This window comes from Cydia pomonella, chromosome 10 (genome assembly GCF_033807575.1).
Source record: "Cydia pomonella isolate Wapato2018A chromosome 10, ilCydPomo1, whole genome shotgun sequence".
Lineage (NCBI taxonomy): Eukaryota > Metazoa > Arthropoda > Insecta > Lepidoptera > Tortricidae > Cydia > Cydia pomonella.
The window spans coordinates 21,978,771-22,079,854 of NC_084712.1; the positions used below are offsets into that span (position 1 = coordinate 21,978,771).

Consider the following 101,084-nt stretch of genomic DNA (forward strand, 5'->3'; position numbering starts at 1 on the left):
GCTAAGTTTGTGAATATGTGTTTGCGGAGGGGGGTATATCCTGATATTTTGAAAAGGGCTATTATTCGACCAATATTTAAACAAGGCAGCCACTTAGATTATTCCAACTATAGACCAATTGCTGTACTATCTGTCATAAATAAAATAGTTGAAAAAGTGATTGTGACTAAAATTAGTATGTTTTTGGAAAATAATAATATCTTGTCTAACGTACAACACGGCTTTAGAAGAATGCGCAGTACCGCAACCGCTTTAGCGCAGTTTGCAGATGACATAAACGACAAATTAAATAAAAAAATGCTAGTAGGTATATTGTTTATAGACTTCAAAAAAGCCTTTGACACTTTGGACCATGAATTACTGTTAAGAGCCTTGTCAGAATGTGGGATTCGTGGTCCAACGAGTCAATGGTTCCGTAGTTATTTATCAAACCGAACACTACGAACAAAGGTCAACGGTTGTACTGGGGAGGAGGCGCCCGTTAGGTACGGAGTGCCGACTGGGTCTGTGTATGGCCCGGTCGGGTACATCATGCACGTGAACAGCATTAGCAACGTCGTGGAGCACTGCTCCACCTACATGTACGCGGACGACACGTGCTTGGTGTACGCCGACTGGGACATCGCGCGACTGCAGGCCAGGATACAGTCAGACTATAACAACCTATTAAAATGGTCCCACGATAACGGCATTCTGTTAAACTCAACCAAAACTAAGTGTATGTTGGTCAAGTCTCCTTATATGAAAACACAAGTGGAACTTATGCATATTATCGGTCACTCATACGACTGTCTACATAATGACATGGCTTTGTGTAATTGTAATAGTCTGGAGTCTGTGCACACCTATAAGTATCTTGGCCTTAATATAGATAGTCGATTTAACTGGCAACCTCATGTAGACGCAGTTTGTAATAAACTGAGGTCCATCTTATGTAAGTTCAATAACATAAAACGCTTCACTGATAAGACGACCCTGTATACTTTGTATCATGCATTAGCCGATTCAGTTCTTAGCTATGGGCTCATAGTATACGGTGGGACATTCAAAACACAAATAGGCAGAATACTCAATCTCCAACTTAGATTAATTAAAACCTTAGTTCATAACAAAATTAAAAAGAAATGTAATAAACAATATGACACACTTTTTAAAAATGTAACATACTACCGGTGCAGGAAAAGTTTAAATTTCTTCTAGCGGTCAACCAATATAACTGTTTAAAGTTCAAAACATCCAAAGTGTACCCTCGTTCCCTTAGAACCTTATCGTTAACGCGCAAAAAATATGTTGAACCACGGGCCAATAACTACTACGGTAAACGGACGAGGCATTACCTAATACCGAGAATTTATAATATAATCCCATCTGAAGACGACTGTAATAGCCTATTGTCCTTTAAAAATAAACTAAAAATATTTTTATTAGACAATTACACAAAGACAGGTTAAAGTGTGTGGCAACCTGTCTTCCGTTTTTAAAATAACTACCTAATTTGAGTCGCAACACTAGCATAAACATATTATTATTATAATATAGTATAGTACTAGATATAAGATTGTATGTTGAATATTTTCTCTGATACAAATATTTCATTAGTATCACAGTTCTCTGACCAGTTTTGAACCTTGTTGCGATTAGATAAGGCCCAAGGACTGGTCGGGTAAGTGTGTTGCTGTTAGTACCTTACACAGTAGATTAAGGAAGAATGTTGAGTGCTACCGTTCGCCAACAAACTGTCAAGCAGTTTGGCGAAAAAATATGTAAAAAGAATTATTCTGTGTATTTCTTATTGTGTATTTAAATAAAAAATAAAAAAACAATTTTTGGATTATCATGCATATTAAGCACTCTTAATGTAATTTTTCTGCCTGATAACAGATTATTAATGAAAAGCACAACCTTCTCCGGAATTCTTATGGAGCGCAATTTCCTGCAGAGAACCGGGAGGAGAACATTGTCATAGGCAGCTGATATGTCTAGGAAGGCTGCAACAACAGATTGTTTTTGAGAAAAGGCTATTCTGATATCTGTCGATAATAGAGCATGACTATCAGTAACACTTCTTCCTTTTCTGAAGCCAAATTGGGACTCTGAGAGAAATCCCGAACTCTCAACATACCATTCCAATCTGTTTTTAAGCATATGCTCAACTATCTTGCATAGTACCGAAGAGAGAGCAATGGGGCGATAAGAGTTGAAATGCTCGGGATCTTTTCCTGGTTTCAGAATAGGAAGAATGATTTGGTGCTTCCACGATTCAGGGATATCACCCGACTCAAAAGTTTTATTAATTAGATCTAAAAAGAAATCATGGCATGTTGAGCCAGCTTTTTTCAAAAAGGAGTACACAATACCATCAGACCCTGGGGATGAGTCAGTTACTGTAGTAAGAGCCGTTTTGAGTTCATCTAAACTAAAATCCTTATCCAATAGATTGTCCGATCTGTTAAAAGAGTAAGTAACTGGAATATCAAACTCATTAGGAGCAATAGGAGGGGCTAATTTATTTAAAAAATCATTAGTCCAGTTGAAAGACGATCCAGAGGCTGACACAGGAGCAATGCCTCTACGAAATCTCCGTATATTCCTCCATACTAGCGTAGAGGGAGTCGAGGGGGAAATAGATTCACAAAAAGAGTTCCAACCGTCAGATTTCTTCATTGAGAGAATTTTACGACATTTCGCTCTTATTTTTTTGAACTTGATGTAATTTTCAATAGTTATATTTTTAGTATATTCCAATTCAGCCTCATTTCGTTCTTTTACCGCGGCAGAACACTCTGAGTCCCACCATGGTTGTGAGGGCTTATTATTACGACGGACGAAGGGTTTTTTAAGAGGGATGGATTCCTCTGCTGATTTATGGATAGCAAAGACGAATGACTCGTGAGCGGAATTTAAGTTTGGGTGAGTGACAGATAAGAGGGACTGAATTTTGTCATCTAAAGTGGAAGAATATTTATCCCAGTCTGCTTTACCTAGTCTATACTTTAGTAACGGGGGAAGAGAGGCCGAGGAATTAAGGTTTCCAGGTAAGGAAATAAATATAGGGAAATGATCACTATTATGAGATAGGGAAGAGATATTCCATGATAGTTGAGGGGCTAAATTGGATGAACAAAGAGTTAAGTCTACTGCTGAGGAAATCTGATTAGGGGCCGTACGTCTCGTTGGTCTGCCGTCATTTAAACAACAAAGGTTCAATTTATCTATTAAACCAAGTAAATATCTGCCATTGCTATCAGAAGTGCCTGAACCCCAGCACGCATGGTGACAGTTCAGATCGCCCATAATAACAATCGGATTGGGAATATTCTTTACAATTGAGAAGAATTCGTTCAAATTTGCTATAGAAGGATGCGGAATGTATACTGAAACGTAAGAAATATTATTAATGCTGGCTGCAACAATATAAATGTTATCTGAGTGAACGGGAAGTTGTAACTGGTAGAAGGGGATTTTGTTATTAATTAAAAGGGCCGAACCATCCCACCCATCCATCCTGTCATCTCTTAATGCTAGAAACCCCGGCAATTTGAAGAATTGCTGGGGTTTAAGCCAAGTTTCGCTTATAGCAAAAAGCATTGGGTTATATTTATTGTAAAGGTATGATAATTCCGATTTTTTGTTTAAAATACTACGCGAATTCCATTGTACTGCCGTACACATCTTGAAGTCTTTTATTAAGCATAACGCACAGGGATTCAATTTTGGAAGCAGCGTGGTACGGTAAATTGTCTAAACTAAGAAGCATCAACAAGGAGGTTAGAAGAGAATCAAGGACCCTGTCATTTAGTTGAGTTTTTCCACGGAAAGAATCCTGGGGTTGATGGGAAGACGAAGGCAAGAAAGAGTTGACACTGTCAGGGTGATTCCCTAAGTCTGCATTCGGCATTTCGCGAAGAGCACAACCATTTTGAGGATCAGGGATTCTGTAACTATTAATTATTGCTTGATGGGCTATCTTATCATATCCCGATTGGAGAGGGGCCCTAGGTTTCCTGGTGATAGCAATGGTTTTTTTGTAAGATGATGTAGCAGTCGATTCAGCAACTTCGGCGTAGGATCGCTTTGATGAGGGGAAGAGATGGGAGGCTTCACTAAATGATATAGCCTCCTCCGACATAGCAGCTTTAATTTTAAGTTGCCGATTGTATTCCGGGCATTTCTTGTCATCGGCTGGATGAGCACCAGAGCAGAAAAGGCACACTACATCATTAAATGAAGTACACTGCGAGCTAAGGTGTGACTGGCTGCATTTTGAGCAGCGAGGCTGTGATCTGCAGTGTGCCATAACATGGCCGTACCTGCAGCATTGCCGGCATTGAATTACCGGCAAATTGTACTTATCAGTGAGAAAAGAGTTGTGAAATAGGAACACTCTCTGGGGTATTTTTTGCCCATCGATAGTTAAAGCCACTGTTTCCGTGGGAATCCATTCATGACCTTCACCTACCTTCTTTTTTGCATTGAGGCGTCTCGCCTTAATAATCTTACCAAATCCTTCAGGCGTTACCGTACCCGCTGCTACTTCTTCATTGGACAGATCCTTGGGAACATTTCGAATAATAAACATTCTTGCCACGTTGAAAGTCGGGATAAACGCAAGGTAACGAGAGTTCTCTTTATTGACTGTTTCTAGGAACCTGTTAGCAGAAAGACCGTTAGCAAATTCAAGGCTTAACCGATTCCTGCCTATCTTACGGACTCCCCCCTCGAGCAGACCTTTAACATTATTAGAGCACAAATATTGCCCAAATTTCACGGGGTGTAGTGTAACGTCATGTGCATTATCAGGAGATGAATCTGACTTCATCTGCACGTGAATCACATATGGACCAACGTCCGATTGAGTGTAGCACTGCCTACCAATGGGGGGCGATGCGGACGCTTGAGTTTTCATCGATTGACTTATTTTTGTTTTTTTTGGAATGTCAGTCGAGGTCTCCTTTAAATTAATCGCGGGTCTTTTAAGGGATGACGATTTAGCCAAAACGTACTCGTCTTCCATATCAGGAGAGATTGATGCTTGGCGGTCTACCGCCGGAGGACTTAAAGGGGAGTTTGACTCCATCGTAAGATTATCGGCCGGCCTGGGTGATGGGCTAGAAGAACCCATCACTCTGCCGGCCATATGTAAACGAACTGAACCCAACAAAATGAAATATATATACAATAATTGAACAAATAAATAAATAAAATAATATTTGCATAAAATTCGCCTCTAGATTGAATAAAATAAAATTTGAGCCGAGAAGATTCTAAACGTCACAACCCGTCCCGCACTCCGTCCAAAGACTCCTATCAAAGACGATAAAATCTTTATTCAACCACAACTTACATGCTTTGTGACACAACAAATAACAAGAGAGAAAGAAAATTGACAAGAGACAAAGAAAAAGTAACATACAGTTTGACACTAATATCAATAATTACGTCAACAATCAAATGTATTACGTGTCTTATTTTTAGATTAATAGAGATATTAGTAGAGGGTCATGTGTTGTGGTAAAGAATAGGCGCTGACTCAGCATAAATGCTGCGGAGACCACAGCGCTGATCTTCCGTCAGAACCTTAAAACCTACACTAATAAACGACCAGTGCAGCACTAGTCAATGTACTTATATGTTTAAATAATATACTTATGCATGTTACATATATTTGTACTGTGTGTATGTAGGTACTGTAAATATTTGCAAGAAAAATATGTCACGTAGTTATTATACTTATGAATTTACACGATGTGAACGCAAGTGGATAGGTAACGGCAGGTAATGGTATGGTCAGGTGGGGTTAAGTTTTAGGCACTTAGTTTTTGAGTTTCTAATAGGTATTGGCGTAATTTAATTTTAAATTGAGGCTTACTTTTTAATATTCTGATTGGTGGGGGTATGTTGTTCCAACATTTGGTGGCCCGATACCGATACGTTGAAGAAGAGCCACAACAGATACCACTAACAACTCACTCGCAACCACCAGCGCCATCCGTCAAAACTTTTCGTCCATAAACCGACACAATCAGCGATACTGTACCAAAATATGTGTAGTGTGCGAAACAAAATTCACCAAATTGAGTCTCTTATAGATGATAAGCCGTCCATTGAAGCTTTTTGTATATCTGAAACCTGGATAACTATGTCAAAACTTGATTTATTAAAAGTGGAGGGCTATAATCTAGCGAGTTCTTACTGTAGGTCAACCCGCGAAGGAGGTGGAGTATGTATATTTTTAAAGGATACTATAGAGTACATAGAGTTACCAGATATAAGAAAGTTATCCCTAGAATGTATTTTTGAAACCTGTGCAATTGAAATTCGTAACCCAAATTTAATATTAATTGTTGTGTATTGGCCTAATAGTTCAAGAAAACCCGACATATTTTTTTGAACAACTGGATAAGCTCTTACAACTCGTAAATATAAAGTATAGTAAAAAAAAGGTTATTATTGGAGGAGACCTAAACATTGATGTTCTAAAAACAACAACCCTATCTCAAAACTTATTAAATTTCTTTGGAAACGCAAACTTTCACCAAAAAGTAAGAGAACATACTAGAATAACACCAAATTCACAAACATGCTTAGATATTCTATTTACGAACTTTGCTATAAATAATTCTGAGATTGAGGTAGTTGAGCTAGGTTTTTCGGACCATCGAGGAGTTTTAGTAACCTTGCAAAGCATACCGGATAAGGCAAAAGCTCTGCGAAGTCAATACTCATATGTAACCCGTTTTTATACTGAAAATAACATTAATAAGTTTAAAACAAAACTACAAAATACAGATTTTACATCTTTATTTAACCCTCAAAGTAACATAAACGAAAATTTTGACCGATTCCATGATGAAATTAAAAACCTACTTGATCAATGCATTCCAAAAAAACCTTTCAAACCAAAACTCATACCAAAAAGGCAATGGTTAACCCGGGGATTGAAAGTTTCATCAGAACACAAACGCCAACTAAAAATATTAATGCACCAAGGAGGCGACCCAGTTTTAAAACAGCATTTTAAAACATATGATAAAATTCTAAAACGAGCAGTATATATATCAAAAAAAATTAACAATATTAATAAAATTAACAAATCCAAAAACAAGATAAAAACAATGTGGCAAATTATTGGCGAACAAACTAATAAAGCCAAAATAAAGAAAACCGAAAATATGAGTCTAAACATAAACGGTGGTATTATAAACGATCCGCATCTAGTGACGAATACGTTTAATAATTTTTTTGCTTCCGTAGGATCAACTACTGCAAATAGTACACCGCGCGGCCGCCCCGTCATTAACCAAACCACCAACACATTTTTCTTGTCGCCGGTACAACCCTGCGAGACATTTAAATGTATTCAACATTTAAAGAATAAAAACAGCTACGGGATTGATGAAATTCCTCCTTCACTTGTCAAATTATGTGCCACCGAGTTAACAAATCCTCTTACAGACCTGATAAATCAGTCATTTTCCTCAGGAATATTCCCAGATAGCTTTAAAATCTCACTAATAAAACCAGTACATAAAAAAGGAGACCACTCAGACACCCAAAATTATCGACCCATTGCTTTGCTCAATACTTTTTCAAAGATTTTTGAGTCCGTTATGGCCAATCGACTTACATCATTTTGCAACAAATTCAACGTGTTTGATGAACGACAATTCGGATTCAGGAAACAAAGATCTACTACCTTAACATTATATAAATTTGTTCAAGAAGCCTTAACATTAATTGATAATAAAAAATATGCATTCGGGTTGCTCCTAGATATGAGCAAAGCATATGATCGAGTCCGACATGATATACTTATAAATAAGCTATACGGAGTAGGTATTCGTGGCATTGCGTATGAATGGTTTAAGTCTTACCTCAGGAACCGCCAACAAATAGTCGAAATAGAATTCTACAATGACAATACTAAAACAGTATCCAAAATAAGATCATCCACTATAAGAACAACTTGCTCTATCCCACAAGGTAGCGTATTGGGTTGCATCTTATTTATACTATATATAAATGACTTACCTAAATTACTTGACACTATTAATATCAAATCCCTACTCTATGCAGATGACATCTCAATCGTGTTTTCTAGCACGAATTCCACTGAAGTTACTAATACCCTAGACACCATATTTAATAATGTTTTACCTTGGCTTGAAGAACACAACCTAACTATAAATCTACAAAAAACGAACTTAGTTCAATTTAGACCACACCAAAGATTAGCATTACAAATTAATTATTCATACCAATCACAAAATCTAGAACTAACCAGCACCTGCCCACTACTCGGCTTGAGCATAGATGAAAACCTTAACTGGAAAGCCCACATTGATAAAATCTCGGCTAAATTATCAAGATTTGCGTATGCGCTCAAACAAATATTATTAAACACCAATTTAAAAACTGCAGTATCTGCGTACCATGCTTTTGCACAATCATGGCTCCAATATGGCATAATTTTGTGGGGAAATAGTGTAAACATTAATGACCTATTTTTACTACAAAAAAGATGCATACGAGTTCTAGCCAAGACAACAACTGAAAAAAGTTGCAAACCACTTTTCGCAAAATTAAATATACTCACCCTCACATCCTTATACATCTTGGAAACTTGTAAATTTGTGCGAAAATTCGAAGACTTGTTTAAAATCCAAAACCCCAAGCCACAACTACATAACTTGCGTAATCGGAATAAACTTGTGCAAGCAATTCCAGCCAACCTCCAAATGTTCAGTAAAGGCCCTTACTCAATGTCCATTCGAATTTATAACCACATCCCTCAGTATATAAAAAATGAAATCAAATATAATAATTTTGTAAATAAGCTTAAGAGTTACCTTCTAACTGAATGTCCATACAACCTACAAGAATTTATGAATAATTCGAATAAATAAATACTTAATAATAACCATAATTATGTACTTAATAAAAATGGAACATGATAAATGTTAGAGTGATATAATAATAATAACACTACTTATATGGATAGTACGTGATTTTAATTATTGTAATGCTGTAAATATTTGATTTTAATTACCTATTATTCTATTTGTCATTGTTGTTTACAGATTTATTTTATAAGAGAGTGCCTTAGAAATAAGTACTTAGACATAAAAATGTTGCTACGCCCTAGTAGGGTCCATGATTGTACTCTATTTACAGAACATCTGTAATACCATGGTTGCAACGAATAAATGAAATGAAACACAAGCCTTATTGAGCTTACTGTGGGACTTAGTCAATTTGTGTAATAATGTCCTATAATATTTATTAAAATTTATTTATTATTAAAAACTTCCACCGAAAATTGGTTTGAACGAGATCTAGTAAGTATTTTTTTAATACGTCATAAATGGTACGGAACCCTTCATGTGCGAGTCCATCTCGCACTTGACTGCTTTTTTATTCCTCACCGTATACATTTTTATATGGTTTATGGTGGGCAACAAATAACCCGACCTTAAGTAGGTTGTTTTTGGCATGTTGTCAGGAATATATAAACGTGTTTTGAATTTTTCCGCATTGCGTATATTCTGTCCCTCGGCGACTCGCCCCTCACGTGCGCACGCGTCGGGTATAGCACATCTATACGATTCTACCATCTATGAAAGCGTGGCTTAAAAACATGTACCTACTGTACTTACCTATACACTTACTTTACTTTTTGAACTATACTTATGCTTGATATAACATGCGCAAGAAATTCAACACGCTCAATTTAAATACTCCGTGTGCAAGTAATTTATAGAATAAAAGTAGTCGTAACGAAACCATAACGTGCGTGTCATAACAAAACGCAAGCGACTTTCTAGTTTCTAGTGTCAGTGTCAAGTCAAACCCTGAATCAGTGTAATTATCGTGTTGAGGAAATAGTGAATTATTTCTAAGATATTAAGTTTGTTATTTATGTAGTGACGAAAAAAAAAACATAATGAACATTTGCAGAACTTGCCTCGAAACTCCAGCTGATAAACATATTTCGGAGCTGGAAAAAGACATAAAAGAGACCAACCGAAACTGCTTCGATATTATGCTGTTTTGTTTAGATATCGAGGTAAATGTTTATGTATTAAGTTTTTTATCACACTTTTCTACAATCATAACACATTCTGCTCTACTTACAGGTGACCCACGGCTCCAAAATAACAAGACATTTATGCAGCAAGTGCTATACAAAAATCGTAACATTTTACAATTTTAAAACCACATCTCTAAAAAATGATTCATATTTAAAGTCTCTGGACCCAGCTCTAGGGTTGGAAACGCAGAAACTGTCTGGGTATGTGGATGAAAATGGAATTAAACAGGAAGAGATAGTAGACAAAGACTGCAAAGCAGATATTAAAATAGAAATCGAAATAATGAATGATGAGTCGCTAGGGGATTTAGAAGTAGATGTTAAAAAAGAATACACATCAGAAGATGCAGAGACATATGTAGAGCCTGTTTGTTTTAAAGACAAAGTTGAATCTAGAAATATTTCAGATAATTCTGAAAAAAACGGTAAGAATAGTTCTTATATCCATTAGACATATTTTAAGATGTGTTGATCCTTAGAAAGTATTTTTATTTAGATGTGTTTATTTAATCAAATAATGAATCACTTTATTTACCATTGTTTATCTTTTATACTTAGCACCAGTGTATCAGCAATCTGTACCTCCCAAGAAATTTCCATCTGCAAAAGTGCAGCAAAAACGTGAAGTATGTGAGGAATGTGGCAAGTCTTTCCGTAATGTTAAGAAGCATGCTCTCCAGCACCGCCCCAGGGGGGAACGGCAGGCTATACAGTGTGAGGCCTGTCCTAAGACCTTTATCAATAAAACAAGTCTAAAAAATCATTACAAGAACACTCATTTAGGCATAAAATCTAAATGTGACATTTGTAATAAAGGTAAGAAGTGTTAAATTATCTTATGGTATATTAGATGTCCTTGAGTCAAGCTATTCCCACTAGTTACCAGTGGTAACTACTGGGAATAACCCCTTTAGTCAGGCAAAAATTACATATACTACATAAACTACTCATTTGACATGACACATGCATCATGATCTTAACCTTTTGAACGCCAGACGACAAAGGAACATGCCGTGCCCTGGACGCTGGCTATCACGATTATTTAAGCGAAATTGAACTTTACAGAGTCCCGCGTAAGTCGCTATTGCATTGGCGAAACTGTCGGCTGTAGCCGTCGTTGGCGTCCTTGGCAAGTCATTCAGATGTCGGCCATAGCCGACGGTGGCGGTCAAAGGGTTAAACTGATTTTTAGTATTAATAATTTCAACTTTATTTTGTTTAAGAGTGTTCCTCTGTGAAATGTTTATGGTTAAAAGTACTTATAGATCTATATACTGAACCACAAACTTACAAAAGGCATGATTTTTTTAGCAAAAGCAAAAGCATTTTTTAAGCAAAAGCTTTTCCACATGATCCAACATGTCTCGCACCAAAGTTGTGGTTTGGTTTCTCCGTCTATTAATACATTCTCAAAAACAATACAAAATAGCTTATGTGAAGTGTGTCCCCGCTGCCTTACCCCACACCCAATTACATATGGCGAAGATAGTGCATTCGCCTACTTTACAACATTGATTTGGGTTTCCATACCAATGCCTAGTGCGGGTACTCCTGGTAAGTCTGTTGTCAACCTAGTTATGCACCAATTGCAATTATGCACCTATTGCCAACCCGCAGGTTGAGATGATGATGATATGCACCAACTCCTAGAAACAACTGCTGTATACTTTTTCTGTGTTCTTTCTGTAGTTCAATAATATCAAATTTGTAGTGGTGATACACCTGAGCGTGCACAAGATGCAAGTTCACAACCCGGACACCCTGCGCTACGGCTGCCCCACGTGCGAGCGCCGCTTCATAACGCGGGCCGCGCTGGACCTACACGCCACTGTACACACCCGCGACCTTAAGTATCAGTGTGATATATGCCAGAAGAAGTTTCGTTTGAGGAACAGTATATTGAGACATATGTAAGTTTTATTTACAAGCCACAGTCCGTTTTCGTTACTCATTGTGGGGGTATGTGTATAACTGTCATGGCTTAGAATTGATATTTCATGCTGTGGTAATCATTTCATGAAATTGTATGACCTAGCCACGACATAACTACTATAAATATTAAACTTTAATACGCATTTGAGCCTTGGCCTAACCTAACGGCTCAGTCCGATAAATTGCTTTGGGTGTTTTATATATCAAATCAAATATAGTCAAATATCATATGGTATTGGTCTAATTATAATTTCGTTTATTTTAGACGAGACTTCCATCAAAAGGAAAGAAATCATCAATGTAAATTGTGCAATAAGGCTTTTTTCGGCAAAATGTCATTTAAGAGACATTTAGAGTAAGTATCTAAAATATTTTATGCAGATTATCATTATAGTTCTTTCGCGTTAATAATGCAGTAAAATCATATTGGTCGCGCCGGCCTAGCGATGGTCGTAATCGTAACCAATCAAATCGTTCCTATTTAGAAAGTATGCTTTCAACTGTGAAGTTGTGAACTTGACTTTATAATTAGGAGCGATTTGATTGGTACATTATTTAATTATAAAAACGGGACTTAATCGCGTATTGAGTATTAAATTGCTATTGTTGAAATTAAAAAAAACATTGTAATTTCAATCGGGACGAAGGTATGGGGATCTCATCCACATGGAATCCAGTCATTAGTAATGTAAACGGAAACGAATATCGAGAGTCGAAAAATTAAATATCGTTAGTGTTGTGTGTCGGCAGAGTAACATCCCTAGTGCGCAAAATTTTCAAGCTAATAAACAAGACCAAGTGCGGGTAGTTCGAAAAGCGGCCAAGTGCGAGTCGGACTCGCCCATGAAGGGTTCCGTACCATTTATGACGTATTTAAAAAAAAACTACTTACTAGATCTCGTTCCAACCAATTTTCGGTGGAAGTTTGCAAGGTAATTTACATCATATATTTTTTTAGTTTTATCATTCTCTTATTTTAGAAGTTACAGGGGGGGGGACACGCATTTTACCACTTTGGAAGTCTCTCGCGCAAACTATTCACCTTAGAAAAAAATTATATTAGAAACCTAATATCATTTTTGAAAACCTATCCATAGATACCCCACACGTATAGGTCTGATGATGAAAAAAAATTGAGTTTCAGTATGGGGAACCCCTAAAATTTATTGTTTTTTTTTATATTTTGTGTGATAATCTTAATGCGGCTTACAGAATACATCTAAGTACTTACCAAGTTTGAACAGTATAGTTGTTATAGTTTCGGAAAAAAGTGGATGTGACATACGGACGGACAGACAGACATGAAGAATCCATAAGGGTTCCGGTTTTTGCCATTTGGCTACGGCACCCTAAAAACTCGCGCGGCTAGAAGATGTTGATGTCAACTTTAGCCATTCTTTTCCGAGACCACGGGGACAACGCCGTCCTCGAAACGTCGGAGATAAATTTAAAACTCAATACGCGATTAAGTTCCGTTTCTATAATTAAATAATGTGTAAATATCGTGAAAGTTTAAATCAGTGATTTTATTGGTTACGGACGTAGCTAGGTCGGCGGACAATAATAATTTTACTGCATTCTTAACGCAAACGAGCTACAAGGTCGATGCGGCCAATTTCATCTGCGAAAAGAACCTGCCGATAATACCTAATGCACATCGGTCTTTACAAAGAGAATATGGGAGACAACGAGAGAGAAAGAGACAACGCTCTACGAACCATTATTGACAGTCTCATTATATGTATATATCTGGGTGCTACGGTAGCTGACGGTAAAAAAAAAACAGATTGGCTTGGCCGCATTGACCATACTGAATATTTTGCTAAAAAGTGTTTGTACTGCTGAATATCTAACACCACAAATAACACCTAGCCTTATTGAGCTTACCGTGGGACTTAGTCGGTTTGTGTAAAACTGTCCTATAGTCATCATCATTCATCATTTATTCATTGTGAAGTCATGTACATTTCAAGTACAGTACAGTATACAGTATTTTTGTAGTATTTATTTATTTAATATTTTAATCTCTTCTTTGGCCCGAATAAGAAATTTTTCTTTTAAATTGTAAACGTGGGTCGTTTTAATAAGGATTGTAACCTGCGCTAAGTGCCTCTCTTTTTAACCAACTAGACTTTAGAAGGAGAGGCATATAGCGATTATAGGTCGTAACGTACGCAACCTAACAACGTGGAATTACCACTGTGGCCTTATTCTCAAATAGAATTTTGAACTTTACAGTCTGTGACTTAAAGTGCACTTTTGCCCGCAGATCGCACTCTAATGAGCGACTCTACAAGTGCAAAAAATGTGACAAAGCCTTCAAGACGAAGGAATATCTCAGAAAACATTCCCGAATCACTCATAGCGACGTCAAGAACTTCAACTGTGAACTATGCAGCAAGAGCTTCAAGAGATCCTCGTAAAATTTTGATTATAAATTTTATTATTTCCTAGGCAAAATTTATTTTAGACTACACTATATCTTGGACCCTATTTTTATTTTTGTACCCTGCATCTCCCTGTCAGAAAAATAGTGTAGCCTAAAATAGGTTTTAGTATCTGGGATGTAAGAAAGAAGTCTAATGAGTGTGGTAATGATTATTTGATATTATTTCAGCGACCGAAACACTCATATGCGCACACACACGGGAGAGAAGCCGTACCCGTGCCGTCACTGCGACGCGCGCTTCAGGCAAACCAGCGCGCGCAAAAGACATGAGCTAGTTATGCACGAGGAACTTAACAAGTTCTAATGAACGTGGTAAGAAGTAGATACTGTTTCAGGGATAGACATACTCAAAAGCGCATACACACAGGAGAGAAACCGTACCCATGCCGACCCTGCATTACTAGCTTCAGGCAATTCAGCACGCGCAACAGACATGAGCGAGGTATGCACGAGGAACTTAACAAGATCTAAGGATCGTGGTAAGAAATAGATACTGTTTAGGGTTAGACACGCTCAAAAGCGTATACACACAGGAGAGAAACCGTACCCGTGCCGACCCTGCGTTTCGCGCTTAAGGCAATTACGCGCAAAAGACGGGCTAACCATGCACGAGGAACTTGGGGAACTGGAAGATTTTGCATACAATAGGTAATATACTAAACTAGGCCAGCCGTTGTAACATAAGTACCTATAGCGAAAAAACGTTTTTTTTTTTTCTTGGGCTTAGTTTAATCCTTCTTGGTCTTAAAACATCTCATAGATGATAGGATCAACTTGATGTGCTATTGCTATACGCGTGCACCTGTGAGAGACAGAACATACGCAATGCGCCAAATTAAAAACACGTTTTAACATTCCTGACAACATACCATACCAAAAACAACCACGTAATTTGGCCGGGTTATTTGTAGCCCACCATAAGCCATACTATAATTTACGGTGGGAATAAAAAAAAACTGAAACTGACAGTGACAAGCACAAACAAATCATAGCGCTTTCTTCGCTACTCCTACTGAAAGTTCCATAAGAGCATCTCGTTCGGTCATCTTCCGGCTCTACCATTTCATCCCTATACTTATTGTACCTCTATGCTCTCCCTGAACACCTGCATTCATTAACAGCTCCACACAGATCAAACCGTTTTGCGAGGAAAATACTGACAACAACATTATTTTCATATTTTGTCTGTTTCAGGTAATTCATATCACATGCACCGTCAATAATCGCTGCTTACTTGCCTATACACTATACCTACCGACGGTGTAACAATGCTGTTTCGTTTAGCTTCTGTTGGGTGGACCATCCGACCCGACGTCATGGAAGAGTTTATATCCGAAGGGGATGGCGCTGCTTCTAAAGAGACCGAGGTGTCTGTGTCTATAGCGAGCCTCAACATTTTCTAAATACAATAAGCGATGTATGGTTTATTAAATATATTAAACATCTTACATTAAAACAGATGGTCAATGTATTTTCCAATAATGTGTTTCGTAAATAGTGAGTAATAATCATGGCACTCCTGCAAAGAGGGACAGAAAACAGTATATTACTTTCCTGTCCGTCTTAGCTAGGTGTCCGGCCAAAGGATACATGTATAGATGTAATAATGACCCCTTATAACCGATAAATACCCTCATCCTTACTTCTGCAGAGTTTTTTTGTAAAGCTTTAAAATATAAACAATCTATACAATACGAGTACAAGGTGTATACACATAATATGTATATGTAAGCAGCATGCGTCCTAGTGAGTATTGTATTATTTGGTCCGCACCAAAGTGAAAAATTTAAAAATGTATCAAGTAGGCCTCAAGGGCTGTTTTACAAGTCAATACAACATTTATAGTAACATCATATAGTGACATGAAAAATACATAACAACATTTATAAATATAGCGGTGGTGGCCGAGTGGATATGACGTCCGACCAATGAGTTTTTCGGAACTTATGTACGAAATATCATTTGATATTTACCACTAGCTTTCCGGTGAAGGAAAACATCGTGAGGAAACCTGTATACATCTGCGAAGAAATTCAAAGGTGTATGTGAAGTCCTCGATCCGCATTGGGCTAGCGTGGGGACTATAGCCCGAGCCCTCTCGCACATGAGAGGAGGCCTGTGCCCAGCAGTGGGACGTATATAGGCTGAATTATTTATGAATACAACAGCCAATACCTGGGTAAACATTACATTATAATAATCTTAAAATAAATAATTACTACAATACAACAGAGATGTATAGTCTGTGGTTTAAAATTTAATGTATTTTATCTGGAGATGTAAAAGGTCCCCAATGTCAGAGTTCTAATACTAATTAGATTTGGAGGTGTGAAGTTGGTGTGAAGTCTCTCCAAGTGCCAAAATAAACTTTATATGAAATAAATAAATCGCATCTGGACTGTTAAGCTAGCAGTCTCATAAAGTGCGTACCTCAATATCCGCCGTGTGCAAGTAGCAGAAAGCTACATTATGTCGTAACGAAACGCAATCTGTGTGCTGTCAAGGTCATGTATGTCAAAATGCCCAAAATCTGACGGCTCCTGCAGTTCATGCACGCTCCCTAATATCCAAAGAGCATATAATCACTAAGTTCTACTATTATCATTACGATTTATGTGCTGTGATGTTATGATATTCAAAACTTAAGTTTTCTGTATTTATTTTTGGCAACAAAAGAATCATGATGAACATGTGTAGAACTTGCCTCGGAACTCCTGCTAACAAACTTATTTCGGACCTAGGAAAGGGCTTGAAATGGAGCAATAAAAACTGCTTCGAGATAATCGCGTTTTGCTTAGATGTCGAGGTAAATATTTATTTTATAGCCTTTTCGAACACTCACCTATAATTATTACACATTTCTGCTGCGATTACAGGTCACCAAAGATTCTAAAATAACAACGAATTTATGCAGCAAGTGTTACAGAAAAATCATAACATTATACAAGTTTAAAGCCCTGTCTTTAAAAAATGACTCATATCTGAAGTCTCTTTATCCAGTTGTACAGTTAAATGGTCAGAAACTATCTGTGTATGTTGATGAGAACGGAATTAAACACGAGAATTTTCTAGAACCTGATGAATTTGGTCCAAGTTTAGTAGAAGACTGTAATGAGGAGCTTAAAATAGAAATAGATGTTAAGACAGCTGACTCACAAGAAAATCTAGAAGTAGATGTTAAAAATGAAGACACTTTAGAAGCTATAGAGCCAGATGAATCAAATGATGAGCCTTTACATGTTGTTCAAAAAGATAAATATGATAATATTAAGAATACCAAAGGAAAAGGTAAGAACAAAGTATATGCCTCTATGTATGGTATGCTTCGATTTAGATTTGTTAGCCACAATTGTTATACATCTAATTTTATTAATGTTGAACTCAAATGTAGAAAACAAGAAATTATACTTGCTTCTTGTGTTGGCCAACAAGTATTCTATCTGATTGTATTTTTTTTGTTTATTTTATCCAGTAAAAAAGAAACGTAGCCGTCCAGGAAGAGTAAAATCACAAAAAAAGCATAATTCTAATCATGAACTGCAAGTGTGCGAAGAGTGTGGAAAATCTGTGCGTAACCTCAAAGACCACACCCTTCAGCATCTGCCAAGGGATCAGCGCCCGAGGGTGCAGTGCAAGGCATGTCCTAAGACCTTTGCCACCTTAAGCGGCCGATACAACCATTACAAATATGCTCATTTAGGCCTCAAACCTAAATGTGATATTTGTAATAAAGGTAGTAAGGGGTTAACAGTGTCCAGTGACAGATTTCCGATTTCAAAATTTGATTAAATAAAACTAAAAGATGTAAACCAAAATGAATTCTTATAAACAGAAGATGAGTGTGAGTTAAAATTTTTGAAACTCATACTTTCTCTTTAGCTTTCAATCGGTTTAGTTGGGTCTACCAAGGGTGTTAAAAAATTAAAATTGGATTTGAAATCGAAAATCTGCCACTGGATTTTCTATATTATTATCAGAATATTTTTAAATAAATACAGTGTCCTACCACTGAACTAGCACCATTCTTAGTGTCAAGGCTCGTTCATAGATATATGTCTAATATACACAAAAAATTAGTAGTGTTCAATTTGTAGAGGTGAGATGTCTGAACGTGCACAAGATGCAAGTGCACAACCCAAATGCTCTTCCATATAGCTGTGTATCATGCGAGCGCCGCTTCGTGACGCAGTCCGCGCTCGATGTACACATGGTCGCGCACACTATGGACCCCAAATTTGAGTGTAATATCTGTCAGAAGAAATTCCGCATGAAGCATCTTGTTTTAAAACATATGTAAGTTGCGTTTACTCATTATTTATTCTCTCATTCAAGATCCCTGTATACCTTATTTTTAACATAAGTCTAAAAGACAGATAAAGACAAACAGTTGTGTGCAATATAATAGCAGTACACTCTGCGAAGAGCGTCTTTTAGAAAAGTTTATTTTTTTCTGGATGACTTGGGTTTAGATGTAAAGCTTTGATTGAAAATAATAGGAAAGAATCTAAATTACAATTATAGTACACAATTGTATTTTTTTCGTAGGGTTTTACGTTTTTATAAGAATTTCCGCAACTTAGTAAAAACAGCCGATTTTCATGATATTTTTTTATACTTCCAATATCATTTAAGTAAAGGTTACAATTAATTTTGAAACAATATCAAGTAATGCAGAATGATTATATAAAAAGATACAATATTATTGATCTAAAGTTATAGTTTTCCCTTAATTTACATTTTCTTATGTACTGCTATTATATTGCACACAACTGTACGATTCATAGTTAATTCAGGCCAGTGACGCGTTTATGAATAACGCCATAATCTCCTGCGTTAGATCATCTGTGACATGATTTTATATTTCATAATCGACGACCTGTCTGGCCTAGTGGGTAGTGACCCTGCCTATGAAGCCATGGTCCTGGGTTCAAATCCTGGTAAGGGCATTTATTCTTGTGATGAGCACGGATATTTGTTCCTGAGTCATGGGTGTTTTCTATCTATTTAAGTAAAATGATATTTCATACATAAGTTCCGTAAAAATAATTGGTACAATCCGGGGTTTGAACCCGCGACCTCCAGATTGCAAGTCGCACGCTCTTGCCGGTGCCACCAGCGCTTCGCATTGATTTATTTTATTATAATTATTATGTATGTATTTTCTTAAATATTTAACTAATTACTTATTTATGTTGTTTATTTTAGACGGAAGATCCATGAGAATGAAAAGAATTATCAATGTGATGTGTGTGCTAAGCCTTTTTTCGAAAAAGTATTACTTCAGAGACATGCAAAGTGAGCATTATAAATGTTTTTATTACAAAAAAAAAATTAAAAATTATGAACCAATGCTGAACACAGATGGCGCTGTAATCTTTAAAAAAACATGATATATAATATGCTAAATCCACAGACTGCATACTTTTAAGTTACCGACAATTGGAACCATTCTGTGGGTTTTTAACTTTATTTATTTAATTCAATTGCTGAAAAAAACTTGTTTATTTTTATCGCATACCGTCTTGGACTTAATGGCCTGTTACTTAAGGTTCACTTTTGCTCACAGGACGCACTCGGAGAAGCGCCTGTACAACTGCAACGACTGTGGCCTAGCCCTCAAGACGAAGGATACACTGAGGAACCACCTCCTGCTCCATCGCAGTAACAAGGACTATCCGTGTGAACTGTGCAGCAAGAGCTTCCAAAAACTCGAGTAAAATAATAATTTAAATAATGTCTAATCATGAGGTCGGAACGGATGCCGACGAACGGATGCGGACCAATGCGGATTTGTAGGCCGCTCCGATATGTGAGCGAGACAGCGCTATGATATGTCCCGTTCTAGCATTCGCATCTACTGGGAAGCAGGAGTTATGATTAGAGATACCACACATTAGCGTCTTGAGTGTCGGCGTCTAGTTCAGTGTTGGCCGAAACGTTAATGCAATTAAAAATTATTGACCATTAACCATTATAAATTGAACCGTAAACTGTAACCGTCCGTTACGGTTACGGTTCAATTAATAATGGTTAATGCAATCAATGTTCGGCCAACACTGGCGTCTAGTCACTCTAGTCGGCCCTACGAAAAATAGTGTAGTTGCGTCCAGCAGCGATATCTGGCGGCTTACCGCGAAAAACGAAATTCGCAAATTACGGGAATCTTCCTCTTTTACTCTCACCAAGACGTAGAGTGACAGAGAAAAATGCCCGCAATGGACGAACTTAGATTTTTCTCGGTTATAGGCCTGATGGGTCGAATGATCATCCCTATGGCAGTTCCTCCATATTGGATAGGCTCAGTTAAAAAAAAATTGAAGAAATTGGTTTTTACCGTAATTATATTACTTGTTTGTTAAAAAAAAATACTACAACGGTGGCAAACAAGTCGCCCGCCTGATGGTAAGCAGTCTCCGTAGCCTATGTACGTCTGCAACTCCAGTGGAGTTACATGCGCGTTGCCGACCCTAACACTCCGCACCCTCGTTGAGCTCTGGCAACCTTACTCACCGGCAGGAACACAACACTATGAGTAGGGTCACTATGGGTAGGGTAAGGGTATTATAATATAGTTACTCCATCCATACAAAAATTAACTGTCATAAGTACATAAAGATAAGATAAATATATTTTATTATTTAAGTAGGCGTATTACAATGCGCTTATGAACGTCAAATAAAGCTACACCGGCTCTAACCCTACACCTCTGACCCGAGAAGATTTAAATCCCCCCTCAATTGGAGGAGGGTATCCCAATATGGACCGGCAAGAAACTTTGCAGGACACATTTTTTCAAAGCATTACATCTTATAATTAACATGCATTAATTAAGAAAAAAATACAATTTAGATTACTATAGAAATCATGCTCATCGATAGGGATCATCATTCGACGCGCCAGGAATAACTATAGAGTTCGCTCGACGCCAACGCTTGGGACGCGCTAGCCTGGGTCCCTCAAAAGTATTTTGTACTGTTTCAGCTACTTGAGGGTCCACATGGTGACCCACACGAAGGAGAAGCGTTACGAGTGCCGCTACTGCAGCGCGCGCTTCGGCCGCGCGCACCACCGCAGCCGCCACGAGGCCACCGCGCACCAGAAACAGCTAAAAGACAAATAAACGATCATTTCAAACTTTTATATGTATTTTTTTTTCAACCCTGAATCATTCGTTTCTCTATCTTCACGAAAAAGTAGATGTTAGGTATTATTAACTAAGGGCCTGTTTCACATTGTTTAAGCTAATGAACAAGTAAATTAACTGCCAGATAAAACTACCTTAAGTTGTAAAGGTTATCTACCAGTTAAGCTTATTTGAAGGTCAAATAAGTGGCAAGTACCTTATTCAGGACTTTGACATTGTGAAACAGGACCTACGTTGAAATTTCTTGCCTCTATATCGTTAGCATATTCTTTACCTGCCTCTATATATTTTATTTATTTATTTAAACTTTATTGCACACAAAGAAAAATGTACAAATGGCGAACTTAATGCCAAAAGGCATTCTCTAGCAGTCAACCATTAGGTCAAACAGAGATATTTGGGTATGTTGGCGCAGAAAAATTAATAAGAAAAAAATTAAACGTGAAGTCAAATAATATTAAAAATATATAAATAGTTAAATACTACTACTTATATAAGTAATGTATAAAAGATAGACTAATACATATAATGTAAAGGTCTTAGCACATTGTTACAACTCAACAGCCACTCGACTCAAAATTAAATATTGAAATTAAAGCCTAATCTTGTATGTCCTATAGTACAATGTTTAAATTTAGGTAACTGTCGGGTGGTCTACGCGTCGTCCACTCGTCGTCCACTAAGGTGAACCAAAAGTGAGTTGAGTTGGTGTGGAATTGGTATAGTGTGCGAAGACCTTAATTATGTACATATACATGATGGTGAACCTTATTTAAGTTCTTCTGACTGCTTGCGAAGTGGGCGTTTGAAAACGGGTTTGCTTGGGGCTTGTCGAATAAAGAGAGGGAGGGAATTCCAGAGACGGATTGTGATTTTGAATTAAAGAGAATACTAGAGGAACGAAGAATGTGATTCTTCTGAAAATTGAGCTATGCTTTGCGCACGTATCCTTACCTATGTGTGCCAGTTACAAGCACCACGTGCTAGTACAATAATCAGTGCTGATCGATATTGTATTCATAGAAAGTTAAAGATTTTTTTTGGTGTACATACATAAATCAGGCCATTAATTATAGAATGTGATTTGCGATCAGCCCTAAATCTCATTTCATTAAAGTCTTGCACAAAAATAATTTGAAAAAAATATTCATTTTATTTTATATAGGTACTCTGATGAAATACAAGTCGTAAAAATAATAATCACTGATCGCAAATTTATTATTAATCTGGCAAAAAAAAACACTTACGCATATTGCTGTGCTCAATAAGGACTTGATAAGGACTTACTCGCATCGTGTAGAAGCTCCATAAATCCCACTAAACACATTTCAACATCAACGCATGTGTGCGAAACGAAAACGAAACGCAAGTGCCAATATATATATATTATATATGTATACATTATTGTGTGTTGTTCTTTACGGTGTATAAATATGTGATTTTCCAATTTTTTAGGTTTTTACTCAATTTCCAAGCGAAAAACACTGAACGATGAACACGTGCAGAACATGCCTCAAAACTCCAGCTGATAAGCGTATTTTGGAGCTGGAAAAGGTCATAAAAGATGGCAACAAGAACTCTTTCCAGGTTATGCTGTTTTGTTTAGATATAGAGGTAAATATTTGTGTAAGGCTTTGTTTTTTTTTCCCATGGACGAATTTATGCTCAACTTGATATATTTCGCTTCAATTACAGGTCATCGAAACCTCTAAAGTAACAACAAATTTATGTAACAATTGCTATAGAAAAATCATATCGTATTACAAGTTCAAGACTCTATCTCTGAAAAATGATGCATATTTAAAATCTTTAGTGCCACCTGTGCAGTTGGAAGACCAGACATTGTCTGTGTATGTGGATGAACTTGGAATTAAACACGAGAATTTCTTAGACTCTGATGATTTTGGTCCCAGTCTTGTAGAAGACAATCCAGAATTTAAAATAGAAGAGGAGGTTAAGGAAGAAGTAGAAATGAATGTTAAGAATGAAGACACATGTCAACATCCAGAGTTAGATGAAGAGCCATTGAGTGTGGTACAGAAGGTTAAATATGAAAATGTTAAAAATGATTATAAAGAAAATGGTATAAATTACATTACCATTTAGATTTGTAGTTGTTATGTACCTAGTGTTATTGCACCAATTTAAGTCACTTCAAACTCAGATACATCCAACTGTCAGTTTTTGAAATTTTGGTATAAAGAAAAGGTAAGGGTAGATATTTCCTAAGAGGGTCTAATGGATTTATCCGAGTTTGAAGTTAAGCAAGAAACAAGTTAATCTCAACTGTTCTAGGGAAGCATAGTCACTAAAAATGTGCTGCACTTGTAAATTTTCATGTGCATACATGTGCTCAATTTTTAAAACAAAACTCCCTAAAACGAAACTAAACGGAAGACTGAAAGTAAACACTAAAAACTGTATATAATATAAGGTTTACTTTCTTGAAAGTTTTACAGATTACATACCTGAATTTCTAAGCACAACAATGTTACCGTATGCTTAACATGATATCTATCTACACTCTTGTCGTGACTAACTGCTAATTGTATTTGTATTCTTACTTTTTCACTTTTCTAGCACCAGTGTACAAAAAACGTGGGCGTTCCAATATTGTAAACCTACCAAAAAAAGGAAAGGTGAAAGAAGAGCGTCAAGTGTGTGAGGAGTGCGGCAAGTCCGTCCGTAACCTCAAGGGTCATTCCCTTCTTCACCAGCAAAAGGGTGAGAGGCAAATGATTCAGTGTAAACTCTGCCCGAAACTCTTTAATACTGACTCAGGTCGCAACAAACATTACCGTAACATCCACTTAGGCTTATCTAATGTTAGCAAGTCTATATGTGATATTTGTAACAAAGAGGTTAAACATCTGAAGGGACACATAAAAATGATGCATAATAGAGAAAGTTTACCATACGGCTGTGGGTCGTGCGAGCGCAGGTTCTTGTGCCGTTCGGCACTTAAGAAACACATGGCCAAACATGTTGGCGTGCCAGAAATACCATATGAGTGTGATATATGCAAAAGAAGGTTCCACACTAAGACTCTTGTCTCAAAACATATGTGAGTTGAAGATACCAAAATAAAATAGATATATCTTCTATTCTAATGTAACATATTATCTTTGAAATGGTTTGTTTGATTATTAGTTTAAGTAATTATGATATTTGTTTCAGACGGCAATTCCATTTAAATGTAAAGAATTATCTATGTGAAATCTGTTCTAAGACTTTTTTTGATAAACATCCATTTATTATTCATATGGAGTAAGTATCATAGTCTTCTTTTTCTTTTCATCCTGTTACCCCCTGCTGGGGTGTAGGGCTCGAACCATTTTCTTCCACTGACTCGGTCCTGGGCAGCTTGGGTAACCTCCTCCCACCCCATCCCCAATACACCCAACTCTTGCTCCACGGAAAGGCGCCAAGTAGATTTAGGGCGACCATGTTTCCGTTTTCCGTATCATAGTGAGCTATATGAATAGCTCGCTCGCTACTCTGACAAAAGATGGACACTAAAAGCGACAACTTGGAAAGGTCCAGTAGGCAAAAGAAAACAAGGAAGGCCAAAAGAATGGTGCGCAGATGAGATATCTCACGTAGCTGGTACAAACTGGACAGAGATAGCCAAAGACCGAAGTGTCTGGAAAAATTTGGAGGAGACCTTTACCCGAACGGGACCTTAAATAACACATCAAATATTCATATACATACTCTTCGTAGTTTAAACTATTTAATAAAAAAAAAAATGTTTTTAATATTTAATATTGTATACTTTAAGGAATAAAAAGGTTTATTATTATTATTATTAAGTATCATAGTAGTCTAATGTAAGTACATAATATACACAGTGAAATTTAATCGGTGATCAGGAACCAATTTTTCCAAATCAGTAATCGATGGCAATCACATTTATGGTGCACTAGCACACCTAAGTAATTTTTTCCTACCTAATATTTAAGGTGAAAATAAATTTTAATTGAAATTTATTGTCTAAAGAGTAAAACCTCTTTCCACTGAAGTGTTATTGACCAATAAGCTGTCGATTTGTCATTTTTAGGGTTCCGTAGTCAACTAGGAACCCTTATAGTTTCGCCATGTCCGTCTGTCTGTCTGTCCGAGGCTTTGCTCCGTGGTCGTTAGTGCTAGAAAGCTGAAATTTGGCATGCATATATAAATCAATAAAGCCGACAAAGTCGTACAATAAATTCTAAAAATGTAATTTTTAAATTGTTAAATTTCCCACCTAAGCGATGACACATGATGTACACCTACTTCCCTCCAATAAAAGTAAGGGTTCATAATAATTATTTGATTTTAGGTTTTATCACATACATCCTCCCACAAGTTCAAAATATTAATGTGATCTGTGTGAAAGTCAACACCGACATTGGTGAATTCACCCTGTGCAAATTGGCAGGGAATAAAAGCCAGAATATACAAAGTAAAATAGGGTGTTCATGTATCTATTAATTATAAAGTGATCGGTTTTTTGGATTCGACATGGGGTGAACGACCTCAATCATTATGTTAGTATGGATATGGCCCGGGAATCCGGGCTTTATGTTGTTAGAAAAGGCAAAAAAATACAATGTGTTTATTTTATTACACTTTAAAACATCTAAGTAGCTGATAGACGAGTACTTACTCACCGTTCTTTTGTCTAAATCGAACAAATGAGCACAAGTGTTTACACTGGCAGCTCATTTGCTGCCTCCAAAGCAGCACATTTTGTACCGTTTGGATAAAAGTTCGGCGAGTAAGTACGCGTGTCTATCAGCTAATATATGGTTACTACGGGTTAATTGTTTGAATAAATGAATTCGTTATCAAAAAGTGAATTACACTTCTTTCAACTGAGAGGTAGTTTGAGAAAAACAATGTCCACAATGTCAAATGGTTTTATTGCTCACCAAAAATAATTAGAACTGAAATCCAGAGAAAATAATGAAATGTCAATGTCAAGATTTTGAAGTATTTTTTCCATCATGACAGATATATAAGCTAATACTTTGTGGAGGTTTTAATATATTTTGCTTTAAATAAAATGTTGAGATTAGGAAAAGAATAGAAGTTTTTGTCACAACTGGTTGCCATGTAATAGTAAAAAATTCCTTAGAGATAATTTAAATTGTTTTATTTTTGTACGGTTTGTTCGGTATCGCGGGAAACTGTCGTATCTATATTAACTTTTCTACTTGATATCCCGCGAGGGAGAATCCGAATAACCGATCACTGTTATAACGATATCATTAGCTGTAATTAACTAAATAGATGGTGAAGTAAATTGCATGAGATCTCGCGTATTCAATTCTATTTAGGTTGGTAAATATTTTTAAACAACTGATTAAATTTCACCATGTATATTATATGTATATATATATATTCTGTAAAAAAAAGTCTAACACTGCTGTATATTATGTATTTTGTTAATGATTGCAGCTGGTGTGCTGCAATTGTTAAAAAAAAATCATTAGATTAAATGTGCCAATTTCCAAAAACATAAACTAAATGACTACAGGGTCTTTTTGGGTTCCTGATAGATGGAACCATACTGATTAAAATGTCAATTTAATGTGTGGTGCTGGTGCAGACACAAAAAGGACATTTGCTTTTTTACTAACCCGGCTATAAAATGTTGTATGTGTCAACGGTAATAGATCAAATTGACGCCAATTTAATTTTTGGCCAAATTGGCAATTTCATTTGCCCGTCTAAATTGCCTTTAAGAACCCAATAAATAAATAAATAATAATAATAAATATTATAGGACATTATTACACAAATTGACTAAGTCCCACAGTAAGCTCAATTTGTGTTGAGGGTACTTAGACAACGATATATATAATATATAAATATTTAAATACACCCATGACCCAGGAACAAATATCCATACTCATCACACGAATAAATGCCCTTACCAGGATTTGAACCCGGGACCATCGGCTTCATAGGCAGGGTCACTACCCACGAGGCCAGACCGGTCGTCAAACGACAGCATAGGTTTTCTCTGCACTATGTCTAGTTTTGTTATATATGGGATCTGGCTTAAAGGACCTCTAAATCTAAAAATTTAAATCTAAATTCCAAAAAGCAACAATTTGCCACTAATAGCAGGATCGACATGGAAACCTATAATTGCGCCATGTGTAATAAGCTTGCCATAAAACATATTTGTTGTTATCACATACTGACTTGGCTTGCAGGTCGCACTCCAAGGAGCGGCTATACAAATGCAAGGACTGCGGCCTACCCCTCAAGACAAAGGAAACGCTGAGGAATCACCGCTTGCTCCATCGTAACGACAAGGAGTTCCCGTGTGAACTATGCAGCAAGAAATTCCAAAAACTCGCGTAAATTTTACCGACAATTTGAACTTTTTAGTTATATCACGTTGTGTCCTCGTAAAATTTTCCTGTTTTTAATTGGAACCTTGTTGCCTTAATAACTTAAAAAAACCGGACAAGTGCCAGTCGGACACGCTCACCGAGGGTCCGTACTTTTTAGTATTTGTTGTTATAGTGGTAACAGAATATCACGGATCATGAGATACAGCCTGGTGACAGATGGACAGACGAACGGATGGACATTGGAGTTTTAGTAATAGGGTCTCGTACAACATATCTTTAAAAATGTCAAATCCATAGGCTATCGGCTACAGGATATGGATCCTAACTGGCAAGGTTGTGATACTTATCTAATAATACGTTCTCATGGTCAGGGCTATAAACGCGAAAATCGAAATTTGCAATTTGCAGGCATCTTTCTCTGTGATTCTAATTACGCCGTCGCCGACGCCGAGCTCATTGGAGTAAAAGAGATAAATCCCCGCAATTTGCGAATTTCGGTTTTCGCGGTAGGCCTTCAGTTCCAGGTGTAATCTTTTTACCGATTCGCTAGCAGCATATAGCATTAGACAACAGTGTTGGCCGAACGTTAATTAGAATTGAAAATACTGAAAATTACACATTAAAAATTGAACCGTACTGTAACCGTCAGTTACGGTTAACGGTTCAATATGTAATGGTTAGTTTTTGATATTTTCAAATCTAATTAACAGTCGGCCAACACTGTTAACAGAGGGCCTACCGCGAACCACGTTCGACATGTTGCCTCTCTGTCGCACTCGTAAATTCGTACGTAAGTGTGACAGGAAGGCAACACGTCGAACGTGGTTCGCGGAAGCCCCTCTGATCTTTTTTTTTTTTTTTTTAATACTACGTCGGTGGCAAACAAGCATACGGCCCGCCTGATGGTAAGCAGCCTCCGTAGCCTATGTACGCCTGCAACTCCAGAGGAGTTACATGCGCGTTGCCGACCCTAAACCCGCCCCCCCTCATTGAGCTCATTCAAAATCGGCATTTTAAGGCCCAAATAATGTCCAAACATGAGTTGGGAATTTTGTTAACCTTGACTTAACTGCATTTTCCAACTCTGTTATCACACTCATGCGGATCCGCAAGCCACTCCGATATGGAAGCGATACAGCGCTATGTATATATAGTTGGTCAAACCAATTTGTCAGTTAATAAGAACAAAAAAACCTATACTCGTCCTTTTTTTTGGGTGCTAGTACTAGTGTAAAACAAAGATAGTATGATTCTCTCTGTCTATGTTGACATGAGATCGTCCTTTGACAAACTATATATACTATATCTCCCTCACCCAAGCGGTGTCTAGATCCGCATTTAATATGAATCCGGTTAAACAATAATATCCGGTTCCCAGGACCAACGTGCGGGTTGCGGGGGAAGGCGGTGATTTTAAACTTCCGGAGAGTAGTAGCAAGAAATGTTCAATGATTTACAATGTTAAGTTATAAAAAAATTATGTTAAATGGATAGTTTTATGTTATAAAAAAAAATGTTAAACCCGGCCTCGAGGGTCCCGAAAAGAACACTGAAAGTAAATTCGCTCTAATTGATGGAGGTAATGCACGCACGAGGCATAAAACGTGTTAAGGTGCATTGCACCGAACAAAGACCGTCTCATGTAAGGCAGTCAAAAATATTGGATATTCTTTCAGCTACTTGAGGGTCCACATGGTGACCCACACGAAGGAGAAACGTTACGAGTGCCGCTACTGCGGCGTGCGTTTCGGCCGCTCGCACCACCGCAGTCGCCACGAGTCCACCGCGCACCAGAAACAGCTAAAAGACGAATAAACAATCATTAAACTTTTATATGTATCTTTTCCAACTCCTGAATCATTAGTTTCTGTAACTAGATGAAAAAGTAGATGGTAGGTATTATTAAATAAGTTAAATGAAGTGAAATTGCTCATACAAAGAAAATGTCACAATATTTCACAGTTAAGTAAACATCATTTCTTGCCTCTATATGTTTTGAATACTCGAGCGAGAGATCGACGAAGAATGAGATTCAAGCTTGAGCCTTACTTGCTCCAGTTACGTGCTAATCGATATTGTATGCATCATATGTATGTAGTATCTTCTTAGTAGTTTGTGTAAGTTCAATCAATTTTTCGTGTTATGGCTCCATCAAGGTGTTGATGATTCTGCCAATGTCGAGGTTGGATAAGACACGGCTAGTATATGAATCTTATCATATTACGGTCATAGACAGTGTTCGGTGGAGTATAAGATTTCTGTCTATTGACGTGAATGTCTCCATCAAATTATAGCTCAGCCCTAATTGTCATTTCGTTAAAATCGTGTACAAAAATTATAAAAACATGTTTGAATTTTGTTTTATATACTCCGTCAAAACACAAGTTGTAAAAATAATAATCAGGTAAGAAAACGGCTTGCGCATAAAGCTTGTATTCGTGCTCAATATGTATTAGTAGTATATATCAGAACTTAATTGCATCGTTTAGAACAGGGGTTCCCAATCTTTTTCAACATGCGGCGCAGTTACAAGTTTAGTATTTTGCAACGGCGCCCTTGTAAATTTAAAATCACGGTCGAAAAAGAGTGACACGACGCTATATTATTTACCGATGCGAGCGCTCAAATAGGTACCCGCGAATATTTGTGGTTTCGGATAATGATAGAACTCACGGCGCCCCTCTTTACTTTCTACGGCGCACCAGGGCGCCGCGGCGCACACTTTGGGAACCCCTGGTTTAGAAGTTCCATATCCCTTTTCAATATCACATGTTGTGCGAAACGAAACGTAAGGTTGTCACTGTCAAAATAGTTGGTTTTGTTGTTGTGTTGTGTTATGCTTTACGGTTATTGAAGATGTCTGCTCGTGCTCGTTGCTGCGTTGGTAAACACATGTGCTCGGGTTGAATAGTTTTGAAAATAATCGTTACCGGTGGAATTTCCGTATATCTCTTTAGTGTTGTGTTATTTTAGTGTGGTAGTTACTATTGTAGCTTAGTTTACTGGACACTGGTAAGTAATTAGCTGTAATTATGAATGGTAAGGATCCCCCTGAGGGGGGGGGACGCCGACTCCATGTTAAACCAAAAGACGAATGAAAGTTTTCTGGATGCAATTACTTCATCCGTAATCATGGAAGTGGTGACTCAAAATAATCTGAAACGAGGAATTGATGAAAAAATGACTACTCAATCAAAAAAAATAACTTCGGATGCTCCATTAAAGTATTCTATTCATATCATTTTAGAAATGTATTCTAGTTTCGTTGAATGTATTCTTCAAGCTTCCGATGAATCCATTCCTATTAAAAATACGGTTTGTAGCAGAATGGGGTTGGCCGGTCGAAGTATTAAACAGATGGCGCCATCATAGCTTGCCCTGTCAATCCCTAGAATTGTGTCAAATTCTTGTTTTTTTTTTGGAATTTTGTGACCTGGATTCCAGTACTTTAAGCCAAATCTCATAGAACAAAACTAGAGACAGGGGCAAGCTATGATGGCGACATCTATGCAAACCTTTGACAGTTGCCAACCCCATTCCATCCCCTCCTTGGTGGGATTCAGAGTGTACTAATATTATTAAAGAACGTATAATAGCAGAAAAAATCTACTCTGTAAATCTGGACGAGGGTACTACAAATGATATTTTATTGGAGTGTCCTAAAATACGTTATCCTATATATGATTTTCTTCCTCATGAGATTAGCCGTCCAGTAAATATTAACTTTTTACTAACTTTAGTTTTTACTTCGTTTTGTGGTATTTTGAATAAATTCCTAGCTAAAAATAATCTTAAATTGTAGTATGTATCATATTATTGTAAAATAAGTTCCTAAATTTAATACTTAACTGTACCTTGTTCTGTACATAATTCATATTGTTTAATAGTTGTAAGTATGTAGTCTATTAGTTAGTGGTAATTTGTATTTCTTTGCAGATTTATCGGATACTCCACCGAACACATTGGCAGAATCATCAACACCTTGATGGAGCCATAACACAAAAAATTGATTGATAGTTATTGAATAGTTAATTTTTCCAATGTTTTAGCTTTTTTTTACTCAATTTCTAAGCGAAAATTACTGAATGATGAACATATGCAGAACCTGCCTCAAAACTCCAGCTGATAAGCGTATTTCGGAGCTGGAAAATGTCATAAAAGGTTACAACAAAAACTCCTTCCACATTATGCTGTTTTGTTTAGATATAGAGGTAAATATTTGTGTGTGTTTGTTTTTTTCTCCCATGGACGAATTTATGCTCAACTTGATATATTTCGCTTCAATTACAGGTCATCGAAAAATCCAAAGTAACAACAAATTTATGTAACAATTGCTATAGAAAAATCATATCATATTACAAGTTCAAGACTCTATCTCAGAAAAATGATGCATATTTAAAGTCTTTAGACCCCGCTGTGCCGTTGGAGGACCAGAAATTGTCTGTGTACGTGGATGAAAATGGAATTAAACACGAGAATTTCTTAGATCCTGATGATTTCGGTCCCAGTCTCTTAGAAGACAATACAGGATTTAAAATAAAAGTAGAAATTAAGGATGACGAGTCAGTAGGAGACATTGAAATAAATGTTAAGGATAAAGACACATTGCAAAATCCAGAGTCAGATGAAGAGCCGTTGAGTGTGGCACAGAAAGATAAATATGAAAATGTTAAAAATGATTGTAAAGAAAATGGTAAAAACTACAGTACAATTTAGATTTGTGGTTGTTGGTTGGTTTTGCACCAATTTATCATACATATATCAACTGTTGTAGGAAAGCAAATTAACTAAAAGTGTGCTGCACTTGGTCTCGATTTTGAAATAAAACTCCCTAAAACAAAACTATACTTTGAGGAAACTGAGAGTAAACACTACTGTATATAAGCATTTAACGAACTAGAGTCTCCCTTTAAGAGGCTGTCAATACCTAAAGCGCGCACACTGTCTATTTGTATCGGAGTAAATGAGATAGCACTGTCGCATGTTACTGGGCCTGGGCAAGGGAATAATAAGAAAAATATTTAAATAAAAAAAAGTGGATTATTAGTTTATTAGTGTAATATTTTACTCAACCACGGTTTAGATATATATGTTTTGAAATTGTGATTTTAATTGCAGATGCAGACCCATAAGTCAAAACAATAAAGACATAGAACCGTTTAATTGTGATTTTAAGACCAATCTTTGCAATGATTTTCTATCGAGCCGATTTCGTTCAATCATGTATCGAGTACAACCACGATCTTCGAAATATAATTAATATGAACATATATTTTTCTTACTTGACTAAAACAAGTAGTCTTTCTTAAAAAACTGTCAAGGACATTGAGTGTTGATGACAGCCTCTTAAGAGCTTGCCCTCTGTCGAAAACCACGGCCAATGGTCATACTCACGTCACGTCATACTTATTGTATGGACTGACATTTATCTGACATGGCTATTTGTATGTTACATACATTTGGCGTGCCAACCCCCCCCCCCCCCCCGCAGAAATCGGCAGACGGTTTTGTACAGACAATTACAGACAAGGTGTCTCCGGTTGGTTAAATGCTCTAAGGCTTAGCACGCACTGCGGTTTTTTTCTTGCGGTTGCGGTCTGGCCGAAAACGCCGAACCGCGGAGGAACTCGCACTGCGGTTGCGTTTCCGCGGTTTTCACGTTCAGTATGACAATGGATTTGCTCAGAGCAGTAGGTATGTGTTGTGGCCTTAGTTTTAAGAAATAAAAAAAATAGAAAACGTCTTTGCCAACATAAGTACTGGGTGCATCCTCTAACAAAGTTTGGCTTTCACATTTCTGTCACTGTATTGTTTTATAGTTTTATCGTACAGAGCTCCGGCAACGCTTCACTTTCGACCGGCAACGAACTTTCGGACTCCGACGACATAATGCAGCGCACAACACACACCTCACTGCTCCGCTCTCTGAGCCGAACTGACGAAAAAAACCGCTTTTTACGAACCGCAGGGGGGGCGCTGCCGTACATGAAGTATGGGATACATAAAAACGTGCGGTTGCAAACCGCGAATCAAAATGTAGCAAGTTGCGTTTTTAAAATCAGTCACTGAAATAAATCGCAAGTGCGTGCGCTTATAAAGAATGCCGTACGTTACATTTTTTGCGGTAGCGGAACCGCTTTTTAAAAACCGCAGTGCGTGCATAGCCTAAGGTATATAAGGTTTACTTTCTTGAAAATATGACAGATTACATATCAGAATTTATAAATGCAAAAATGGTACTGTAAGCTTCATATGTATGATAGCTACACTCTACCCTTTGTGTGACTAATTGCTTGTATATGTATTCTTACTTTTTTCTTTTGTCTAGCACCTGTGCACAAGAAACGTGGACGTCCCAAAAAAGTTAAATTACCAAAAAAAAGAAAGGTGAAAGAAGAGCGTCAAGTGTGTGAGGAGTGTGGCAAGTCCGTCCGTAACCTCAAGCTTCATTCCCTCCTTCACCGACGAAAGGATGAGAGGCAGATGATTCAGTGTAAGCTCTGCCCGAAGTTCTTCTATACTGTACACGGTAGAAACAAACATCACCATAACATTCATTCAGGCATAAGCAAATCTATATGTGATATCTGTAATAAAGAGGTTAAAGATCTGAAGGGCCACATAAAGATGATGCATAATCGGGAAAGTTTACCACATGGCTGTGTCTCGTGCGAGCGCCGGTTCACGTGCCGTTCGGCACTTGACAAACACATGGCCAAACATGTTGGCGTGCCAGAATTACCATACGAGTGTGATATATGCAAAAGGAGGTTCCGTTTCAAGAATAACGTCTCAAAACATATGTGAGTTCCATTTGAATGAGTTTTGGTACCAGATTATTTATAAATACTATTCATTTTCAATTCCTTTAACATGTTCCTTTCTGTTGAAGAGACCAAAATAAAGTAGTTATATCTTCTAATCTATTGTAACATATTTTATCTTTGTAACTGTTTCTTTGATTATTAGTTAGTTATGATATTTGTTTCAGACGGAAATGCCATTTAAATGAAAAGAATTATCAATGTCAAATCTGTTCTAAGACTTTTTTCGACAAACAACCATTTATTGGTCATGTGGAGTAAGTATGATAATTATAATTAATAAATATATTAATTTATAATTGTACATAATATATATTATATGTATAATCTACAACATGTACAATCTAAATTACAAACATGGCTTAAATCACAGACCTATCAAGAAACGGAATCACTATTAAACACTATCAAATGAGTCATTTACTAACCTTAGCCCTATATGTATAATTTTTTCCCTTTTTTTAAACATAGAACTGTACAGACAGACACACACACACACACACACACACACACACACACACACACACGTCAGCCGTTTTTCTTTTCTTTATATAATATTTAGATTTTTTACATTGTCATTTTCTATCTTAGTATTATTATTGTGTTTTCACTTCTTCTTAAAGTAACCTGTTCACAAAACAACCTGTACCAATTTCTCCGGAGGAATCACTGAATCCTGAGTCACAGGCTTTGTCCTAGTTCAGGAAACAGAGGCTCAATCCTAATGGAACTGTGACAAACCTAAAATAAGTTTATTTTGTAATTTAATGTAAGCCTCACATTTTGTATTTTGTATTAGGTTTCAAGTAAATAAAGATTTATTTATTTATTATTATTATATTATTATTTATATGTATATTCTGTAAAAGAGTCAAGGAAAGGTGGTGCTGCAATAGTTAACAAAAAACCGGTCAAGTGCGAGTTCGTTTATCTCGCACACCGAGGGTTCCGTACAAACTTTCAATTTTCTCATGTAATCACAAAAGACCTTTGACCAGAAGTATTGCAAATTGGCTAACTAATTTGCGCGATCTGTATGTATGTTGGTTTCTCAGGGATAATTCTTTATCATGTGAACCGATTTCAATAATTTTTGTTTTATTTTAAATTGTATTTTGTTATTTAAAAAAAGTTATCAAGATAGAGGTCTGATTTTATTTTTCCTGTAATCTTTATGATAATGTTATAACAATCTAAAAAAGTCATAACTTTTCATTCGTTAACTTTGGAGATAATTGGGGGAATGGTATTTTTTTTTTCACATTTTCCTTCATAAGTCAATTTTGTTTCAATATGAATAAATAAAAATGGTTTTGTAATGTTCAATTTGAGCTCTTTCAAATGATACCTCACTTTGCCCCCTCTTTATATTGGTAATTTTCCATAAATAAAATAAAATAAATACACTTCCAATATGTCGGGGTTAGCATTATTCATTAGTATTCCAAATTTCAAATAGATACTTCTCGAGATATTTAGCAATGTGACAAACGGACGGACCGACGGAGACGGACAGAGTTGCACCATTAGGGTTTCTTTCGTACCTTTTTGGTACAGAACCCTAAAACTTGTAGAGTCAAACCAAAATAAGTTGGCAGCGATGTTGATAGCCCAGACGGTGCATGGGTTATTTCAAACGTCAAAACTTCTATGAAATTTTGATATGTAAATCAAAATTATTAAAAACAAATATTAATCAGGGAGGAGGGGTCAGCCTATTCCAATTTTTTCTTACATATAGGGTAGGGAGGGGCGACAAAATCTGGCAAAAATCATCTTACGTAATAAAAGAATAGGCGAGTCCACACAGAGCATGCATACGCGCGAGGCAATTTCTTCGCGCACAAAACAGCCAGTGTAGAACTGTAAACGTGCCTCGGCCGAGGCGGCGCGCTCGGGCGAGGAAAACGCGCGCTACACTGGCCGTTTTGTGCGCGAGGAAATGATCGCACATATGCTCGCTCTGTCTCTAATCGCGCATATGCCTAATAGCGTATAGCTAAGATTATTCTATAAAATGACTACCTTAGAGAGTGAAATTCCCAAAAAAACAACAATTTGACACTAAACCTATATCTTATTTGTTTGTATCACACACTGGCTTGGCTTGCAGGACGCACTCCAAGAAGCGGCTGTACAAATGCAAGGACTGCGGCCGAGGCCTCAAGACAAGGGATACGCTGAAAAAGCACCTCTTACTCCATAGAAATGACAAGTTCCCCTGTCAACTATGCAGCAAGACCTTCCAAACACTCGAGTAAGATTTTCCAACAATTTAAATATTTTAGTTATTTAGTATCACCATTCATGTCGATTAGTATAAAAAAAATCGGCCAAGTGCGAGTCGAACTCGCACAGGAAGGGTTCCATACCATTATCTATAAAAACGGTCACCCATCCAAGTACTGACCCCGCCCGACGTTTGTTAACTTCGGTGATTGGATGAGAACCTCGAGATTGGAAAGATATATTTATTTTATTCTGTTTTTAGTATTTGCTGTTATAGCAGCAACAGAAATACATAATCTGTAGAAATTTCAACTGGCTAACTATCACAGTTCATGAGATACAGCCTGGTGACAGACGGACGGACGGAGGAGCCAATCGTCTCATCAACCAATCGCGTTGTGGCGTGGCTCGAATTCGTGTGCTACACTGGCCCCATATTTATTGCCCGTAAGGCCCGTCCTTAGATATATGTCAACTAGATTTTGCTTGGTGCGCGGGGCCCGGGGGCCCCGCGGTGTGCATGGTGCTGTTGTTGGTATTGTTGTTTTTGTAGTTGGTGCTGTTGTTGATGTTGTTGTTGATGAGTTGTTGTTGTAGGTGCCGTTGTTTTAGTGAAAAAGTTTGTTTTCCAAAGGGAAAAGGTAAAGCAGTTGTACTTTTGCTTGCAAGGAATGGTCCGCGTGCGAGCACGCACTCCCGCAGCTCGGCCTTCGGCCTCGCGTGCTTGGGCGATCCAATGGGACGCTCCGGGCCTTCGGCCCTACGCGGAGCTCGGCCTTCGGCCTTCGCAATATGGTTACTTTGGGGATTGAAGGGAAGTTGGAGCTTAAACACGACCCAATAGTAAAAGTGTCTTGAAAAGCTCACGTCGGGCCTACGGCCTTCGGCCTCCGGCCCGCCATTTCGCTTGTCTAAGACACTTTTACTATTGGGTCGTGTTTAAGCTCCAACTTCCCCGCTGGCGAGCCTCGAAGGGGACGCTTCGGGCCTTCGGCCCTACGCGGAGCTCGGCCTTCGGCCTTCGCTAGCCTCGAAGCTTCGCCGTCAGGCCTTCGGCCCGCCGGCTCCGCTTATTAAGACAGTTAACTTGTTGCCGGTTCGCTTTATCACTTTTCCCGTTATTTTTGTTGTTATTAATATAAAGAAGATTTGTTTTCCAAAGGGGAAAGTTAATTCGGTTGTACTTCCGCTTTGGGCCGCACTCTCACAGCTCGGCCTTCGGCCTCGCGTGCTTGGGCGATCCAATGGGACGCTCCGTGCCTTCGGCCCTACGCGGAACTCGGCCTTCGGCCTTCGCTGGGTTTCGAAGCTCAGCGTCGGGCCTTCGGCCCGCCGCTTCGCTTATTAAGACAGTTAACTTGTAATTGGTTTGCTCTATAAATTCACTTTTCCCGTTATGTTTAGTATAATGAATATTTGTTTTCCAAAGGGGAAAAGTAATGTGGTTGTACTTCCGCTTTGGGCCGCACTCTCGCAGCTCGGCCTTCGGCCTCGCGTGCTTGGCCAATCAAATGGGACGCTTCGGGCCTTCGGCCCTACGCGGAGCTCGGCCTTCGGCATTCGCTGGATTTCGAAGCTCAGCGTCGGGCCTTCGGCCCGCCGCTTCGCTTATTAAGACAGTTAACTTGTAATTGGTTTGCTCTATAAATTCACTTTTCCCGTTATGTTTAGTATAATGAATATTTGTTTTCCAAAAGGGAAAAGTAATGTGGTTGTACTTCCGCTTTGGGCCGCACTCTCGCAGCTCGGCCTTCGGCCTCGCGTGCTTGGCCAATCCAATGGGACGCTTCGGGCCTTCGGCCCTACGCGGAGCTCGGCCTTCGGCATTCGCTGGATTTCGAAGCTCAGCGTCGGGCCTTCGGCCCGCCGCTTCGCTTATTAAAACAGTTAACTTCTAACCGGTTCGCTCTATAAATGCACTTTTCCCGTTATTTTTAGTATAAAGAATATTTGTTTTCCAAAGGTGAAATGTAATGCGGTTGTACTTCCGCTTTGGGCCGCACTCTCGTAGCTCGGCCTTCGGCCTCGCGTGCTTGGGCGATCCAATGGGACGCTCCGGGCCTTCGGCCCTACGCGGAGCTCGGCCTTCGGCCTTCGCAATATGGTTACTTTGGGGGTTGATGCGAAGCGTGGCGAGCCTCGAAGGGGACGCTTCGGGCCTTCGGCCCTACGCGGAGCTCGGCCTTCGGCCTTCGCTAGCCTCGACGCTTCGCCGTCGGGCCTTCGGCCCGCCGGCTCCGCTTATTAAGACAGTTAACTTGTTGCCGGTTCGCTTTATCACTTTTCCCGTTATTTTTGTTGTTATTAATATAAAGAAGATTTGTTTTCCAAAGGGGAAAGTTAATGCGGTTGTACTTCCGCTTTGGGCCGCACTCTCGCAGCTCGGCCTTCGGCCTCGCGTGCTTGGGCGATCCAATGGGACGCTCCGTGCCTTCGGCCCTACGCGGAACTCGGCCTTCGGCCTTCGCTGGGTTTCGAAGCTCAGCGTCGGGCCTTCGGCCCGCCGCTTCGCTTATTAAAACAGTTAACTTCTAACCGGTTCGCTCTATAAATGCATTTTTCCCGTTATTTTTAGTATAAAGAATATTTGTTTTCCAAAGGTGAAATGTAATGCGGTTGTACTTCCGCTTTGGGCCGCACTCTCGCAGCTCGGCCTTCGGCCTCGCGTGCTTGGGCGATCCAGTGGGACGCTCCGGGCCTTCGGCCCTACGCGGAGCTCGGCCTTCGGCCTTCGCTGGATTTCGAAGCTCAGCGTCGGGCCTTCGGCCCGCCGCTTCGCTTATTAAAACAGTTAACTTCTAACCGGTTCGCTCTATAAATGCATTTTTCCCGTTATTTTTAGTATAAAGAATATTTGTTTTCCAAAGGTGAAATGTAATGCGGTTGTACTTCCGCTTTGGGCCGCACTCTCGCAGCTCGGCCTTCGGCCTCGCGTGCTTGGGCGATCCAGTGGGACGCTCCGGGCCTTCGGCCCTACGCGGAGCTCGGCCTTCGGCCTTCGCTGGATTTCGAAGCTCAGCGTCGGGCCTTCGGCCCGCCGCTTCGCTTATTAAGACACTCGGGGAGGGTTGGTTTCGCTTCGGGAGTAGTGCGGGAAGTTGGAGCTTAAAACACGACCCAATAGTAAAAGTGTCTTGACAAGCTCACGTCGGGCCTACGGCCTTTGGCCGTCGGCCCGCCGTTTCGCTTGTCTAAGGACACTTTTCCTATTGGGTCTTGTTTAAGCTCCAACTTCCCCCTCTCAGGTGACGCTTCGGGCCTTCGGCCCTACGCGGAGCTCGGCCTTCGGCCTTCGCTGGCCTCGACGCGTCGCCGTCGGGCCTTCGGCCCGCCGGCTCCGCTTATCAAGACAGTCGACTTGGTAGAACGCTTGGGAGCACCGTACGCACGCAGCTCGGCCTTCGGCCTCGCTTTTAGTTACTGGGGGTTGCACGCTTGGGGGTCGGGGTGAAGGCTCCGGGCCTTCGGCCCTCCGCCGGGGTCGGCCTTCGGCCTCCCAGCCTGAAGCTCGCCCTTCGGGCTCGCTTAACCTACTTGGAAATTTGACTTTGCCCCTGTCCGCCGCCATTTTGGATTTTTCCAAAAAACTTTTTTTCATATGGTAATCTTGGCCCCCCAGGCTCGCCGCATGCAAAATCTCAGCGCGCTCGGACCAACATTAAAAAAAAAAAAAAAAAAAGTCGGCCATTTTGAATTTTTTTTTGATGCAGTTTTATTTATCTCGGGGCCCTCTATGACATTTGGTCGAGCACCCCCCACCTATCACGCACCGTTTGAGAGTTGCCATACAAAAGTAAACTGGCCATTATTCCGCCATCTTGGATTTTTTCCAAAATTTTTTTTTTCCATAGGAGTCGTTGGGGCTCCGAGATACCGCGGCCAAAATTTCAGAGCGCTCGGACCTTTTTGAAGTTTTAGAAAAAAAAAAGTCGGCCATTTTGAATTTTTTTTTTCTTATTCAGATTCCACTCGGAGCCCTCTATGACACTTGGTCGAGCTCCCCCGACCTATCTCTCACCGTTTGGCATGTGGGGGATTCGAAAAAAAATCCCATACAAATTTTTTTCGAGCTAAAAAAATAAAAAAAATTTTTTTCGAATGCGGGGGCCCATATGTACCCACATACCGGTTCTCGGCGCTCTCGGACCGTTTTGAAATTTCGGCGCCATTTTTGAGTCGGCCATTTTGAATTTTTTTAAATGCCATTCCATTCGTCTCGGGGCCCTCTATGACATTTGGTCGAGCACCCCCCACCTATCTGTCACCGTTTAAAAGTTGCCATACAAAATAAAAGTGGCCATGGTGTCCGCCATCTTGGATTTTTTCCAAATTTTTTTTTCCATACCGATCTAGAGGGCCCCGAGATTCCGTGACCGAAATTTGAGCGCGCCGGGACCGACTTGAAAATCGGCCGCCATTTTGAATGCGCCATTTTGAAAAAAAAAATGGCGGCCTCCGAAACTGCCCAGGGTCCTCTGTGACATTTGGTCGAGCACCCCCCCACTATCTCCCACCGTTTAGCCGGGCCGTCAAACATTTTTCTGTCCCGATCCGGTAGACCGAATGTCGGATTTTTCCGGAGGTCACCGGACCGCCCCCTGTACGACCGTACCAAACACGAATCCCCCCCGCGCCTCCTTCCGGGAGAACAATTCGTGTCAATTAATGTTCGGGCTGCAGCTTTATATAATATAGATGTGTATTCTTCATTTCACCGATTCGCTAGATATACACTAAGTATAGGCATCATTCGAAATCGGCATTTAAAGACCCAAAAAATGTTTAACTACGAGATCGACATTTTGTGAACTCTTGACTTGAACGTTTTCATTCGGGTTATTCCCACTTCGGCTTATAGGTATCAGTGTTAATAACTGGTTTTTTTTTCTCATTAGTTACCAGCAAAGTTTTGTTCGAATTCACAGCGATATTACAATCAGTATATACAAAAGCGAGTTGGTGGTAACTAGAGGGATTTTTCTTCTCAGTTGTTAGTTGTTACCACTGGTGCTGGTGTTGACGGCAATTAGAAGGAATAATCCTTACGTTCTAACGCTGTTGTGACATTCATATTTCAGGGGGCCTACCGCGAAAACCGAAATTCGCAAATTGCGGAGATCTTTCTCTTTTACTCTCACTAAGACGTAATTAGAGTGACAGAGAAAAATGTCCGCAATTGACGAATTTCGATTTTCCTGGTAGCCGCCCAGGTCCTCAGGGTCAGGGTCCGGTGTCAGAGCGAGCGAGCGCTATACTATGCGAGCGACCGTCTAATGGAAGGCAGTCAATGGTATTGTTTATTGTTTCAGATACTTGAGGGTTCATATGAGGATCCACACCAAGGAGAAGCGTTTCGAGTGCCGGTTCTGCGGCGAGCGCTTCGGCCGCACGGACCGACGCAGACGGCACGAGTCCATCGCCCACCAGAAACAGCTAAAAGCCGAATAAACTATTATCAAACTTTTACGCTTTTTTATGCCCAAAGCAGTGGGGCGACGATCCTCCTTTCGGTCATACTCGGCTCCGGTCGGCTCAGCATTGCTGAATTTAAGTACTTGGGACACTGGGTAACCGCATCGCTAAAAGATGACTTAGATGTGGAAAGGGAGCGTAGGGCTCTGGCAGTAAGAAGTAATATGTTGATTCGTAGGTTCGCTAGGTGTTACGTTAAAATCACCCTTTTTAAGGCGTACTGTCAGTCATTTTACACCTATGGATCAACTTTACTCAAAAAACTTATAGCGCCCTACGCGTAATAATGCTTTTAGGTTAGGATGCTGTTGGGGCTGCCGCGTTATTGCCGCGCTAGCGGTAAGTTCGCGGAGACACGCACCGACGGCTTCCACGCCATCATGCGCAAGCGGGTGGCGGCGCAGGTGCGGCGCGTGCGCGGCGGCGCCAACAGTCTCCTTGCCACAGTCGCGGACAGGGTAGATGGCGCTTTCTGCCAGTACTGGAGTAGCCTACATGCCCATTATAGTCAATGTACTACATTATAAAATAATTATTAACATAGGTTTAGTAATATATTAGGTAATAATATACTAATATAATATGGAAATTTAATTCTGAAATAAATGTTTATTTAATTAATTTAATTTTTCGAGCATTTATTAACGTTAGCACGACATGACGTCCTTTTGCGTGCACAACCCTAGATAAGATTATGACTTGAATTTTGACAACCCTTAATAGCCGAAAGGGATAGTACCATACTTGAGACAGGGACAGCATGATTCGTCCCTGAATCGCTGTTAAACTTCGGTTTTGTAGGAAGTTTCTTTTCTGTACGGTAGTATTATTACTTATTCTGTGGCTGTAGTCCTGTATTTTGTCCACCAGAACAGGTTATTCTCACAAGTTACCACCAAGTTGTTACCAGCGGTAACTACTGGGATTTTTTTTCCCACCTTTTACCACTGGAAAAAAGCCACCAAACTAGGTTGGTGGTAACTAATAGTGGGATTTTTGTTCCCAGTAGCTACCACTGGTAAAAGGTGGGATTTTTTTTTCCAGTAGTTAGCGTTCATTACTTATAAAAACAGTATAAATAATGAGTGCTTATAGGTATTCACGGGCTTGGTTTCCGCAACTCGACGTCATATTATCGTGCTCTTAATCCAACTCTTATAGAGGATATTAGAAAGAAAGATTGCCAGAGTACTATACCGTTATGAATTCCTGTGTCTTAGCTGCTCATGTGTTATTGCTTTATAATGTTAATCTTTATGTTGTTAATGTGTTCCTATTTGTGCCGCTTTGGCATTAGCTGTAAGGTGCAATTTGTTATTTGAAATAAATAAATAAATAAACTACCAAGAAGCCTAGCAGACCCTTGATGTTGCGAACGACGTCTGGGAGAGATCCCGGCGAACCGAAGTATTGTGCCCGGTACTCTGCCAACCCTGGGCATTCAAGAATGACGTGGGCGGCTGTCTCCTCTTCCTCCATGCATGCCCTGCAGAGGGGACTATCTGTAACACGTAGGGTTAATAGGTGTTTGTTTAGTGGGGCGTGACCGGTTATGGCCCCAGTCAAAAGCCAGAGTTGTATGGCCTCTTCAGCTGTCTCAGCCTCCTTGACAAACCGGGTCGATTGTCGGGAGGGCTTCCTTCGCCTGCCTGCACGTGCTTAGGTTAGACCAGTACTGTTGGTGTTTTACCTTGGTGTTGCATCTCAGCATGTTCCGGAGCCAGGCATAAGGCAGAGGTATGATTGGCTCCGGTCCTGCCACCCTCACTTCCGAGCCTCCTCTCGCCAATATGTCGGCTGCATCGTGTCCTCGCGAGTTGCTGTGTCCCTTGATCCACTGCAGAGTTACGCTGGTGGTGGTGCATAGCTCTGACAGAGCTTTGTGGCAAAGAGTGCTTTAAACAATGATGAATTAACAATCGAATTAGTTATAAGTTAATTAGTTATTAGTTTCATTATAAGTCGATTACTGTTTCAGTAAACTGTCTAAAAAGTGATCAAAAATAGTCTGTCTTTGACTGATTTGTTTGTTCGTTCGTATAATTGTGACGTTATTTATTGAAAGGGACCTTATTATGGATGGCGCTTACGCCATTATCAACGATGCTCCTATATCAATACAACACTGCGCTTCGCAGTGCGGCGTAAGCGCCCTCGACAAAATATCCAGGTTTCTTAGATAAAGTCACAATTAATATATTATTATTATTTCATTCACACGTTAATTTTTCCTTAAATATTTATTCATGGCACTTGCACCGGTTTCAATAATTTTGATCACTTTTAAGGCGGTTTACTAAAACACTAATCGACTTGTAGAACTAATTATTTATTAAAGCACGCTATAGGGAAAGGGCGAGTCTGCCATCTTGTGGCCTGAATCGGAACAATAAACATGTACATTTACACGTCACGTGTTTTCTTGTGCATAGTAGGTTCTGCCATCTTGTGGGCTACATCGGAACAATAATCATCACGTTTACGCCTCGCGCCAAAAATCTGACGGCTCCTGTGCTGCCTCCTACAGTTCATGCACGCTGCCTATAAGTTATACTATACAATTCCTACTGTTTTAATTAGTAATGACCTTAACCCTTTACCAGGCTGACAGTTCAAAAACGACAATCGATTGTCAGTCTTACTCGTCGAAAATAGAACACATGTTTGAAGAGCCGCATGTGGTAAATATATATCCCTTAGCCTGGTAAAGGGTTAAGAACATTATGGTGATAACTACTGGGAAAATAAAAATCCCACCTTTTTCCAATGGTAACTTTGACGACCGGTTTGGCCTAGTGGGTAGTGACCCTGCCTACGAAGCTGATGGACCCGGGTTCAAATCCTGGTAAGGGCATTTATTCGTGTGATGAGCATGGATATTTGTTCCTGAGTCATGGGTGTTTTCTATGTATTTAAGTATTTATAAATATTTATATATTATATATATCGTTGTCTAAGTACCTCAACACAAGCCTTATTGAGCTTACTGTGGGACTTAGTCAATTTGTGTAATAATGTCCTATAATATTTATTTAAAAAAAACTTATTTATTTATTTAAAACTACTGGCAAAAAAATCTCAGTAGTTACCACCAAACTAAATTGGTGGTAACTAGTGGATTCTTTCCCAGTCGTTACCACTGGTAACAACTTGGGGGTAACTAATGGGAATAATCCACCAGAACTTACTTGCATCGTGTAGAAGCTCCGTAAATCAAATCGCATTTATATATTCGTTAACCTTACGTTACGCATACGTATATGTTGTCCGAAACGAAAGTAACGAAACGCAAGTTTGTCATTGTCAAAAATAATTGTTTGTGCATTACGGTGTTTAAATAGCCAAATTTCCAATAATGTACATATATTTTTTAATCAATTACTTAGCGAAAAATACTGAATAATGAACATGTGCAGAACTTGCCTTAAAACTCCAGCTGATAAGCGTATTTTGGAGCTGGAAAAGGTCATAAAAGATGACAACAAGAACTGCTTCCACATTATGCTGTTTTGTTTAGATATAAAGGTATATATTTGTGTAATGCTTTGTTTTCCTTTCCTAGACGCATTTATAATTAACTTGACATATTACACTTCAATTACAGGTCATCGAAGACTCTAAAATAACAACGAATTTATGTAACAATTGCTATAGAAAAATCATATCGTTTTACAATTTTAAGGCCCTATCTCTGAAAAATGATGCATATTTAAAGTCTTTAGAGTCAGCTGTGCAGTTCGAGGACCAGAAATTGTCTGTGTACGTGGATGAAAACGGAATTAAACACGAGAATTTCTTAGATCCTGATGATTTTGGCCCCAGTCTTGAAGAAGACAATAGAAAATTTGAAATAGAAGTAGAGGTTAAGGAATACGATCCAGTAAGAAATATTGAAGTAAATGTTAAGAATGAAGACACTTTGCAACATCCAGAGTCAGATGAAGAGCCATTGAGTGTGGTACAGAAGGTTAAATATGAAAATGTTAAAAACGATTGTAAAGAAAATGGTAAAAACTACAGTAAGTACAATTTAGATTAGTGGTTGTTGTGTGGTATAGTACAAATTTATACTGTTCTAGGAAAGCAAAGGCACTAAAAATGCCATATAGAATTATTGTGTTGATGCTGCACTTGTACTTGTAAATATCTAAAACTAACTCAACTTCCTAAAACTATTCTAAACTTTGGGAGCATATAGAATATAGCAGAATTTACCAGTGCACTAGCAGTATGCTTCATATGCTATGTGCATTGTGACAAATTGCTGATATATGTATTGTTAACATTTCCTTTTGTCTAACACCAGTGCACAAAAAACATGGGCGTCCCAAAAATGTAAAACTACCGAAAAAAATAAAGGTGAAAGAAGAGCGTCAAGTTTGTGAAGAGTGCGGCAAGTCCGTCCGTAACCTCAAGGTTCATTCTCTTCTTCATCGGCGCAAGGGTGAGAGGAAAATGATGCAGTGTAAGCTCTGCCCGAAGCTCTTTAGTACTTACTCAGGTCGAACCAGACACTACCGTACCATCCATTTAGGCTTATCTGATGTAAGCAAATCTGTATGTGATATTTGTAATAAAGAGTTCAGATATCTGAAGGGACATGTAATGATGATGCATAATCAGGAAAGTTTACCATATGGCTGTGTGTCATGCAAGCGTCGGTATATATGCCACTCGGCACTTGAGAAACACATGGCCAAGCATGTAGGTGTGCCCGAGCTGCCATATGAGTGTGACATATGCAAAAGGAGGTTTCGCTTTAAGAATGTTGTCTCAAAACATATGTGAGTTCCATTTGGATGAGTTTTGGTACTAGTTTAACTATAAATACTATTCATTATCAATTCCAAGATACTAAAATTAAATAGTTATAACTTTTAAAGTATTAATTTCTTGCTGTGCCTGACCAGAAAGATAAAAACATTTTTAAAAAAAATTTTTAACTGTTACTTTAATCATTATGTTTATTTCAGACGAAAGTACCATTTAAATGAAAAAAACTATCAATGTGAAATCTGTTCTAAGACTTTTTTCGACAAACAACCATTTATAGATCATATGGAGTAAGTACCGACACAGTACATATACAGTACTCTTAGTCTAATTTATAAATTACTAATGATGAATAGGTGAATGATTTATAATCATTTTGGAAAACAGGTACTCTTAAAACTGCTAGATCCATTGTTATCAAACATTGGCGTCAAACGTAATATATAAAAAAAAGAAAGAAAGAAAGGACTGATATATTATTAAAAATTAGTCAAAGCACATAGAATTTGAAATAGAGGTGTATTGTCAAAGAAAACTTTGTAGTTATATAAATTTACTGCCATCTTTCGACACTTGATTAAAACTATGAGAACATCATTTGACTTTGATCCTTATTCTTTATATGTCTTAAATCTTAAATTTGTTAAATATCAAAAAGTGGCGTCATCTAATAGATCAAAGGCCAAAGGTATGACAGCATCGTTTCGAGTGATGACGCCATACCTTTAGGTTTGTGCCTGGTTAGATGGCACTTTTTGATATTTAACAAATTTAACACATCAGTGAAAAAATAAGGATCAAAGTCAAATGGCGAAAAGTTTTAATCATGGATGGAGTTGGCCATGGACTAGATACACGGAGAGGGTCTTCCGCGAAAATCAAAAATTCGTTTTTGCCTCTAGCACGTACATACGTACTCGAGCGACAGAGAAGCAGACCGAAATTTAATTTTTCGCGATAGACCTGATTTATTCATGTGTACATTTTGCTTAAGCGGGTCGCACTAGCGCCGCTCTTCTGTTCATTTCTACACATTATTTTGAACTTAATACCCTATGACTTAAGACGCACTTTGTCTCGCAGCTCGCACTCTGATGAGCGACGATATAAATGCAAGGAGTGCGGCCTCGGCCTCAAGACGCAGGACACGCTTCGGAAACACATGAATGTAATACATAGCGACGTTAGGAAGTACTCCTGTACACTGTGCAGCAAGAGCTTCAAGATATCCTCGTGAGATCGCCATTTTGTTTTTTTACGTAGTCTGTCAAACCTATTTTTGACAGTATAAAAAGTTCAGTTGACTCTACGTCGCGCGATTCGCGTCTCTACCTGTTTCATATTAGTCGCCTATTTATTATAGTGAAAAATTGGATTGGTTCATATCTCTTCTGTGGACATAGACAAAGTTAAGTGCTATGCTATAAAGCCTATTAGGTTTCTAATTAAAACCTTGTCCTTTTGATAATATTATTAGACTATTCATACATACAATCACACACTACACACCACACCACATACCAGCACACACTACACACCACATACCACAACACACACTATACACAACACTAACCACACCATATACTGTAGTGTGGTGAGTACACCACACTAATAACCACACCACATACCTACCACCACAGGAGTCAATAAGTTTTGTATTCCCGATTATATTCGTTTGCACTATAAACCTGTATGTAAAGTGATAACCAAATGTGAATCCATAATTTTTGCAACTGATTTTACTGGAACACATTGTTCTGAAGTTTGGTGGTAGAGTAAACCCATTTGGTGCGACTCTGTCTGTTTGTCACATCGCTAAATATCTCGAGAACCACTTAAGCTATTGATTTGGAATAGTTATGAACAACGCTAACCCAGCATTTATAAAAAAGAAATTAAGTATCTTAGAGCACGTACCTACCAACAGTAACACTCTTAACCGTCCATGTACCTTATGTCTTTACAATAAGGTTTACTATTGTAAGTGATTTGGAGATCGCGCATTTTAAAATTGTTTTTTCTCAAATAGTCTTATTGGTATTTCAGGAGCCTAACGGTCCACATGCGAACACACACGAAGGAGAAGCCGTACCCGTGCCGGTTCTGCGACGTGCGCTTCGGCCGCCAACACCATCGCAAGCGGCACGAATTCATCATTCACAAGAATATGAAAGCCAAATGAATTGCAATTTCTTCACGCGATACAGTGAAAGGGGTCTGAAGTTATAGCACAGGTAAACACTTGTAACTTTCATCACAGAATAAATAATAGTACTACGGTATAGAAATGACACTTATTACAAAACCGAAGGGACGAATCATGCTGTCCCTTTCTAATGTATGGCCCTTTAGGCTATTTAGGGTTGTCAAAATTCAAGTCATTATCTTATCTATGGTCGTGCACGCATATGGGCGTCAAGTTGTGCTAACCCTAATCATTGCTCGGAGCAATGCTGAGCCGAACGGAGCCGTATGAAAGCCGAATGGATACGCTAGTTGACAATCTTTTTTATTAATGGTATAAATAAAAAAAATAAAAAAATGATTTTATTTCAGGCAAGCACCCATATAAAATAAAGTGATACATAGAGAATTTACAATGTAAAATGACACAAAAGTGTAAAAAGTAAAATAAGGTATCGGTATACGGTATCAGTCGATCAGGTTTGTTTTGAGGATCCAATGTCAATATGGGACCCATTGCCTTAAAGCAATACAAAAGTAACACATGACAATAGTCAGTCTGACAATCGCATTTTACTGTCGAAAACGCTTCTAACAAAGGAATACATCGTGACGTCACCATGTCATAGAAGACGTTTCGATGTATTGAAATTGCTGGTGAAATATTGCGTTTATGTATATGTATAGTTGCCATAGAATATTTTCGGGCGTAGCGGTGGGGATTAAATGAAATTTAAGGGCTCCTCTACACGATGGCCCAGCGTAGGCCAGTCTAAGGGACGCAACTATGCGGTGGAATGAGATAGCAGTATGACTTACTCCCTCTAACGCATAAATGCGTCCCTTGGACTGGCCTGCGCTAAGCCATCGTATAGACTATAGAGGAGCCATTTAGAAGCGAATGGTACCATAATTTTTTCATTTTGATATTTTATTTTTATTTTTTATTATTCCCATGTATTTTTTAAGTTTCCAATTTATTGTGATATATTGCTTATTTTCTAACTATTTAACTAGATTTAGTTATAAAATTCAACATATTGTGTCAACAACCCTATTGGGATCTCTTCACGCGATACAATTAAATACCGCCCTGACGTTTTAGCACAGGTAATGAGGTTAAAACCCCACACGTTATAATGGTTGGAACCAAACTTAAGTTATGATGAGTGTGATTAGTTGATTGGATTGCAGTTCAATCTATATATATTAAGGCACATTTATCCTCATTCTTGTTTTTAATAACTCTTGACTCGAATAAGGCTTAACCCTAAGGGCTTATTAGGTACATTGTTGTAAATAATTGTACTGGCTAGATCAACTTTTGTCTATGCGTGATCCTGCAAGCATATTTTTCCTCTTTCGGTTACTGTGTGTACCCGCCATGATAGCAGCGACACACACAACTAGAGACGTCAGAGCGTATATAGATATATATACTTTACTCTTGTTTCAGGTAAGTGCAGGAATACAGATCCACTTTTGTTCACTATAGGGAGCGTGCATGAACTATAGGGGGCAGCACAGGAGACGTCAGATTTTTTTGATGTTTATGCTTTCAATGTAGCCCACAAGATGGCAGAACCCACTATGCACAAGAAAGCGTACGAGAACGGTAGATGGCAGCACTTGCTTTGGCGTGAGATATCAATGTACATGTTTATGTTTCTGATTCAGGCCACAAGATGGCAGTCCCTCCCACGGGCACGGTCCCTATAAAGATTACTTGAGGGATCTTATTACAGTGGCGTACAGAAAGAAAAGCCTACGCTCAGCAGAGTGTGATGAGAGGGTGAAAACAGAATGTTGTTATGGAAAATGTTTTTACATTCAAACCTAAATAATTTATCAGATTCCGATACCGTTTTTCGTTTCTTAAAATTGTTATTAAAATTGATAAAGCTTCATCGGTGTTTATTTTTTCTATTTTACCTACCCGAAATAAGGAAAATAGCTACCTAACCTAGCCCCAAAGCAGTTAGTATGTATGTACCCCACAGTACACTCGCACATATTCAACATCTTGACATCCTCATCCGACACCTTTCAACCGCCACGACTATTTTACAATTCACGCAACAGTAATACACACAGCATAGTACTACATTGTGCAACGAGGGGGGTAATTAAAGACTCGAGTTTGCAATATTCTGTTGTTATACTTTTGTATGTCATAGTTTATCACGAATAAATGCAATGAATGATTTCTGAATATTCTTATCCCCGAAAAAATTAAATTTTAAGCGGAATTATTCCGAAATACGGTGACATATCAAACATTCGTCCGCCATATTGTCATTTGTCTACAAGTTAGGCATCGAAGGCACAGACCTAAGCTATTAGGCATTCAGCCACGATTGAAAGTTATGTAAAAATGTTTTAAACGGCTATTAAATTAATCAAATGAAATATTTTTAATCATAAACAAACATATTAAATTATTAACGGCAGTATTTTTAATGTAAAACTCATTTACGCTACTTGGATTGTATGAATTAATGAGATAATATAAAAAAGGTATAACTCCCGCGGGAACAATATAGGCCTTTGTCGTTCAAAACACCTACATGAAATAAGATCTTTTTCGAGCAAGTGTGATGAAAACTTTATTAGAATGTAGATAAGTTTTTCAATAGACAAATACGAAACTAAGAATCGGCTTATGACAATATAGCTTACGGCATAGACAATGTTTGGCGGGAAAACATTTATTTTCTTTTTAAGTTTACTTATTAAAAAATAGATTTTTTTTTTTTAAGTACATTTAAAAAGAAAGTAAATATTTACCTGCCAAACATTGTCCATGGAAATATAGATTTAAAAGGTATATATGATAGGTCAATCCTTGCGTATTTGTCTTTTGCAAAATTTATCTAGTCACCTATGTATAAACTTTTATACTAAGAATACGTGCTTAAGGAAAGCTACATTCTCAAATATACGTAATTAAAAGTAGGGGTTGTACTTTAACCATAAAATAAAAACCAGTTGTTGGCGGACTCATTTACTTAGATTTTTCGGAGATGTTTTTTTGAGATATGATTATCGATTATCCGTAAATATTCAGACGTTTGTCCTCTGCGGTTAGTCGAGTGTAATACAAGTACATATTATGTTGGTATGATGATGATGTTTGGTTTTCCCCGGCGAGAAAAATCCTGAAAAAAACAAACAAGTTAGTCAAATCATGAGACCAAACTAAGTTGGCAGCTATTTTGATAGCCCGGCCGGTGCAAGTGTTATTTTAAACGTCAAACTTCTATGAAATTAATAATACTTAACACACCATCTGGGCTGTCTAAATCGCTGCCAACTTAGTTTGGCCTGACTCTAGTTTAATTCACAACAGTAACGTATTTAGATAATTTAACGAGAATGGTATATAATATCTGAAGACTGAGCAAATTTATTAAATGGGGCTTCCTAAATTTCGCCAGGATTCTACTAGCTCCAATTACATCCACACTTCCCGATGTCGGGTCTAATAATCGTTTTCCGTTTCACAACAATCAATCATCGTTAACAGTATGGAAAAAAATGGTTCAAAATATCAAACAATGAAAGGACCATGGGCAACGTTGTATGGAGCCTGGACTAAGAACCAACAGAAATGAGAGTTAGATCATTAAATAGATATTTTAATGTACTTAATTAATTTCGTTCTATGGGCACTAAGCGGAATTCCATTGCAGAACTGAGTTTTTTTTTTTTATGGTAGAGGAAGCAAACGAGCAGACGGATCACCTGATGGTAAGCGATTACCGCCGCCCATGGACACCTGCAACACCAGAGGGGTTGTAAGTGCGTTGCCGGCTTTTAAGATGGGAGTACGCTCTTTTCTTGAAGGTCGTATCGGTCCGGAAATACCGCAGGCGACAGTTCATTCCACAGTTTAGCTGTGCGAGGCAGAAAGTTCCTGGAAAAACGCACAGTTGAGGACTGCCAACCAAAGTGGTGAGGATGGAAAATTGGAAATGTTGTCGCGTAGGGCGATCGCGAAAAGAAGCGGCAGGGATTAATCCGAACAATTCCTCGGAGCGCTCCCCGTTGTACATGCGATAGAAAATGCAGAGCGAGGCCACATCTCTACGCAGCGCCAAGGAGTCATTTATATATTTTAGTCAAAATATCATCCTTAGTATCTGGCCAATAAGGTCCAAGTGAGTAAATTAATTGCTACCGGGTTGATGTTCGCGCACCGCTGCGAGCGCGCCAAGCCTTCGCCGCGCTCTCCCAGCGGTGTACTCTATTGCCTAGGTAATACGGGTGATGACTGATGACATTTTGACTAAAATACAAAGATCTCAGTTAGTACTGCAATGGAATTCCGCTTGGTACCTATAGAACGAAATGAAATACTTAAAAATACCTATCTAATGGCCTATTCTCAACTTTGTTGGTTTTTAGCGCAATTTTGGTCAAGGTCCTTTTTTAGCAGTTAAGGACAAAGTATTTTTTACATATCAAATATTGTAAAAGATGTGCTGATATTTGGTGAAGCGGAAAATACTCTTACTAGAGCCAGACGTCGGGCACAACATCGGCCCCGTTTGCATGTGGATGTAATTGGCCCTTACGCCAGGGGTCGCCTAGGGCCAGGGTCCCATGGATTGTTTTCGCCCTTTAGATACGTCTTAATAAATGATAGGGGTAAAAGGTTGCTCACAATACGGCCAGTCTAAGAAGCTCTTGAATTATTTATTTATTCGCTGCTTTTACGTCGCTATAGCATGCTTGAACGTTGTATAAACAATAAAGTTATGTACACAATATTTTAGCTTGATAATTCTTCTTTAATTATATCTATTATAAACATATCGTATCACAAGTAAATAATTCTTCCGTGAACCCATTTCTCGAGTTAAAATCTATATAAACTTTCTTATTATGTAACACACATGAAACTGTAATCAATAATCAATAATGATGTATACGTCTGCCGATTTTTCAATTATATAAAGTTTTTGAGAAATCGATACTATAGGGAGCGTGCATGAACTGTAGGAGGCAGCACAGGAGCCGTCAGATTTTTGTCGCGAGGCGTAAATGTGATGTTTACTGTTCCGATGTAGCCCACAAGATGGCAGAACCTACTATGCACAAGAAAACACGTGACGTGTAAATGTACATGTTTATTGTTCCGATGCAGGCCACAAGATGGCAGACCCTCCAACACGCACGGTCCCTATTCAACTTCGTGTCGCCGCTTGGCCGTCGTCGGACGGGAACCTGAGGCACTCGACGCGATGCGCGCGCAGTTATTCTCTGTGAATTGATCGTCCGATTTTGACTTTTGAGAGTTTTGAGTGATAGGACCCTGTTTATATAAGTTTAAAGTAAGTGAGTGAGTGTTAAGAGAGCAAATGGATGCAATAATTTGCTTGCTTGTGAAAATGTAAGTAGTCAAGGTGAAGAACGAGAAAGGATGGTCGAGAGAGTTGGATCGCTCGAGGTCATTCAGATAGGGGACGGCCTTAAATGTACATGGTTTTGGGTGTCTTACCTGTGCAGTTGATCATGATCTGTACTGTTGTCGTTGTGCTTCAAGATGTTCCTCTTTAATTGAATTTAACTGTCTGAAATCAAGAATACACAAATTAAGTATGAGATTGACAATGTTAACCCTTTGACCGCGTACGGCTACAGCACAAGATTGTCGTGCGTTCGAAGGGTCAAAGTTGTAGATACATAATACAAAGTTACTACTGCACCTGTGTTAAAACCGCCGCGTGAATTCGAGCCTTATTCCCTAGCAATAAAGTCGTCAGTCGGCTGCGCGCTGTTTCTTGTGCGCGGTGAGCTGGTGCCGGTTGCGGTGGTCGGAGCGGCCGAAGCGCGCGCCGCAGAACGCGCACGGGTAGCGCTTCTCCTTCGTGTGCTTCACCATGTGGGTCGCCAAGTTCCTGCAACACCACGATGAAAGAGCTGTAATCTCTGATGAATGGTAGCTCGGGTGAATGCAATAATATTTATGTATTGCAATGGCAATAAATAAATATTATTATAGGACATTCTTACACAAATTGACTAAGCCCCACGGTAAGCTCAAGAAGGCTTCTGTTGTGGGTACTCAGAGAACGATATATACAAATACTTAAAAACATAGAAAACATCCATGCAGTAACAAATATTTGTGCTCATCACCAGTGTTGGCCGAACGTTAATTGCAATTAACCATTTTAAATTGAACCGTAACCGTACGGACGGTTACGGTTCAATTTATAATGGTTAATGGCCAATTATTTTTAATTGCATTAACGTTTCGGCCAACACTGCTCATCATACAAATAAGTGCCCTTACCAGGATTCGAACCCAGGACCATTGGCTCCTCATAGGCAGGATCATAGGAATATTACGCAAAATCTGCGTAGAGGGCGCTACTAGCACAAACTTCGAAATTTCGTTATCTATCTCTCTATTACTCTTGCATATTCGAGCGATAGAGGCAGGTAACGAAATTTGGATTTTCGTGTTTCGCGGTAGGTCCTCTCCCTCTGTACACAAACCGCCTTGAAGCGACAATGGCATAGTAGAAACTTCTTAAAATACTGTTTAAAGTAAAGTATGTATCATCATTCGCTTGCCCTTATCCCATTCATTTGGGGTCGGCGCAGCATGTCTTTTTCTTCCATATCTTTCTGTCACCCGTCATCTCATCGTTCACTCGCGTTCGTTTCATGTCATCTCTCACACAATCCATCCACCTTTTTCTAGGTTTTCCTCTCCCGTTCCATCCCTCCACATTCATTCGTAATAGGTAAAGTATGTATAAGTTAGTCTATTGGTTTACAATATGTGCCAGTGCTGCGCTCTGGCGGCAAAACATTGCAGTAATACCCCCTAATGCAATAAACGAAGTAATAGGGTGTGCCTATATGCCGCCGACAAACAAGACTTAACAAGGCAAATACAATTTTGATCAGTCGGAAAACACATTCAAATACAAAGAAATGGAAAGATTTTTTTATTAATCTAGGCAGTTACAGGATACATTTGAAACAATTCCTCGATTTAATTATACTTCAGACCCAGAATGCCCACGCGCCCACTTCAGACCCACGCGTCGAATAATGATTCCTATGACAGTTCCTCCTAGTCACTTTTGGATAGGCTCAATTTAAAAAATAATGATGAATGTTTTGTTAATAAATTGATGTGCTATATTGTTAGGTTTTAGGTTAGGACTCAAGAGAATGATACACGCACACGGTCGGTTGCTAACTAACGTTTATTGGTCCGCGCGATGCGCTATACATGCATACGTATGCAGGTAGGTACATATAGATATAGAAACAAATGGACACTGCGTAAACAGGCTATACGCTACAACTATAGCTAGATACAAATATTAATCCTAATATATTTATTATAATGTCTACAAAAATGTTAGGTACCTACGTGCCAGCTGCTCCATATTACCATATAAAATGAACTATCATAGGACAATGGACGTGCGGGGTTTCGGAATGTGAAATGCCAAGACTGACGTTAAGAATAAGATTAAGGCGTATAATTTGTTAAGTTTAGTGTAAATTGGTTGAAATATGACGATATTTGCTAATGAAGTCGGAAAAAATCACGCTGGCTTTAATCGAAAACGCTGCCCAAACCGTTTAAATCATATAACAACACAATGTATGGTGGAATAGTCTTTATTTCCTTGGTCTCTCGAGGATAATTTTTCTATACCCATTCTTATCTTCTACAAAAAGATCACGTAATATGTGGTATTTGCAAAACTATCTATTTACACGGATACCAATTTAAATACGTTAGTTATATTAAGTATTTCAACATTTTATACAGATTGTGATAAGGTCCGACCGAGAACGCTTTATTTGTCTCGGCCGAGACCGAGACCGAGACCGAGATTCAATGGGATTCTCGGCCGCGACCGAGACCGAGACCGAGAATTTATAAAATAGAAAAAAAAATACGAATTTTGCACTAAAAATGTTTTTATAATCGAAATTCGACGATTTATCAGCAAAAAGTTATCATAGGTAATCAATTCGTAGCGCTATTAAATAGTATTTTTAGGGTTCCGTAGCCAAAATGGCAAAAATGGAACCCTTATAGTTTAGTCATGTCCTTATGTCTGTCGGTCTGTGCGTATGTCACAACCATTTTACTCATAAAGTATACAATATATTTTATAAACAAATTTGGAACGTAAGAAGCGCTGGTGGCCAAGCGGTAAGAGCGTGAGACTTGCAATCTGGAATATACTCCATACAAATGTAACTAAAAGTTAAAAATAATTCATGTGGCTCATCATTAGATAGGTCTTTAAAAATACATAAAGATTGCTAAACATGTTTTTTTAAACATATTTTTAAAAATAATTTCTCCACCCGGGTGGAAAACGTCCGTCTGGGCGTCCCAGATACCGCTGGAGCGACGAAGTCCTAAAAGACCTGTTCGCCCTCGGAATACCCAACTGGCGTGAAGTGGCGCAGGATAGGGCAGAGTGGCGCTCTCTTGTGTCAGAGGCCAAGATCCTGTTTGGGTCACTGAGCCAGTGAAGAAGAAGAAGAAGAAGAAGAATTTCTCCAAAAAAAAATAGTGTGATCTCCTCTAACTTTTGGACCGCGAGGGCAAAACCATTTTCAAAATATCTAAATAATAAAGCTTCATAAGCAAATCATTTTTCAGGAAAATTATTTAGAATATGGTCGGTTAAGCCATTTAAGAGTTATAAAAAAACTGATTTTATTAAAACGACGAAAGTGCCACTAACATACGCTCTTTTGCTTGTACGGCTTTTTTGTATTGTGTGAAGGTACGGAACCTTCCATTATGCGTTGTCCGACACGCACTTGGGTGGTTTTTTCAGTATGGATGTGCACTTGGATGGTTTTTTCAGTATGGATGTGCACAAAAAGAGGCATAACAATAATAATCAAAATAAAGAGTTATAAATATAAATATTGTAACCCAAAAAATCCGCTACAGGTGTCGTTTTGATTTACCTACTGCTTCGTTTTTTCCCATTAACACAAATATATTTTGTATCAAAATATCCAGTGTCATCTTCCACTCACAAAAAGTTAATCTAAGTTACATACCGAGCACAATATACACTCATTTATTTATCAATAACAACAACCACAAACGAAAAGATCCAAATGAAATGAACAAGTCTTTAATTGCAACCGCGCCTATCCGATCCCAACACTTAGTATTTGGTAAGTAATTGGCTTAAAATGTGGGTACGAAACCAATCAAAATCACAAAAAACGTCACACCAATCGGGCGATGCAACCAACGGGTGGCTTGGCTTAACGTGTGCTTCAAATTCACCAATGATAACTCATTGCCTAGTCTCGGTCTCGGCAGGAATCTCGGCCCATTTTGGCCGAGAACCGAGACCGAGATCTCGGCTCGATTTTTGGCCGAGAATGCCGAGACCGAGACCGAGACCGAGATCTCGGTCGGACCTTAGATTGTGATGGCCCCTTACAGTTAAAGTTTCGTTTCGAGCCATATAATTTGTATGAAATGTTATAGACGCTAACATCCGTTAGTGCCAATTTTACCACCTCATGCGCTGCGATCGCTTTACTTACCCCCTCCATGCACTTCACACGGTGCCGATACCCAGCTGTTGCTAGTGGGAATAACACGAAATATTAAAGCTAGTCAAAATGGCGCTCACCCCCGCTTCGCGAAGCTCATGCTGCAGTGCTGGCACTGGAAGTGTTTGGCGCCATGGATGAGCGCGTGCTCCTTCAAGTAATGGGCCGTTGAGAACGCCTTGCCGCACTCCTCGCATTTGTGGGGACGCTCGTTCGTGTGCGATCTGACGAGATTTAAATATTATTTACAGTACATATGGTGCTACTTTACCGCACTAGTGCGAAAATAAGCATATTACATTACTATGTCGAACATTTAAAGGGCCATATGTACTGTAAAACATTGTACGATACATGTGCGAATAGGTAATTCGCAACTCGTGCCGATTTAAAACACTCCCTTCGGTCGTGTTTTAATTTATCGCCACTCGTTTCGAATTTCCTATTTTTCGCACTTGTATCGTAATGTACTATTATATAATATCTCTCTCTCGCTAGCTCGGTATAACCTGATTTGATCCAGTTAGAAGGTATGAGCCATACTATTTTACCTTAGGGGTGGCTAGGGGGCGCCATAAGACTTCAGTATGAAAATGCATATAGTTGAAAAATTCGATCAATACTGCCGTGACCCCGGTGGCCGAGTGGCTCAGGCACCTGCCGCGATAGCAGAGGACGCTGGTTCGATTCCAGCCTGGGGCACTGGAGGCCTTGGTCACTTTTTCTTAGTATATGACATTTATTTCAGTTTATAATTTATATAGTAGTGTTTCTACTTCAAATATAAACAAATTAAAATATTTTCTGAAAATTTTATATAGTAGTGTTTCTACTTCAAATTTATAAACAAATTAAAATATTTTCTGAAAATAATTTAATTTGTTCTAATACTTCTAATAGCACCCCAACATGTCACGCAAAATAGGCGCAAGTCGTAGAGTTGCGGAAAATCGCCCGTATACTATACAATATAATACAAATACCTAAATAGGAACCCAGGAACAAATATCCATGCTCATCACACGAATAAATGCCCTTACCAGGATTGGAACCCGGGACCATCGGCATCGTAGGCAGGGTCACTACACTACCCACTTGGCCAGACAGGTCGTATTTACATTTGATTTACATATGTAGGTATATACAAAAATTCAGCTCAATAGGAAATCGGGAAGTGGGTCTAATTTAGCTTTCAAGATTTGACCCACATTAAATAACTAACCAACTAACAGGGCAAATTAAATAAAAGCTTGTAAAAAGTAATTGCTTACCTTACATGCGCTCTCAGGCGTTCTATCTTGAAGAAAGCTTTTGAACAAAACTGACATTGATGCGTTCTTATTTTTTCGTGGACCTGACTTCTGGGGAAACAAAATTGTAATTTATTTTAATGAATATCAAATTTATCGTCATAGTTTTATTAATATTAACTCTATTTTTAATTAAGTATTTAGTATGATGGACTTATGTCTGAAATAAACGATTTTTTTAACGTATTTTTTATTCGAAAAACCACACCTTGTATAAATGTCGCTTGTCTCACCTGGGAAGCGAACCAACTAAAAATTTAAATTATTTTATTATACGAATCTGTATGATTATTGTTTAGGGTACAATTTGTCTGTGGTCCAGGGCTGATAGATTTTTTTCACCCTTTAGAAAACATCATCAGATGATCTGTCGAAATGTATGAAATAACTAATTATATTGGCGTTTGCCGGGCTCGCCTTATAGTAAAAGTTATTTAAGACATTGGGGACCATTTACATCTCCAGATTTAATGTATTTTTAACCATAGAGACTATACATCTCTAGTGTATTGTAGTAATTATTTATTTTAAGATTATTTTAATGTAATGTTTACCCAGGTATTGGCTGTTGTATTTATAAATGTTGTTATGTATTTTTCATGTCACTATATGATGTTACTATAATGTTGTACTGACTTGTAAAAGAGCCCTTGAGGTCTACTTGCAGAATAAATTTTTGAATTTTGAATATTTGAATTTTGAATTTTAGTATGCCTTACATCTTCAGCTGTTAACTATTTAGCTTAACTTTATTATGTACTTTTATACTTTATTCAGGCAATTTCCTCACGCATACAACGGCTAGTGTAGACGTGCCTCGGCCGAGGCGGAGCGCGTGTTTTCCTCGCCTGAGGAAATGCTTTCCCGTAAAGGAAAACATAGTTAGGAAACCAGACTAATCCCAATATTCCAAATAAGGCCTAGTTTACCCTCTGGGTTGAAAGGTCAGATGGAAATCACTTTCGTAAAAACTAGTGTTTACACCATATCTTGGGATACCACTTGGAACCCCAGGCTTTCCCATGAACCATGGCAAAATGCCGGGACAACGCGAGGAAAATGAAAATCAAATATAACTTACATATGCCTTGATACTGAGTTCTTAGAGCCGAACCTCTTCTGACACACATCACACTCGAACGGCAGGTCCTTGGTATGTGTGACCATGTGTGCGTCCAGTGCAGACTGGCCTACGAAGCGGCGCTCGCACTGCACACAGCCGTAGGGTAGTGCGCTCGGGTTGTGGACCAATTTCTGGTGATGCTTCAAACCGGTTACCTCTGGAATACATACAGTATTTATTTCGTGATGGCAGGAATAATACAAAAAAAGAAATCTCCATGTAAATACATTGGGTCTAATTGAAACAACAGCATATTAAACTATTCAAAATTGCAGCTCTACTTGCTCTTAGAACCTATATCTAGAAATGTTCATTTATACACCATGTTTTTTTTATTTCCATTAATTTAAATTACTTTTTCAAAGATACTGGTATACTAAATATATCCATTTCGGAAATAATCAATAATTTATCTTTAAATAAATATAAATATGGCCCCTACAAACGTGAGCATTTGTAATAGAGCCTGTTTATACATTCATTAGTATTTAGTACGAGTTTATAGATTTGCTGCTTAATGCAAGTACTATCAAGAATGATCAATATTCAAAATGCCATTAGCCCCATGGACCCCACACAGAGCGAGTATACACGCTAGGCAATTTCCTCATGCACAATACGGCCAGTGTAGACATTAGCCGGTTTGTGCATGAGGAAATTACCTCGCACGTACGTGCTCGCTCTGTGTGGACCCGCTTATTGATATGTCATAGTTTTCAATTGTTTGGTTAAGTTAAATAATGATGCCAGTATTATAACATGCTATATGCAGAATTTAATTACTTTTCATGATATTTTTTTTCTAAAGTTAATTTTGCCATTTAGTTTCCTTAAACATACTTACCCATATCCCGGAGTTAACTGAAATCAATAAAAACACAAGTGTTTAGTAGTACTAGCTCACCTTTACCACAAATGTCACATTTTTCCTTGAACCCTAAATGTGTCACCAGGTAATGCTTTCTTCTGCCCCCAATACTGAAAAAGCTCTTGGGACACGCCTTGCACTCCAGCTTCTGACGCTTTTCCTTGGGCTGATGCTGAAGGGCATGTTCTTTGAGGTTGAGGAATGACTTGCCACACTCCTCGCACACCTGCCGCTGTGGTTTCCATTTTTCTTTCTTTTGTGATTTATCTTTTTTGCGACGGCCAAGTTTTTTAAGTGCTGCAAATACAAAAATATTGTAAAATTATAAAAATGCACACATGTAACCACATCACAACTAAAACTGTTTGCTCAAAGGTGCTTCTTACCATTTTCTTTGATATCTTTTACAATGTTTTTAAGTTTAACTTTTTGTTCAACACTTTTGTGGTTTTCATCTACCTTCCCATTATGTGATATATTTTCATCTCTTATAAAATCTTTTTCTTCATCATCATATGAGTTGTTATCCTTAAAATCTGTTTCTCCGTCTTCCTCAGAGTTGTTGCACTTAACATTGATTTCTACTTTAAATTCTGTATCATAGTCCCCTAGTAGGATTGGCCCAAAATCATCAGAGTCTAGTAAATTCTCATGTTTAATTCCATTTTCATCCACATACACAGACAGTTTCTGGTCTTCCAACTGTACAACTGAATCCAGTGACTTCAAATATAAATCATTTTTCAGAGACAGATCCTTAAATTTGTAAAACGATATGATTTTTCTATAACAGTTGGTACACAAATTGGATGTTATTTGGGAGTCTTCGGTAACCTGTAAATAACGGAAAATATGTAATAATTGTAAATGCGGCCATGAAAAAGGTTAAAATCAAATATTTACCTCGATATTTAAACAAAACATCATAATTTCGAAGCAGTTTTTGTTACACTCTTTTATGCCATTTTCCAGATCCGAAATATGCTTCTCGGCTGGAGTTTTAAGACAGGTTCTGCACATAATCATAATGTTGACTTTTTTCACAATTTCAGGTAGTTAATTAGTCTGCAAATAGAGCAAGAAGCAAGAGTAAATTTCGACTCTCTTTTAGAAGAATTTTCGTAATCAGAATCAAACGTCAATCACGAGTCTTGACAATCTTGACATAAGCTTGCGTTTCGTTACGACACAATTTTGTTTTCCAAGTGCATACACACGGCGCGTGTAGGCCGAACAAGCAAAAGTGCGAACTACTTGCGTAAGTTATTTGTTAAGCCTGCAAAAATAACGTGGACCTCCGGAAGCACCTGCTCATCCACACCTGCGCCAGAAGCTGCCAATGCCAGCTCTGTTACAAGAGTTTCGTCAGGCAGGAGTAAGAGACGTTTATATATCTCTCTCTCTGTCTCAGGAAGCACCTGGGCTACAACCGCGAAAATAGAAGTTCGTCAATTGCGGGCATTTTTCTCTCTTACTCTAATTACGTCTTAGTGATAGTAAAAGAGAAAGATCCCCGCAATTTGCGAAATTCGGTTTTCGCGGTAGGCCCCCTGCTCATGCGCGCCGGCGTCAGGAGCTTCGGAAACTTGCTTCCTGTGCGAGCTTTGTGACCCTTACAAAAAGGCCCTTATTTCAGGGCCATCCAGATTTACAATAAACTTCCCAACAATATCAGAAACATAGAAAACTTAAATTCATTTACATCATACAATGTAAATTATTTTAATAGAGAATGCATACTATTTCGTCCAAGAGTTGATGGAAGATAACTTTATTTTATAACCACTACTAATACTAATCCTTTACCCCTTGTGTAAATAATAATTTAGGTACGACTATTTAATTATTAGAAGAAATAACTTAAGACAATGTTGTTTATATTTAATTAGGAACATTACATGTTATGTACAAAATACAAACAAAATTTATTTGCAATGCCCTAACAGAGTGCCATGTGCAAGGGCATAGCCAGCCAGTGAACTAGGGGGGGGCAAGTTGATGTCGCCGGAGGCCCAGGGGGGGGCAGAGGGGCATACATTTTATGTAAAATTTGAGCTCCAGGCTGGGGGGGGGGGGGGGGGGGGCAGCCGCCCCCCTGCATACGCCCATGGCCATGTGTTTTCTCCCGACCGATACTGTCACTTACAATTCAAATTTGATAAATTGAAATAAAACCAAAATTCCAATAACTCTAAAACTACGTATGCCACTTGAATAGCTATGTATTCTATTTTAAACAAGAGTAGACGCCATTTTCAACTGTTTACTTACTCGCCATATTACGTTTCACACAAACGACCGTTCTAGCTAGGTATACTAAATCAATGAATTGAATATAAATTAAATCGATCACTGATACTAGGTATTGGTGGAGCTACATCTACTCAAATAAAAAGAATATTATATCTTGAACATATTTTAATATTTAATTTCCCAAATAATTGAAACAAAGTAATTATTTTAGTATTAAAGTAAGTAGGAAATCATAAATATGAATTATTAAAGTGATGGTGATTCTAGAATCTTACAAGTAATATTCATTTCACGAATATTCGGCACTTTAACAGATTTATTCGACTTAATACGAACATTCGAAAACTTGCCGATTAAGCGGGTCCACACCGAGCGAGCATACGCGCGAGGCAATTTCCTCACACAGACTTGCGCGCACTCAGGAGAGGAAATCGCTCGCGCCGCGGCCGAGGCATATGGCATTTCTACAGTGGCCGTTTTGTGCGTGAGGAAATTGTCTCGCAGGTATGCTCGCTGTGTGGACCCGGCTAATACCGAATATTCGGATCTCTAGGTGCAACCGACCCTAACAGCAATGCTCTACTAGCCGTTAGCAGACGTCTGTAAAGTGCACGTTTACGAGCGCCTCCTTTTGCTGGGAGGTCCGGAGTCCCGGCTGTCGCCATCGCTGGCGTCCGGAGAAAGGGCTGCAGGCTCATCTTCGTCTTCTACAAAAATACATATTATTTTTTAAAGCTTCTCGAATTACCCGTGTGCATGTTTTAAACACGCACCATAAAACACAAAACTTTAACTGGACTACGGTTTTTCGTAATATAAAACCGCAGGGAATGAACTGGTGGTATGGTAAATACTGGGAATTTATTTTCTTTTGTCAAAAGATAAAAACAACATAACATGACAAATCGGTAGTGTTTTTTTGTCCCCGTCGAGAAGAGAGGGGTGTTATATGTTTGACGCTAATGTCTGTCTGTCTGTGGCCTCATAGCTCTCCAATGGATGGATCGATTCTTAGCAATGTTTAATAAACATCGATCCGGCAGTTTGAAGAGAATCGGTTCTTTTTCAAAATGTTTCAGTGAAATTGTTCAATTCCCTAACAAAATCAAAATCATTTTTTTATATGGAATATTCTAAACGTTGTCATAAGCAGGGGTCGGACAAAAAGTGCGGATGACGTCAAACCACTTATAGGATGATTTCAAATAGTATTTTTGATTTTCATAAACAATTATCACTTATCATTTATCAACCTCTTTATTAAACGATATCGCCACTTGAAATGAGTAAGTACGTTTTTGACTGACACATTGTCAATCAGATGAACAATAAATTGACTTCGTTATTGTTTAGCTATTGTATCTTCACGATTATATTTAGCTAAAATTTATATTTACTAATGTATAAGAAAACGCTCTATAATGTCATCTTTACTCGAATATTGTGGCAATCCCACAGACTTGTTCTAACTAATTTCAAATAATTATACCTTATGGTAACAAGTTTCGTGAAATTTATTTTATTCACTACATGACCCTACCACCTGTATTATTAATTCCATAGTAAATTTATTTACGATTATTTTGTTACTTCATTAATACTACTTTGTTACTACATGTCACACGGAAGTTTAAATACAAACTGAAACATCACCTGTGTGCAAGATTACGTCATTTTTACGTCATCCGCACTTTTTGTCCGACCCCTGGTCATAAGCAAAATTCCCTCCTTCTCTACAAGATAGTAAAGCTATAATAATAATAAAAATATGGTGGAGACAGCTGGGAATAACCGTAGTTTTTAGTGTCAATAAATGGGATATCCGATTAAAAAAAAATATTTGGCTAAATTTCATGACTAATTTTCTTACCACAGGCAACTAATACTCATCGAGACATTCTAAAAACCATAAACACAATTAGGTTGCGTTGTTTCATCACAGAGTTCCTATGGCCACCTCCTGTCTCCATCATCAGATCAGCTTGATAGGGAGCGTGCATGAACTGTAGGAGGCAGCACAGGAGCCGTCAGATTTTTGGCGCGAGGCGTAAATGTGATGTTTATTGTTCCGATGTAGCCCACAAGATGGCAGAACCTACTATTCACAAGAAAACACGTGACGTGTAAATGTACATGTTTATAGTTCCGATTCAGGCCACAAGATGGCAGACCCTCCAACGCGCACGGTCCCTATAGTACCATAATATAGCATTGTTACCCGACATACATATGAGTGCAAACTTTCAGCTCGATCGGATATCGGCAAGTGGGTCAAATTTAGCTTCCAAGATACTAACTACTTCTTTCGGCCTTGTCCCATTTCTAATTGGGGCCGACTCTCCTAATCAGCTTTCTATAGAGATATCGTTTCTGGCTCGTCGTTGGGTCTAAATAGGGTTATTTCCAATTTTTTGAAACGTTCTATATTAACTAAAAGTTGCCCTAAAATTCAACTTTTATACTAAAAACGGCTTTAAACACGGCTTATGTTAAATTAACAAAATATATTTTGACAGATGCTTTCGCGCCCAAAACGCTCTTTGAAAATTGTGTGACGTCACAGTTTACGGTTTGACACATAACTACATACATACGTAGAAGATACGAACTGTCAACTGACATTTGTCATTTGTTGTTTATCGCCTAACTGTCAACAGTGTCAATCCGAGAGTTGTGACGTCATCAGAATGTTCAATGACGTTTCGAGTTAGGTCACGTGACGTGTGTCAAAAGATATTTTAAATTCAATATTTACAAAAATATGGTTATTACAGGTCCCCTAAAAGTAGTTTAACGTTCTTATAATCCAAAAGAATGTATTGGGATACAATTCTGCCCTAAGATTTGTAGATGGAAACAACCCTATTGTTATTCAAGAGTTCTTAATAAATGACATCCATATAGTCAGGGGTCCGCCACGAGGATTTGGTCCCGATATGAGGCTTAACGCACTTTTTGTCATGTGCTCACCCGGTCTTCTCATGACATGGCCGTGCTGGTAAGCAAGCGCGATTCTGTGACTTTCATTTGTAGTCACCTAATACTAACTAACTTACATACTAACAGGGAAAGTTAAATAAATACTTGTAAAAATGTGTACAAAGACTCACCAGCCTCCTCTATCTCCGGGTTGTCCCTGAGCATCTCCTCGATGACGGGCGCCCGGATCCGGAAGTCCCGCGCCGTGCCCATGGGCAGGTGCTGTGTCAGATTCACCTGCGACACCCATCAGGGTCAAACTGTTGTGTCACTCAAGGGAGTGTGCAAAGTGCGATTTTCCTCACTCCAGGGAGTGACGAAAGTACGAATTTCCTCACTCCAGGGAGTGAGGCAAAGTAGCTTTTTAATATAGTCAAGGCCATGAATACACGAATAAAATCTTTACTTGATATTGAATTTTTTTAAGCTGTAATATGTTCTCACTACTGAGGTGAAAATTATTTTTCTGTTCTCCGTGCAGAAAGGTACAAATTTCGGCACACTGTTAAACAAAGTGGCCGCTAACTAGCTCCGTCGAACAGAAAATAGCATATAAACCTCTTAGCTAAATATGTAACCCATTCTCCACATGCATTAATAAATAATTTCATTTCATTTCGGGCAGTATATAGGAAGGCCTTCTGACGCTTCACCTCTGCCAACAATTACGTGTGATCTGATGATTTTCAACAAATGTACAGTACGTTTTTTTAGCATTAGAAAGAAGATCAGCGATTTTGACGTGTCTTTTTATTGGAAAAACACTTTTGAAAAATAAATCACGGCAAATATGTAACAATTATAAATCATGGACGATCATTTGCATTCTGTTGCTTTCATAAGTAATAGCTACTGATTATTCAAATGCGTTTTTCAATAAAAATACATATGAAGTTTATTAGGCGAGTCCACACAGAGTGAGCAGACGCGCGAGGCAATCTTCTCGCGCACAAACCGGCCAGTGTAGACGTGCCTCGGCCGAGGCGGCGTGCGCGTTTTCTTCGCCTGAGTGCACCGCCTCGGCCGAGGCACGCCTCCACTGGCCGGTTGGAGCCCAAGGAAATTGCCTCGCGCGTATGCTCGCTCTGTGTGGACCCGGCTATTTACCTTTTTTCTAATGTAAAAAAATGCAGAGAAAGCGCTATGTCCTTATCATGCGTCAGGTCGTTCCTACCAAGACTTGCAGGAAATTTATAACATCGCATGGCGTACGCGTCGCTCACGATCGGAAGAATACTTCGAGCAAAACAGGCTTCCGACACGTCGGAAGGGAGGAGCGTAAGCGATATAATAATAATAAATAAATATTATAGAACATTATTACACAAATTGACTAAGTCCCACAGTAAGCTCAATGAGGCTTGTGTTGAGGGTACTTAGGCAACGATATATATAATATATAAATATATATGTATAAATACTTTAATACATAGAAAACACCCATGACTCAGGAACAAATATCCATGCTCATCACACGAATAAATGCCCTTACCAGGATTTGAACCCGGGACCATCAGTTTCGTAGGCAGGGTCGCTACCCACTAGGCCAAACCGGTCGTCAAATTATATATCTTACCGAACAAATCTTTGCGGGGAGAAACGTGCACACAGTCGCACTTCTCACTCACTACATACAAAATCCAATCTGTAATGACGACACAAATACATAGAAAATTACACGTCAAAGACAAATCTTGCAGACCTCGATCTCTTTTTGTGTACGGACGAGTCACAACATGGACCGCCATAGGTACAGTTGTACCTATGCTTCGGCAGAGGGGAAATAGTACGAATTCCGTCTCCCTTCCCGGTGTTGCTCGAAGGAAGAATACAACAACTTTATGTTTACTTCTTGTAGTACAGTACCTTGGTGTTGGCGGCCAGCAGCGCCACCTGGCGGCCGAGGCGCTCGGCTTCGAACACAACTCGCGGTATTTGCCGGGTGTCGCGCGCCTTCTTGCTGGACGCCTCCAGGAATATCACGAGGTTGTCCACTGCTGCGGACAGCTTTTTTCCGCACAGCTTTAGGAGACGCTCCACGCTAAAATATTTATAGAGGTTAAAATAAAATAATAATTGATTGCAGAATGTAATTTCCATATTGTATTAGTAACTTATTAATACACTAAACCTATGTTAATAACTATTTTATAATGTACTACATTTTTTTTTTATACTACGTCGGTGGCAAACAAGCATACGGCCCGCCTGATGGTAAGCAGTCTCCGTAGCCTATGTACACCTGCAACTCCAGAGGAGTTACATGCGCGTTGCCGACCCTAACCCCACCCGCCTCGTTGAGCTCTGGCAACCTACATTGACTATTATGAGCATATAGGCTACTCCAGTACTGCCAGAAAGCGCCATCTACCCTGTCCGCGAGTGTTGCAAGGAGACTGTTGGTTAAGAAGAAAGAATAGATTTTCGAATGTAACGAAATAACGCTATTTTTTTTCTATGAAATTCCATTTCAGCAGAAAATCACAAAATCTTAACAAATCACTTTGATTTTAATGTCGATCGTGTCAGCATAATATATTCTAGGCTTATAGGTTTCGCTTTTTAGAAAAAAAATTTTTTTCTTTACTTTTGCAAATTTCGAAAAAAAGGAGAACCCATAAACCTAGTTTTAGTTTAGTTCAGGACGTCAGGTGGTCTGTAGTGTTACCTCCGCATGTTCATGTCGAGTGTGGCAGCAGTGAGCTGGCGCACGAGCGTCGCGAGCAGCGTGTACAGCCGCGCCAGCGTCGCCAACACGCGCGAGCTGCCGGCGCCCACTGTACACCGCAGGGTGCACGCCGAGCGGCTCCAGGACGTCAGCTGGTCTGTAGTGTTACCTCCGCATGTTCATGTCGAGTGTGGCAGCAGTGAGCTGGCGCACGAGCGTCGCGAGCAGCGTGTACAGCCGCGCCAGCGTCGCCAACACGCGCGAGCTGCCGGCGCCCACTGTACACCGCAGGGTGCACGCCGAGCGGCTCCAGGACGTCAGCTGGTCTGTAGTGTTACCTCCGCATGTTCATGTCGAGTGTGGCAGCAGTGAGCTGGCGCACGAGCGTCGCGAGCAGCGTGTACAGCCGCGCCAGCGTCGCCAACACGCGCGAGCTGCCGGCGCCCACTGTACACCGCAGGGTGCACGCCGAGCGGCTCCAGGACGTCAGCTGGTCTGTAGTGTTACCTCCGCATGTTCATGTCGAGTGTGGCAGCAGTGAGCTGGCGCACGAGCGTCGCGAGCAGCGTGTACAGCCGCGCCAGCGTCGCCAACACGCGCGAGCTGCCGGCGCCCACTGTACACCGCAGGGTGCACGCCGAGCGGCTCCAGGACGTCAGCTGGTCTGTAGTGTTACCTCCGCATGTTCATGTCGAGTGTGGCAGCAGTGAGCTGGCGCACGAGCGTCGCGAGCAGCGTGTACAGCCGCGCCAGCGTCGCCAACACGCGCGAGCTGCCGGCGCCCACTGTACACCGCAGGGTGCACGCCGAGCGGCTCCAGGACGTCAGCTGGTCTGTAGTGTTACCTCCGCATGTTCATGTCGAGTGTGGCAGCAGTGAGCTGGCGCACGAGCGTCGCGAGCAGCGTGTACAGCCGCGCCAGCGTCGCCAACACGCGCGAGCTGCCGGCGCCCACTGTACACCGCAGGGTGCACGCCGAGCGGCTCCAGGACGTCAGCTGGTCTGTAGTGTTACCTCCGCATGTTCATGTCGAGTGTGGCAGCAGTGAGCTGGCGCACGAGCGTCGCGAGCAGCGTGTACAGCCGCGCCAGCGTCGCCAACACGCGCGAGCTGCCGGCGCCCACTGTACACCGCAGGGTGCACGCCGAGCGGCTCCAGGACGTCAGCTGGTCTGTAGTGTTACCTCCGCATGTTCATGTCGAGTGTGGCAGCAGTGAGCTGGCGCACGAGCGTCGCGAGCAGCGTGTACAGCCGCGCCAGCGTCGCCAACACGCGCGAGCTGCCGGCGCCCACTGTACACCGCAGGGTGCACGCCGAGCGGCTCCAGGACGTCAGCTGGTCTGTAGTGTTACCTCCGCATGTTCATGTCGAGTGTGGCAGCAGTGAGCTGGCGCACGAGCGTCGCGAGCAGCGTGTACAGCCGCGCCAGCGTCGCCAACACGCGCGAGCTGCCGGCGCCCACTGTACACCGCAGGGTGCACGCCGAGCGGCTCCAGGACGTCAGGTGGTCTGTAGTGTTACCTCCGCATGTTCATGTCGAGTGTGGCAGCAGTGAGCTGGCGCACGAGCGTCGCGAGCAGCGTGTACAGCCGCGCCAGCGTCGCCAACACGCGCGAGCTGCCGGCGCCCACTGTACACCGCAGGGTGCACGCCGAGCGGCTCCAGGACGTCAGCTGGTCTGTAGTGTTACCTCCGCATGTTCATGTCGAGTGTGGCAGCAGTGAGCTGGCGCACGAGCGTCGCGAGCAGCGTGTACAGCCGCGCCAGCGTCGCCAACACGCGCGAGCTGCCGGCGCCCACTGTACACCGCAGGGTGCACGCCTGAGCGGCTCCAGGACGTCAGCTGGTCTGTAGTGTTACCTCCGCATGTTCATGTCGAGTGTGGCAGCAGTGAGCTGGCGCACGAGCGTCGCGAGCAGCGTGTACAGCCGCGCCAGCGTCGCCAACACGCGCGAGCTGCCGGCGCCCACTGTACACCGCAGGGTGCACGCCGAGCGGCTCCAGGACGTCAGGTGGTCTGTAGTGTTACCTCCGCATGTTCATGTCGAGTGTGGCAGCAGTGAGCTGGCGCACGAGCGTCGCGAGCAGCGTGTACAGCCGCGCCAGCGTCGCCAACACGCGCGAGCTGCCGGCGCCCACTGTACACCGCAGGGTGCACGCCGAGCGGCTCCAGGACGTCAGCTGGTCTGTAGTGTTACCTCCGCATGTTCATGTCGAGTGTGGCAGCAGTGAGCTGGCGCACGAGCGTCGCGAGCAGCGTGTACAGCCGCGCCAGCGTCGCCAACACGCGCGAGCTGCCGGCGCCCACTGTACACCGCAGGGTGCACGCCGAGCGGCTCCAGGACGTCAGCTGGTCTGTAGTGTTACCTCCGCATGTTCATGTCGAGTGTGGCAGCAGTGAGCTGGCGCACGAGCGTCGCGAGCAGCGTGTACAGCCGCGCCAGCGTCGCCAACACGCGCGAGCTGCCGGCGCCCACTGTACACCGCAGGGTGCACGCCGAGCGGCTCCAGGACGTCAGCTGGTCTGTAGTGTTACCTCCGCATGTTCATGTCGAGTGTGGCAGCAGTGAGCTGGCGCACGAGCGTCGCGAGCAGCGTGTACAGCCGCGCCAGCGTCGCCAACACGCGCGAGCTGCCGGCGCCCACTGTACACCGCAGGGTGCACGCCGAGCGGCTCCAGGACGTCAGCTGGTCTGTAGTGTTACCTCCGCATGTTCATGTCGAGTGTGGCAGCAGTGAGCTGGCGCACGAGCGTCGCGAGCAGCGTGTACAGCCGCGCCAGCGTCGCCAACACGCGCGAGCTGCCGGCGCCCACTGTACACCGCAGGGTGCACGCCGAGCGGCTCCAGGACGTCAGCTGGTCTGTAGTGTTACCTCCGCATGTTCATGTCGAGTGTGGCAGCAGTGAGCTGGCGCACGAGCGTCGCGAGCAGCGTGTACAGCCGCGCCAGCGTCGCCAACACGCGCGAGCTGCCGGCGCCCACTGTACACCGCAGGGTGCACGCCGAGCGGCTCCAGGACGTCAGCTGGTCTGTAGTGTTACCTCCGCATGTTCATGTCGAGTGTGGCAGCAGTGAGCTGGCGCACGAGCGTCGCGAGCAGCGTGTACAGCCGCGCCAGCGTCGCCAACACGCGCGAGCTGCCGGCGCCCACTGTACACCGCAGGGTGCACGCCGAGCGGCTCCAGGACGTCAGCTGGTCTGTAGTGTTACCTCCGCATGTTCATGTCGAGTGTGGCAGCAGTGAGCTGGCGCACGAGCGTCGCGAGCAGCGTGTACAGCCGCGCCAGCGTCGCCAACACGCGCGAGCTGCCGGCGCCCACTGTACACCGCAGGGTGCACGCCGAGCGGCTCCAGGACGTCAGCTGGTCTGTAGTGTTACCTCCGCATGTTCATGTCGAGTGTGGCAGCAGTGAGCTGGCGCACGAGCGTCGCGAGCAGCGTGTACAGCCGCGCCAGCGTCGCCAACACGCGCGAGCTGCCGGCGCCCACTGTACACCGCAGGGTGCACGCCGAGCGGCTCCAGGACGTCAGCTGGTCTGTAGTGTTACCTCCGCATGTTCATGTCGAGTGTGGCAGCAGTGAGCTGGCGCACGAGCGTCGCGAGCAGCGTGTACAGCCGCGCCAGCGTCGCCAACACGCGCGAGCTGCCGGCGCCCACTGTACACCGCAGGGTGCACGCCGAGCGGCTCCAGGACGTCAGCTGGTCTGTAGTGTTACCTCCGCATGTTCATGTCGAGTGTGGCAGCAGTGAGCTGGCGCACGAGCGTCGCGAGCAGCGTGTACAGCCGCGCCAGCGTCGCCAACACGCGCGAGCTGCCGGCGCCCACTGTACACCGCAGGGTGCACGCCGAGCGGCTCCAGGACGTCAGCTGGTCTGTAGTGTTACCTCCGCATGTTCATGTCGAGTGTGGCAGCAGTGAGCTGGCGCACGAGCGTCGCGAGCAGCGTGTACAGCCGCGCCAGCGTCGCCAACACGCGCGAGCTGCCGGCGCCCACTGTACACCGCAGGGTGCACGCCGAGCGGCTCCAGGACGTCAGCTGGTCTGTAGTGTTACCTCCGCATGTTCATGTCGAGTGTGGCAGCAGTGAGCTGGCGCACGAGCGTCGCGAGCAGCGTGTACAGCCGCGCCAGCGTCGCCAACACGCGCGAGCTGCCGGCGCCCACTGTACACCGCAGGGTGCACGCCGAGCGGCTCCAGGACGTCAGCTGGTCTGTAGTGTTACCTCCGCATGTTCATGTCGAGTGTGGCAGCAGTGAGCTGGCGCACGAGCGTCGCGAGCAGCGTGTACAGCCGCGCCAGCGTCGCCAACACGCGCGAGCTGCCGGCGCCCACTGTACACCGCAGGGTGCACGCCGAGCGGCTCCAGGACGTCAGCTGGTCTGTAGTGTTACCTCCGCATGTTCATGTCGAGTGTGGCAGCAGTGAGCTGGCGCACGAGCGTCGCGAGCAGCGTGTACAGCCGCGCCAGCGTCGCCAACACGCGCGAGCTGCCGGCGCCCACTGTACACCGCAGGGTGCACGCCGAGCGGCTCCAGGACGTCAGCTGGTCTGTAGTGTTACCTCCGCATGTTCATGTCGAGTGTGGCAGCAGTGAGCTGGCGCACGAGCGTCGCGAGCAGCGTGTACAGCCGCGCCAGCGTCGCCAACACGCGCGAGCTGCCGGCGCCCACTGTACACCGCAGGGTGCACGCCGAGCGGCTCCAGGACGTCAGCTGGTCTGTAGTGTTACCTCCGCATGTTCATGTCGAGTGTGGCAGCAGTGAGCTGGCGCACGAGCGTCGCGAGCAGCGTGTACAGCCGCGCCAGCGTCGCCAACACGCGCGAGCTGCCGGCGCCCACTGTACACCGCAGGGTGCACGCCGAGCGGCTCCAGGACGTCAGCTGGTCTGTAGTGTTACCTCCGCATGTTCATGTCGAGTGTGGCAGCAGTGAGCTGGCGCACGAGCGTCGCGAGCAGCGTGTACAGCCGCGCCAGCGTCGCCAACACGCGCGAGCTGCCGGCGCCCACTGTACACCGCAGGGTGCACGCCGAGCGGCTCCAGGACGTCAGCTGGTCTGTAGTGTTACCTCCGCATGTTCATGTCGAGTGTGGCAGCAGTGAGCTGGCGCACGAGCGTCGCGAGCAGCGTGTACAGCCGCGCCAGCGTCGCCAACACGCGCGAGCTGCCGGCGCCCACTGTACACCGCAGGGTGCACGCCGAGCGGCTCCAGGACGTCAGCTGGTCTGTAGTGTTACCTCCGCATGTTCATGTCGAGTGTGGCAGCAGTGAGCTGGCGCACGAGCGTCGCGAGCAGCGTGTACAGCCGCGCCAGCGTCGCCAACACGCGCGAGCTGCCGGCGCCCACTGTACACCGCAGGGTGCACGCCGAGCGGCTCCAGGACGTCAGCTGGTCTGTAGTGTTACCTCCGCATGTTCATGTCGAGTGTGGCAGCAGTGAGCTGGCGCACGAGCGTCGCGAGCAGCGTGTACAGCCGCGCCAGCGTCGCCAACACGCGCGAGCTGCCGGCGCCCACTGTACACCGCAGGGTGCACGCCGAGCGGCTCCAGGACGTCAGCTGGTCTGTAGTGTTACCTCCGCATGTTCATGTCGAGTGTGGCAGCAGTGAGCTGGCGCACGAGCGTCGCGAGCAGCGTGTACAGCCGCGCCAGCGTCGCCAACACGCGCGAGCTGCCGGCGCCCACTGTACACCGCAGGGTGCACGCCGAGCGGCTCCAGGACGTCAGCTGGTCTGTAGTGTTACCTCCGCATGTTCATGTCGAGTGTGGCAGCAGTGAGCTGGCGCACGAGCGTCGCGAGCAGCGTGTACAGCCGCGCCAGCGTCGCCAACACGCGCGAGCTGCCGGCGCCCACTGTACACCGCAGGGTGCACGCCGAGCGGCTCCAGGACGTCAGCTGGTCTGTAGTGTTACCTCCGCATGTTCATGTCGAGTGTGGCAGCAGTGAGCTGGCGCACGAGCGTCGCGAGCAGCGTGTACAGCCGCGCCAGCGTCGCCAACACGCGCGAGCTGCCGGCGCCCACTGTACACCGCAGGGTGCACGCCGAGCGGCTCCAGGACGTCAGCTGGTCTGTAGTGTTACCTCCGCATGTTCATGTCGAGTGTGGCAGCAGTGAGCTGGCGCACGAGCGTCGCGAGCAGCGTGTACAGCCGCGCCAGCGTCGCCAACACGCGCGAGCTGCCGGCGCCCACTGTACACCGCAGGGTGCACGCCGAGCGGCTCCAGGACGTCAGCTGGTCTGTAGTGTTACCTCCGCATGTTCATGTCGAGTGTGGCAGCAGTGAGCTGGCGCACGAGCGTCGCGAGCAGCGTGTACAGCCGCGCCAGCGTCGCCAACACGCGCGAGCTGCCGGCGCCCACTGTACACCGCAGGGTGCACGCCGAGCGGCTCCAGGACGTCAGCTGGTCTGTAGTGTTACCTCCGCATGTTCATGTCGAGTGTGGCAGCAGTGAGCTGGCGCACGAGCGTCGCGAGCAGCGTGTACAGCCGCGCCAGCGTCGCCAACACGCGCGAGCTGCCGGCGCCCACTGTACACCGCAGGGTGCACGCCGAGCGGCTCCAGGACGTCAGCTGGTCTGTAGTGTTACCATCCGCATGTTCATGTCGAGTGTGGCAGCAGTGAGCTGGCGCACGAGCGTCGCGAGCAGCGTGTACAGCCGCGCCAGCGTCGCCAACACGCGCGAGCTGCCGGCGCCCACTGTACACCGCAGGGTGCACGCCGAGCGGCTCCAGGACGTCAGCTGGCAGAGTTGGAGGATCACTGCTGAGTATACTTCTTGCAGTTCTGTACACAAATTGGCAGTTATCCATTAAGAGGCTACGCCGTAAGAGGTGTTTTTACGTCGCTATAGCTTGCTTGAACGTGGTATAAACAATTAAGTTCTCTATTTTAGCTTGGTAATTGTTCTTTAATTAGGTGTACTGATATTTCAAAAAACATTTTGTCTTTGTCTGCGTGGGCGACGAGGGGCAGTCGCCACTTGGCCGTCGGACGGGGAACCTGCTCACTCGACGCGCCCCTATTATTCTCTGTGAATTGATCGTACGTATTTGAGAGTTTTGGGTGACAGGACACTGTTCGTTTAAGTTTAAAGTGAGTGTTAAGAGAGCGAACAGACGTAATAATTTGTTTGTTTGTGCAAATTCAAGTTGTAAAGGTGAAGAATGAGGAAGCGGGGGGGGGGGGCTTAAGTGCTTAGCATATAGCATAAACGGATGGAGGACGGAATGGATGGAGGGGTGGACTGTAGGGTCTGTAGGACGGATGGGTGGATAGAGAGTAGGTTGTAGAGATGAATTGTTGGATGGATGGACGGTTGGACTGTGGACGGATAGATGAATAGACGGTAGGTTGTAGAGATGAATTGTTGGATGGTGTGGTCTGTAGGACGGATGGATGGATAGACATTAGGTTGTAGAGATGAATCATTAGATGGATGGATGGATGGACGGTTGGATGGAGGGGTGGACTGTAGGACGGATGGATAGATAGACGGTAGTTTGTAGAGATGGTTTGTTGAACGGTTGGATGGTGGGGTGGACTGTGGACAGATAGATAGATAGACGGTAAGTTGTAGAGATGGATTGTTGGATGGATGGATGGACGGTTGAACGAATAGATGGATGGACAGTTGAATGGAGACATGGATTGTTGCATGTATATATTTTTTTTATATCATCCACCAACCTCTTTCAACAGCCTGCACCTGTCCTCTAGCGGCCAACGGCAGCGCGGCGTCCAGGTCCCTGGCGCGCTGCAGCAGGTGCTCGGCGCCGCAGCCGAGCTGGTTCAGGTGCACGCATATGTGCGTCAGCACGGCGTGCCCAGTGCGGCAGTCGATGGACGGGAAGTTGGGCGATTCCTCGCCTCCGGCGGACGTGTCTTCTTCCTGTCACCGGGGAATAGGAAAGGTAAATACATATGGAAAGCCCCGCTGGAGCCTTTAGCTTGATTACAAAATCTGCATGGAATGGTGCCTTCTGTTGTATTCTGTTCTCTTTCGTTCTCTATCTGTCTCACCTACATCAATCATCCCTCTTGTGGTATTCACATCTCTAGTCACTCTCTATCTGTCTCACTTACGTCGATCCCAACGCGTTAACGAGCTTATCCAGCAGCTCGTCCAGCAATGGCGTCTCCTGCTGTATTCTCGCCCCGGCCATCAGTAGCGGTGGAATGAGTGACAGGCATCCAGTCTGTCTGTCACTTACATCACTCCTGCCCCACGCGCTGGCCAGCTTATCCAGCAGCTCGTCCAGTAACGGCGCCCCCTGTTGTAGCCTCGCCCCGACCGTAAGTAGTGGGTGAATGAGTGACAGGCAATCCTGTCTGTCTGTCACTTACATCAATCCTGCCCAACGCACTGTCCAGCTTATGCAGCAGCTCGTCCACCAATGGCACCTCCTGCTGTATTCTCGCCCCGGCTATCAGTAACGGTGGAATGAGTGACAGGCAATCCTGTCTGTCTGTCACTTACATCAATCCTGCCCAACGCGCTGGCCAGCTTATCCCGCAGGTCGTCCAGCAATGTCGCCTCCTATTGTATTCTCGCCCCAGCCGTCAGTAGCGGTGGAATGAGTGACAGGCGATCCTGTCTGTCAGTCACTTACATCAATCCTGCCCAACGCGCTGGCCAGCTTATCCAGCAGGTCGTCCAACAATGGCGCCTCCTGTTGTATTCTCGCCCCGGCAGTCAGTAGCGGTGGAACGAGTGACAGGCAATCCTGTCTGTCTCTTACATCAATCCTGCCCAACGCGCTGGCCAGCTTATCCAGCAGCTCGTCCAGCAATAGCGCCTCCCTCTGTATTGTCTCCCCGGCCATCAGTAGCGGTGGAATGTGACAGGCATCCAATCTGTCTGTCACTTACATCAATCCTGCCCAACGCGCTGGCCAGCTTATCCAGCAGCTCGTCCAGCAATGGTGCTTCCTGCTGTATTCTCGCCCCGGCCGTCAGTAACGGGGGAATGAGTGACAGGCAATCCTGTTTACTGGTCCGGACGTAGTCTTCTAACTTCAACAATGCCTGGAAAACATAATGGATTAATATTTATTGTACAGGATATAGTGTGTTAAAGGGATCCAGGTCGGTCTGTGTAAGATTGTCCCCAATAATTAGTTATCCTATTTATTTATTTTTATTTTCATGACACTGTAAATATTTATTTATTTAAAACTTTATTGCACAAAAGAAGAACTTAATGTACAAAAGGCGAACTTAAGCCATGAGGCATTCTCTACCGGGCAACCTTAGGGCAAAGCAGAAAAGATTGTAGGTGGTGTGTTTAAAACTAAAAGAAATTGTTATTGAAAGAATTAGAGTCCTAATACACATAAATTAATTATAAACTACTTAAATACACATACATACATTACATAAAGAAATAAATATATATATATATATATATATATATATATATATATATATATATATACATAATATACATAACCGATTCGTGAGACTGATACTTAATTGATCTTTAAACTGCCAGCAAATAAATCACGCACAGATTTAACTGGTAAAAGAGCCCTTAAGACTTGGATAATATTTTTCTGGATTTTAATAAAACTAATTTGTTTTTTTTTTTTTTATGGGAGGATGTATTTGGGCATTGAAGCCTAGAAAGCAAAGCTTGGTGCAGTTTGGAATTATTAATGTTTTGATACCTCAATCTCTCTGATAACTCATTACATTTAGAGCAGAAGCGGGTAAACTATAATTATTGAAAATATCTGAAATTAACAAACGTATACAAATATTGATTTTACTATTTGGGTAACGGCATAGTTTTATTTAAAGAAAGACGGTATATCGTAACCCTCACCTGATGAGTTGTTTATTGTAACTTCTTCCCCCCGGAACTTGCGAAAGAGACCTACTCTTTAACATCAACAGTACTCTACCGTATCATGACTGTCTGCCGTGTCTGCTGTATGTGTGTCGCTCTTACTGTAATAGTACGGTCACGTCTGAAAATATCGATACGGACAAAGTGCCAAAAATATGTGTACACTACCCTAATATATGGGCCATAAAGTCGTGTATACATATTTTTGGCACTTCGATCGTGTCGATGTTTTCAGTCGTGACTGTACAATGTTTACTCTAATTTGATGCCGTCTCTTACTGTAATACTACAATGTTTCCTTACAGCAGTATATCTCTCGCAAGCAACCAATGGAGCCGCCAGCAGCACGGCAGCGAGCTGGCAACACGCCGACACCAACTTCTTGTTCACGCTGTCTCCCTCTTCGGCGCTCTCCTCCTCTACTTGAGAGAGTGCTGTGTGAATGTGCTCTAGTATTGCGGCTATGTAGGACGATTCCTGCTCGTCTGATATGCTTGCTGCAATTGTTAACAACATTATTAATAAACTAGCGATTCGCCCCGGCTTTGCACGGGTTAACAAATTATATTGTTGACAAGGACATGTTTGTCCATAAAAAGTGCGAGGTTACGAAGTAATGATGGTAAATTGTTTATTTAGATTATTTGAAATTTCTATTGAACTTCACTTTAGATTGAACGCTAGGCTATTGTGTGCGGCGCGTCATCGTTAACCTCGCTATAATGCACGAAGGTTGATAATGATAAGGAGTGGTTCAGAAAAAAAGTACCAGCATGTTATGTTGACTTTTCATTTTATTTTGCCATATTTTTAAGCAGCGCATTTTTATAGTAATATGTAGATACTATTTTATACAATCGTATTTAAAATAAAAGGGCGAAGTCTTTGGCGGTCAAAGTTAACAAAGTTTTTCCAAGTTCACTATTGGGCGACATTAACCAGTTCGCCATGGTTGATGCAACTGGCCCTAGGTCATTTATGGCGTTTTTTATGTCATAGTAAACGAGCAGACGAGCCGCCTGATGGGAAGCGGTCATCGTCGCCCATGGTCATAAACAGCATCACAGGAGCCACTTAAGCGTTTCCGAAGAACCCAAAATACCCGCTAGTTACGCGTAAAAAAACTTACTGATTGTCGACAGAAAACCTTCGGTTTTGAAGGCGTGGGCGGGGGACAGGATGAAAGTTAGACAGTCCGTGAACAACTCCACACAGCCGAGCGCGGTCGTGTCGTCGAAGTCGCACATGTCACGGAATCTGGTTAAATAAATTGAACATTATTACCCAACTATAAATATGAGAGTGAAAGATCTCGGTGATACGTTGTCTTTCTCGCTCTATAGAGTTAAGCAGGAAATAGTGACAGAATTTTTGGTAACTAATGTGCCAATATCGCCTGTTGGTGTAGGCCCTTCTAGGTGATTTCTATCATGTTTCTCAAGATTGCTCGTGCGTATATTTATTATACCTAAAATATAGACCGATAAGTGTACGAGCAGTAAGAACTAGGGATGTAACGGATGTGGTTTCATCAGAATCAAAAGCGAAATCAGAAATTTTAAATTTAGTTTATCGGAACCGAAAGCGGAACAAAAAAGTTTAAATTTAGTTTATCGGAACTAAAAATGGAATCGGAACCGAAAGCGGAACCAGAATATTTAAATATTTTTCTATCGGAACCAGAAATGCAATCGGAACCGAAAGCGGAGCCAGAAGTTTTAAATTTAGTTTATCGGAACCAGAAACGGAATCGGAACCTGAGTGAGAGGTGGACGAGATGTTAAGGGTAGGTCTATTAAAAATAAAAATTCCAAATATTAATCAGCCTTGCATCACGTGGCAAACGGGGAGATGAGCAAGTGCCAGGTATAAACCTGTTTGTTTTTGAAGTACGCCGCTCATGTCCCTCCGCTAGTGTTGAGTTGCTCACTCGTGAGGCACCTCATTTGTACTACTCATTTTGTTAAATTGTCGCAGAACTTCACACCGCATAAATGTCATACATCACTCGTCAATTAATTTTACTCATTTACTCGCGCCATGCTCGCGCGCATCACACACAGCTCTTACCACTCAAACCATTCAAAACACTTCAAATTTAAAAAAAAACTCTCAGCATTTCAAACCTTTCAAACTCACTCGCGTTCCTCACAACTCGCAAGAGAGTCGCGAGGCGCTCGGTGCTCGCCGACATTCAAATGAAGAAATGAGTCATTGACGTCATCATACTTCATCGCTCACACTATCAACTGCCCAACTACAAACCTTATTGCAAGGACAAAAGGTCCACCGAGAAATGCGTTGTGTTTGTACCATTCACTCGCCTCACTGTGACATCCCCTCAAAAATCCTTTCAAAATGAAACAATGAATTAGATTTACCGAAAGAGGGAGTGAGACAGACACGCGCCGTGCTTCAATAACACCTCATCGAAAATACGTTAAAAATGAAACACGAAAGAAAACAAGCGTAAGCGTCCGCAAGCTTACATACATATTACGCCATTTTGATCCTAGCATTGCTAAGTTACTTGTCAAAAGCGAAAAATCTAAGTCATCAAAGAACCTACCGAAGAAAGTTTTTTCTCTCTGTCGCACTTGTAATTTCATACGTAAGTGCGACAGCAAAGCAAAACTTCGTGGTTCGCGGTAGGCCTCCATATTTGTTAGCTATTATTGTACTAACGCGCATACCAGTATAACCTGACCTCAAGACTCATATTGCTGGTGTCATGTATAATCTGAATCAATTAGACTGGACAGTGAAATGGTTACTTGATAAGCGATTGAAATGCCAACCAAGTCTCACTGGGCATTTACGAAGCTAGCTTAGAAACAGTTATCGTTTAAGAGACCAAAATATTATTTAAATTATTGAAATATAATATAGTGGCGTACACAAAATATGATATTTTACATTAGTTTATTAATAAAAAAGTAAATGTAATTTGTATAGGTGAAATAAACATGTACATTTTAACGATTTGAATTTGTAATACTTTTTGTTAACGTGCTTCGTATAGTATTTCGATCATTTATGATTTTGACATATTTATAGTACGAGAAACTCGAAAAAGTTGTTCGTAATCTTTAGTTGTGTTTTATAAATAGTGATCAGTGACCATTCTTATAATTATACCAAAATAACAATATATTATCATTGTTTTCGCGATAAAATATACCTGTGGGTCTTTCTTCTTTGTGTCTTTTGCATACAAAAATCAAGTGTATATTACACGCCGGTGGCATTACCGCGCGAACGTTATTAAGGCTTTCGTTTGTTATCATATTACAATGCTATTATTACTGATAAATTATGAGGTGGTAAGTTAGTAATTTCTATATAATAATGGTACAAAAAATATTGGATTTGTTCTCCTTAGTTTGTTAATTGTTTGTTTGGTAGTTTATGGTTAGTATTTATTTCAATATATGTATGTTAAACTTAAAATGATATCAAGTAGCAAGGATTGATACTGAACAATCTAACAATAAAAATAATAAACTGCTAAATTAGAACAAGTTTCATAAAAGCATCAAATTAAGTTGCAATAGGATGTATGTACTTTAACTCCTTAGTTTGATTCTTAAATGTATGTCTTCTGTTGTTAAAGTTCTGTTTTAAACCTCCAGAATTGCACTCCAAGTAAATATTTAAAAGGAAGTTTAGCAATGCCTAAATATGTATTTACATTAAATATTGTTTACTGCCGTTGGAGTTGATGGAATAGTCGATGCTGCAAAAGTGCTAGTACCTCTCCTCATTTGAAGTAAGACATTGTAACACCTCATTTTAGAGAATGAGGTACTCATACAAACTCATTTTAAATTGATGTCCTACCCATCACTACTCTCCGCTGCGCTAAGTTTTGAAACATCCGATTCAAAAGTAACGGAACCGTAATACCGATTGGAAGTTCCGACTTACCGGAGCTCCGTAACTTCTCTAGTAAGAACAGTCAGTTATCATTACATGCCTGCAGACACATCGCTTATACATAATCGTGGCTACACTAGTGATAAGCTTCACGCCCTGCTTGTCGCTCAGATCGACCACAGAGCGGACACAGCGCAGCGACGAGTGATGGAACTCTCGACAATAGTATTAGAGTAAGAGAGTAATAACCGTCAGTTATGATTACATACCTGCAGACACACCGCTTGTACATGATCGTGGCTATACTGGTGATGAGTTTAACCCCCTGTTTGTCGCTCAGATCGACCACAGAGCGGACACAGCGCAGCGACGAGTGATGGAACTCTCGACAATAGTATTAGAGTAAGAGAGTAATAACCGTCAGTTATGATTACATACCTGCAGACACACCGCTTGTACATGATCGTGGCTATACTGGTGATGAGTTTAACCCCCTGTTTGTCGCTCAGTTCGACCACAGAGCGGACACAGCGCAGCGACCAGTGATGGAATTCTCGCGAGCTACGAATTCGGTTTCGCTGCTCGAGAGTGCACCACGAAACTTCTTCACTGAAAAAAATAGAGAAGATATATATATATATATATATATTTAATTTATTTATAACAAAAAACTTAAATGGTGTTTACATAATTATATTCCGCTAAACTGAAGACAATCAGTTAAACAACGATTTCAGAACAATATTTATATGAACATGGGCATAATTGTGAAAATTACAATTGTTTATTTCCCCTGACGTTTCGAATGTTGTTTTTGTACGCAGAAATACCAGTGGAAACAGACCTCTTCAAGGTTCTTCGGGTGTAATTATTTTTATGATATAGGATACAAATACGAAATTCTTTATTTTTGTAACTTACACATTAAATATAAGCTAAGGGATGGAGCCTCCCTGTAAGCCAAAATAGCTTGTGTTGGGAGCCTCCGCTCTTTCTTAGGTAACATGAGGTAAGTATAAAGCTATATAATTCTAGTTATATAAGAGGAACGAGCAGACGGATCACCTGATGGTAAGCGACCACTGCCGCCCATGGACACCCGCAACACCAGAGGAGTTGTAAGTGCGTTGCCGGCCTATACTATGGGAGAACGCTCTTGAAGGATTTTTAATAATAATAATTCTACGCAACTACGTGGAATTTCATTTAAATTAAGAACGTTTTCACTTTTAATTACATTTTTTTTTATATATTATAGGACATTATTACACAAATTGACTAAGTCCCACAGTAAGCTCAATAAGGCTTGTGTTGAGGGTACTTAGACAACGATATATATTATATATAAATATTTATAAATACATAGAAAACACCCATGACTCAGGAACAAATATCCATGCTCATCACACGAATAAATGCCCTTACCAGGATTCGAACCCGGGACCATCAGCTTCGTAGGCAGGGTCACTACCCACTAGGCCAAACCGGTCGAAAATTGATTAACAAAGGACACTATCGTAAAACTTAGCTACACCTAACTGCCTGCATTGCAACTAAATATCCACAACATTTCCTATATTCACCTATACAGCAGTTCCATCACTCGCAGACACAGTTTCAGGTCCCACACGCAAGGTAAAGTCTTGAAAGGAGCACCTCTGTCTTTGGTCAAGTTTGATACTTTCACTGGTCTGTTTTCTCTGTCGTTCTGTGACTTCTGAGTCTTCTGTGACCTGTCAGTATCTCTTGTCTCATTGAGAGTTGATTTACTGCCTTTCTTGCCTAATTTTGGTGTTGCCTGATGAAAAGAAAATAACATTAACATATTTTATATAAATAAATATTATAGGACATTTTTACACAAATTGGCTTAGTCCCACAGTAAGCTCAATAAGGCTTGTATTGAGGGTACTTAGACAACGATATATATAATATATATAAATACTTAAATATATAGAAAACACCCATGACTCAGTAACAAATATCCATGCTCATCACACGAATAAATGCCCTTACCAGGATTTGAACCCAGGACCATCGGCTTCATAGGCAGGGTCACTACCCACTAGGCCAGACTGGTCGTCGCATATACGAATACATATTGTTTATTTGACAAATATAAGTTTAAACAGTGTTACATGTTATACTGACCTCCACACTAGGCATAGCCTGTCTCGTAGAGGAAACAATAAATTGACATATTGTAAGCATTAGCGGCTAGTAGCAACAGTAAGTACTTATTGTAAAGGTAATACATATAATTAATTTAAGTAGCAATTAAAAACAAATAAGACTTATGACCTAGGTAAGTAACATGCTAACAAAAATGAAGTTGTATTATAGCACAAGCGTGTGTGTGTGTGTGTTAGTGTGTGTGTGTGTGTGTGTATTTAGGTCTCGTTAGGATGTCGTCTTTAATAGATTTTCGGTGTCTACATATTAAAGGAAAAAATTGAAAAAGTTACGCTTCCAGCAGGACTTGAACCCGCAACCTCCGCAATCCGTGCGTTGCTCTTAACCAATTGAGCTTCGGAAGCCTAACAGGACCTCGGAAATCTTTCCATTCCTTCCCTTATTTTTTTCGGTAGATATCGCTTGACGCCACCCCAAAGGCATACGCCATATATACATACCAGTGGCGGATCGTTCAAAGAACTCGATTCCCACCGGCTTGTCTAATTTCAGACCGTTGAGTACTTTCACGATCGGATCATGAAGAAAAGGAAAGTAAAATTAGCTCCGGGTTCCCTACGAATATTTGTGACGCGCCGCCACTGATACATACATTTCGGGTTCCGTGTCTTATGGTACTCGCACTTATGCTATTTTACATACAGCGTACCTTAGAGTTCTCCAAGAGCTGCGTGTACCCCTTGAACAGATTAAGCACGGTGCTGGCAGTTTTAGGGCTGCTCCGGTCCCATTTCATAACTTGATAAGCGACCAGCGCTTCGTACGAAGACAGCATCTGCTGGACTTTGAAGCTTTTTGCTTTGGACTCCGGGGTTAGATCTGAGAGGCCTGCATCTTCCTAAAAATCGAAGGTTATTCTAAACAATAGTGTTAATAAAAAAAGTTGGCAAATTTAAACGTGTAGGGGTGAAGGCCCATATTAATAAATAAATAAATATTTAAATATAAATTTAATAATATATTTAAATATTACAGGATATTATTACACAAATTGACTAAGTACCACAGTAAGCTCAATTAGACTTGTGTTGCGGGTACTTAGGCAACGATATATATAATATATACATATTCATAAATACTTAAATACATAGAAAACATCCATGGCTCAGGAACAAATATCCGTGCTCATCACACGAATAAATGTCCTTACCACAATTTGAACCCGGGACCATCGGCTTCATAGGCAGGGTCACTACCCACTAGGCCAGACCGGTCGTCAAATATTTAAATATAAATTTAATATTATAGGACATAATTACACAAATTGACTAAGTCCCACAGTAAGCTCTATTAGACTTGTGTTGCGGGTACTTAGACAACGATATAAATAATATATACATATATATAAATACTTAAATACATAGAAAACATCCATGACTCAGGAGCAAATATCCATGCTCATCGCACGAATAAATGCCCTTACCAGGATTTGAACCCGGGACCATCGGCTTTATAGGCAGGGTCACTACCCACTAGGCCAGACCGGTCGTAGAAAAAAGTTTATAAAAATATATTATATATAACGTTGTCTAAGTACCCTCAACACAAGCCTTATTGAGCTTACTGTGGGACTTAGTCAATTTGTGTAATAATGTCCTATAATATTTATTTATTTTAATAATCAAGAGAATAAGTGTGTGTGCGTGAGTATGAGTACTGTATGCGAGAAAATGAATCTGAAGACCAATGCATTAGCTGCTGGAATAAACTTTTTTTTTATGATTCATGACCTAGTTTTTCATTATGTCAATATGGAAAATGGAAAATATTTAGAAGCCGTAAAACGTTTTCTCTTTTTCTATGGTAGATCACGTGGTATATTTCCCTCTTAAGTATCTAGGTCTATTTGAATACTTCTGCTGGCAACGTTGCATTGTATAAGCAAAATCTCACCTTTAGAGTATCATTTGTAATGATTCGAAGGAACCATTGAATTAAAGCAGAAGTGACAGAACAGTACCAGTCGTTGCGTTCTTTCTTTTTTTTTATTTTTTTTTTATTTAGGCACCAAACAGTCTTATACAAAATATAATGCAATAATAAGCAATGTGTTAATACACCTTGAGTGCCCTACCTTAATAATATGTTTTAATCTAAAGTAGCTAGTGTAGGAGCAGTAAGCGGAAAACAAAGTTATCAGTTAGTAACAATAAAGTTATCAGTAACTTGAGTGAATCTGTTTCATTCATCCATGTATATGTATGCACGGGCAGGTTCGTTGATACTCGTACATACATCCACACGGGGTACACAAGAATATTATATACATAAGTTAATACCTACAATGTTATAGGTACTAATATGCAGAGGTTATTACAAAGGTATAATTATAACTACTTTTATTAACGTTACCTACTTAAATAAATAATTTGTTAATGTTTATAAGTTCGATCTTAAGGGAGTAATAATTTGTTTCTTAAAACTTTCACAGGTCTTTTCACATTCTTTGGGAGCAATACTTGTCTTTCGGGTGCTATGATGATTATGATGATAGGAGTTCTTGCCTACCAGGAGGTACAAACAAGTCTTACCATATCGACATGTCCGAAACGCTCGCTATCACAAATCTTCGCCAGGTCTAGAGCCAGCTTGCTCCTTAAAACGGCACTACCATTTTCGGTCTGGCTGGCTAAAATGTCTTCCAATTCCTCCTCCTCTTGGAGGAATTGTGCTATCACGTATAGAAGATGAGATATGGGTTCCTGACGAAAGAATAAGTTAATTGTACTGGTAATATACCTAAACTGAAATAGTATTTTATGCAAACGTGATATAATAGCTAGAAGCGCTGGTGACTTAGCGGTAAGAGCGTGCGACTTGCAATCCGGAGGTCGCGGGTTCAAACCTCGGCTCGTACCAATGAGTTTTTCGGAACTTATGTACGAAATATCATTTGATGTTTACCAGTCGCTTTTCGGTGAAGGAAAACATCGTGAGGAAACCGGACTAATCCCAACAAAGGTCTAGTTTACCCCCTGGGTTGGAAGGTCAGATGGCAGTCGCTTTCGTAAAAACTAGTGCCTACGCCAAATCTTGGGATTAGTTGTCAAGCGGACCCCAGGCTCCTATGAGCCGTGGCAATATGCCGGGACAACGCTAGGAAGAAGTAAGTGATATAATAGGGAGCTTTTCAGTCGAGTACCGTGTTTAGGTAACGAAGCTTGCTGAGTTGCCTAAGTAAGGCACGAGATCGAAATGCTTGATTATATCACTATTGTTATGCTTGTAATTTTGATGGCGTTTGAAATTATTATTTTATAGATAAATAATTAAATAGATTGAATAAATTTAATTTGGTATGGTCTACATCTTCGATTCAGTTGACAACTGACATCAAACTTGACTTAGTGCCTAAACTTAAACAGCACCTCGGACGTCGCCGAAGCTGAACAACCCCCACCCTAATAGAGTCCATGTATGTACTGGTAAATTATAAATCAATGAACATCCTGTAAACACCATGGTTACAAGAAATAAATGAAATTAAAAGCGGAGGGTGCTACGGTTCCTTTTGTCATCCTTGGGCACGGAATCCTAAAAGACGTTAGTTTGTCAATTTAGTGCTCACCACTAGCACGGCGGTGGCCCCACAAATGTGCGCGCACTTGTCCCAGAGCACTTGGTGCTCGTCCACATATTTGGAGAGCTGTTCATTCAGAAACTCAAGGACGCACTCGTGGAGGGCCGGCTTGTCTTTCACACACTCGTACAGTCCTGTTATAAAAAAATTGTTATCCAAAGTTCAAGACACAATAGTACATTATGATACAAAAATGCTACGCTAGTCACTGCGGAGGCACGAATGGATGATTTCTACGCCATTATGAGAAAACGCACAGCATCTCATTCGATTGAGGAACATCTCCAACAGTTTTTTAGCCGAAATTGGGGAGAGGCTTGATAATCCCTTTTGTAAGTGTTGGGCCTCAATGCATGTCCCATTCTACCGGATGGATAAATGAGTTGTTATATTTTTATGAATTAATTTAATTGTAAATAATGTATGTACTTTAATAATAAATTGTTTTGTCAATACTAGCATAGTGATACATAATATTGTACCTAACGTATGGATCTGTGATGTCCGAAATAAAGTATTAATAAAAATACTACACGAAAAGAATAAGACAGCCTATGTGTGTATTGACCAAAGCACACGTGTTTCATACGCAGCATTTCAACAACACGCTAGTTCGATATTTATAACATTATCGCATATTATTATTATAGCCGATAATTACTTATATAATAAGCACGCGGGTTTATATCTAGGATTATGAGCCTAAAAACGGTTCAATAAGTTTCACATTACGAGCAAGTGTGTTGAAAAGTAATGACGAAGATTGTCGAATGAATATAATAACAGTGATACGTACTAGTGTAAAGCAGTTGTTTGACGGCCGCATCCTGTGCCAGGCACCGTCGGAGTATGGACACCACCTCCAGGCACACGGACTCGTTGCGCACGCTGGACGCCGCACTGCAACAATACTCTTTCAGTTTCACAAGTCCTGGGTTCGAATCCTGGGAAGGGCATTTTTTTGTGTGTTTGTCAGGAAACATTTGTTCCAGAGTTATGGGCTTTTTCTAATGTATCTCAGTATGCAACGAAGGTGCGGAGTATTATGGTCGGCAACGAAGATAAACGTGCTCTGGCTGCTGCTGAATGTCCCGGACACCTGCACGTGGCGCAGGACAGTCAGGGGACCGGACAGATCTAACTACTTACGGTGCTCCAGCTTGGGTAGAGTGCACAATAGTGAGCTGCGTGAGATAGGACGCGTGGCTGTCCTCGCTGTACGTGCTCTGGCTGCTGCTGAATGTCCCGGACACCTTCACGTGACGTAGGACAGTAAGAAATCCGGACAAAGCGAGGCGGCGGTGCGCTGAGTCCCTGTAAAACGGAAATATTTGCTTGGAAACTGTTTATAACGTAGAATCCATGGAGGAGATTAAAAAAAAATAAAAAAAAACAGAAAAACAAATTCGTTTGTTTCAGTATAAGTATCGGCAGCAAACTAAAATAATTTTTGGCATGTTATAATATCTTATACCTTTAAACGAGCAATTCTTGTATATATATATATATATATATATATATATATATATTTCTGTGATCTCGGAAACGGCTCTAACGATTTCGCTGAAATTTGGTATATGGAGGTTTTTGGGGGTATACAATCTATCTAGATTAGTCTTATGTTTGGGAAAACGCGTGTTGGTCGCTAATTTCGTGTTGCCGGCCACTGTCTGTCTGGTCCAGCGGATTAAGACGCGGACTGCTAAACGAGTGTTACGGGTTCGAATCTCGCCCGGTGACTGACTTTTGTTTTTTCTTTATATGTTCAAGTTTATATATAATTTTTTAATTTTTATTGTTTTAGACAAGTTTAATTTAGTAAAAAATGTAAGTAGTTAAGATTATCACCTATACACCACCATATTACAATAAATAGTTATAACCGAGCTAAACTCGGTCGCCCAGGTACTATATAATTATATATCGCCGTCTTGCTCCTACAAAATAGGTAAGTCTTAATGAGCTCCTGTCGATTGGTGAAATTTATTATTTATTTTTAAATAAGTACCTAGAGTTGATTCCCTTCCTGCACACCATGAACAGACAGTCCCTGGTCCTCGCACTGAAGTTAATCAGTGGATGAACGGCTTCTAATACGAGAACGCAGCTCTTGAAGTCGGCCGAAGGTTTGCAGTTTTCCAATATGGCGCTCAGTTGAGAGCAGCGCTCGACGGAGATGGGAGTCAGTTTGCAGAGGACGAAGAGGCAATCTGAAAAAGAGTTTCCAGGTAAAGACCACTTTTAGGGACACCTAGTTAAATCTTCACAGACTTTGCAGGACGTGTGGAGTTACTGAAGTCAAATTCCTATGAAAATATGATGTCAGTACCGAGTTAATCGTTAACTCTGCCTACTAATCTGATGGTCCTGGGTTAATATTAATGAGGCAGGCTCGGTAGGTTCCTCAGCGAATTATAGCCTTTATTTTAATACTTTTGAAGCCAAGTCGAGTGATATCCTTGCTTCGATCAATTAATCTGTATACCTGCGTACTGCCTCTGTGGACTGGTTGTATTCAATCTATCCGCCAACTTGGCCAGTATGTGCGGGGCTGTTTCCGGCTGCGCCTTGCTAAGCCTCGCCAGTATGAGCTTGCCGAGCGACCAGCAAGAGTTGGAGTAGGGTTTGCCGCGAGGGGTGGACAGTAGGCAGAAGGCCAGGTTGATGAGACCTAGGACCGTGAGTAGTTGTTTACCTGCGTACTGTCTCTGTGGACTGGTTGTATTCAATCTATCCGCCAACGTAGCCAGTATGTGCGGGGCTGTTTCCGGCTGCGCCTTGCTAAGCCTCGCCAGTATGAGCTTGCCGAGCGACCAGCAAAAGTTGGAGTAGGGTTTGCCGCGAGGGGTGGACAGTAGGGAGAAGGCCAGGTTGATGAGACCTAGGACCGTGAGTAGTTGTTTACCTGCGTACTGTCTCTGTGGACTGGTTGTGTTCAATCTATCCGCCAACGTGGCCAGGATATGAGGGGCTGTTTCCGGCTGCGCCTTGCTAAGCCTCGCCAGTATGAGCTTGCCGAGCGACCAGCAAGAGTTGGAGTAGGGTTTGCCTCGAGAGGTGGACAGTAAGGAGAACGCCAGGCTGATGAGACCTAGGACTGTGAGTTGGCGGTGGCTGGCGCTGGAAAGAGTACGATTCATTACAGTATTGTATAAAAAATATATACATTACATAATATACATACATTTCATGTGTAAACTTTTTTATGCAATAATGAACTTTTGACTCTGATATATTTTTCGGGAATGCTTTGCGCCCTGATCGCTTGCCACACTAATTTTCGGGGGACTCTGTCAAAGGCCTTTTCTAAATCAATAAAGACAACATGCAGGTTCTCTTTATTTGCTCTGTGTTTTTCCATAACGATTCGCAATGCGTGAATAGCATCTGAAGTCGACTTATTTGAAGCCAAATTGATTTTCAGATAGTGTTATTTGGTCTAGTATACGTCTACTTAGAATTCGCTCCCAAATTTTGAGGGTGTGTGATGTTAATTTGATTCCTCCTCCGCTCAATGTGATTACTAATTTGGTGAGTGCAGGGGCGCATTTACCCTAGGGCCAAGGGGGCCATGGTCCGCAGCGGCAGGCTGCTAAGGGCGGCAAAACAGGTTTTTTTTTATTTTAATAAAATACATTATGATCACTTATTGGGGCGGCGAATCTAATTGGCTCGGGGCGCTAAATATTTAAATACGACTCTGAGTGCGTGTATAAATACCTCTCCGTGGTGAGGACTCGTAGCACCGCGGTGCCGGGAGGTGTGATGGAGCGTGCGCCCGCGCACTCCAACTAAATACGCTCATGAGATTCACAGAGACAGGATGCCCGATTGACCGCTATCATTACCTACTAATACTACTGCTTCTTACAACACTTTGTGGGGTTTCGTCTCCTTCATTATCTTCCTCCAGTTGTCGCGATCCTTGGCAAACTTCCTCCAGTTATTATACTTCCCCATCCTCGTAAGATCTTCTTCCACGCAGTCCAGCCACCTTTTCTTAGGCCTTGTCATAATTTTTGGAGCTCTGATATCGGGCATCCTTTCCAGGTGACCCGCCCATCTCAGCCGCTGAGATTTACAAGTACTAGTGCGTCTATGAATTATGAACCTCGTCAGTCCCCATGACTTAACCATTTAAAAGAAATTTCAAAAAAATAATTGACATAACCGAAAAGGAAACATAATTAAATGCGACCTGTGTAAAAACAGCCGGACATAAGAAAGCATTTTTGGCCAAGCTGAAACAGAGAGGCTACGTTTTTTTATACTACGTCGGTGGCAAACAATCATACGGCCCGCCTGATGGAAAGAAGACTCCAGACGAGTCGCATGCGCGTTGCCGACCCTAACACTCCGCACCTACGTTGAGCTCTGGCAACCTTACTCACCGGCAGGAACACAACACTATGAGTAGTGTTATTTGGCTGCGGTTTTTCTGTAAGGCGGAGGTACTTCCCCCCCAGTCGGGCTCTGCTCTAGATCTGGAATGACATCCGCTGTGCGGTACCCTACCACACAATGTCCATACTTCTCCCGGGTCCAACAATGTGTGGGCTGGGTCAGTAATTACCTTTCAGCGGTGAGGACCCGCAGCACGGCGGCGGCGGGCGGCGCGGCCGGCCGCGCTCTCCGACCGGAGCCGCCCGTCCGTCTCGCGGGACAGGATGCCCGCCTTCATCACCTGCAAATATTAATTACCTCTCAGTGGTGAGGACCCGCAGCACGGCGGCGGCGGGCGGCGCGGCCGGCCGCGCTCTCCGACCGGAGCCGCCCGTCCGTCTCGCGGGACAGGATGCCCGCCTTCATCACCTGCAAATATTAATTACCTCTCAGTGGTGAGGACCCGCAGCACGGCGGCGGCGGGCGGCGCGCGCGGCGTGGCGGCGCGGCCGGCCGCGCTCTCCGAGCGGAGCCGCCCGTCCGTCTCGCGGGACAGGATGCCCGCCTTCATCACCTGCAAATATTAATTACCTCTCAGTGGTGAGGACCCGCAGCACGGCGGCGGCGGGCGGCGCGGCCGGCCGCGCTCTCCGACCGGAGCCGCCCGTCCGTCTCGCGGGACAGGATGCCCGCCTTCATCACCTGCAAATATTAATTACCTCTCAGTGGTGAGGACCCGCAGCACGGCGGCGGCGGGCGGCGCGGCCGGCCGCGCTCTCCGACCGGAGCCGCCCGTCCGTCTCGCGGGACAGGATGCCCGCCTTCATCACCTGCAAATATTAATTACCTCTCAGTGGTGAGGACCCGCAGCACGGCGGCGGCGGGCGGCGCGGCCGGCCGCGCTCTCCGACCGGAGCCGCCCGTCCGTCTCGCGGGACAGGATGCCCGCCTTCATCACCTGCAAATATTAATTACCTCTCAGTGGTGAGGACCCGCAGCACGGCAGCGGCGGGCGGCGCGGCCGGCCGCGCTCTCCGACCGGAGCCGCCCGTCCGTCTCGCGGGACAGGATGCCCGCCTTCATCACCTGCAAATATTAATTACCTCTCAGTGGTGAGGACCCGCAGCACGGCGGCGGCGGGCGGCGCGCGCGGCGTGGCGGCGCGGCCGGCCGCGCTCTCCGAGCGGAGGCGCTCGTCCGCCTCGCGGGACAGGATGCCCGCCTTCATCACCTGCAACACTACGTTGCTATAGAGGACGGGAAACGAAGCCTTGCAGCCCAAGTAGATATAGACGGCCGAGCGTAGCGAGCTCGGATAGGGATACGCGGCCGGCAACCCCGTTTCTCACCGAGATTTTGTATACTGCTTTTCTCAAACTTGCAATGAAAAAAAATAGGATGATGATGATTGTTTCATGTCCTAATGTGATAGGTTATTCAGTGTGTGGGGTATTGAAGGGGAACAAAAATGTAATTTTTTTGCCGCTACGACGCACGCCATTATTTATTTATTTATTTAAAGTTTATTGAACAAAATATATAGGTACAGTAATGTTATAAAAAGGGGAACATAAATTTGATTATTTATGTGCTGACGTACGGTTTAGGAGATACAGCTCTATAAAGATTTCTGCATGACTTAAAAAAAATTTTGGGGCTGTATCTCCTAAACCGTGCATCGTAATGCAAAAAAAAAATTGTTTCCCTATAGGAAACCCTGAAATAATATTTCACAAACACAAAAAAGAATAATGGCAGAATCTTGCTTATAGGTTTTTTATGGTCGAATGCCAAGACATGCCATAATTTGACGTTTAAAAACAAAATAAGGTTGCCTTACAGGCCTAGGTGTGTATGGCTGTATGAAATTCCTTTACATATCATCTTCACTCATCGCACCTGATATGTAGTATTTCCGGACCTAATTTGAAGTAAGTCATGTCAACATTTCATAAAAAGTTTAAGAAAATATGAATTACTTGGTACAATAGCCCCCAGATATATCGGAACGGCCAAGGTGTGCACAAATATCTAAACAAAACCTTTACTATCATGTGCTTACATCTAAGCAAAGAGCCCGGCAGTCGCTCTCCGCACACAAGGCTAAAGCCAGGTCCAGGAGGAAAGGTGCCCGGAGCAACTGGGAGCGAGGCCAGCCCCGGAGCAGCTTACAGAGCTGGGGCTTCTCCATGCCCTCCACTATATGGTAGATGCAGGTGGAGAGGCAACGGCTTACTTCTGCTGGGCTGTGAGGTACTGGTAACGAAACAAGAATATCAAAAACTAACCTCTGGGTCTAAATTCTTTTCGCTGTCTTATTTCTGACCACTCTGTCACGCTTGTATTGTCTTCTACCAAATAAAAAACCGGACAAGTGCGAGTCGGACTCGCCCACCGAGGGTTCCGTACTTTTTAGTATTTGTTGTTATAGCGGCAACAGAAATACATCATCTGTGAAAATTTCAACTGTCTTCTTCTGTCGGTTCCTGAGATACAGCCTGGTGACAGACGGACGGACGGACGGACGGACAGACGGACAGCGGAGTCTTAATAATAGGGTCCCGTTTTACACTTTGGGTACGGAACCCTAAAAAGTCGAGTACTATTTGCATGTCTATATATATAGCTGTAGATTTTACTTGAAAAAAATAATAACTAATAACCATCCCATACAAAAAGTTACACTCCGTCAATTAGTTCAGAACTTTTATAACAACCCGTACAAATATTAAATGGCGTTGTCGCGTTGTGTGTGGCCGAATATTAATTGCAATTGACCTTAACCATTACAAATTGAACCGCAAACCGTACCGAAGAGATCTACCATCATCTACGGACTACCATAGTCTAAGGACGGGCCTTACGGGCACTAGATTGGTGCTAGTTAAGCGGTGTCACTCACGAATTCGAGCCTATCGTGTAGTCTGACGCAACTAGTTGCCACCAATCGAGCGCATGACGCGAACTCCTCAACCAATCGCGTTGCGGCGTTCGACTGCACGATTGGCTCGAATTCGTGTGTGACACGGCTGTACTGGCCCCATTCTTATTGTCCGTAAGGCCCGTCCTTAGATATATTTCAATCTTAGAAATATCAATAAGCCGCAAAATTAGTGACCATAGAGTGGCCATGCAATTTTGCGGCTGGGTGTATAGCGAGCGGCAAAAGTGCATCCCACTATAAATGTGTTCCGTTCATAAAGTGGGTACGCAATTTGGCAGCTGCGTGTACAGTCACGGACTTTAATTGTTGAGCCATTTGGGTTTTATTTTGTGGCGACAGATATTGCACGTTGCACGTTTCATACCGTTAGTACTGACTTTCAAATTAGCTTGAACCTTAGATTGATCAACAACCCATTGGGACCCGGATACGTCCTTAAACTACGTTCAAAAGAGGTATGGGCATTGTGAATGTCATCTTGCGTTGTATGGTAGGGCACAGCGCAGCGGATGTCATTCCAGATCTAGAGCAGAGCCCAACTGGGGAAGTACCTCCACCTTACAGAAAACAGCAACCAAATAACACTAGACCCTACTCCTAGTGTTGTGTTCCTGCCGGTGAGTAAGGTTGCCAGAGCTCAACGAGGGGAGGGAGGGGTGTTAGGGTCGGCAACGCGCATGTAACTCCTCTGGAGTTGAAGGCGTACATAGGCCACGGAGACTGCTTACCATCAGGCGGGCCGTATGCTTCTTTGCCACCGACGTAGAAATAAAAAAGTCTGACCGTACAAGTAGATGTCTAACTTACCAATGTCATCTATGTCCATAGTAGTAGCTTCGGAGTCCGGTGTGGGAGGAGCAAGTTTGCTGTACAGCTGAGCACTGAAATAGTGCCCTAGATGTGATAGCACTATGTCGAAGTCCTGCGTTTTGCACAGCCTGTGAATAAACAGTAAACACTCCCAACAGTTTTGAATGATTCACGGTTAGTTTCATTACATCGACGGGAAATGGACCGTGAATACCACAAAACGTAATTAAACAATACAAAAGGTAATCAACTAATCCATTCCGGGCATTATCTCACTCACCGCTGCACCGCGCATTGTCTCTCTTGAATGATATATTGGACAGCGACAGCAAACTAGATATATTCCAATGCACTGAAGCTAGTTTTTTGGCAGTTAGTAGCCGATACCTAGAGTCAATAACGACGACCAGCTCAATCAATGTATAGTTAGCAGTAAGTAAATTGTTAGTATCAATGCGTATATAATGTCACTCCTTTTAACATGTGTAGCTTGACTGTAAGTGTTAATTTAAGGAATAAATAAATATAAATATAATATAAAAAAAAACACGGTTCATATTCCGGTCGATTTAAGTCTAGAACAGGGCCCGCGCAAGGCTTTCATCCGGCCCGCCGCCGGTCCTTCGAAATAATTAGTATATAGCTCGAGAGATAACGGTTTCAAATCAAAATGTATTTATACTGCAGTTCCGGCCCTCCTCGGATTTTTTTTAAATTTTCTGGCCCCCCATGAAAAAAGTTTGCCCACCACTGGTCTAGAAAAAACTCCATTTCATATTCATATTCCATTCGTAGCTTTATATAAATTTAAGACTGTACAAATGTACAGTTTTATGCTTATTTATTATTTACTCTGGACCAAAGTCTTGACAGTCTAAATTTAAAGACTCAATTGTAAAAAAATCTACATGAAAAAAATCTGAGGTTGTAGGTGGTCGTGTCTTTCTGATGCATGTATCAAAGACATAAGATGCACCTACTAATACCGAGAAGAGTTCGAAATAGAAGTTGTCAAAGAAAACTTTGTAATGTAAACAAATTTAAATTTCACTTCAAGTAACCCTAACGACAGTCGCGGGAACAAGCGTCCTCTGTAGGTCGTGCAGCCCCTTTTATTGGCTCGGTATCCCCGCCGAAGTCTGCTGCCACTCCAGGTAGACGGGGCGGCGGCTACCTGGTCATATGACGCAGCTCTCCGATAGATGGCGTTGTAGCGGCTCCTCGTAGTGCTTTTAACGCTTGGCGCCATGGTTGCCAACAGTAATCACAGTAAATTTACTGCCATCTTTGGATACATGATTAGAACTTTTAGAACGCCATTTGACTTTGATCATTTTTCTTTCACTGATATGTGTTAATTTGTTAAATATCAAAAAAATAGTGCCATGATGACATGACATGACACTGATGTGAAAGAAGAAGGATCAAAGTCAAATGGTGTTCTAAAAGTTTTAATCATATGTCGAAAGATGGCAGTAAATTTACTGCGGCTACAAAGTTTTCTTTGACAATTTACTTCTATTTCAAATTCTCTTTGCTAATACTATGAAAATTATTGAAATTAATATGTTACGAGAACGGAACTTGCTTTATTAGCTGATGGACAAGTGCCGGCAGCGTGTCCGGTGGGCAATCCATGATGTAAGTGCAGATTTTGTTCACCACCTGCTTGTGCTCGTTGCGGGGAAGCTGCATGTCACTGGAAATAACATATCCGGTCAGGACTGAGCGGCGCGAGGAAAATGTATAGACTTGAATGACCGTTTTGGACGACAGCGGCCCCCGCTCACCGAGCCGCGTGCGTCCAGTCCGTGGCCTTAGAGCCCAATATACAATTAGTACTTACTGAAAATGTAAATTTAGTTCTTCAAAATTAAGCTACACTGATATTTTAAAGTAAAGTAAGTTATCAACTTTGTGAAATCTAAAAATGGCACTAACTTGAACATAGCAGTGAGCTGCACCAACTGCCGCTCCTTCCAACCACACTGGCACAGAGTCCGGATACACTGTTCCCTGTACTCAGCAGCCGTCATGTCTGTACCACAGTGTTTCACCGTGTCCGATGCCGAGAGAGTGTTCAAGCACTCAGGGAGTATGTCTCTCCAACTGAAATAAAATGAAATCTTTTGAGAAGCAAATTTCTTTAGGCTGTGGCCTGGATGCCAGTGAACAGGAGCAGCGAGGGGTTGCCTCAAAGCTGTACATACATTGCTCTTATGCAGGGGTTTTCAAACTTTACCCTGCATACCTCTAACTTTTTTTTAAGGAAGTCTGGTTATGATGTGTATTGCTTGTTGCAAACCCCTCTATATTGATTGCCAAAGATTGAAAATCCCTGATCTAATGTATAGATGGCCTTGAGCGACCACGCGTCCCACGTACGCAGAGCATTATATAGATAGGCTATAGGTATATAGGGATCACCCATTAGTCTCTTCAGGGGTCCAGTTTTTAAAGAAAAAGACTGTTGTGGTCTACTACTCAAGTTTAATACTGAAGCAAATTAGTACCTGTGAACTGCATCTCTCTCTTGTCTACTTAAGTTTAATACTTAAGCAAATTCACACTCCATGAACTGCATCTCTCTCTTGCACATTACTTTGCTTGTCCGTTGTCGAATTGACGGCAGCAAAGACAAAACGCGGGAAACATTTTATTAAATTACATATTGAGTAATACAAGTAACTGTTTACTTAAGGTTGGCAATGCGGATCCAGACCGCGGTGCCCCCTGGGCTACATTACAGCAGTTATCACGCTGAATGTGATTTGCAGGTCCCTCTGATGTTTGAATGAGACAAAGCTATGCGGGTATCAAAGCGACATGCCAATCCAGTGTGATAACCGCCTATTTCTGAAAATCATAAGATCTCCAATTCCAGGGTTGTGTGTGGGCACAGCTTGTTAAGTATAAATAGTTATTGTTATTCAATACTAACATCATATTAACATCACTATCATCCACAATGGACTGAACAGTATCATTGCACCACTGCACAAGCTCACTTGCTGGCGCCTTCGCCAGTTCCAGGCCTATTCTACTGATTAAGTCTCCACAGTGGGTCAGAGATGTAGACTCCTTCCGCAGTGTCTTTATGACTATGTCGATCACCTGAAAATGTACAAAAAATAAGAATGAAGACAAGAGAGTATCTAGTAACTCATCAATGATTACAATGTAACAATTGAGACATGGGAAACATAAACATAAAATTG

The 101,084-nt window shown here is 41.6% G+C and overlaps 6 protein-coding genes across 12 annotated transcripts; 5 read left to right on the plus strand and 1 right to left on the minus strand.

The window, feature by feature from the left end:
- The first annotated feature begins 9,713 nt into the window (after positions 1–9,713).
- Positions 9,714–15,931, plus strand: LOC133522418 (zinc finger protein 155-like). Of its 2 annotated transcripts, none has more exons than XR_009800054.1 (8): positions 9,714–10,066; positions 10,137–10,515; positions 10,649–10,906; positions 11,802–12,000; positions 12,288–12,377; positions 14,292–14,441; positions 14,640–14,950; positions 15,666–15,931. XR_009800054.1 is itself a non-coding variant. In XM_061857753.1 (8 exons), exons 1-7 carry the CDS (start codon positions 9,944–9,946, stop codon positions 14,773–14,775), a joined length of 1,335 nt encoding a protein of 444 aa, XP_061713737.1. In that variant the 5' UTR covers positions 9,717–9,943; the 3' UTR covers positions 14,776–14,783; positions 15,666–15,931. The 2 variants fall into 2 exon arrangements, 1 of the variants encoding a protein (XP_061713737.1); XM_061857753.1 differs by having other exon boundaries at positions 9,717–10,066; positions 14,640–14,783.
- Positions 15,932–17,016: 1,085 nt separating this feature from the next.
- On the plus strand, positions 17,017–21,600 carry LOC133522417 (zinc finger protein 700-like). Of its 2 annotated transcripts, XM_061857751.1 has the most exons (7): positions 17,018–17,277; positions 17,348–17,759; positions 17,944–18,204; positions 18,566–18,764; positions 19,677–19,766; positions 20,038–20,184; positions 21,453–21,600. In XM_061857751.1, exons 1-7 carry the CDS (start codon positions 17,152–17,154, stop codon positions 21,589–21,591), a joined length of 1,374 nt encoding a protein of 457 aa, XP_061713735.1. In that variant the 5' UTR covers positions 17,018–17,151; the 3' UTR covers positions 21,592–21,600. The 2 variants fall into 2 exon arrangements, with proteins under 2 accessions (XP_061713736.1, XP_061713735.1); XM_061857752.1 differs by lacking the exon at positions 19,677–19,766 and having other exon boundaries at positions 17,017–17,277.
- A 1,395-nt stretch (positions 21,601–22,995) lies between these two features.
- LOC133522420 (zinc finger protein 470-like) lies at positions 22,996–29,798 on the plus strand. Its single transcript, XM_061857758.1, has 6 exons — positions 22,996–23,229; positions 23,311–23,698; positions 24,196–24,679; positions 24,793–24,882; positions 27,822–27,968; positions 29,642–29,798. The coding sequence occupies exons 1-6, from the start codon at positions 23,107–23,109 to the stop codon at positions 29,778–29,780; spliced, it is 1,371 nt and encodes a 456-aa protein (XP_061713742.1). The 5' UTR covers positions 22,996–23,106; the 3' UTR covers positions 29,781–29,798.
- Positions 29,799–29,956: 158 nt separating this feature from the next.
- Positions 29,957–42,481, plus strand: LOC133522419 (zinc finger protein 454-like). Of its 3 annotated transcripts, none has more exons than XM_061857755.1 (7): positions 29,957–30,369; positions 31,902–32,176; positions 32,256–32,658; positions 34,294–34,768; positions 34,957–35,046; positions 36,903–37,046; positions 42,328–42,481. In XM_061857755.1, the coding sequence occupies exons 2-7, from the start codon at positions 32,051–32,053 to the stop codon at positions 42,464–42,466; spliced, it is 1,377 nt and encodes a 458-aa protein (XP_061713739.1). In that variant the 5' UTR covers positions 29,957–30,369; positions 31,902–32,050; the 3' UTR covers positions 42,467–42,481. The 3 variants fall into 3 exon arrangements, with proteins under 3 accessions (XP_061713739.1, XP_061713740.1, XP_061713738.1); XM_061857756.1 differs by lacking the exon at positions 29,957–30,369 and adding an exon at positions 30,747–30,977; XM_061857754.1 differs by lacking the exon at positions 29,957–30,369 and adding an exon at positions 31,220–31,677.
- Positions 42,482–45,583: 3,102 nt separating this feature from the next.
- Positions 45,584–51,354, plus strand: LOC133522421 (zinc finger protein 548-like). Of its 3 annotated transcripts, none has more exons than XM_061857760.1 (7): positions 45,584–46,015; positions 46,095–46,509; positions 46,797–47,274; positions 47,464–47,553; positions 48,347–48,431; positions 49,310–49,497; positions 50,904–51,354. In XM_061857760.1, exons 1-6 carry the CDS (start codon positions 45,893–45,895, stop codon positions 49,490–49,492), a joined length of 1,374 nt encoding a protein of 457 aa, XP_061713744.1. In that variant the 5' UTR covers positions 45,584–45,892; the 3' UTR covers positions 49,493–49,497; positions 50,904–51,354. The 3 variants fall into 3 exon arrangements, 2 of the variants coding, with proteins under 2 accessions (XP_061713744.1, XP_061713743.1); XR_009800055.1 differs by having other exon boundaries at positions 45,610–46,015; positions 48,347–48,496; XM_061857759.1 differs by lacking the exon at positions 50,904–51,354 and having other exon boundaries at positions 45,610–46,015; positions 48,347–48,496; positions 49,310–49,533.
- Positions 51,355–52,435: 1,081 nt separating this feature from the next.
- Positions 52,436–63,478, minus strand: LOC133522433 (zinc finger protein OZF-like). The gene is made up of 9 exons (XM_061857779.1): positions 63,231–63,478; positions 62,714–63,161; positions 62,364–62,624; positions 61,418–61,616; positions 60,298–60,387; positions 59,107–59,250; positions 55,159–55,350; positions 54,951–55,023; positions 52,436–52,605 (listed from the first exon to the last, which is right to left on the minus strand). Exons 1-7 carry the CDS (start codon positions 63,351–63,353, stop codon positions 55,212–55,214), a joined length of 1,404 nt encoding a protein of 467 aa, XP_061713763.1. The 5' UTR covers positions 63,354–63,478; the 3' UTR covers positions 52,436–52,605; positions 54,951–55,023; positions 55,159–55,211.
- Positions 63,479–101,084: the final 37,606 nt, after the last annotated feature.

Excerpts from the sequence above, each read along its gene's own strand:
- LOC133522418 (XM_061857753.1), top strand. The coding sequence starts at position 9,944 with ATGAACATTTGCAGAACTTGCCTCGAAACTCCAGCTGATAAACATATT. Across the intron at positions 10,516-10,648 it reads AGATAATTCTGAAAAAAACG|CACCAGTGTATCAGCAATCT; the intron begins GTAAGAATAGTT and ends TTTTATACTTAG. Across the intron at positions 14,442-14,639 it reads AAGAGCTTCAAGAGATCCTC|CGACCGAAACACTCATATGC; the intron begins GTAAAATTTTGA and ends ATATTATTTCAG.
- LOC133522417 (XM_061857751.1), top strand. The coding sequence starts at position 17,152 with ATGATGAACATGTGTAGAACTTGCCTCGGAACTCCTGCTAACAAACTT. Across the intron at positions 18,765-19,676 it reads CATCTTGTTTTAAAACATAT|ACGGAAGATCCATGAGAATG; the intron begins GTAAGTTGCGTT and ends TGTTTATTTTAG. Across the intron at positions 19,767-20,037 it reads TTACTTCAGAGACATGCAAA|GACGCACTCGGAGAAGCGCC; the intron begins GTGAGCATTATA and ends TTTTGCTCACAG.
- LOC133522420 (XM_061857758.1), top strand. The coding sequence starts at position 23,107 with ATGAACACGTGCAGAACATGCCTCAAAACTCCAGCTGATAAGCGTATT. Across the intron at positions 24,883-27,821 it reads CCATTTATTATTCATATGGA|GTCGCACTCCAAGGAGCGGC; the intron begins GTAAGTATCATA and ends CTTGGCTTGCAG. Across the intron at positions 27,969-29,641 it reads AAGAAATTCCAAAAACTCGC|CTACTTGAGGGTCCACATGG; the intron begins GTAAATTTTACC and ends ATATTCTTTCAG.
- LOC133522419 (XM_061857755.1), top strand. The coding sequence starts at position 32,051 with ATGATGAACATATGCAGAACCTGCCTCAAAACTCCAGCTGATAAGCGT. Across the intron at positions 32,659-34,293 it reads AAATGATTGTAAAGAAAATG|CACCTGTGCACAAGAAACGT; the intron begins GTAAAAACTACA and ends TCTTTTGTCTAG. Across the intron at positions 35,047-36,902 it reads CCATTTATTGGTCATGTGGA|GACGCACTCCAAGAAGCGGC; the intron begins GTAAGTATGATA and ends CTTGGCTTGCAG.
- LOC133522421 (XM_061857759.1), top strand. The coding sequence starts at position 45,893 with ATGAACATGTGCAGAACTTGCCTTAAAACTCCAGCTGATAAGCGTATT. Across the intron at positions 47,275-47,463 it reads AATGTTGTCTCAAAACATAT|ACGAAAGTACCATTTAAATG; the intron begins GTGAGTTCCATT and ends TGTTTATTTCAG. Across the intron at positions 48,497-49,309 it reads AAGAGCTTCAAGATATCCTC|GAGCCTAACGGTCCACATGC; the intron begins GTGAGATCGCCA and ends TTGGTATTTCAG.
- LOC133522433 (XM_061857779.1), bottom strand. The coding sequence starts at position 63,353 with ATGATTATGTGCAGAACCTGTCTTAAAACTCCAGCCGAGAAGCATATT. Across the intron at positions 62,625-62,713 it reads AAAAGATATCAAAGAAAATG|CACTTAAAAAACTTGGCCGT; the intron begins GTAAGAAGCACC and ends TTGTATTTGCAG. Across the intron at positions 61,617-62,363 it reads ATGTGACATTTGTGGTAAAG|AGGTAACCGGTTTGAAGCAT; the intron begins GTGAGCTAGTAC and ends TATGTATTCCAG.